Below are 144179 nucleotides of genomic sequence, written 5' to 3'. Positions count from 1 at the left end.
AAAGAAAGTACTCCAAATTGATGCCACACAGCCAACTATTAATTCATTCAGATCTAAAAGAACTAGATAGTGTAGATCTGTTAGCTATGTTTCTCTTTGAGTTGATAACAACATAGAGCTTCACTGAGATTTTTAACTGCCACTGTTACTTAAAGTTCATCATTTAACATATGCTCTGCCACAATGTAAGAGGGTCATTTTTAAAGTAGCTACTGATATGGAGTTAGAGAAACTTTATTTATGAATGTGAATTGTATCACAAACTACAATAGGCACATTTCTTTATTTTTCAACATAGTCACCCTGAAAATTTAAAAATTTGTCAAGTCACAGCACCAGATTTTGCATCCCATCATCAAAGCTCTCTCCCACCTTACTGTTAAACCAGTTAATAATAGTGTCTTTCCACATGTCATTTTCCAAGCACTTTCCACCATAAAATTCCTTCTGTTGTGGAAATGGGTGAAGGTCTGACAGAGCTAAGTCAGAGCTGCATGGCAGATGATCCAATAAATCCCAATGAAATATCTGTGCTGCACCTTGAGGCCGAGTATTGTTGTGAAGCAGGACTACATGGCTAGAGAGCAGTCCCCCACTGGTGATTTTGAATAGCATGCCTCAAGTTTAATAATGTTCACAGTATATCTCAGCATTTATTGTTATTCCTTGTGGCAAAAAGTCTAACAGAAGAACGCCTTCCGGTCACAAAAAACCACGGCCGTTATTTTCTGTGGTTAAGGTTCTTGCTTGAATTTTTGTTGGGAGTTTGAATGATGCCACTTATTGAATTCACATTTATTATCTGCAGTGTAGTGCACAATGCATGTTGCATCAGCAGTCACAATGTGATTGAAGAACTGATAACCATCCTCTGATAGTGCTCTGAAATGGACAATGTGCGATTCACTTTGTTTTTTAACATTTTTGCCACTCGTCTAACATACATTTTTGTAGTGGAGTTTGTCAGTAGCAACGTGCTATACTGATCTTGAAACTTGTGGAAATTTATGGTGCAATTCGTCAATAGTGAAGCACCTGTTCTGGCAAATTACCTCTTCTACTTTTTGTATCATGTCAAATTATTTTCCATCATGTGCCTTTGTCTTTACTTCATTAAACAGGCTATAATATTTATGCCCATTTCCATCATCCATTGCACCTGCACCATAAACTTAAACAAGCCGCCAGTGAATTTCTACAGGATGAACTTGTTTCACATTTAAGAAACAAATATCTGAATGCACTTCAAAATCAGTGGAATTACTGATTGACATGGTGTCAAAGCAGTATAACCATACAACCAACACTGGGAGAGACATGAAGCATAATGTTTGTATAGTGAGAGACTGGCCAAGAGTGGCCAACTGTAAATGGACGTCATGTGAGGAGATGTGTGGACACAATGTGCTATCAGTTCTAACTTTATAAATGACCCTGATAGGTATCTTGTTAGATAATTCTCCATTATCTTGCTGTTATGTTCATGTAGCTTTTTCCATGTGCAACTGCCCCACCAGCATTTCCACCCTTAGAGAACACTGTGGAAACTGATATGTAACAATAATTAACAACTCTTTGTATTAGTTAAAACTGACAATGGGCATGATTCCACTAATCTCAAATATTTGCAAGTATAATTTGTTGACAACTACAACTAATAATTTTAGATAACTTCAGGACCAATTTTTAGCACATATTATGGTTTAAAAGTGTGAACATGAGCATTCATGTTTTCAACATTGCTTAAATGAATAATACTGCATAGTACGTGAGATATGCCAGTCTTCCTTCATGCAGTAACTTTCTAGTCAGTGAAATATATAATAAAGAAAAATTGCTGTGGATGTGGAAGATGCTTTCCTTGTATTTCTGTGTTTATTAAATGAAGTCATGAAGACAACCCATACAGCAATTTTGGGATGTGGACTGTGTAATCTACTCCCTCCTTCCTAGTTGCAGCTATCATTCATATATGAGCAAAGTGTTTTCTGAAGATTTGAGTGAAGTAAGATTACTATAAACGTTTTAGTTTACTTAACTTTTCTTGTAGAGTTGACTCCAGTTGTTCTTGTCTAGGGGTCTGATTCTCACATTTTAGGTCCTCGTGGCTGACTTGATCTAAATAACTTTGAAGATTGTTGTTTCAGAATTTTTGTTTTATGTTCATTTATTCTGTCATGTTTTAGTATCACACGGTGTTTTGGATTTTCACATTAAAAAGCCAAAATTACATTGTTCACCCAAAATACAAAAATACTTCTGATCGCATCAGTGGCATGCTTACAAGTACTCCACTCTGCGGTAATAACAATATTACAAAGGGTTTACAATTTTTCTTGACAAATGAATTACGATTAGTTTTGATTATTATTTTATAAATGAATCCAGAAATAAACATAATCAACAGTGCTAGATTGTGTAATTAGTAATACAAATTAAGTGTGCTAAATAATTTGTAATTTTCAAATGTTTCTAGAAACAATTTTAACTGAACATTCCAAGCTAGTACATATTGATTGTAACATGGAAAATAAAGTAATTCCTTTTCAGAAATTTTAGCTTGAAATATAACATTGTGTATAAAATTATATGAAATTTTTTTGAAAAACAATGGATATAATATTGAGCTGTCCAAAATTCAAAAAATATTGCTGGTATCAACTACTACTGTTGAGGATAAGTAATACTAGAGGATGCAGTCCCATTACTATGGATTTTAACTTGAAGGCTGTTTCCAAATGAATTTTCATTAACTTCCTTTCTGAACTGGGTTTTGACACTTTAGCCAGACATTTTTTGTTTTCAGGTTGCCCAAGTGTGTGCTCATGCATTAGGAATACCTCTAGAATTTGTGAGTGTAAAACCATCAAATGTCCTGACAGCTCCTAACAACATTGTGACAGGTGGAAGTATTGCAAGTGAATCATGTGCATATGTAAGTCTGAGTTCTCAACTTTATGAAATTAGTTTTCATTAACAGCTTAACACACAACTTTGTAGATGTAGGTGTTAAGGTACCAATTAACTGTGTAGATGAGATGTTAAGACATTGTAAGAGTGCGACCTCTCCCATCAAGCCATCAACCACATTTCCTCAATAGTCTCTGCTTGCTGCAACCTTCCTTAATTGTCTGCTCCAAATACCACCTCACCACAGTTGAGCAACAGTACCATCATAATTAAGTTAACAAATTACTGTCAGAAGGATGTGATAAGTAATAAAGTTTGCTCCTTACATTACATATCCATATTCTGCCATAACGATTAGTTTTCTTGACGATTAAAATTTTACAGATTTCAAAACTAATTGCTACTTTCCTTCTTATGCTAATATGTACTTCAAATGTTAGATTAGTTTATAAATTTTGAACCCTCTCTCCAGGCAACAATGCGTGCTTGTGAAGAACTAATGCAACGACTGGCACCTGTAAAAGCCAAACTAGAAAACCCAACTTGGAAGGACCTTATTGCTGCAGCATATTCAGCAAATGTAGATCTCTGTTGCAGTTTCATGATGTAAGCTGGCTGTCTTGCCATACAAAATACCCCCAAATGCATTAAAATAAAAAATTATAGTTATAGAACAATGTGCACAATGTCTCTGAAGTTGCATTAAATATTAAAATGGTAATCTCTGCATGTTCTTCAGGTATGCTGGTATTGCAGACACAGTAACTCCATATAAAGTTTATGGTGTTACAGTAGCAGAAGCAGAAATTGATGTACTGACAGGACATCATCAGGTATGTTGGGATAACATGCAACCAGATAGAAAGTAAACAGTGTGCTCATTAGTAATCATTAGTTCCTTGTAGAAAGACTCATTTTTAAGAAAAATATCCATTAGTTTATTCAAATGTCTCTCTAGAAGTCATGCAATTGATTCTTAAAATAATTAACAGTACAACAATACTAAAATTCATACTTTGATGCACCTTGGAATGTTCCAGTTACTACGTGTAGATGTACTGGAAGATGCTGGTGAGAGTTTGAGCCCTGAGGTTGACATAGGTCAAGTGGAAGGAGCCTTTGTTATGGGCCTAGGCTATTGGCTGGAAGAATTCATGGTTTATGATGACAGTACTGGGAAGGCACTAACAAACAGAACATGGGTAACTTTACAGTGAAAATTTAAAAATTAAAACAAAATAATCTGTTGTATTGAAACTTTTAAAGTAACAAATAATTTTAGAATATTAAAGATTTGAACATTGTTGCATTCTGAACCAAACCTTGCATGGATCAAAATATTAAAAATGAAATGAATATTTACTTTATGACCATTGTTAAATTCCTTAGAAAAAGTGAAATGCATTTTTATTTAGTAAAGGTATTGGTAATGTTTTTCTGTTTCAAAATATGCTTGACATTCGGAAGCTTCAGTAACTATCTTGGTGCAAGAAAATGGCTGACAGTTATTTTTCTTTGTTTTAAGAATTACAAGCCACCTGGAGTTAAGGACATTCCGATAGACTTCAGAATACAACTAAGAAAAAATGCACCCAATCCTGTGGGTGTGCTTCGTTCAAAGGGTTAGTTACCTTCTGCTGTACAGGTATACAAACCATAGTTTTACTCAGTTTTAATGCAACTGAAATTCTGTCCTTTACTGTTTAGCTACTGGTGAGCCACCACTCTGCATGAGTATTGCTGGCTTATTTGCAGTACGAGAAGCTGCATTAGCTGCCAGACAGGATGCTGGTGGTGATGAAAAGTGGTTTGAGATGAGTATGTACCATTCCTCTTTATCTGGCAGTTTAATAAGCATTGATAATAATTAAAACTTGTCTAACTATTAAACGCATCATATTTCACATAGTTAACACGATTTTGTTTGCAGATCCTCCTGCAACACCAGAGAGAGTTTTCCTCACAAGCAAGACTGACTATAAAAATTTGGTTCTGTAATGGTAGGAGGTACAGAATTCTCTTAATGCTGGGAAAGAGATACTGCTGACTGTTTCTAACTCAAGATGTTAATTCCTGTTTATATTTTGTGAAATATTTTGTGCTGTATACTCCACATATTGTTAGTAAAACCTTAAATTTTTCTTAGCATTTAATGTACAGAAAATGTATATCCACTGTTAAAAATTTTGAAAAGATTTTTTATATTGATCGGGAGAATGTTGTAAATAAATGTCATATTATTCTTGAATATTTTTAATATTTTGTATTCTTTAGAGAAATTTGAGATGGACCTTACTATTAATGGTATGATAAACAGTCTTCGGATTAGTCACACCTTGCGTCATAAAACTGACATTTACAAGATTTTAGATAATCTGATTAAAATTACTTTATGGTAACTATAATTCAATAGTGATGTGCTACAAATCTGAGTCTTATAATGAGTAGAGGAGGGAGGAGTGCTAGTAAAGGTTAATATAGGACTAGTATCTGCCCATGTGACATTTATGGTACACTTAGCCTAATGGTAAATGTTAACAAAATTTAATGGAACCTCCACGCATTTCAGCAGTAGCTCATGCCAGGGACAATTTTATCCACAGATATTGAAACCTCTCAAATCAAAGCTGTTAAGTGTGGGTGAGGAATATAATGTTACTACTTGTCATTAATTTTAACCTCAAGCTTATGGCATTAAAACAGTCTTTTTACAAAAGACTGACAACTTAATGAAAATTATTCACTCACAGTTTGGCTTCGTAAACAAGAAGTTATTTCATACATTTCTGTGTGTACTGCTGTTTGGTCAAACACTTCAGGATAGTAAGAAAATGAAAAGGAATATTCTTAGACACATTTCATCTATCTCACTACACCATTCTTATTATGAAACATCAAAACTACAATGTACCGGTTTTACTTAATCTGTGCTCACAAAGCAACCAAAACTATGTAATGGTATAAAATTTATAGACTACAAAACCAAAATAAATGGCTTATCATGAGGCCCCAGACATCTTAGTGATTTAAGAGCACATACGTAATTTGTGTTTTACATAGTGATCTATATTAACACATGTTGGATTTTGTTTTCTGTATTGTACTGGTGCTCAATGTTAAGGCCTATAAAACAGTTTAATTTTCTAATGGCTGTTAAGAAGCTAAGAAAAGCACAAAAGCAAACCAGCTTGACAAACCTCCCCACTTAAACCAACAAATTACAAATAACAAAATAGTGGCACTAAATTTCTAGATAGCAAACAATGTAATGTCAAATGACGGCAAAGGGTCACCATTAATATGTTTCCTGCAGCTGACACTGGTGTCAGCTTGACACATTCGTTCAGTGCTGATAAATTTTGTGTGTTTCTGTGAGTGACTGAAACAGATGAGTATATTATTATGTTCAGTTGTGAAAGTGTTTGCACAAGCAGTGTCTCCAATAAGTGCCTACAAATTTTCTTGTGCTTAGTCTGTGATACATCTTTTTATTGGAAGATTCAGTCCAAAGACAATGAATTGGAAGTGGATAGCTGGAATCTTAAGAATGCACAAGCTTGCAATAACGGTTAATGTGGAAGCTGAGATCTGTTTTGACATTGCAGAGAAGGCAAGGATTATGATGAAACTGATGTTTAAGAACCCATAGTAGCCAAAATGAATTGAATGAGACTTGGCACAATAAGCCACAAGACATGCAGCATCATGCATTTACAGGTTGAGAATATATGCTAATCCTATTAACAATATACCAATCTACTTACAGATAATGTACTTTACTGCAAAGTTGATAAATTGAACAGAAACATTGTAGATACCTTTCACTGAAAATACAAAGGGACAAGACTACTGTTTGTAACTGGAAACATATTATCTAGCTGAAATGCTAGTATCCATGGGCATTTCATTACGATTACTTGGGATAGCTTACAAGGCTCCAGGAAGAAAGATTGTGCCTCATTTCTGTTCCTCCATTTTGAAACAGAAATACTATCATGTTGCAATTAGTGCATTGTTAAAAGTCCACACTAGAAGACCCAAAAGCAATTATAGACTGTACCAAGTATGACCTTTAATAAAGTAATATAACAGAATGTATAAAGTGCATTACCAAGAAGTAAAATGGACAGTTGCCATTATTTGGGAGACAAGATTGGACATTTATAACAGTGTATACTTAAAAAGGTTGTGTGTGTGTGTGTGTGTGTGTGTGGTGTGTGTAGTGTGTGTGTGTGAAGTAAAGAATGTGTGTGTGCTGAAAAATCTGGATTTTTTTTTAACAAGTGCATTTTATGCACAATAATGCTTGACAAAAGTGGTGGAGAATCTCATACTGAAATGGTAAATTTGTTTTTTACATTTGCAGGAGAGGAAATTGCATGTTTGTTGCCATATTTACATAAATATGCAATAATTTTGCAACAGCTTAAAACCTTAGTCAATTTGGGGACAGTCTTCAAACAGGAGGCACACTCCTAAAGTAACTATTTACTCAAATGGGTAACACTTGCATGTCACAGAAATTTTGAATCATAATTATCAAATCTAATTTGCTGGTATTTTCCCCAAAAAAATGTCGGAATTACACTCCTAAAGTAATTGTAGACACACAACTCAATAAAAGAAATAATATTGTGCACTATTAATAAGGCATGATATTTTGAAAATGCACAGACGAGTATTCCAGTCAACACCGTCAAAAGCTTTCTCCAAGTCTACAAATGCTAGAAACATAAGTTTGCCTTTCCTTAACACTTTCGCTGCAGCTGACACTTATAAGCGTCACCACAAGCCATGAGCCAGTGTGGCTGATGCTGATAAGCGTCCGTGCTCACTGTCGGATTACTCAGTCTACTTGCAGCATCTAAGCGTGTAAACTTCTGTTTTGTGTGGTCAGTTATCGAACGTATGTTGTTCATAACGGTGGCTAATGAACAGACACCTGGACCTTTCAATGTGAAAAAGAGCAGGAAAAGTTTTAAATTGACAGAGGGACAGTTACTTAGTGTACTAGACGACAATGATTTTCTGTGTAGTGAGGAAGAGGCATACCACAGATATTGTCATTCAGAGGCTGCAAAAAGAATTGCAGAGTGATGATAACTGGAAGCACAGGTTTCGAATCTGTTTCGTGAATCTGACGACACAGATCACGATGATTGTGTGAAAATAGACGACGAAAAAGAGCCCAACCTGTCAGAGATAATTAAGGTGAGTCCTGCCATAAAGAACCACATAATATGCAGTATCACCCATTTATGAAGGAAGTAGTTTTGCAAATTCATCCTGCTGGCAATTCTCCTAAGGATTTCTTCAGATTATTGGTAACAGAAAATTGTTGCAACTTGTAGTTGACAAAATTGAACGATAACGCAGTCAACATATTACTGAGCGAAAATACAAAAGAGGGATCTAGGATCTGTAAATGGAAACTTCTAAGTATAGGTGAATTACTAGTTTTTCTGGGTGTTTCATTACATATGGGTAACGTTAAATATCCCATGATTATTAGACTACTAGAAGAAAGAACCGCCATTCGAGATTAAGCAGAGACGTTGTTTTGCATTTGAGCAAGAAACATCCAAAAACACATTGTGCAAAAGTGGGAAAGCTACTGCAGGGAAGAAGCAAGTTACAAGGAAGCGGTGTAAGAAGTGCGCGTAACAAGGCAAGAGCACTGATACACCGTAGGAGTGTACAACCTGCCCAGACAAACCTGAATACTGCTTGAACTGCTGTATAATTTCCCATAAGTAACAAAACGTGATAAGTATCGGGGAAATCCCAATTATCAAAGACGAATTCCTTTATTTCTTTTGACATTGCATGGTTTCTTCCTATGATGTGAAAAAGTTAGAACTTTTTTCATGAGCACTCAGAAAATGAGGTTTTCTTTTGTATTACGTCGACTTATTTCATATTGCGTTGTAAAGCATTCACTTCAGTTTCTTGTAAAGAATTTGTGCTAAATTTTTTTAATAGCACCAAAATTGAAGTGGTGGGGGACACGAGATAAGCCTCCATGTAGGGTGTGTTTGGCTTACTAATTTCTACACATCCAAGCATCCCCTGGGCGTCTGTGATAAATGTAGATGGATAATTCTCTCATACCAGGAGCAAACATGCTACTAAATTGACAACCTCTGTCAGTCAGTCTTAAAAATGCACGTTTGAAGTAAATATAATTTCAAATGAATCAGTTTCCCTTTCCTTTTTTTCCTTCTTAAGAATTTGCGTTTTCGAATCCAAATTTTTACTGAAAGCAGTGAATTTGTTGCTTGTTTGAATCGTATTTTTTGTTACATTATCAACAAATCATGAACATTTGAATCATGCCTGTAACCACTATAGGTGTCAGACAGCAAACACTTTACAACATGAGCACAATACAGTTGAAGCTTATTTGAAGTAATGCATCTACAGTGTCATCAAGTCAGTATAGAACATGATCCTACAGATCTTAAAAGGTCTTGACGTCAGCCTGTAGCTCAGGTGGTGCTTAGGTGTGTTGGCTGCGAGTGGTACCTGCTGTTTGTGTGTCACCAGCCCGCACTCGAGCGTTGCCGGGCTGCACTGGAGAGTTGCGTGCCTGCACCGATGCTGCAGCGAAAGTGTTAATGTATCTTCTAAGATAAGTCATAGGGTCAATATTGCCTCATGTGTTCCTACATTTCCATGGAATCCAAACCTATCTTCCTCGATGTCGGCTTCTACCAGGTTTTCCACTCGTCTGTAAAGAATTCGTGTTAGTATTTTGTAGCCATGACTTATTAAACTGATAGTTTGGTAATTTTCACATTTGTCAACACCTGCTTTCTTTGGGATTGGAATTATTATATTCTTCTTGACGTCTGAGGGTATTTTGCCTGTCTCATACATCTTGCTCACCAGATGGTAGAGTGTTGTCAGGGCTGGCTCTCCCAAGGCTGTCTGTCAGTAGTTCTAATGGAATGTCATCTGCTTCCAGGGGCTTGTTTCGAATTAGGTTTTTCAGTGCTCTGTCAAACTCTTCAAGCAGTATCACATCTCCCATTTCATCTTCATCTACATCTCTTCCATTTCCATAATATTGTCCTCAAGTACATCACCCTTATATGGACAGTCTATATACTCCTTCCACCTTTCTTCTTTCCCTTCTTTGCTTAGAACTGGGTTTCCATCTGAGCTCTTGATATTCATGCAAGTGGTTCTCCTTTCTCCAAAGGTCTCTTTAATTTTCCTGTAGGCAGTATTTGTCTTACTCCTATATGCCTCTACATCCTTACATCTGTCCTCTAGCCATCCCTGCTTAGCCATTTTGCACTTCCTGTCGATCTCATTTTTGAGATGTTTGTATTCCTTTTTGCCTGCTTCATGTACTGCATTTTTATATTTTCTCCTTTCATCAATTAAATTCATCATTTCTTCTGTTACCCAAGGATTTCTACTAGCCCTCATCTTTTTACCTACTTGATCTGCTGCTTTCACTATTTCATCCATCAAAGCTACCCTTTCTTCTTCTACTGTGTTTCTTTCCCCATTCCTTTCAATCATTCCCTAACTCTCTCCCTGAAACTCTCTACAACCTCGGGTTCTGGCAGTTTATACAGGTCCCATCTCCTTAAATCCCCACCTTTTTGCAGTCTCTTCAGTTATTTACAGTTCATAGCCAATAGATTGTGGTCAGTAGTCCACATCTGCCCCCTGGAAATGTCTCACAATTTAAAAACTTCATTCCTAAAATCTCTGTCTTATCAGTATATAATCTATCTGAAACCTTCCAGTATCTCCAGGCCTCTTCCATGTATACAACCTTATTTTATGATTCTTGAACCAAGTGTTAGCTATGATTAAGTTATGCTCTATGGAAAATTCTACCAGGCAGCTTCCTCTTTCATTCATTACTCCCATTCTATATACACCTACTATGTTTCCTTCTCTTCCTTTTCCTACTATCTAGTTCCAGTCACCCATTACAATTAAATTTTCGTCTCCCATCATTATCTGAATAATTTCTTTTATCTCATCGGACATTTCATCATTCTCCTAGTCATCTGCGGAGCTAGCTGGCATATAAATTTCTTCAACTGTGGTAGGTGTGGGATTCATGTCAATCTTGGCCAAAATAATGCGTTCACTACGCTGTTTGTAGTAGTTCACCTGCATTCCTATTTTCCTATTCATTATTAAACCTACTCCTGTATTACCCCTATTTTGATTTTTTATTTATAGCTCTGTATTCACATGAACAGAAGTCTCGTTCCTCCTCCCACCAAACTTCACTAATTCCCACTACATCTAATTTTAATGTATCCATATCCATTTCCATTTCTAAATTTAAATTTTCTAACCTACCTGTCTGATTAAGGAATCTGACATTCCATGCTCCAATCTGTAGAATACCAGTTTTGTTTCTCCTGATAACATCGTCCTGAGTAGTCTTCGCCTGGAGATCTGAATGGGGGACTATTTTATCTCCGGAATATTTTACCCAAGAGGACGCAATCATCATTTAACAACACAGTAAAGCTGCATGCCCCCGGGAAAAATTACAGCTGTAGTTTTCCCCTTGCTTTCAGCCATTTGCAGTACCAGCAAGGCTGTTTTGGTTAGTGTTACAAGGCCAGATCAGTCAGTCATCCAGACTGCCCCCTGCAACAACTGAAAAGGCTGCCCCTTGTCAGGAACCATATGTTTGATGTTTGTCTGGCCTCTAAACATATACCCCTCCATGGTGGTTGCACCTATGTACAGCTAACTGTATCGCTGAGGCACGCAAGCCTCTCCACCAAATGATAAGGTCATGGAGGGGGGGGGGGGACAAAGCTATGCCAATATAAATATAAAATGCAAATAATTAAGGGACTATGCTGTCAATGGAATTTCAAAGAGATGTGAGGAAGAAATTGCATAATTACATATTATGCAAGGGCAAGAAATAGATGAATAGAAAATAAGTCATAAGGAAAAGGGGTAGAAAATATGCCATATGAAGCAGGTATACTGTCACCATACTCAAATCTATAGCATTGCCATGCAATTCATTTTTATGTGCCTGGCAGAGGGTTTTAGGAACCAATTTCAAACTATTTCTCTACTAATACAAACACCCAACTATCACCAAGACAAGGACAAAATCACAAACAAACAAATACACAAAATACAAGAATAGAAACAACACAGCGTGAAAGAAACAAAGTAAAAGATGGTACACAATGACATACAACCCCAAATACACACAGAATATCCAATATTTTCAAAAAACAAGGCATAAAAATAACACACCAAACAAACAACTCAATTCAGAAATACTTCCCAAAAACAATATGAAAAACTGATCTGTATCAGAAATCAGGAATATGCCAACTGAAATGCAACACATGTGATGGAAGATACATAGTTCAGACCAGGAGGATATTTGACACCAGATACAAAGAACATGTAGGAGCATGGAAGAATACGACAAATCATTCAACTTCTACAAAACAGTTACGTCAACACAGTCATGGAAATCATGAGGATAAACAACAAAAAACACCACATCCAAAAAACCATAACAGAAAAGGAACAACTCATAAATGATCAGATCAGTCTGGCAAACCACACACTCTTTAAACTGTTTGACCACTTAATATACATTAAAAGTACACATATAACCACAGGCTACATTTACCAATACCATTTCCTCCCAGATCTGTTCTATAATCACTGTCCAGGCCATCCCTGTCTTTCCTCCCTCCCCCTCACACCCCCACTCCTCTCACGTCTCTACCTACATACAAGACAATCCCCCCTCCCTCCCTCCCTCCCTCCCTCCACATTGTGGCAGTGATGAATGAAAAACAGTTAAGAAAGTCAGTTGTAAATAGTGCAGTGCAGGAAATAACGCAAAATGCCAAAAACTGCCAAATGCAGATGTGAAATGAAGCCCCCAACCACTGCTAGCAAGAAGGGAAGGAGCAGTCTATGTACAGAAACACCATAAGTGGCTTTCAGGCCAACTTTATAAACAAAATGCTGTTTTTAACCTAAAACAATCAAATGTACAAACGTGTGTACCCAATTTACAGAATACCGCAGAAGATGCTTAGCGTGTAAAGAAACACCAATAACACAGAAGATGCTTTGTAAATAAAAGCGAAGAAAGTCTTTTTGTAATTCCTTTTAATTAGATTGCAGTCAGCTCAAGACAGATAACCTATACTGACAGATATTTTTCTACTATTCAACTCTAACAGGGCATGGGAAAAATGAATGCTTAAATCTTCCTGTGCAAGTTAAGATTTCCCTAATGGTGGTCATTTCTCCCTCTGTAGGCTGCCAAGAAAATATCTTCGCATTCAAAGGAAAAAGTTGGTGATTGGAATATCACAGAAAGATCTTACAGCAATGCTAAATGACTTTGTTTTAATGATTGCCACTGCTCACACACATATATCTGTGACTCTACCTCCCCAGTTCTCAACTCCATAAAAGAGCTGCCCTTCTTTAGACTTTCTTGATATTCTCCATCAATCCTATCTGGTAAGGATGCCATATTACACAGAAATACTCCAGTAGGTGACAAATAAGCATAATGTAAGCAGCCTTTTAGTAGACTTGTTGCATCTTGTAAGCATTCTGCCAATAAAGCAGACCTTGGTTTGCCTTTCCCACAACAGTATCTATGTGATCATTCCAACTGAGATGTCTTTAATTCTAATTTCTGGATATTAATAGAAGTGACAACCTTTACATATCTGTGATTTATTGTGTAACAGAAATTTAATGTCAATAAAGAGCCAGTTGTGTTTCATAAAAATAGTATTTCTGAATCCATGCTGATTTTGTGACAATAAAGCGATTTCTTCAAGGTAATTAATAATGTCTTAACACAGTGTATGTTCCAACATGCTACTATGAATAGACACAAGTGGGTGTGCATCTCAGCAGGTTACTCTAAATTCCTTCCTTGAGTATTGGTTGACCTGTGAAATTTTACATTCTTTAGTTATGGAAATTTTGACAAGTGAGTGGTTTTGTGATTCAGAGTATAGAATTATTACATCAGTATACTCTGAGAGGGATCTAACTAGTAAACAGTCAGGATCAGAGGCCTTGCCTTTATTTAGTGCTTCAAGCTGCTTCATCTACACTGAGGATATCTTCATTTAATTTCTCAAATTGGCTGGTGTTCTTTCAAATACTGAAATATTTATTTTGTCTTCTTTCATGAAGGAATAACTCTGGTTTGGTGGCACTGTCATCAATAACATTTCCTTTGCTGTGGTGTACTGAAGGTACTGGTTGCATCTTGCCACTTGTGTACTTATTATAGTACTATAATCTCTTTTGATTTTCTGTCGACTGTCTGATTAGTGATTCACTGCTGTTGTCACACCTACAATGCATGGTATATGAAGTGGATCCATCACATGAGCTTCTAGATACAGTGAATGGCAGGTACAGATACATCCATATGATGAAACTCGCAAACAAGTTTGCATTTAATATTTCTTCAAAACACTATGCATACTGGGTATCGCTATAACTGTGTGCTGCATATCTGCTTCCAGGGGTAATAAAAATATGGTTTCAGTGTTTTATAAAATTATTGACAGAATTTTAAAATTTGATCATAATTCACTCATTAGGAGGTTTAATGCCATAAGTCAAGCATTTAATTAGGAAACTGTTTTGAGACAACATAACTGACAATGTGCAGATTACCCACACTATATCCACCCAGTAAAAAATGAGAGCACTTTGTGAATTCCAACAACACTTCTAATTCAAGCCATTTCGAAATTTTCTGTCGCTGACATCCCCCCCCCCCCCCCCCCCCAACAAAAAAAACAACAAAAAATCAAAAAATTATTTAACTACATTTTCGTTGCTTAGGCGTTGAAGCTTCGGTGTCAGCCTTGTTGTTCTAGCACGTTATTTACGTACTCCTAAATCTATATGTAACACATTTTGGAGACAGTGTCCACATATGCTACTGAATGTCCTGCCAAATTAACCCATTATATAACCCATAATGGGCAGTTGTAATTAAAGTGCAGCTACTCATAGTGGTCTAGCGTCTACTGCAAACATAATATGGCAGTGAAACTTGGTAGATATTGAAATACATTAATGTGGAACTGGATAATGATGGAAAAAATTAGTTCAAATTTTGGTTACCAGGTGTAAATCTGGGGCTGTAATTGCAAGAAAGATGTGTAGAAATGTTTCTGTAAATAATAGATTAGGAACAGTACATCAGCAGAAAAGGCACACATTCCATATATCCACAAATGATTTAGCAGATAGGTTGGACAGCAGTCTGTGGTTGTTTGCTGGTGATGCTGTGATGTGTGGCAAGGTGTCAAAGTTGAGTGACTGTAGGAGGATACAAGATGACTTAGACAAAATTTATAATTGGTGTGATGAATGGTAGCAGCCTCTAAATGTGTAAAAATGTAACTTAATGTTGATGAATAGGAAAAACAAACCTTTAGTATTGAGATACAGCATTAGTGGTGTCCTCTCAACACAGTCACTTTGTTTTAACATACAGATGTGATGTTGCAAAGCAAGATGAAATGGAGTGAATGTGGGATGATTGTGGTACAGATGGCAAATGGAAGACATTAGTTTATTGGGAGAAATTTAGGAAAGTGAAGGAGACCACATACAGGACATTAATACGGCCTGTTCTAGAGTGCTGCTTGAGTGTTTGGGATCTGTATATCAGATTCAATTCAAAGTTGGGCTGCTAGATAAAACGTAAAAGAAATGCTGAAAAATCTCAATGTCTTGGACTCTACAAGAACTGTTTTTGGCACTGAATTTGTGTGTGCACTTCTGGATCCTGCTTGTTGTTCCCATAGCGACTGAAGTTAAAAATAGATTAATAACACGTCTTGCACACATATAAGCATGTCATTCTTCCAAAGTTTTTTCTCCAAACTCCTATCATATAGAGACTTTCTTGAACAGAAATAATCAGTTACAAACCTGTAAAACAGAGTAGTACATTGTCAGAAGAGTATATGTTCAATGTTTCACACAGAGACAATTCTGCTATGGTACATATAAAAGGTGCATCACAGTGTGGAAGTGAAATGATGTGGCAGCTGGATACATACTCCAAAGTACCAAACAATGAGGTCATCAGTCCCATCGGATTAGGGCAGGTTGGGGAAGGAAGTTGGCCATGCTCTCTCAAAGGAACCATCCCAGAATTTGCCTGAAGCAATTTAGGGATTAGATTAGATTAGATTAACTTTCAGGTCCTCCAGGATGTGGAACATGTCAGAAAACAACAATACATGACAAATATTTACAACTAACACAAATAAGCTAATGTACCATTCCACAGGTCCCAAGTGGAATGATCATCATTTTTTTTATGAACACTATATGAAAGAGTCATTTTACAAATACTAATGCACTGAATTTAAAATAAACAAGTTTTTTATTTATTTATAAAGTAATAAACATGTAATACACATTTACAATGAACAACACATTACTGCACTGAAATTGTGCAGAAGTTATGAAGTTATAATATCACACACACAAATCAGTTAGTTCCACTTAGAAATTCATCACTGGAGTAGAAGGCTACCAATAAATCCTTTAGGCTTCTCTTAAACTGAATTTCATTGGTTGTTAACCTTTTTATGGCTGATGGAAAGTTATTGAAAATGTGTGTTCCTGAATAATGCACACCTTTTTGTACAAGACTAAGTGACTTTTAATCCTCGTGAAGATTATTCATATTTCTAGTACTGATTCATGAATCGAGCTGTTGGTTTGAAAAAGTGATATATTTTTAATGACAAATTTCATTAAGCAATTAATATGTTGGGAAGCAGTAGTTAGTATCCCTAGTTCTCTAAACAGGCTTCTGCAGGGTGTTCTTGAGTTCACACCATATATAACTCTTACTGTACATTTTTGTGCCTGGAAAACTTTAGCTTGGCTTGATGAATTACCCCAAGAAATAATCCCATATGACATTATGGAATGAAAGTAAGCATAGTATGCCAGCTTTTTCATTTTTATATCCCATATGTCTGACACAATTCGCATTGCAAATAGAGATTTGTTAAGATGCTTCAGCAGTTCTGTGGTGTGCTCCTCCCAGTTGAATTTATTGTCAAGCTGTAATCTCAAGAATTTAACACTGTCCACTTCTATCTGCTTGTCATCGTATGTTAGGCATATACTCATGGGACACCCCTTACAAGTTCTGAACTGCATGTAGTGTGTTTTTTCAAAGTTTAGTGACAAAGAGTTGGCTAGGAACCAGTGATTAATGTCCACAAATATTTTATTAGCTGATCTTTCTAAGACTACACATGATTTGCTATTTATTGCAATGTTTGTATCATCGGCAAACAAAATGAACTTGACATCTGGTAATGTTACTGATGAAAGGTCATTGATATACACAAGAAAAAGTAAGGGTCCCAAAATGAAACCTTGTGGGTCTCCACATGTAATTAGTTCCCAGTTGGATGATGCCTGATAGCTTGATACATGTCTCTTTCCTAATAACACCCTTTGTTTCCTGCCAGAGATATAAGATTTGAACCATTTTGCAGAATTTCCTGTTATGCTATAATATTCGATCTTACTTAAAAGGATATTGTGATTTACATAGTCAAATGCCTTTGACAGATCACAAAATATACTAGTTGCCTGCAATTTTTTGTCTGATGAATTAAGCACATTTTCACTGTAAGTGTAGATAGCCTTCTCAATATCAGAACCCTTTAGAAATCCAAACTGTGACTTTGACGGTATGTTATTTGAGATAAGATTGTTATAAAGCTGATGGTACATTACTTTTTCTAAAATTTTTGAGAATGCTGGCAACAGTGAAATTGGACAGAAATTTGATGCTATTTCTTTATCTCCCTTCTTAAACAGTGGCTTAACTTCAGCATATTTCAACCATTCAGGAAATATTCCACTGAAAAACACAGAAAACCTAAATCAGGATGGCCAGATGTGGGTTTGAACCACTGTCCACCTGAATGTGAGTCCAGTGTGCTAACCATTGTGCCACCTTGCTCAGTGGAGGAACAGGGTTCATCTCCATGTTCGACTCTTCTGCTTTTGAGATCTATGTGAGGTTGCTAAATCATTTCATTAGGCCATCTGTGCTTCTCTTTCTAAGTGTGGTAGCACAGAGATTAACACACTGGACTTGCATCTCGAAGGTGCAGAGTTCAAAGCTGCATCAGATTGTCCTGTTGTAGGTTTCCTGTCATTTCCCTAAATCAGGATGCCACTGAGTTATCTTCCATAAATCCATAATTGACTCCCTTCCCCATTCTCCAACTGAGATAGTAAATATTCTAAAATTCGAATTGAGAACAACTGCTAACACTGAGTAACTTAAAAGTAGATAACCTTGACACAAGGAAGCAACTTAGAGCAATTTCTGAAGGCAAGCCTTGCAGTCCAGATGGCATACCAATAATGGTTTCAGAGCATATTCATACAATAGCCCCATACTTAGTAATCATATACAACCACTCACTTGACAAAAGATCTGTATCAAAAGACTTTATACAGGGTGTTTCAAAAATGACCAGTATATTTGAAACGGCAATAAAAACTAAACGAGCAGCGATAGAAATACACCGTTTGTTGCAATATGCTTGGGACAACAGTACATTTTCAGGCGGACAAACTTTCAAAATTACAGTAGTTACAATTTTCAACAACAGGTGGCACTGCAAATGATGTGAAAGATATAGAAGACAACGCAGTCTGTGGGTGCGCCATTCTGTACGTCGTCTTTCTGCTGTAAATGTGTGCTGTTCACAACGTGGAAGTGTGCTGTGGACAACATGGTTTATTCCTTAGAACAGAGGATTTTTCTGGTGTTGGAATTCCACCGCCTAGAACACAGTGTTGTTGCAACAAGACGAAGTTTTCAATGGAGGTTTAATGTAACCAAAGGACGGAAAAGCGATACAATAAAGGATCTGTTTGAAAAATTTCAACGGACTGGGAACGTGATGGATGAATGTGCTGGAAAGTTAGGGCAAACGTGTACGGCAACCACAGAGGGCAACGCGCAGCTAGTGCAGCAGGTGATCCAACAGCGGCCACGGGTTTCCGTTCACCATGTTGCAGCTGTGGTCCAAATGACGCCAACGTCCACGTATCGTCTCATGCGCCAGAGTTTACACCTCTATCCATACAAAATTCAAACGCGGCAACCCCTCAGCGCCGCTACCATTGCTGCATGAGAGACATTCGCTAACGATATAGTGCACAGGATTGATGACGGCGATATGCATGTGGGCAGCATTTGGTTTACTGACAAAGCTTATTTTTACCTGGACAGCTTCGTCAATAAACAGAACTGGTGCATATGGGGAACCGAAAAGCCCCATGTTGCAGTCCCATCATCCCTGCATCCTCAAAAAGTACTGGTCTGGGCCGCCATTTCTTCCAAAGGAATCATTGGCCCATTTTTCAGATCCGAAACGATTACTGCATCACGCTATCTGGACATTCTTCGTGAATTTGTGGTGGTACAAACTGCCTTAGACGACACTGCAAACACCTCGTGGTTTATGCAAGATGGTGCCCGGCCACATCGCACGGCCGACGTCTTTAATTTCCTTAATGAATATTTCGATGATCGTGAGATTGCTTTGGGCTATCCAAAACATACAGGAGGCGGCGTGGATTGGTCTCCCTATTTGCCGTACATGAACCCCTGTGACTTCTTTCTGTGGGGACACTTGAAAGACCAGGTGTACCGCCAGAATCCAGAAACAATTGAACAGCTGAAGCAGTACATCTCATCTGCATGTGAAGCCATTCCGCCAGACACGTTGTCAAAGGTTTCGGGTAATTTCATTAAGAGACTACGCCATATTATTGCTACGCATGGTGGATATGTGGAAAATATCGTACTATAGAGTTTCCCAGACCGCAGCGCCATCTGTTGTTGACAATTGTAACTACTGTAATTTAGAAAGTTTGTCTGCCTGAAAATGTACTGTTGTCCCAAGCATATTGCAACAAACAGTGTATTTCTATCGCTGCTCGTTTAGTTTTTATTACCGTTTCAAATATACCGGTCATTTTTGAAACACCCTGTAGTTGCAAAGGTTGCATAGTACTCAAGAAATGAAATAGAAGTAATCCACTGAATTACAGGCCCATGTCACTAATGACATACAGTCAGCAAGGATCCAGAAAATATTGTTTCTGAGAAAAACAACTTGCTCCTTTTTCACACAAAGTAATAAATGCTATTGATGGGCATCTCAGACTGATTCCTTCTTTCTAGATCTCCAGAGAGCTTTTGACACTGCTCATCACAAGACACTTCTACTCAAATTGAGGGCCTTTGGAGTATTTCATAAAAAATCACAGTACCTAATAACAAATGGAAAACAGAAGTGATACCTGACATTCTACAAGAAAGTGCTAAAGGCCCCCTGCTATTCCTAATAAAAATACATGATTTAAAAGACAATCTGAGCAGCTCTCTTAGATTTTTTGCAGATTATGCTGTCATTTAACTTCTAGGTAGATCATCAGATGATCAAACCTGTTAAGACATGATATCTGTGAGACACAACAAGTGACAATTATCTCAGTAATGAAAAGTGAGAGGTCAACCACATGGATACAAAACAAAATCCATTACATTTCAGTTACAAGATAAATCACAAAAATTTAGAGGCTGTCATTTTGACTTAATACCTAGTAATTACCATTGCAAACAACTTAAATTGGAGTGATCACATAGAAAATGTTGTGGGGGAAGGCAAACCAAGGACTATTTTATTGGCAGTACATTTAGATGATGAAACAGGCCTTCTAGAGAGACTACCTACATTACACTTATTCATCCTCTGCTAGATTATTACTGTGCTGTATGAGATCCTTACCAGGTAGGACTGACAGAAGACATCAAAATAGTTCAAATAAGGGCAAGCTATTTTGTTCTATTGTGAAATAGGAATGAAAGTGTCACACATATGATAGGGGAATTGGGGTGACAACCATTAAAACAAAGATATTCTTCAATGAAATGAGATCTTTTCACAATATACCAGTCACTAACTCTCTAAACCAAATGCAAAAATGTTTAGTCAGTTCCCACTTGTACAGGGATAAATGACCAAGGTGATAAAATAAGAGGAATCAGAGTCTGCCCAAAAAGACTTGAGTGTTCATTTTTCCATGTGCTATACAATAGTGGAATGGTTGAGAAATACTCTGAAGATGGTTCTACGAACCATTTATAAAGCAGTTAAACGTGAACTGCAGAGTGAAGGTGTAGTTATAAACCATGTGGTTATCACACTGAACCCACATTCTATGGGTGGTGATTTCAAATGCGTGTTGGGTCATACCACTTTAGGTTTCTCGTGCTTTCCTTAAATCCATTATTGCAGAGGGCAGAACTCACATAGGGACTTCTGGTAACATGACCTCAGCTCGTTACCAGGCCACTTGGAGTACTCTTATCTTCAAAGTTTGTTTTTGTTTCATAATTATCAGAAACTTGTTTCTCCAATTTTGTGCTACTAATTGCAACTTTTTGTGTGTATTGCACTCTCTGACTTGCATTGTAAATATGTTGTTCATATTCTGATTAAGTTCTGCTTGCATCCACTATATTGGGTGATGCAAATGATTCCATATTTGGTTTTGTTTCACTTAAACTGGTTTCATCAGTGTTCTGAGGACTTTGTGCATTGATAACTGCTTAAGAATCGGTGTGTGAACTGCATGATTTAAATGCATGTTAAGTATGTAGGATGTGGTGTACTGATAGGCACTTATATGGAATAATACACGTCATGATTGAGTAGACAATATACCAAGACACTCAAGTCAGAGGTAATACCAAACTAAAACCACAGTCAAAGACATTACTGCTGGCTGCTGCTCGGGGCAGCAATATCGATAGTTACAGTGAGAAATGATAAATAGTCACTATGTCACCACAGAGAATCCTCCCTTCACCCCCCCCCCCCCTCCTACCCCTTCCATAGTGAGGAGCACAGGAGGAGGCAAAGTGGCACAAGGTGGTGAATCAATGGCATTAGGCGATGGTAGTGTTGTGACTGCAGTGATGCCGAGACCTCATAGTCTTGGAGGTGGACAGGAACTGGAGACCACACCCATAACATGAAGTAGCTGGGACCAATGTGACAGCATCAGCGCAAGCCAAGGTGGGTGGGGTGTTGGGTGATATGGTGCCATTATCTGCTGTTGCCAGAACAGCAACACCAGTGATGATCAGGGAGCAGTCTGTAGTTAGACAGGACATCATCTCCTCTGTGTTTAGTTCAGAGAATATAGGAGAGGTGTGGAGATAGTGATGTGAAACTCTGCTGGCTCCAGATTTCCTGTATTCATACTGGATGGAAATTACAAGATTTTCATCAGCATGCCTCATTGATATGTCCTTGGGGAGGAAGTCTGAAATATTTATCTGAAACATGAAGGGGGTAGATGAGGACAGAGTAGGTATAGAGCCAGAGGGTGGATGATGAGACTGGTCTGAAATTGTCCAGGCAGGCTCCAGTCTTTTGCCCCCAATCATTGTATTAAATGATTTTGTGCCACATGCTATTACTTTATGTAGGCAGTATATGATAGACATAGCACAGGTTTCATTGCATTGACACATAACATTACAAGCGAGCAAGAGGAAAGGTCTTAATATATTAGGAAGTGTAGTGTCAAATGGTGGGATGGAAGGGATACATGCAAGTTTAGTAAGTGTAGTCTAATATGTGTAGTCTAATAAATCTACAGGACTTCTCACATGTACTAGCTGGTGCCACTATTTTCTGCGTAGTAGATTGTAAGAAAGTATATCTCCAGATTCCTATGGCAGAAAAGGACATACTGAAGACAGCAATCATTATGCATTTTGGACTCTGAGTTTTTGTACATAACTTATGGATTAAAAAATGCTGCACAAACATGGCAATGTTTTATCAACAGTGCCTTGTTTAATTTATAACTTTTATGCCTATTTAGATAATATCATTATACTCTTACCTTCAGCAGAAGAGTGTGATTCACATCTACAACAAGCTTTTGACAACTAGCTACCCATGGGGTTGTCATTAATGACGACAAATGTCAATTACCACAAATTCATATGATCTTCACTTAAAACTTCCGGGCTGATACGCCGTGGTCGAGGTATAAAACTCTCTCCTGACGTTTCATCTCCGACTGTGGGAGACATCCTCAGAGGTAAAGCGGCGAACTGCGAAGAGAACTCGAGGAAGTGCTGATTATATAGGCAATACAGAGGGTGTCACCGTCCATCACATGGCGTCGGCTATGAGACTGTCTCTGGTAATGCCAACATTCTCAATTGAAAGTAATCCATCGTCACACTTTGCGGTGCAATGCTGACATCCAAATTTTTTCCCGTTTAACACCTTCGTCTTTCCAGTTAAAATTATTATGATATTTATCAATCTCGATAGCCCCTCTATACAAGTGTGCATAATAATTCAAGGTTTTTGATATGATGCTTGTATCGCTGAATTTTATTTCATGATCACCTTCCTGGCAAACATGTTCCACTACGGCCGATTTATCCGTGTGACCCAGGCGGCAATTCCTCTTATGTTCAACAAGACGGGTGTTCACACTTTTCTTTGTGCTAATGATGTAAACCTGTCCACAAGTACAAGGAACTTTATATACCCCCGGTGCAGCTAAAGTGTGTCGTGTATCTTTTGCTGACCTTAAAAATTCTTTTATTTTCCTGGTGGGTCTGAAAATAGTTTCCACCTCATACTTGCCTACAACTTTCCCAATGCGATCTGTGACCTTACTAATGAATGGAAGAAAAACTTTGCCCTTGGGCGACTGTTGTTCGTCATTACTCCTGATTCTGTGCCTAGAGTGAAGTGCTCGATCTATATCCTTGCTAGAATAGCCATTCTTCACGAAAGTTGACTGTAGATGTTCAATCTTATCTTTTAAATAAACAGGTTCACAAAGTTTGTACGCCCTGTCTACTAAAGTTTTCACTACACCTCTTTTTTGTCTAGGGTGGTGGTTTGAATCTTTGTGTAGAAAACGATCAGTATATGTGGGCTTTCTAAACACCTTACGGCCCAATGTTCCATCCTGTCGTTTAATCACAGACACATCCAGCAAATTCGATTGCCCATTCCTTTCTGTCTCCATAGTGAATTGGATTTTCGGATTAATGCTGTTTAAATGTGTCAGAAAGGCATCCAACTCATCTGCTCTGTGTGTCCATACTACAAACGTGTAATCGACATAGCGATACCATCTGGCTGGTCTCTTACTGGCAGTCTGCAACACCCGTTGTTCAAAGGTCTCCATAAATAAGTTAGCCACAGCAGGACTGAGAGGACTGCCCATAGCCACCCTGTCAATCTGTTCATAAAAGTTATTATTGTATTGAAAGTAGGTTGTGGTGAGGCAGTATCGGAATACTGCCACAATATCGGTAGGAAAAATATCCGTTATGCATAAGATAGCTTCGTTTACCAGAATCATGGTAAATAATGACACAACGTCAAAACTGACAAGGATATCATCCGGGCCCACGCTTGTTTCCTTTAACTTGTCAATGAAATGAGCTGAATTTTTAATATGACTGTCCATCCTACCAACATAGGGCTGCAGCATTGAAGCAAGATGTCTAGCTAACTCATGTGTTGGTCCACCTATAGAGCTGACAATTGGCCTCAATGGAATCCCAGGTTTATGAACTTTGGATAAGCCATAAAGTCTAGGTGGATACGCTGCTGTTTTACAAAGCAGCTTCTTATTGTCGGAGCCAAATGAAGACGCTTTCACCAGTCGATTTGTCATTCTTAAAATCTTCGTAGTTGGATCTTTCTGGAGTTTTTTGTAATTGGAGGGAACCAAAATATCATTGATTTTTCCATGATAGTCCTTACTGTTCAGTATGACAGTGGCATTACCCTTATCTGCATTAAGAACAATAATGTTTTTATCAGCATTTATATCCCTCAGCGCTTTCCTTTGAGCCTGCGACAAATTACTTTTAGGTGGCTTACATGTACATAAAATCCTAGCCGTTTCCTCAAGTTCTCTTTGCATTTTACCACTTTACCTCTGAGGATGCCTCCCGCATTCAGAGACGAAACGTCAGGAGAGAGCTTTATACTTCGACCACGGCCTATCGGCCCGGAAGTTTTAAGTGAAGACAATACTGGCCGTGAAAGCTTACATTGTATGATCAAATTCATATGATGTTCGTCAGCTACCATGTATATACTTCAGGCATCTGCCCAGCACCTGAAAAGACCTACCAGATATTACTCTTGCCAAGAATTATGCAGATTTTTAGGTGCTGCTAACTTCTACAGGAGACACACCCCACACTTAATGGAGACTCCTCTTCCATTGACCCAAGTTCAGTGCAGGAATAATACATCAGGTAAAAGTCATCTCTAGTCAACAAAATCGGTGCAAACTGCATTTGACAATATCAAGGGTGATTAACTGAGTGTGACTACACTCGCTCATCCATCTCCCGGTGCACACCTTACCACAGCATTGGACACAAGAGACCATGCTATCAGTGCCATATTAATATAGCTGGTTCCCTCAGCTCACAAACACACAACATATGTGGTCAACCTTCAACCAGGATCTCTTTGCTGTTTATGAATCTCTAAGTTACTTTCAGGGTGATATAGAGGGCAGATCTCTGACAATCATAACATGTAAACTTTCACGGCTGGCGTCTTCATTAATTAAAACTTCTGACCTGAATTGCCGTGGTCCATATATAAAACTTCTTCTCCTTCCTGATGTTGCATTGCCTACAGCGAGCAACATATTCTGAGGTGATTCAGTGACTGGCTGCTAGGCAATGGAGGTCCCGCTTATATAGAGTGCTTAGATGGCGCCACCACTCATCATGTGCTTTCGACTTTAAAACTATCTCTGGCTAGTGCCATCTCTCTCGATTACAAGTAATCGATTGTAACTTCGTTGGTACAAAGACGACTGCCATATCTTGTCTAGTTTTAAACCTTCTTCTTTTTTATTGAAATTATTTTCATGTCTGTAGATCTCTATAGTTTCTCTATACATGTGGGTATAATAATGTGAGGTTCTAGCTATCACGTTTGTCTCACTAAATTTTATTTCATGATCACCGGCCTTGAAAACATGTTCTGCAACAGCTGATTTGTCAATTTGTCCCAGTCTACAGTTCCTTTTGTGTTCCGTTAGGTGGGTATTAACACTCCTTTTAGTTGTTCCAATACAAACCATGCCACAGCTACAAGGAATTTTATACACACCTGGGGTAGCTAAGGGGTGTTGTGCATCTTTCACCGATCTTAAACTTTCACTAATTTTCTTGGTAGGTCGAAAGATTGTCTCCACTTGAAACTTAGCCAAAACTTTCTCAATTCGGTCCATGATGTTATGAATAAATGGAAGAAAACCTTTCCAGCCAACAGTTGTTGTTGTCATGTATTTTTGGACATTTTTCTTCTATGGTGGAGTGCTCGATCTATTTCATTGTCAGTGTACCCATTTCTCTTGAAAGCCATTCACAAATAGCTTAATTCATCTTGCAAATAAATTGGCTCACAGATGTTATTAGCTCTGTCCACTAAAGTTTTTATGATTCCTCTTTTCTGCCTAGGATGATGATTCGAATCCTTATGTAGGTAATGATTGGTGTGTGTGTCCTTTCTATATACCTTGTGCCCTAAAGTCCCATCTGCCCGTTTAATAACCAATACATCCAAAACATTTAGTTGTCCATTACTTTCTTTCTCCATGGTGAAATGTATCTTTGGATTGAAACTGTTTATGTGCAACAAAAAAGTACTCAGTAGTAAAGCTGCTTTATAAAAAGGGAGAAAGAGATAATGTAGACAATTTTAGACCTATTTCTATACCATCAGTGTTTGCTAAAGTTATTGAAAAGGTTGTGTATGTAAGGATAACTGATCATTTTAGATCACACAATTTGCTTTCAAATGTACAGTTCATCTTTAGAAGTCATTTAACTGAAAATGCTACATTCTCTTTTCTCTGTGAGTTATTGGTTAGGTTAAACAAAAAAATTTGAATGCTAGGTATATTTTTTGATTTACTAAGGCATTTGATTGTGTTGATCACAAAATATTGCTCCAGAAGTTGGACCATTATGGAATATGGGGAGTAGCTCACAGATGGTTCACCTCTTACTTTAACAACAGACAGCAAAAGGTCATTATTCACAGTGTTGAGAATGGCTGTGATGTTGGGTCTGAGTGGGGTATGGTCAAGTGGGGGGTACCCCAGCAATCAGTGTTGGGGCCACTCCAGTTTATTATTTATATAAATGATATGCCCTCAAGTATTATGGGTAACTCTAAAATATTTCTGTTTGCTGATGATACTAGCTTGGTAGTACAGGATGTTGTGTGCAACATTTGCTCGGTTTAAAGTAGTGTAGTTCATGACATGAGTTCATGGCTTGTAGAAAATAAACTCATGCTAAATCACAGTAAGACTCAGTTTTTACAGTTTCTAACACATAGTTCAACAAAACCTGACACTTTAATTTCATAGAATGGTCATATGATTAGTGAAACTGAACAGTTAAAATTTCTAGGTGTTCAGATAGATAATAAACTGTCATGGAAAGCTCACGTTTAGGATCTTGTTCAAATACTTAATGCTTCCATTTTTACTATTCGAATGGTATCTGAAGTGAGTGATCATACGACACAAAAATTAGTCTACTTTGCTTATTTTCATTAACTTATGTTGTATGGTATAGTTTAGGGTAACTCTTCCCATTCTAAAAGGGTATTTCTGGCTCACAAATGGGTTGTTCAAGCATTAAGTGGTGTAAGTTCATGAACCTCTTTTCGATCCCTGTTTATGAGTCTGGATATTTTGACATTGGCCTCTGAGTATATATATTCCTTACTGTCATTTCTTGTTAACAGTATTAGCTTATTCCCAAGAATAAGCAGCTTTCACTAAGTTAATAATTGGCACAAATCAAACCTGCATTTTGATCAGAATTCCTTAATTCTTGTGCAGAAAGGTGTGCAGTATAATGCTGCATCCATTTTCAATAAGCTACCATTAGAATTCAAAAATCTTAGCAGTAATCCATGCACTTTCAAATCCAAACTGAAGAGTTTCCTCATGAGTCACTACTCCTATTCTGTCGAGGAGTTCCTTGAAAAATTGAGCCGATTCTTGTTGTATTGTTGATTGTGTTTACTTAAACTTAGGGCTTGACTTTTTTCAGGTTCATGAATATTTTATTTTTATCTGTTATTACTTTTATGTTGTAATTTCATAACACATTCCATGACGTTGGAGATTTGCTCCTCAATTTGGTCCTATAGAGCTTGGTGTGTAAATAAATAAATAAATAACAATGCCACCTTTACTAGGAGGGATCTAGATTATGTTCTCACTTCATCCTGGTCTCCCACTCCATGTTCACATTCAGGTGATGCAGCACCTTTCTCTTGCAGACACACAGTTTCTCCTCCATATATACAATTGCCTATGGGCAGATGGCACATTTCCCAGACGCTGGCTTGAAGTCATTGTCATACCCATACCTAAGCCCAGTAAGGACAAACACCTTCCTTCTCGCTACTGCCACATTTCTCTCACCAACTGTGTCTGCAAGGTGACGGAATATATGATTCGTGTCTGGTTGGTACGGTGGCTTGAATCTTACAATCTAGTAACCACCGCACAAAATGGATTTTGAGTGTGCCATATGGCAGTTGACCATCTTGTCACTTTATCAACCCATGTCATGAACGTATTTCTACAGAAATTCCAAACTGTGGCCACAATTTTTTTATTTTTATTTTGAGAAAGTTTATGACACCTATATACTCTCTACACATGGGCTTGTAAGACCACCTTCAGAAATTTTTAAAACACAGTGTTTCCAAGGTGCATATGGGTTTGGCCTTATCTGACACCTTTATACAGGAGAACAGGGTGCCTCAGAGCCCTCTCCTGAGCTTCATCCTCCTTGCTATAGCAATTAACCCTATTATGGTCTGTCTCCTGCTAGGCATCCCCAGCTCCCTTTTTGTTGATAACTTTGCCATCTATTGCAGTTCTCCATGGACCTGTCTCTGTGAGTGGCTTCTTCAGCAAAGTCTCAATCATCTTAACACATGCAGTATCAACAATGGCTTTTAGTTTTTCACTGACAAAACCGCTTATATGAATTTCTGGTGGGTTTCTTCCACTGTCTTTACATCTTGGACATGTTGCTCTTCCATTTGATTAAACCATGAAATTTCTGGGGCTCGCACTTGATAGAAATTCTTCTTGGATCTCCCATGAGCCTTTCATGGCTGCACACTGTACCCGGTTCCCGGGTCCTAAGCAGTACTTCCATGGGAGTGGATTGGACCACCCTCCTTCAGTTGTACCAATCACTTGTCCATTCAAAAACTAGACTATGGGTATTTTGTTTACACAACTGCACATCTGTCCATCTTATGTCATCTTAATAAAATCCACCATTGTGGAGTCTGTTTGGCCAATGATATCCATTACACTAACCTGGTTGAGAGTCTCTACACAGAAGCTGCATAACTACCACTGTCATACCAGTGTAATGTTCTCCTCAGCAGATATGCATGCCATTTGTCTGCCATGCCGGGCCACCCATCAGAAAGCTTCCAGTTGCAAACTGTTGAGAGAGCCACTGTTGTCATGTTCATGTGGGTACCTGGTCAGGTCAGTCTGATGGGAAATTATGGTGCTGCACTGCTGCCAAGGCTGCAGTCCTTCTACCTTGGCCTGATAGCTCTTACAATCCTCCAGATGAGCTCCATGTTGCCATCTGTCAGTGGATGGTGTCACTTTGGCATCATCACTTGTCTTCTCTTCGTGGGAACAAGCTCCATGAAATTAAACCCCTCCCAGCAGCTTGGTCAACCTTCTCTCAGCCCACTCACTGCAAGGAAATCATGTTAGCTAGGTTGTGTATTGGGCACAATCTTTTTTAGCCATCACCATTTGTTAATTGGTGATCCCCCACCACTTTATGGTCATTGTCATTAACCTTTGACAGTTTACCATTTCCTGACTGAATGCTCTTTTTTTAAGTACTTACATTCTGGTGCATGTTTGCTGTCAGGGTCATAAGTCATTTTAGCGAATGACACATAGGCTGTTAACTGTGTTTTAGATTTCATCCATGGTAGCAGTATGGCAAAACACGTTTAATCTTTGGTTCTGGACCTCCTCTGCCTCTACAGCATATTTCGTGGACCTTTCTCCAAGAAAAAGTCCTTGTTCTTAGCTCTCTTTCCTTCCAGCAGTTGGGCTTAAGGTGTAGTTGCCTTTAACTTCCTTTTCACATTATTTAGTTTTATAAGGTTATGATATGGGTGCTTATGACCTCGTTGTTTTTAAGCCCTAAAACAAAACTAATAAAAGAAGCTCCAGTTTGCAGAAGGTGAGCTATCTCGGAGATTCTTCAGGTATAACCAAGTGTAGCTGCTGCTCCAGAGAGTGTGAGGGGCACTGGAGAACCAGTTCCTGGCTGTCCCATACTTTTTGTGAGAAGATGCTGTCAGGAAGAGGTCACTGATTATGTCTGTGTTTTTACCAATGTGGCTGAGTAAAGTGATAAATCTCAGATCATTATTGATGATTCTGTGAGTAGACATCAGGCACTTGCATAAGGCAAACCATACTGCTGGGAAATCTGTGCACATGGTACAGGCCAGGTCATAACATTAACTATCACAGCTAGCACAGGACCAGCAGAGCAGGTAGTATACAGTTGCTGCATCTTATGGAGGTTCATGTGAGGTGGGAATGTGATGGCACACAATGCAGATGGCACAGGCATTACATCATATGTAGTGCAGGCCTTGGTTAATGTCTTGTACTGTTGAGGCAGTTTCAGAAGTGCAATGGTGTTTGGCTCAAAAACTGACATTTCAGGTGCAGAAGAGATAGAGCACAGTCTATCCAACAGATATATCTCAGTTCTGTGTGTGGTGCATGAGATGTCAAAAACACTCAGCATGAATGGTGTGAATGTGCTGTCAGACATAGTTTGTCCCTTCAGAGGCAAAGTATGAAGCGGTAAATGCTGCAAGAGTTCACACTCGTGGAGTTCATTTGCATTGTACACAGTAAGCACCAAAGAGGTGTAAGATGTGAGGTATAAGGTTGTGGTGAGGTTCAAACCACTGTGCGACATTGGAGATGGAGCTGGAACAGAGGTGCCATCATTGTTATTGCACTGGAATCACTTTTGAGTGGAACAGACAATATGTAAATAGGTGCAGGATTTCTCAGTCACTGTAGAGGGATGATCCATCAGAATTTGCTGTCAATAAACTGAAGATGTAGACAAGATAATGACAGGATTGCTTGCCAGACTCCATTGTTGATGAATGGTAAGGGCACTGATCAAATCGTCTGTACAGTGCTGTTCTCAGAGATTTTCACTGGAAAGGTTTGAAAGTTTGTGGACAGAAACAGGAGTCAGTTCAGTGAAAACCCTCGTGGCATGTCAGGTAGCTGTTGCAGGATATATGTGCCATTGTTTGTGATTCCTCTCAGTATTGTTCCTGCACAATGCATTGAACCGAAATTCAGTTGGTGCATGTTGGAGGTTGTTTCACAAATTGTCATACAGAACATTCACAACACATTGTGGCACTGTATGTGAAATATCTTCAGTGCTGCCATGGAGGGGGTGAGGAAAAGTGGTGGACAATGGCAGTGTTGTTGTCTACCCAACTGGTGTAGTAGATTTGCACAAAATTATGACGCAGTGTGGTAGGTGAGCTCACTAATGTAGGAAGTGCCACACTGGTAGGCATGTACATGGAATAATATACACTGGCACTGAGTAGACAATTCCATACCTTATTATCAGGATAGCTACTACACCATGACACTTAAGTCAGAGACACAGAACAGACTGAACCAGAGTCAGGGACATTACTGTAGCCTTCTGCTCGGGGCAGTGACATCGATATTTACAGTGAAAGATGATAAATACTTGCTAAGTCACCACAAGTATATTGTTTTTAGTCGTTTTGTTTGCTGTAAAGCAGTGCTACTTTACTCCTAGGTGCATAACTTTACAGTAATGATAGTCTGTATTTAATACAGATAAAAAATGTCCAACATAAAAAATGAATACAAAATACAATACAAAAAATTGACAAACTCTCCAAATAAGTTATGACAAGCTGTAAGTTGGCAAAGGTGAGATAGGAATGGAATAACTAACCTTATATCGTTTAAATAGAAATTCAGATAATGCTACCCAACTGTAAATGAAATCCTAAAGTTGAGTGAGACTGTGAACTGATCACAATACCCTAGATATAATTATCAAGTCAAAACCTGGTGGAAATTGCTTCCTACAAACAGAAAACTAGCACATGCCTTTCCCTAACACAGAAGCTCAAATATTCTTAACATAAATGGCAAGCAGTCTGCAGCAAACACCAGCTCCACAATTGTTTTCATAATGTGTTGGCTCCAGTTGTTCGTGACAACTGAAAGCAAAGTCTAAATAATCATACCATGTCCTGCATAGTGAACTAACAGGACCAGCTCCCTACTATGCTGCCCAGCACCTGTCTACCCAAAAGCAACCTATGGCAGCCCACACGAGATCTCAATCTACAACTTTGGTGGCTGGCATCAGAATCTGTCTACATACTTCAGCCACTGGTGCCAGAACAGTCTTCTCCTCACTTGCAGACTGCTGCACTGATACATGGCTCTGTCTTACTTGGACCAAAGCTGTTCTCCACCAAATAAGAAAATTCTGTGCCTTTACCACACCTATAGAGTAACCTAACACCTACACCTAGACTCCCTCCATCACAGCAACAGAAAGTCATCCAATTGGTGGAATATCCACAAAAAAAGCAGGGCCACTCTGATTATTTTTGACATTGGTAAGCACAACAGCCAAGTAAAGCTCATTCCTCCTGTTTCCATGGGAAATAGTTACCTTGCTCACAATAGGAAGTAAAAGAACTTCTGTCATCACTCTAGTGTGAGACCTAGCGTTCTGTGGTGGCCACTTTCTCTAGGGTCACTGCCATAAGGAACCACCAAGAATGTAAGTGCCACTACTGCAGGCATGACCAATGTTTACATTCAGAGCTTCATTGACACAAAGAGGACTCAGCACCACCCTGGTGGCCGGCTGACCAGTGCTATTGTACACAGATCCTTCTAGTTCATCCACCTGTACCGTGTTGTTGGGTGTGCCTTCATCATTGGCACCAGCATTTTTTGATATCAGCTTCCGTAACATGGCTCAGTATTTATAACAGTGCTCTATGCCCTGTATTAGACCAGACCGTACACCTGGCTTTTCAATTGTGTCATCTCTTATACTCTCTCAGTACCCTTCAAAGACTCTGTGTGCTGCACACCACTCATCCATTAGTGTAACGGGTCCAGAAAAACTATCACTTGCTCACTCCTGATGGGGCCACTGTGATGTTTATGTGGGTTCCTGGTCAGTCGGTCTGACAGGAAACGAGGTCACTGACACTGCTGCCAAAGCTGCAGTCCTTGTACCTCAGCCCACTTGTTCTTATATTTCCTCCGATGATCTCTGTGTTGCTGTTTGTCAGCAGGTGGTGTCACTTTGGGATCACCACTAGTCCTCCTTTCATGGGAACAAACACAGGGTTATGAAGCCACTCCCAGTAGCTTGGACGACCTTCTCTCAACCCCCTCACTGTGAGGAGATCACTTTAACTAGGTTGCATATTGGGCACTGCCTCTTTAACCATAACCATTTGCTAATTGGTGCCACCCACTACTCTGTGCACATTGTGCCCAACTTTTGACTGTCCACCATTCCCTGATGGGATGGCCTTTTCTTTAATTGCTTACATTGCCATATCTGTTTGCCGTCTGAGTTATTGGCAGTTTTGGTGAAAGTCATGTGGACTGGCAACCACGTTTTACTTTTTGTCCTCTGTAACAATATGGTGAAGGCCATTTAATTTTTAGTTCTGGACCACCAATTCCCTATTGTGTATTTTATAGACCATTCTCAATGTCCCTATTTTTAGATGTCTTCCCTTCCATTGACTGGGATTGACATGTAGTTATTTTTAACTCCTCTCTTTGTCTTCGTCTTTGTCTTCTGCAGTTTTGACATGGGTGCTTATGACCATAGTTGTTTTTGTACCAAAAACAAATGAATGTGTAACCTCTGTTTTCATTATGAGGGGTAGGCAGCCATCTTTGAGCTGTTACTCAGAAAAACTGTGTATTAAGTATGGAATAGCAGAAGGCCCCATTGTGAGGACTGTTTTGTTTTTGCAGTACATAAATTACCTGGAACCAACCAACCTACATCATAAGTATATTGATAAGTCCTATAACACAAATCTGTTAGTCAAAGGAATGACTAAAAAAAGAGTAACAGAATGAAATCATAACATGCATTTCAGACATTACAAACTGGTATTCTGCAAACAATCTAATAAGAAAGATAAAAAAGTTACTACGAATATACACACACTACAGAATAGACATGTTAGCCCCACCTGTAAAGTTATTCACCATAAAGTTGGAAAATATAAATGTTATGAAGTTTGTTAGAATATGAATAGTAGAGGATCTAAGATGGATCCAATACACAAAATGTGTAACCAAGAAACTGAAGACCATCTGTTACTGCAATAAAAAATCTTTCAAGCTGCACATTAAAAGAAACAATAAAAAAATGTGTACTTTGTCAAAGATGAATCTCTACTGTAATATGGTGTAACTTTTTAGGAAAACTAAAGTGCTGGCAAAAATTGTTTCACGTCCTAAAGATAGTTTTACAAGCCATAGAAAGGACAGCTCCAAGAAACTCATCCAAGCCTTCATTCACACAACTTCAAGTCCTTCCATTGCCTTGTTTATATTTCTTGCAAGTAATGCTTTTTATTAGGAAAATCTTATATGATGATAACCAACTTCTAATCAGAAATCAGGGTAGTCACTCACATAACATGAGAAGAGACCAGGATATACATGTTCAACATTGAAATACAACACTGAAACAAAATGGAGTCCATCGAGCAGGAAAGAAGCCTGTGATGAAGCAAGCTGGTATATTTTTACTTCCCCACTTGTTTTGCCATATACCTCCTTAAAATTCATTTTTACATTTTAACTGAGTACCATTAACATGTGTGAGTATAATCTGCATTTTGGTAAAAGAGGAAGATTGGCCTCAGTTTTAAATAATATAACACCAGATCTAATTTTGTGCTTAGTTTTATGTATTCTCATGTCCACTGGCTGTCGTAATTTAATTTATTATTTACTACAGAAATTGATTGGTAATGATGATTGTTGACAACTTATGTGGTGGGCCTTAATCAAAATGATATTTCATTCAATTTTGATTTACAGTTAAATGCTTCTGTGAAGTTCACTTTTTTAACAATATTAAACTTCAGTGTAAATTATTTTTTATGTCAATGAATGTTAGACTCACTAAATCTTAAAGGATGAGCATATAAGTTGAACAACGGAATGAACTTTTCATATTAATTTCCTCGGCTAGACAGTTCACTTTAAAGCAAAAAATCTTTAGTTATTAATTACATTTGTAGCCCAAAACCCGCAAGAGTATTTTTTCTTGCCTCTGTTAACCATTGCATTGCAGTTGGAGTCCTGGCTCTGGCTCTTGGCTGTTGTACTGAAAATAAGAATCTTAAAGCTACGTATTTTCTGCAACATTGGGTGGCTGTGGAAAAAAATGTATATTATGTTAATAGCGGATGAGTTTTTCACTTCCGCTAATTTTTATAAGTTAATATCGCCATGTAATGGTGTCGTTGGCTGCTTCGGCCTCTGTGATTGTTGCACTGTAAATTACTTGAATGCAAGTTAATTCAAAGAAGGCAGACATGAAATCGGGATCACCTCTTACAAATTAAAAGTGAACAATAATATTAAATTAATATATTATCTGCTTAATTAGTATAAATATGCTACATTTGCCAGCACTCGCAAGATGTCCATCTACATGCAACCAAGACAAGAGGAGAAGTGAAGAGGACTAAAAAATTAACAAAAGAGCATATCTTGTCATCTCTCTAGATCATTTTGTTATATTTCTTTGCCCTCAAAACTTACACAGAGAAATTATTATAATACAGATACATGAGAAAAATGTATATTCCCCCGAGCAGCTGGTGTCCACTTATTACTCAATTTTTAAATGTCTCTTCTTTATAAATACTGTTTTTTTAAGTCTTTTCTTATTATTTCACTGAGGACACTATAGTAGGTAATTGATTTTCTAATTTATTTTGACTATTCCTAGTTAATATCTTTTGTTATATGGTGAAATCAGTGATTGTTTTGTAACTTAAATTCTATTGTTGACTTATAAACAAATATAAATTCTGCACTAATTTAAACATATGGAGGAACAACTAATAGTATTCTTAAAGGATCTATTTGGCTCTATTCGAAAACGTGTTAGCAAAGCCAGCCCTTAATTAATTCCAAAGTAATTTTCAGTTTCATCAAAAATATTGTTTGCATAACTATATTTGTTAATTTCATGATTTAAACAAATAATACAGTTTACCTGTTCTAGTAGAAGAAACTTGAAAAGATGCAATTTTTCTATGTATTCACTTAATTTAATGAGTTACATTTTAACTGTAATTTCTGTAAATTAAACATTGAGCAATGTACAGTTTCAGTACCTATTCTTATGAGGATATATAAGGGCCCAATTTCTTTGTCTCGAGTCAGTCAGTCCACAGCTGAGTTTCAGACAAGAAACCTGTGTTGATTAGAACAACAACAATGTATCAACTTAACTTTGAAGTAGGTGTAACACAATTAGGCTGTGTGTTAAAACAGTGACAGTGTTTGTTCCATACATACCTTTTTATTCTTCAAGAACTGTGGACTGAGTGGTTAGGCTTTTACTGCTTGTAGATGTTCAACAGTAAACTGTTGTTGCAGTATGTGGATGTTTGCCTGCAACCTATTAATGAGACTTACCGAAAGTTAAACAATAGTTAACTGGCCATATAACTGTGTAATACTAGGGGCGGGGGGGGGGGGGGGGGGGGGGGGGGGGGGGGTTGTTAACAGTGAAAGTAAAGGACTGTGAAATGCATTTGTGCACCTGTTGGCTACATCATTATTTAAAGTAGTTAGTGTTGGACTTTCAACCCCCATTTTTCAGCCACTATCACAACACAGTACATTAACACTCAGGACAATCAACAAGATAATAAAGCAGCTGAACATCACGTATGGAGCCCCAGGTAAGGAGTATTTTATGTGGTCACAATAAAGTGGGACTCGCAAACATTGACAGTGTACTTGAGTGGGTTACAATACAGTCTTAATGAAGGAGGAGCAGCAGCTAATCAGTGCATGGGTTCCATGCCCACAGTATAAAAGCAGTCAATCAGCGAGTGAGTTCTGTGGGAGCAGCCACTGAGTACAAGAGCAGCCAATCAGCACACAGGTGGACACATCTAACTGGGATAACCAAGACGCTGTGCTGAGAGAATTACAACTTGCAGCAGAAGACAAATCGAGATGACAACCATAGCAACAGTAGCAGTAGAAGAAGAGTGATTCAGAATAAGGTAATCTCAAAGCAAAAACCATTTTATATTAAGTGATACATAATGAGTGGCCTTAACAAACAAGACAGTGTGACTGAGAACAAAGCTGTTAAGGTTAAGTTGTTAAATAAACAGAAAGACCTAAGTGGGACTGGTTCTGTAGATGATAGTCATTATAAATCAGACATGAATGTAACTTTGAATGATGCTGACGAAAGTCATATTGTGTAGTAATGTGAGCAAAATGGACGAAAACAATACTGAATTGGATGAAATCATTAAGATTAAGGGGGAGGAATGAAGAGCAAAAGTCAGCAAGGGCAAAAGTTTGTGGCAGATGAAAAAGTGAAAGTGATGTTAATGCTAATTCTGAGTCATTTGAGTGATATGTGTATGAAGGAAGACATTAGTAGTATGAAAGTAGACATTATTTGTATTAAAACTGACATGACTAGCTTAAAAGATGAACTGAAGAAAGAAATTAAAAAGGAAATTAAGGTAATGCTTATAAAGAATCTGCCTCAATTGCAAATAGAAACCAGATGTTGACCTAGGTTCCAGCATGGATAACCATGTCTTCTTTGGAACACACTAAAACAACACACTGCCTAAAGAGGCCTGGTCCAACATTAATACAGAATGCCCAAAAGGGCAAAAGACTCACATAAAATGTAAAATAAACAATATGTGTTTACTATGTCAATAGCTGTACTTAGCTCAAACGTTCAAAGCATGCTTCCTCACCCCAGCCAACGTTCGGTGGGCTGCAGGCTCTCAGGTAAACTGAGGTGGTGCCGGCTGCTAGGCTGCGAGAATGTCAGAAAGGAACACGCATGTGCAAATTGAGAAATCATCTTCTTCCATGTGACTGACATAAAATGTGTTACAAAAGTGATCTGATGACTGGGTCAAAGGCGCATGAAGTTAATGTGTGTATTTGTGTGTCCTAGCTCAAGGACAATTTTATAGAACATGGATAGGCTGAAACTATGTATGTGGGATAGTAAATTCCAAGGATGATCAAAATGCATGCATGCAGGACAGAAAAAAAAAATACCATCAGCTAGAAGCAGGCTAAAAATATGAGGGATGAATAACCCATTTTTCAATTACTTGGGGTCAGTGATAGTATTTTATGACTATGCTTGGATAAGTGTGTAAAGTTACTATATTAAATTCTAAGTGCTATTGACCAGAAAAGGGTCAAATTAGTATTTGTAGTTTTAGTGTGTTCCGAGGAAGGCATGGTTATCTGCGCTGAAACATCCAGTTTCTATTTGCAATCAAGGCGGATTCTTTATAATCATTAAATTATTCATGATTGCTGATGCACTGCAGTGTTAAAAGTTCTGAAATTAAGGTAGTTAGCTCTAGTCTTTCAGAATTAAATAAGAAGTTTGGGGTGGTAGTTAAAGATTGTGATAATACTACTGAGAAATTAACATTAATGAGTAGTAAATTTGTGGAAGAGAGAAAGAAGCTACTTGATGACAATAATAGGAAGGTGGAGGCTTCTGAGAAACAGCGTGCTGAAAATTCAGTTAAACTTGAGAACCAAATGGATCACATTAAAAATGATTCAGAAACTGAGGTAGAAACCAAGTGTGCAGTAGTGGTAGAGGAAAAACCAGTAAAAGTAAATGAAAATGTAGATTCAAAATTGACTGAAATGAAGAAAAAGGTGGAAGAGGCACAAAATCTAAAGCATAGAGAAAGTGACAGTGGCTCTGATAATCATTTTGGTAAGCAGGATGATAGTTTTTCCAGGGAAAAGATTAATGAGGAATTGTTGTATGAAGAAGATCACGTGGTAAGTAAAAATGAAGTGTGGCACCCTGTAATAACAGCAAGTGTAGAAGGTATACATGGTGTTTACTGGACAGTGTCAGCGATCTGAATAGTATTTCATGGGCATTGTTTGAATCTATTAAGACACAGAGGGTATAGTAGTGATGTATGTTTTCTGGGATAAAAGTTATTGGTGCTACTGTTAAGCTACAAAGAGTGTGAAACAAGAGGTACTATTAACTATGGAATTGGCAGTACAGCTGCTAGATTGCAATTTCTTGGTGATTCAAAATCTCAGCACTGAGGTAATATTTGGAACTAATTTCTTGTGTATATAGCAAGTAGGGGGTTCAGTATTCTGTGTTGAGTTCATTATGTGGTGATAATGCTTACCCCAGCTGTCTGTCTCATTTTTCATGTTTCATGAAGCAGTCAAACTCTTCTCCTATCCTATCTGTAGTTTATAAGTGAATCAGAATTATGCTATCTTCTACTTTCATGTGATTTTGTTCAGTAGGATACTTTAATATAGAAACATTTTAGAAAAGGTTTCTCCAGTGTTATATATGTATATATGATATTATGTTGTGTTAGTGATAAGTAATGGAATCATAAGAAGATTGGAGAAAGTAAACTGGTACCATGGTTAAAAACTTTCTGTCAAACAAAGAGGTAAGGTAAACAGAAAATGAAAGGTGTCTGCATTATGTGGAGGAGATGGTGCAGATTATCTGAAAACTATAATTAACATCTGAAGTAGCCAGCTCATTGGTTCAGCATCAGAGGCAATATGCAGTACAAACGATCTTGAATACTAGGAATTAATATTAATTGTGGTATAATAGAAGTGTTTGTATTCAGTGCAATCAGTATATTGAGATAACTATCTACCCATAAAGTGTCATGGTACATTTTTCTAACATTAAGGAATTACAACTTTAAACATAGTTGCTTGGAGTAATGTATGTGGAAATAATAAGCAACATTTGTATTTATATCACCCTTTAGGCCAGAATATCAAGCAGTTTGATGGAATACAGGAAATAATAGTTTTTCTGAGTGATAATTTTGTATGATCGGTACTGAGGGTTAAGTCTGCCTTACCACAAGGATCTGTTACTGTGGAGTGTTTTTCAGTAGAATCAATTTTGCATTAGATAAGCAGGGCAGGTGTTTATTTATTAGTTAATGAAGTAACAATGAAATAATAAAATAATGAATAATGTTAGGGTCTTAATGGTTAGGACGCCTGTCTCTGTGGTAGTGATATTTGTTGAGAATGCACTCCACTAGCTAACGAGATAAGAAAGGTAAGTGAAATAATGGTGCTGACAGACAGGTCTGAGTACTGAAAAAGATAACTGTGTACCAACAAATGTGGAGCAACTGTATCAAGGATCTAAAATTTGAACTAGGCAACATTGGGTTAAGTGTATATTGTGCAATTCATGACACTGCAGCTGGAAATGAGAGCTTGACATAAAGAGCAATATTTTAGTGAGGTACAAGTCACATTATGCTGCATTATTGGATCTATAGGTTATCTGAAAACTTCTGGTTGTGTTCTGAGGTACTATGAGCTTGAGGAGGTAATACTGGAATGAAGAAAAGCAATTTTTCTGATTAACTGATAATGCAGTGCTAGACTGATGTGAATATTCTGACAGGTCAAATATTTGGTAACATTTTGTGAGAATTTAGTGCTCTGGTTTAATGAGAGTCGTCCTCTGAGTTGAGTGGAGAAGTAGGGCAATGATTTGGTACAACTTCCATTGCCTTAATTTTGATCTGAATAGGAATTAAGTTATGTGATGGTGATTCTATTATTTTTTTAACATAATGATTAGTAAATCTATGCTACTGCACATCTTGAGTTTTTGCTATTTTGCAAGTGGAAAAGAAATCCAAACCTTTCAAGTTTAACCAATTTCAGACAGAGTTATGTCACAGAGTAATGATTGTAGTGTAACATGCACATACTTTTACTTGTCCACATATTTCATACTATAATCAATTTTAGAGCTAATTACTGCAATGTCATGAGGACTATGTAATGTATTTATTTATGAAGTAATGGCCATTATTGGCAATTAGTGTTAAATATTTTTCCTTATGTTTAGAAGTAAAAGTAAGTGTAATAAGTAGGGTATTTTGTCTAATATTTTCATGTACTATGGTGGAGGAGAACCACCTCCAAGGGAACTGATAGCAGTGCATTTCCTTACTAACTGCCTCTTGGAACTGTTGAAGGCATGGACAACTTGGTTAGAAAATGTGTAAAAGCCCATTAAAAGTGTGAAATTGCTTATGAAAAATACTAAACATTGAGCAAGTGAAATTTTCTGTCCACAAAGTGAACTGCAATGCACAGTGTAATTTAACTTATTGCAACCCAAGAGAATTTATTACTTGAAGCAAGACGGGACTTGTGTCAAGTGATATGACTTTTAGAATGCAATCTTCATTTACCCAAAAAGGACATCACTTACAATAAAGATGCCTAAATTTTATTAAAAGTAAAGCTTTTGGATATTTTGTGCCACTGTACAATATGCTGTATGTAAATATTTTGTATGGGGATTTTCATATGGCCAGTTCATATAAGTTGGAATTTAAAAAACATATGTACTGTATTATTTGATAAGATTTCTTATGTAATATTTCTTTGTATGTGGATTTTAACCCACTGTCTGGGGTCACTTGTGGTCATTGAATTTCCCAGTTACTATTTGCAATTTCTATCTGATCAACCCAATGAGGTGGTGATGTGATGAAGCAAGCTGAGATAATTTTACTTCCCCTCTTGTTTTGCCATCTGCCTCCTTAAAATTCATTTTTGTATTTTAACTAATTAGGCCCTACTATTAACATACAAGAATATAAGCTGCATTTTCATAAAAGAGAAAGGTTGGCCTCAGTTTTAAAGAATATAACACCAGATCTAATTTTGTGCTTAGTTTTATGTATGTAATTGTTTTTCTGATTTATTTTGACTATGCCTAGTTAATATCTTTTGTTATAGGGTGAAATCATTGATTGTTTTGTGCCTTAAATTCTTTTGATGACTTATAAACAAATATAGATTCTGTACTAATTGTAAACATTTGGAGGAACAACTAACAGCATTCTTAAAGGATCTATTTGGCTCTATTCAAAAACACGTTAATTCCAAAGTAATTTTCACTTTCATAAAAAGTATTGTTTACATAACTGTATTTGTTAATTTCATGATTTAAACATATAATACAGCTTAACCATTGTAGTAGAAGAAACTGTTAAAAAGAAGCAATTTTTCTATGTATTCAGGTAATTTAATGAGTGAAGTTTTAATTGTAATTTCTGTAAATTAAACATCAAACAATGTATAGTTTCAGTACCTATTATTGTGAGGATATGTAAGGGCCTGATTTTTGGTCCTGAGATAGTCAGTCCATGGCTGAGTTTCAGACAAGAAATCTGTGTTGGTTAGAATAACAACAACACATCAACTTAACTGTGACATAAGTGTAACACAGGCCATGTGTTAAAACAATGACAGTGTTTGTTCCATACATACCTTTTTATTCTTCAAGAACTGTGGACTGAGTGGTTAGGCTTTTACTGCTTGTAGATGTTCAACAGTAAACTGTTGTTGCAGTATGTGGATGTTTGCCTGCAACCTATTAATGAGACTTACCGAAAAAGTTAAACAATAGTTGACTGACCATATAACTGCATAATATTGAGGGGTGAGGCAGGGGGGGGGGGGGGTGGGGGGGTTGTTAACAGTGAAAGTAAACAACTGTGAAATGCTACTGTGCACCTGTCAGCTACATCATTTAAAGTAGTCAGTGTTGGACTTTCCATCCCCATTTTTCAGCCAGTATCACAACACAGTACATTGACACTGAGGACAATCAATGAGATAGTAAAGCAGGCAAATGTCACAAGTCCTACCACAAACTACCCTGTGACATCAAAATGATCAAACTTAATTCAACATTTTAAACAGCTGTTCTACCTTCAGCAGAAATCTTATGGTGTAGCTGAGTATCTATCAGGTTAAAATCTATTGTAGTAAATAGTGTTAGCAGAAATTTTGAATAGATTTTGTGAAGTGTGAAACAGTCAAACAGGCTATAAAACTCAAGGATCTGCACACAACTATATCCTCAGTAAATGTTTTCTAAGAGGGAAAAAATATTTACTATCATTAAGAAGTAGAAATCATACAAAATATTTTCATCATGGTGTATAAATTGTCAATATGTTTTAATTTTCAAATTTGTCTTTTACACAAAAACCTGCAGTTCTAAATTATGATCACAAAGATGTTGCAAATACAGTTCATAAGCAGAGTATGATGATGTCATGCACATTTGTGTCTTTTGTGTAAAAAATGAAAATGTAAACTATGATCACACAATGCTATAAGAATGATAAATGTCTTGCTTTCTTGTCTTCTGAAGAGTATCCAAGCATGTACCCTTTTTGATATCTAATCAGAGTTTGAATTGAAAAAAAAAAAAAAAAAAAAAAACAAGTATAATTGTGTATGTATATTTGCTAACAGCTTTTTTGTATGTAAACTAATGTATATACAGTTTCTAATCATCTCATTAATTTATATCTCATCTCATCTTCTCATAAAACTGACTTTTTCCCTAACAGTTTGTATCCATCCACGCAAACGGCCAAGAATATCAGTACATCTGCATCTATATAGCTACTCCGTAAGCCACCTTATGGCATGTGGCAGAGGGAACCCTGTACAACTACTAGACATTTCCTATCCTGTTCGCAAATTGAGGGAGGGAAAACTGAGTATCTATATGGATGGCTCTGTAAGAGCCCTAATTTCTTTATATTATCTTTGTAGCCCTTATGTGCAATGTATGTTCATGGCAGTAGTATTGTTTGGCAGTCCGCTTCAAATGCCAGTTCTTTAAATTTTCTCAATAGTGTTCCTCAAAAAACTACATTGCCTTCCCTCCAGGAATTTCCATTTGAATTTCTGAAGTATCTCCATAACACTTGCATCTTGTTCAAACCTGCTGGTAACAAATCTAGCAGCCTGCCTCTGGAATTGTTTCAATGTCTTCCTTTAATCAGACCTCAACAACATCATCAGATGTACTTGGACGACCTGACAATTTCCCACATCTTACTGATCACCCCATTCCTCCAAAACATTTATGCCAATCACAAAGTGTAGGCCTACTAGGAGAATCTTTTGTGAACTTGGTATGGAAATTATGCTGAAATGTTGTTGCTGACTTCAATTCTTCAAACCAAAACAAACAACTATTGTCCTGTGAAGGCAGCCATCTTTAATGCAACTGCCACTAGTGCTCCTTACGGTGCTACTGGCACTAGCAAACTACACAAGACAAAACTCGATGAATTTCCTTACAAATTCTCACTACAATCACCTCTGTAGATACTATGAATTAATTTAAATGAATTTTGAAAGTTGTAAAGTCCTTTTTGAAACAACTTGTATAATGGGCATGTCACACCTACTCAGGTTGTTTTGACCTGCAAATTATTCAATGGTGCCACCTAGTGGCATAATCAGCTTACAAAAACTTATTTTGTAGTGTGATATTCTTTGTACTTGCAAATCAAACACTGTATTTTTTGGTTTACCATTGGAATAGCATAAAAATGTTGTGCCTTTTTATTTCAGTTGGTGTAAAGTGAGCTTGCACTGGATGGAAGGTTTTATGTAAACCTAATACTATACTTATTTTTATGTGGTTTATATGTGTCAAAGTATGTAAATGTTCAAAGTATATAAAAATCTGTCAAAACTGCTGTAACAGGGAAAATAAGGGCACCAGCTGAAAAATGCTCCTGTCAGAGCACAAAAAGGTGAATATTCTCACCTTTAAAGGACTGACAGAAAAGTGAGAAACCAGCTGCCTCAGTCCTCACTCTGCCTTCCTCACCATAAATTTTGGGATGTGAACATACAATTATTTCTACTTTTTTCTGCTGAAAGACAGTAGCAGACAGACAAAAAGCGGAAGAGAGAGGAGACAGTGGCAGTGGGAAAGAAAGAGTGGACACAGTGACAATGGGAAAGAGAAAATGGCAGTATAAGAGACGTGGTTGAAGATAATAGGAGTGGAAGCCAAAGAGGAGATTGTTATGGCAAGTGACAGACAGTGGCAGTAAGAGATGAATGGAAACAGTAGCAATGAGAGCAAGAGAGACAGTGGAAATTAAGATGGGAGATGAGTGGAGAAGTTATGTAGGCTTGGGGAGATTTGGACTCCCCCACCCCAAGTATTCGCTGGTCCTTGGTGTCCAGTTCAAAGTGAGACTCATCACTGAAGACAATTCTACTTCAATCAATGAGATTCCAGGCCGAAGATGTGTCTGGAGACACCCCAGATAGCAGTGGGGTAACAACCTGACTGTTGCCTGCCACACGACCTGGCCATCAAGGGTGATGCTCCGGGTTGCCATTTCTTTTCATAGCATGACCCCTTACTGCATAGGCACCCTTACAGAACAGCAGTACATCAGCAATATTCTATGCCCCATTTTGTTGCCTTTTATGGCAAGCCATCCTGAGCTTACAGTTCGTCAATATAGTGCCCACTTGCACAAGGTGAGAATTTCTACTGGTTGTGTTCTTGCTTACCAAACCCTGCCTTGGCCAGAAAAATGAGAATGTTTGCAGTATTATAAGCAGCACTGCCCAGACAGCTCAGGATGTTTACAATTTATTGTGCCAATTGGACAGAATTTGGCATGATATCCCTCAGGAGAACATCCCACAACTCTATGAATCAATGTCAAGCTGAATAATTGTTTGCATAACAGCCTGTGGCAGACCAATGCACTACTGTCTTGCTCAATTCGTGAAGCTTTTTCTGTTTAATAAATCATTCAGCTGTTTTAAAACTTTAATCATTTGTTTTTCTGTACATGTGCATCACATCTACCAATTTCCATTGCATTCAGTTAATTTCTTCATGGTGTGTCTTTTCTTTCTTCTTAGAGTGTATCAAAAATTGAGCTTTCAGGATCTTGCTCCCTGTTGAATAAATTTCTGCAGATTCTGATGCTGACAAGTACACCATACTATGACTGAAAGAATTTACAGACATGTTGAAATTAAACGCACTTGAAAAAGAAAGGTATTTTATTTTATATACTGATATTATGTTTTTATTCTCTGCTGGTGACAGAAGTTGATTCTGAATCAAAATTATACAACATAAAGTCACTTCTTCTTGCGTATCACTCACATTCAAGTCACTTAAGATCATTTACTGTTTTAATTGTGACAGTAGCAGAAAATGGAACTTTCAGAAAAAACACAATCATAGTATTGTGCTACAGAGAGCAAAGCATAAATTCTAGTTCTCCAAAAGAAATAACTTGTCCCTCTTGCATCAGAGTTTTCACTATATTATTTTATTTGTTCTCTATCTGGTACCATGTGAGTATGCAAGGAAAAACACAGTATTCCCACTGATTCTTCCATATGTGAAAGCCAAACATTGTAAAATTAAACAGCTGAATCTGATCTACAAATCTGAGACCCTATTTTACCTGCTTCAATCTTCATCAGATCAAAAAACAATGATGGCACCTCTGTTCAAAATAAGAAAAGCAAAAGGAAAACTTCATTCCATGTCATTACAATTCAAGGACAGAAAATTACTCAAAACCATTACTGTCAGTTCCATTGATACAAATACAGCCACTGTGAATCAATATTTATCTTGAGCACTATTCATAACAATGAAGACAGTCTCCTTTTCTCAGGAGTGAATATTTTAGGTTGCTTATACACAGGGATTATTGCCAATGTTGATCTTATTAACTCCCACATTTACATTGGTTTTCTACACCTTTATGCCTTGTGACATTTGAACATAAATTATTGTATTGCCTGAAGTTGTAAAAATGTTTTTGTTAGCAGATGAATTTGCTCAAATTTGGAAACAGACAGAGGTTCTCTTATCTTGTCATGCACTGCACAGATTGGAATTCTGTTGGCAGTGGAAATAGCTAGTTTTTTCCTGTTTTCATCAAGCCTAAAGTAGTAGTAGTAGTAGTAGTAGTGGTGGTTTATTCATCCAGAGACAATGTACATTGCATGGATTTCGTCAAAAAAATACATAGTATATATATATACACACATATAGGGTGAACAATACTATACAAAATACAGATGTGCATAGTAGACTACATAACATCAGACCACATTGAAATAGCATGTACAACTTTGATTATTTACATTGATGTATGAGAAAGACTTTTTACATGGCATACATAATTGATATTTAGATATAACACATACAATTCTAGCACTTTTGTACATATTATTTATTTAGACCATAGCAACAGTCAGATAAAAATTACTATTGGCACAGAGTACATAAATATAATTGTTTAGTATGAAGCTATTCCAGGTATTCTTTTACACTATAATAGCAGTTGGTCATTAAAAATTTGAATACTGCTTCTTTAAATGAAGACAATTTTTTTATTTCTTTTATCTTTACCGGTAGTTTGTTATACAATCTGCTTCCTCGTATGTTTGTTTGTCTCTGCGCCAAAGCCTTGTTAACACTTTTTATATGAATGTCATTGTGCTTTCTTGTTGGATTGGAAATTGTTAATATTTCTTTTTACCATATTAACAGAATCTTCCGTCGGTTCTTGGTGGAACAACATTATAATAATAAATGAAAAGCACCAGTTTGCTTTTGTTCTACAATATTATTTTAAATGTCTGAAGATGGCCTTGTAAGCTGAAAACCGGTTAGCAATAAAAATAATATTGTAGAACAAAAGCAAACTGGTGCTTTTCATTTATTATTTCTTTTTACATTAATTACGCTTTTCTGTATATAAAGGCACAGTAGGGGTAGAATATTCAGCTGTTTAAATAATTGCTTTGAAGGAGTTAGCCTTGAACTGTTGGTAATTATTCTAACAGCTTGTTTTTGTAGAGTGAAGATGGTTTAAAGATTTTTCTTACTATGACCCCAGAAGGTGAGGCCATAGGTAATAGCAGAATATATATAAGCAAAGTAAACAGCTCTGCTACATTCCCTACTACATACAAAGCTAATAACACATAAAGCAAAGCAAGCAGAGCTTAACTTATGCGAGAGATACAGGATATGGGATTTCCAGTCTAAATTTTCGTCTATATGTACACCTAAGAATTTTGTGGTAGCAACGCTCACAATTTCTTTATTTTGTATTCTGAGATCTAGATCAGAGTGTGACTTTGCTTTCCTGTAATGGATATAATTAGTTTTAGAGATATTTATGGTTAATTTGTTCACTTCAAACCAATTTTGCTAATATTCTATAACTCTGGTTGCAGATATTGGCAATACCCGGTTTATGTCAGTTACTACAATGTTTGTGTCATCCACAAACAGGGTTATATGAGTACCATTTACTGGAATCTTGATATCATTTATGTAAAGAAAAAATAGGAGAGGTCCTAGAACACTCCCCTGCAGTACCCCAATTGGCACAGTCTGAATATCCGATCTGTAAACAATACTTTGGTTTTTACTGTTTGTTGTTGCAATTTCTACTACCAGTTTCCTATTATGGAGATATGACTGAAACCACTTTTTAGCTACTCCTCGTATACCGACATATTCTAATTTGTCTAGCAGGATATCATGTTGGACAGTATCAAATGCCTTTGAGAGGTCCAAATTTATTCCTATTGTACTGTTGTTCTTATCTAGCCCCGTTACAATATTTTCAATGAATTGGGTGATGGCTGACTCTGTACTCATTCCTTTGCGAAAGCCGTGTTGGTTTACAGACAATAGATTGAATTTCTCGAGGTAATTTGTAATTCTGTTTTTCATGACTGTCTCTATCACTTTTGAAAATACCGCTAATAAAGCTATTGGTCTATAGTTTCCCACTTCGTGTATATTGCCCTTTTTATACAATGGTTTTACTTTTGCAATTTTTAATCGTTGTGGAAAGACACCTTCTGAAAATGATATGTTTATGATGTGTGAGAATGGGTCTGATATGACACTAGCACATCTCATCATGACTGAGCAAGGTATCTCATCAATCCCTGAGGACATTTTATTCTTCATTGCTTTTATTATTCGATTAACTTCCAATTTGTTCGTGGGAGGTAGCAATAATGAATTAACACTTTGTTCTTCTGGGATTGATGTTCTACTAATCTTAGAACAATTTTTACTCAGATTGATTGGACTATTTATGAAGTAGTCATTAATGTAATTTGCTAAAGTAAGATTTCTGACTAGCACACCTTGATCATCTTTTAAAACAAAGTCATCTGGATTTCTAACATTTTTGCTTGGGCCTATTTCTTTTTTTACTACATTCCATATAGCTTTTGATTTGTTTGCTGACCCAGCAATTACACTGTCATTGTGCATTGTCTTGGCTTTTTTGATCACCTTCTGGTAAATTTTCTTGTATGTCTTAACATAATCTGTGAAGTGTTCATCTTTGTTATCTTTTTTGAGTTGACTGATATGTTTTAGTGTTTGACTAGATACTCTAATAGCAGGTGTTATCCACTGGCTTGTGTTCCTAGGCATGACATTGATCTTTGTGAGCTTTTTTGGGAAACACATCTCAAATAGGGACATGAATGTACTAGAAAAAGCATTGAAAGATTCCTCGGTTGTTGTTTGTGCAAAGACATCTTCCCAGGTTTCATTAGCTAACAACTGGATGAAAGTATTCACTTTTTCTGTATAGAAGTGCCTTTTGTATACCCACTTATATTTTACTGCCTTGGGGATAGAGTAATTTATGTATGTTAATAGTGTATTGTGATCCGAAAGACCTAAGTTTACGTTTAGTGGTTCAGTGATACCATTCTCCATATTTGTGAAAATATTGTCTAAAAGAGAAGATGACAGTTCTGTTATTCTGGTGGCATCTGTAAAGAGTGGTTTCATGCAGAAGCTGCTGAGTATACTCAAAAGCTGTCTTTTTTCATCACTTTCAATTAACAGGTTAATATTAAAATCTCCACATAAAATTAATTTCACTTCATTACTACAAAAAATGTTTAATGCTGCTTCTATTTTTTTGAAGAATATGTTTTTGTCACCCAGTGGAGATCTATATATTGTAATGACAACTAGTTTTTCACTCTTCTCCTCAGTTTTTAACTCTATGGCACATTATTCAAAATGTTTTTCTATATTTAGATGGTCCAATTCTGTTTTCACTTTGAACTGCAGTCCTACTCTAGAGTAAATGCATACCCCACCATTTTTAAAAACACTTCGGCAATAATGTGATGCTAAATTAAACTTGCTTACATTTATGAGACTTAATTCACTAGCCTTGCACCAGTGTTCAGATAAACAAATACAAGAGACATCAGCAAGATTATTTAAAGCTACTTCTAGATCTAGTACTTTGTTTCTGAGGCATTGAATATTCTGACACATTATCCTGACTGTTTTGCAAGTATTTTTTCTTTTGTCATTACCTGGTAATGTGCTGCTTTTTCCATAGTATTTGTTACTTATCTGCAAATTTTCTTGCTGATTTGTCACAATCTTTTCCTTTTCTTTGTCTGAAGCCATAAAAAATCCTTATTTAATGATGTAGATGTACCTTGTCTTTGACTCCTCCTTAGGCAGTGTTGTGTTGCTGCAACTGTTGTTGATGGTTTTGTTGCTGCTGCTACTGTTGTTGTTGGTTCAGTTGCTGCTGCTGTTGTTGCTGCTGCTGTTTCTGTGGCCGGAGGTGGTGGTGGTGGTAGTGGTAGTGGTTGTGGTGGTGGTGCTGACAGGGTTCTTCGTGCTGTTGCTGCCTTTTGATTCTTTTATTGGCACTATTTCTGTTGATGGTGGATCTGTTGTTGTAGTATCTGTTGGTTTTGCTGTTGTTTCCATGACTTATAACATTCTGATGATTCATACATGGAGTCACATATGGAATTTTGCAGCTGCCATCTCCCCTCTTGATTACTTCAAAGCTGACGGGACAGATGCCTTGTACTCTGTACATGAGTAGTATTTGCAAATACTACTTTTATGGTGGATTCAGACGAGGAGAGCAAGTGTCCTAGTTCTTCAGAAGCATGTATTGCCATTGTTCCTGCTGATACCACACCTGAAGTGCGTGGGTGACCAAGGGTGAGTATGAGACCGAGAACTTTGCGCCGTACCGATTCTGAGGAAGGCTGGACAACTACTGATCGTGTGCCAAATATCTATCTATTCTCAGGACACTCTGGAAAGTGCAACCTTACCAGATTAGATTAGACAGCACACCTCTAGACTACTTTTTGTGTTTACTTACAGACAGTATGGTGAATCATATAAAGCAGCAAACTAATCTGTATGCGCAATAAAGCATAAGGAAATTATGAAGCACAAATCCCTTCCCCTACCTGCTCACTATCAAAGTGGAAAGAAGCTACTCTCATGAAATAAGAAAGTTTCTGGCAATTATAGTCCATGTGTGTGTAAGTGTGAGACCCTCTATACGAGAGCACTGGTCCAAGAATCCTGTTGTGTCATGTAATTTCTGTCCAAACATCCTGCGGCATGACAGGTTTCTTTCTATTTTGAGAAACTTTCACATCAATGACAATTCAGTTACTAAGAAAAAAGGAGAAGCTGACTATGACACACTGCACAAGGTGAGACCACTCCTGGATATGGTGTCTGCTAATTTCCAGCGAACATATGCACCCATTCAAAACATTACAAATGGTGAAGGCATACGCTAATTTCATGGCTGTGTGTATTTCAGTACATACCATTAAATATGGTATAAAACTGTACATGTTGTCAACATCAGAGACAGATTATGTCTGGAATTTTTTTGTTTATGCAGGTGAGAGGTCTGACACAGTGACATTGCTTGGGAATCTGTCAGGAAAAGGTTACACTTTGTTTACAGGCAGATACTACACCAGTTGAGTCCTTTTTTAAGAACTGGAAGCTGCAAAAACTGTTCTTGTGGGAACTAAAAAAAAATCTAGGCAGGGACTACCTTCTGCTATAAAAGATCTGAAACTTCAGTGAGGTGAACTAATTCTTAGGCATAAAGGAAATATGTTGGCATTCTGTTGGAAGGACAAAAGAAATGTGCACATGATAAGTACAAGGCACACTGCTGAGATTGACGTTTATTGATAAGAGAGGCAGAGAGAAGTCAAAACCAGCCTGTGTGGTGGACTATAATAAAAAAAAGTTGAGTGTTGACTTATCAGACCAACGACAATCATACGGGGCTTTTAAGCATCGAACTGTGAATTGATGGAGAAAGTTGTCATTCAACATAATACTAATGGTGATAATAAATTCAAGTATATTGTACAACAAGGTAACTGAAAATGCCTCACAACATCACAGTTTATGACTATCTGAGCAGGTCTTGCAGACAGCAGAGATCTCGAACCACAACCTGGTACATCGGGACTCTCCAGACTATCAACTGGAAACCATTTTCCGGAAAAGATTGAGACAGAAATAGACAAGAAACAGAAGCAAAAACAATGTGTAGTGTGTTCTCTGAGAGGCAAAAAGCTTACTTGGAAAGTGTGGCACAAAGACACAAGCTACCAGTGTAGTGAATGCAAAGTGTCATTGTGCAAACTACCATGTATCTAAATTTATCATACAAAGACCAAAATTGCACCTTAAAATAAAGCCAAAGGAGGTTACTGTATATAAAACAAGCAGTATAAATAATATTTAAAATTCTTGTTTAAAATAATGTAGTTCTCCTTCTGAGCATTAACTGCATATATCCTTGACCAATTTTTCCTCTTTTCAAAAATTTTCAATTATAAAATTTTCAAAAATTTTCAATTATAAAGTTTCATGGAAACAAATATTAATTAAAAGAGCAAAGTATTACACATAGCTTCAAACTAGAAAGTTTAGGCTTTTCAGTAAGGGTAATGTCATTACTACAATAAAAACCATTTAATAGTTGTAGTAAATTAAAATACGCTAAAAACAGCTAGGCTTCATGCACTATGACTCAGGGCCCAAAGTGTTAAATACCAACCAACTGAAGGAACTTTCATCATCACAAAGAATGTGCTTGATAATAAACAAGTGTCATTGCACAAACGATAATTTTCTATGACAGTTCCATTATTAATGGGGCTGTACAGATAGTGGACTGAATCAGTTGCTTCTAATTGGCCTGCAAAATAGATAATGAAATGTGGCTTCCCTTGCTACCTGAGGAAATACCACAAAACTTCAAACAAGCAACATAGTGTGTAAGAGTAGACTTGATGCATAAGATAGTATATTTGGTGAGTTACCTGGTCGTGGAATCTTCCAAGTTGCTGGCGACACTTGTGGTTGCGACAGTTACATACATTATACTCTCCCACGGTTAATTCAGTTTGACATTACTTCACAAACACATGATAATGGTGTGTAGTCTCATTAAAATTAACTGTCTAACAGTACTAATGAATAATTTCTGACTCATCTGAACTCATGTCAATAGGTTCACTGCAAACAGCTCCCACCTAGGAGGAACCACGAAAGTGTGAAGCAATGTCTTCCAAAATATCTTGGTGAACTGTCCATTCTTCTTGCTGGTGAGCCTTATAAATAACCTCATATTCAAAAGAAAAAAATTAGACAGGCCAACTGGACCCCATTTTCTAGTGCTGCCTGACTTATGCTGTAGGGGAGAAAATGCAACTGTACCAGTTACATCTTTTCCACTGCTTCTTAACTGCCAAAAGTCCTCCCTGACCTGACATCCATACATCCAAAGGTCACTCAAAGAGCTTCCAATGGAAACTTCTGACATATATTGATTAATTTAATCTTTCAGTTGTTCAATAACTAAGCAATATAATTGTCTTTCTCTTCTTGGGGCCGTACGTAAATTGCTTTTGTAAATTATAGGTACTATTACTGACAGACTTAAAAATTAATTTGCAAAAATCATTTACAGTACTAAGTCATTTGATGTCTTTTTGTCCATTGTACATTTCTGGATGGTGTATTTGACACTTACCCAATACCTCAGTAACTGTCATTCATGTGATGATTGAAGAGAGCACTACTATCTTTCTCAGTGAAACAAATTTAGTATTTCCTAGCATCCTTTGTGTCTTTTTCATTTTTAAGCTGGAATGATCACTGAGAGAATGGATATATGACTTTCATACAAGTTACGTAAGACCAAATTTCTTAGGTACTCTTCGTACAACTGGTAGCCAGAATTGTACTTTTAGACTGAATCAGCGTTTCTCACATAGCTCTCCTTGCAGTCATTTTGGTTTTGTTTGTAATTTGCCATCATGACTTTATCTCCACTTTAACAAATGTGAGATGGATCTCTCTTTGATTTCATTGCACCTTTTGACACATTTACTGGACCACTGTGGGACTTTCCCACTCCTGAAAATCTTAGTTAGCACGTACATATCTAAAGCATAATGCAACATACTTGTGAAAATTCTTTTCATTGATACTCCACATGTTCAGCCCCAGCAATGGATGTTTGATCATCAATTACCCAAGTAATCTGTTTCTTATGATTTTTGTTATACAAAAAATATTTTCTTAACTACATTAATATTCCTTCTAACTCCTGCATTCATTAATGTGTTGTTCAGTAGCCAAACAGTTGATTTGATGCAGCTCTCTGTTCCAGTCACTTGCTAACTATCATCTATATTTTAGCTTGACAATTTGCCTTATGCACTAATCTCTAGGCCCATCTCTGCAATTCTGTCCCTCTATCACCCCTTCAACTATTGCTTTCAGGAACAACTAATATCTTAGTACGTGCCAAACCATACTGTCTCTTCATTTCATAACATTCTTCATTAGATGTGCTTCCCATTGACTCACTGCAGGGAATCCTTGTTCCTTACTTGACCAATCAATCAATCAAACAGCAGCAGTATCCTATAACACTGCTTTTCAAAGGTTTCTAACCATTTCATTTCAGTGTTCTCCACTATCCATTTCACATCCAGTACTTCAAACATAGCTCGTTTTTAATCTTTTTCTGGTGTCAGTCATTATGCTTCCAGGTGTTAGCTATTTCTTTTTGTAGAAAGCCCTTGGCCAATTCTTACTACTATATCCCTCCTGCAACTTCCTTCTTTGCCAGTCCTACTTCTGAGGAAGCAAAATTCGTTCATCACTGCAACAGAATTTTTTCAAAGTTTAAGATGTAGCCCTTCAGTATCTCCATTATCATTAGTTTTATTTTTGTTTATATGTATATTGTGGCCATTGGTTAGAACACACTCCACTTCAACAAGAATCGGACTAATTTCCTGATAACGGCTGCTATGTCATTGGTAAATTGTATCATGCTGACTTTCTATTCATGACAAAATCTCCCAAATGGTGTGGGGAGCGATCTCCTACACTGGCCGTACACCACTGGTGATCGTCGAGGGGACACTGAATAGTGCACGGTACATCCAAACCGTCATCGAACCCATCGTTCTACCATTCCTAGACCGGCAAGGGAACTTGCTGTTCCAACAGGACAATGCACGTCCGCATGTATCCCGTGCCACCCAACGTGCTCTAGAAGGTATAAGTCAACTACCCTGGCCAGCAAGATCTCCGGATCTGTCCCCCATTGAGCATGTTTGGGACTGGATGAAGCGTCGTCTCACGCGGTCTGCACGTCCAGCACGAACGCTGGTCCAACTGAGGCGCCAGGTGGAAATGGCATGGCAAGCCATTCCACAGGACTACATCCAGCATCTCTATGATCGTCTCCATGGGAGAATAGCAGCCTGCATTGCTGCGAAAGGTGGATATACACTGTACTAGTGCCGACATTGTGCATGCTCTGTTGCCTGTGTCTATGTGCCTGTGGTTCTGTCAGTGTGATCATGTGATGTATCTGACCCCAGGAATGTGTCAATAAAGTTTCCCCTTCCTGGGACAATGAATTCACAGTGTTCTTATTTCAATTTCCAGGAGTGTAGATTGAAAATCTGATGTAACTTCTCAATTACATAAATTTTATTCACTGAAAATGTCCCCAGGAACAGCCTGATTCCCTCCTTCAAGGAGCAGGATTGCTTATGACCCAGCTGATCACAGAACAACTAGAGAGGTGTTTATCCAAAAAGAAAGAGAATGCAAAGAGGGGCTCAGACATATTATTTAGTGCTAACTCTGGTGCCCTCTGGACCATTAGCCACCATATTTTGTGCATTCATTCTATAGTTTTTTATTTTTTTAGAAAGAGTGTTCAATTTGGTTTTGTGAGCTCCAGAATTGCTGATTTTATTTTTGGGATTATGACTGCTGTGTGCTCAGCATATAAATACTCATTTATATCTGGAGAAAACACTGAAGACTGGTGTATATATTTTTGTACCCATTCTTTCACTCAGCTGTATTATGTGTATACTGATGTATGAGGGCTATTTGGAAAATAAGTTCCGATCGGTCGCAAAAAGGAAGCCGCTGCACAAATGAAAAATGTTTTATTTGCAATAGTTAGCTACACTTGTCAGTTACTTCTCTACAAAGTCGCTGCTCTGACTTAAGACATTTGTCAAAGTGTTGTACCAACTAGAACTGATGGTATGGAACATTCTTAATATTTTGGAAAATGAATGGTGACTTATCAACTGAAAATATAAAGTACTTACTGTGTACTTACATGTTTAGTTTGATGTGGATACTACATCAGAACATTTATGATCTGAAGATGGCAGTAGCCGAAATGGCTAATAGGGAAGTGTAAATGTCTGTGCGATCAGGACGGTCCTGTACAATAAAGAATGATGACTTGTAAGTAATCATAAAAAAAGTTCAATTTCTAACCCTGTCAAAACCGTGTGTAACACTGACCTATAAATAATTTTCTTGGAAAAAAAGGAAAACCTGACATTATATTTTTTTCCTTTCTGTAAGAGCTAGGGCAGATATGGGGGGCCCCTTGGCCCCGGGTATGGGTGCCCTTGGCTGTGTGGGGTTAGGTTGTAACGTACACAACCTTCAAGTAAGTTTCCACACTTGATCCTTGTAACACAAAGTTTATTTCAGTTCACTTAAATTAAAATGAAAGTTAACCACATGGTACATTCTATTTATACAAGAGTTAACTTTATTCTAGAACAGTTCTGTCTGAACTCCATTATTCTCTGTAAGTCAAAATCTACTGTGCATCACACCCCTTTGATGACATAAAACCTGGTGTGCAATCTTTTGATTTGCTTCACTACCTCTCCAGGGCAGCCTATCTTTTCCTCGTGATAATCAAGCAGCAAGCGGCTACCACCTTTTGCGAAGCCTGCTGTTTTGGCAGACACAGTGAAAGAAAAAAATTTTTTGTTCAAATATTTTATTGTTTCTGACAATATTTGCTTTTAAAATTCATACACTTCTGTATGCTTTCAAACTAATTATGGAAACATTTTTTGAACTTTGTACTTCCAAATTTGGGTTTTGAAAAGCTTCAACAGCATCCTGAGGTGTTGACAATCAGTGTCTACAAAATTTTTATTTCACATAAGATAATAAGAAAACTCTTTATGATAAACCAGGTGAATACTGGCAACAAGACATTAATTTCATGATGTTCTCCATCAAATAATATACTGTCTGATATGCTATGAGAGCTTATGAGAGCTAGCACTGTGATGATGAAGAATGATGCAATTTTTTTGGGTGGTTTTCTTCATTTCATCGATGACTGTGATGAACACGTTGCCACATACAAGTGAGCATTAGCTGTTCTTCAAACTTCAAAAGCAATTGACATTACACATCCAGTGTACCCAATGAATCAAATGATCATTTTCGTGAATGAACCCCTATTGTTGATTTCAGATCACATTGTAACACACAAACAGATGTCTGTGATTAGTTTCCAGCTTGTATGAATATGTGCAAATCTCATCTCCTTTATGGGGTTTTCATTTCCTCAGTTGAATTTTTGAGCATTTCCTTGTACCAATCAACAGGGGCCTCAGTCAGGAGAAAAAAGCTTTTACACATGTAAATGGTAATACAAAACTGAATGTAACACTGTATGCAAAAGGATGCCTCTGCCTCACACTACGTCACATAACAGCCCTCTTCTACACTGAAGAGCCAAATAAATTGGTACACCCACCTAATATCATGTAGGGCCCCTGCGAGTATGCAAGTGCTGCAACACGATGTGGCATGGACCCCACTTATGTCTGAAGTAGTGCTGGAGGGAATTGACATCATGAATCCTGCAGAGCTGTTCATAAATCTGTAAGAGTACGAGGGGTTGGATATCTCTTCCTGAACAGCACATTGAAAGGCATGCCAGATATGCTTGATAATGTTCATGTCTGGAGAACTTTGGTGGCCAGCGGAAGCATTTAAACTCAGAAGAGTGTTCCTGAAGCCATTCTGGTCATGTGGGTGTTGCATTGTTCTGCTGAAACTGTCCAAGTCCATCGGAATGCACAATGGACATGAATGGATGTAGGTGATCAAACAGGATCCTCATGTACATGTTACCTGTCAGAGACATGCCTAGACCTATCAGGGGACCCATATCACTCTAACTGCACATGCCCCACACTATTTACAGAGCCTCCACCAACTTGAACAGTCCCCTGCTGACGAGCAGGGCCCATGGATTCATGAGGTTGTTCGATATCTGTCCATGTAGATCCACTCGATGCAATTTGAAACGAGACTCGTCTGACCAAGCAACAAATCCAATGTTCGTGTTGACAGGCCTAGTCAAGGTGTAAAGCTTTGTGTCGTGCAGTCATGAAGGGTACGCAAGTGAGCCTTCGGCTTTGAAAGCCCATGTCGATGATGTTTTGTTGAATGGTTCGCACGCTGACACTTGCTGATGGCCAAGCACCGAAATCTGCAGCAATTTGCAGAAGGGTTGCATTTCTGTCATGTTGAATGATTCTCTTCAGTCGCTGTTGGCCCCCTTCTTGCAGGATCTTTTCCCAGCCACATCAATGTCAGATTTTGATGTTTTACCGGGTTTCTGATAGCCATGGTACACTTGTGAAATGATCATATGGGAATATCTCCACTTCATCATTACATTGGAGCTGCTGTGTCCCATTGCTCATGCGGCGACTATAACTCTACGTTCAAACTCACTCACATCTTGATAATCTGCAATTGTAGCAGCAGTAACCAATCTAACAACTGCGCCAGATACTTGTTGTCTTATATGTGTTGCTGACTGCCGTGCCATATTCTGTCTGTTTACATATCTCTGTATTTGAATATGCATGCCTATACCAGTTTCTTTGGCGCTTCAGTGTATCGTCTCGTGCACAACATTGATGTTTTTTGGATCAACTGATTAGACTTACCTTCACAAAATTTGTCACTGACAGAGATGAAATTCTGTACAGCAATCATAAAGAGTCTTGGCTGTTGGTCATTTATTATCAAAAGTGGAAGTAAGTGATCTGACACATTAGTTTTTGAGGTACAGCTGTAAAAATCATTCAATGAAAACCAATGAATCACTGCCAGGTGGGCAGAGTGCAAGACAGGTGTTGTCATCTGTGCAGGAAAGCTCATTTATGCCAATCGGTTTATGAGGGATGTCTGAACAAATGAGACAATAAAAACGTTGCCTGTGAATAGCACTGGTCTGGATTTAAGTCCTGGTCTGGCACACAGTCTCAATCTGTCAGGAAGTTTCATCATTGTGTGCACGTCTGTAAATTCTTGATCATTAAAGTGAGCTCAGAGCGTGTAACCTAAATGCAGGAGCAAAAGAAACAAAAGAAGATAGGTCTGATGTCAGGCTAGTAAACAGTTTTTCCTGACAATTCCAAACAATTGGCACTACTGACTCACACATACAGGCTTTATCCCAAAATACAAAAAAAAATCTTAGAAATTTTCATCAAATGCAGTAATGACAAGTATTATTAAGGGGACTGGTCTGTGAATACCAGGGAAACCTTGAAAAAATTGGCCAGTTTTCTGAACTCAAAGTAAGATTTGTAAGCCCATATAATGCTTACCATCTTTTAAGACATTTTTTGGGAACATTTTTATGTATGAACCACAGCTTTAGCTCTCACACTTTTTTTATCATATTTTTTTGTTGGGTGTGAAATAAACTGTGCTAATTAGCTAATTATTTATGTATATTACAGGTACACATTACTCAAAATACAAACAAAGTAGAAGGTTTATTTTTTTCCTGCAAGTTCTTTACACTATTCTCTCTAAAGCAGATAACTGAAAAGATGGCGCTGTCATAAATTGTGGTACAAAAAGATTTTAAGTATGATTACCAAAAATTTTGAAATGAATTCACAGTTTTTCTTCAATAAACATTTTATTTTCAAAGTTAAGTCACAAGAGTAGTCCACTTTTTAGTTGAGCATGTTTTTAAGACAGTATACAAAATTTCAGCTCTCTATATTCAGTAGCTTTTAGCAAAAGTGTTCCAGAACATGGAATAATTTCACTTTTGGGAAATTCAAGTTCAAGTTAGAACTCACTTTTTCTATTAAACCTGCATGGCACTAATGCATCCCAGGTCCATATTCATCTTGTTTCCTGTGTTGTTCTTCCTCCCTTCTCTTTTCCACACTTCTTATTCTTGCGTCTTTGGTGACTTCCAACAGTGATTTTTCTGCTTCAAAGAGTCTCCTTTGGTCATTGGTTATTAGAGCTCTACGTATACTCAGTCCACGAGGCACTCCCATCAATTCCATAACATTAAGCCTTCACACTACACCATCACTAAGAACATAGACCAGCACCTAGCACACCTATTTTCAAAGTATTTAGTCCTACTAGAACAGTTTTTGGTATCTGTTCCCATATACAATTGTTGAAACTTTTATTTGGATTTTGAGTCCTACCATGTAAACATTTCTCTAATAATGTTGTGTCACTAAGATCCCTACATACAGGTTTTATAACTTCTATTATAGCAAATGACAAAGAATGTTAATGGTTGTAGGTCTCACCTTGAGTTACAGCCCTCTGGCACCCACACCATGAATCGCTGCCAGGTGGGCAGAGTGCATGACAGGTGTTGTCATTTGTGAAGGATTTATGAAACAAGGTCTATTTCTTCATCTGTAAGCCGAACATTTCCATTAACGAACGTACCATCAGCTAATTTCTTTCCCTTCAAACTCCTCAATCTTGTACCTAATCTTGCACCTCTAACTGAATAAATAGGTGGTGTCTCAACATTAATACTGTCAAGCCCATTGTCCACATACTTCAGTTTTAGCTTTGAAGCATGTGGAGTATTTGAAGGGGATTCAAAGTGTTGTGTCACATTGTATTTCAGTATTAGCAGAGTTAATCCATTTGGTGAACCGATTTCCATAAAATTTATGTTGTTTTACACTGAACTTCTTAATTCTTCCCATTACTTTCAAGTGAATTAAGAAACTCATGCACACAATAAGAAACTCACACATACAATTGCTTTGCTGTAAACAAAATATTTGCACCAAAACAACAGCAAACAATGACTAAACTCTCTACATAAACAAAAGATAAGCAACTGTAAAACCTTTGCAGGTTATCCTACTTACAGACTAAAAAGTCATAAAAATTTATTTTTAACAGAGCTGACTATGTGCCATGGGGACATTGTGGTGCGTGCAGGCACTTTTACATTCCTCTAATTTTGGTACTTTCTGTGGTCCATTTTCATGGAAGTAAACTTTTTCTCATTCAGTAAACTACAGAGAATTTTTTAAGACAAAAATTAAAAAATCCATTTTTTGACAGTTATTCACCTACAAGTCCCCTTAATGGACCTTTATCAGGTTTAGGGAAACATATTTTAAATGGTTAAGAGGTTATGAAAAACAACACAGTAAATATAGTTAAGGAAGGTTCATATTGAAGTAAAAAGTATCTTATTTCAGAAACACTTCACTCACAAATACTCAGTATCCAAATTATGCAATAGCATTTCATGATGGGGCACATGAAAACTTAAAGATGAGAAAAACCAACAACAACAAAATAATTTTGCGCTCATGGTATATATCAACATTACCTTTAACAAAATTAATGTTTTTCGATGAAATCTTCCAGGTTTATCTGCCGAGTTGTGATGTCATGTTGCCACAACATTTTGACAAGTTTCAAATTTGTCATCTTGAGGTGAAATGATGCTACAACTCGAATGATAGGCCAAGAAGATTTCATCAATCAAATTTGCCAAGAAAGACTACATTCTCAAAGAATGTTCACTGTCTCAAACTAAACTAATTTGAAATTCACTATTAGAGACATTTCATTTAAAAATTGACTTTGAACTAAATAACTGAAAAACAGTACAAAGAGTGTTCACAATTTCAACAATTTGTAAAAGAAACAAATTATATTCACAATTATAATACACAAATACAGCATGTTTGACTGTCAACCTGAGATAAATTATCACGTCTCAGGCACCTTTGCAGTCTTACTGACACAAAATCAGTCACTTTCACCAGCAGAATCATCTGCAAGAACAATATCATGCCCTGGAATATTTTGTGGGTCAAATGTAGCTTCAAAGCACTTTTTGAAAACATAACGTGCTTTTTTACTAGGTGGGGAACTGGGCACCATATCATCTTCACAATCAGACAATCTTGTCGGTAGTCTACTAGTCTGATAAGTACAGCTATTTCTACTGTAGAAGGTATCACAACTTTCACGATTCTCAAGAACATCCATGTTTTCGTCGACATCCATTTCACAATCTCTGTTAGCTATGTCCCTTTTCATAGCTGTTTTGCTGGAAGATGGAACATCTTTCGATCTTTGGTTATTTGCAGTGTACACCTGTGAGCAGCCCTCTGCTGGTTCTGTGTCATCACAGAACATTTCAAAAATTTCTTCAGCTCCCAGTGCTTCATCACGTGCTGGTTGTCCTGTAATACAGAGTCTTTTTAAGTAATGAATCTGCAGAAGAGAGAATAGGGAGTACACATATTAAAATATATTTGAGAAAGTATTAATGAATCATAGACAAAGGGAGAAGCTGCAAAACTAAAACAAGATTGTTCCTATTCGGAAGGCCTTGACTTCCAATCCTTAAACAGATTTTCAGTGTTTTCCTAAAGCTGCTTAAAATTACTTTGATGCAAATGGATGTTAAAAATCACAACTATGGTCCAGTATTCTCCTTCAAATATACAATATATTGCTCTCCAGCTTTACACATATAACAGTACAACACATTTGAACCATGGAAAGTCCAGGACAGAGTAACAACAATCTGAAGACGATATATTGCTACTCAATAACCTGGTTTTCAATCTATCCAGGTTGAGTGTTTCAGAGAGAGCATTAGGAAGTGGTTGACTAGAACAGGGGAAAGGAATACAGTAGAAGACGAATGGGTGGTTTTGAGAATTGAAATACCGAAGGCAGCAGGGGACCAAATAGGGTAAAATACAAGGTGTGATAGAAATCCTTGGACAATACAAGAGATATTGAATTTTACTGAAGAAAGGATAAAGCAAAAGAAGCAGGCAAAAGGGAACACAAACGTTTAATACATGAGATTGACAGGAACTGAAAAATGGCTAAGCAGGTATGGATAGAGGACAAATGTAAGGATTTAGAAGCATATTTCACTAGGGGAAAAACAGATACCCCCTACAGGAAAATTAAAGAGGCCTATGGAGAAACTAGAAGCAGATGTATGAATATCAAGAACTCAGATGGAAAACCAGTCCTAAGCAAAGATGGGAAAGCTGAAAGGTGCAAGAAGTATACAGAGGGTCTATATTATGGAGATAAGCTTGAAGGTAATATTATAGAAAAGAAAGAGGACACAGATAAAGCTGAGAAGGGAGATATGATACTGCAAGAAGAATTCAACAGAGAGCTGAAAGACTAAAGTTGAAACAAGGCTCCAGGAGTAGACGACATTCCATCCGAACTACAGAAAGTCTTAGGAGAGCCAGCCAAGACATAACCTCAGACTTCATGAAGAATGTAATAACTACAATTCCAAAGTGTGAATATTACTACAGAGTGTCCATACAAAGGAGATGAACTTGAAGGAAATATAGAATATTACAGAAATGGGTGATGACCTATAAATTACTTGTTAAATAAGTCATAGTAGCAAAATACTACCACAAATTCTTTGCAGTAGAATGACCTCAGTGAAAATCAGTTTGGATTCTGGGGAAATGTGGGAACAGGTGAGGCAATACTGACCCTATGTCTTAGAATATAGGTTAAGGATTGGCAAACCTATGTTTCTAGCATTTGTAGACAGAGAGAAAGGTTTTGACAATGTTGACTGGAATACTCTCTTTTAAATACTGAAGGTAGATGAGGTAAAATACAGGGAGTGAAAGGCTATTTACAACAAGACAGCAGTTAGAAGAGTTGAAGGGCATGAAAAGGAAGCAGTGGTTAAGAAGGGAGTATGACAAGGTTGTAGCTTATTGCCAATGTTATTCAATCTGTACAATGACCAAACAGCAACGGAAACAAAAGAAAAATTTGGAGCAGGAATTAAAGTTCAGGGAGAAGGAATAAAAACTTTGAAGTTTGCCGATGACACTGTGATTCTGTCAGACACAACAAAGGTTTTGGAAGAGCAGTTGAATGGAATGGACAGTGTCTTGAAAGAAGGATATAACATGAACATCAACAAAAGCAAAACAAGGGTAATGGAATGTAGTCAAATTAAATCAGGTGATGCTGAAGGAATCATATTAGAAAATGAGACACTTAAAACAGGACATGAATTTTGTTATTTGGGCAGCAGAATAACTGATGACAGCCAAAGTAGAGAGGATATAAAATGTAGACTAGCAATGGGAAGAAAATCGTTTCTGAAGAAAAGAAATTTGTCAATGTCAAACATACACTCCTGGAAACTGAAATAAGAACACCGTGAATTCATTGTCCCAGGAAGGGGAAACTTTATTGACACATTCCTGGGGTCAGATACATCACATGATCACACTGACAGAACCACAGGCACATAGACACAGGCAACAGAGCATGCACAATGTCGGCACTAGTACAGTGTATATCCACCTTTCGCAGCAATGCAGGCTGCTATTCTCCCATGGAGACGATAGTAGAGATGCTGGATGTAGTCCTGTGGAACGGCTTGCCATGCCATTTCCACCTGGCGCCTCAGTTGGACCAGCGTTCGTGCTGGACGTGCAGACCGCGTGAGACGACGCTTCATCCAGTCCCAAACATGCTCAATGGGGGACAGATCCGGAGATCTTGCTGGCCAGGGTAGTTGACTTACACCTTCTAGAGCACGTTGGGTGGCACGGGATACATGCGGACGTGCATTGTCCTGTTGGAACAGCAAGTTCCCTTGCCGGTCTAGGAATGGTAGAACGATGGGTTCGATGACGGTTTGGATGTACCGTGCACTATTCAGTGTCCCCTCGACGATCACCAGTGGTGTACGGCCAGTGTAGGAGATCGCTCCCCACACCATGATGCCGGGTGTTGGCCCTGTGTGCCTCGGTCGTATGCAGTCCTGATTGTCGCGCTCACCTGCGCAGCACCAAACACGCATACGACCATCATTGGCACCAAGGCAGAAGCGACTCTCATTGCTGAAGACGACATGTCTCCATTCGTCCCCCCATTCACGCCTGTCGCGACACCACTGGAGGCGGGCTGCACGATGTTGGGGCGTGAGCGGACGACGGCCTAACGGTGTGCGGGACCGTAGCCCAGCTTCATGGAGACGGTTGCGAATGGTCCTCGCCGATACCCCAGGAGCAACAGTGTCCCTAATTTGCTGGGAAGTGGCGGTGCGGTCCCCTACGGCACTGCGTAGGATCCTACGGTCTTGGCGTGCATCCGTGCGTCGCTGCGGTCCGGTCCCAGGTCGACGGGCACGTGCACCTTCCGCCGACCACTGGCAACAACATCGATATACTGTGGAGACCTCACGCCCCACGTGTTGAGCAATTCGGCGGTACGTCCACCCGGCCTCCCGCATGCCCACTATACGCCCTCGCTCAAAGTCCGTCAACTGCACATACGGTTCATGTCCACGCTGTCGCGGCATGCTACCAGTGTTAAAGACTGCGATGGAGCTCCGTATGCCACGGCAAACTGGCTGACACTGACGGCGGCGGTGCACAAATGCTGAGCAGCTAGCGCCATTCGACGGCCAACATCGCGGTTCCTGGTGTGTCCGCTGTGCCGTGCGTGTGATCATTGCTTGTACAGCCCTCTCGCAGTGTCCGGAGCAAGTATGGTGGGTCTGACACACCGGTGTCAATGTGTTCTTTTTTCCATTTCCAGGAGTATAGATTTAAGTGTTTGGGAGACTTTTCCAGAAGTATTTGTACCGAGTGTGGCCGTGCATGAAATGTGGATGATAAACAGTTGAGACAAGGAGAGAATAGATGCTACAGAAGAATGCTGAAGATTAGGTGGGTAGATCATGTAACTAATGAGGTGGTACTGAACAGAATTGGGGAGAAAAGGAATTTGTACCATAACCTGACCAGAAAAAGACATCAGCTGACTGGACACATTCTTAGATGTCAAGGGATCACCAACATAGTATTGGAGTGCAGTGTGGGGTGTAAAAATCTTAAGGGGAGACCAAGAGATGAATACAGTACGCAGATTAAGAAGGATGTATGTGTCATTGGGTATTCAGAGATGTAGAGGCTTGCACAGGACAGAGTAGGAAGGAGAGCGCTATCAAATCAGTCTTTGGGCTGAAGACGATGAAAACAACAACAACAACAACATATTGCTACTCAACAAATAGAGGAAGCATTGGAGTCACAGACAATCACAATCAAAAAAGGTTGCTAAAATATTTAAGCTTTCAGATAACATTTTTCCAAAACAGAAAACACACACAAACACACACACACACACACACACACACACACACACACACACACACTTCACATAAACATAAGTGTGTGTGTGTGTGTGTGTGTGTGTGTGTGTGTGTGTGTGTGTGTGTGTGTATGTGTGTAGGATTTCTAATTCAGAAGAAGGACTTTTGTCTGAAAGTTTACATATTTTAGCAGTTGCTCATTGTGCTTCTCTGTGACTCAATGTCTCCTCAATGAGGTAAGTACAAGACTTTCTTATACTGTTCAGTCTACATTTCTATTGACATAACTGCCAGGCAATTGTAGTTCCTCTTTTAGCAGAACATGCAAGCTCAGTTTCTTGTTTTGTATGCACATGTAGAGCTTTGATGCAGCAATGCCCATGTTGTTAAGAATAATGATAGAATATCACATTTAACCACTGATACCAGGCACTAACTTTCAATCAAAATGTTCTCCCCTGTACAGGAATTACATAATGTGTGTACACGTACATGTTATGGTACAGGAACAATGACATATGGAAGTTTGGTTCTGGCCATGAATCGAGCATGGATAGCCAAAGTGGTGAAGGCGACCACTCACATAAAGCGAGAAATCTGTGCTCCAGTCCCGGGCCGGCACAAATTTTCCTTGTCATCATTGCCTTATGCAGCTGATGGTTGTTTGTATTCACAACTGCAAATGCATTTCATGTATGTACAGCCTGGTTTAGTATGACTAACTGCACAATGATAGCATTGCGCCCTGGCACTGTAACCGATTAATCACAAAGTTGTTTAATCCATTTTTTTATTTTTTGTCTTTACAAATGACTATTTGTCCATAGAATATGAACTATCTCACCGTAAAATAAAGTATGCATTAAGATGCAGGTGAGTACAGACTGCATTCGTTTGTAGGCTTGCACCCTGTGCATGGTGTATTGTAAGTCTGCAGTTACATGTAGTCCATGCATAACATATTTTACAACTAGATATTTCACATGAAATGATATATGTGGGGGAATGTTGGCTCTTCTTGCTCCATCCCCACATATATTATTTCATGTGATATATATATATATATATATATATATATATATATATATATATATATATATATATAAACCATCAAAATATGATGACCTACTTGACTTTACTTATCTTTATCAAAAATACTACACATATCAACAATTATTTTTGATCTAAAATCACAAAGATGCAAAAGAAAGCGTGGCTATATGAAAGCTTACATGGCAAGAAGACTACATGTGTACATTTCCTCCCTTAAACAATGACAAAATCAGCACCCACTGGTAAATGAATGAGGCCTATTTCTACATTGTGTGTGTTTCTCTTTCTGATTCAGAAATACTGCTGACGATGATTCAGACTTTTAGCGATACAACCAAGAAGATAGAAAGAGAAAGGATTTGGTCCTGGAAAATGGAAGAAAAATTTGACAAAAGAAATGTCATCCTTCCACATTTTACCACACATTAATGAGTCTACAATAAAATTTTCTTTACATACTGTAGACTTCTGAAGAATATCCTAAAGCTCCTGGTTCAGCCGTGACAGCTAATTTATAATAAAGTAACAAAGGAGAAGTTTGCCTTCTTAGATCTCGGAGACTAAATGCATGATGAACGTGAAACTTGGTATGTTCTAATCTAACAACACAAGATTCTCAACTACAAAGTTTTGTTTACGTGCCACTTTCCAATTAATGAAATGCAAAGAGAAAGATTTTGTAAAAAGATCAAAAATGCTGTATCTTTGACCTGATTGTGCAAAAAAACTATGTTCTATAAAACTTTTGGCTCATTAGAAAGATAATGGTTTTAACCACCAAAAAATGCATACTTGATTGCCAAACACGGGCTAACAATGCTAGACAATTTGAATCAAAATTGGGTGCAAAAACCATGGCATGAAAAACTGTAAACCTCATATTCTTATATCTCGTAGAGTAAACACATGCTAAACATGAAACTTTATATACGGTAGGATGGTAGACTGAGCTTCATTCACCTATTATTTTCCAGTAAACTACAAATAGGGTATATTCAACACTTGTTTTACAAATACTGTTTCCTTTAAAACTTACATTTTTAAAACTTTTTGAGCCACTTTCTGCAGTTCAATTTCTGGAAACATACTCTCGGCCAGATGTTGATATTAAAGAAATGGGAAGCTTCGAAATGAGGTGTCGTATTGGTATGCAAAATGCATCCTAGCTTTTAGGTCAATAAAATGAATGAGCTTGGCCTCGAAGAGGCATGTATTTTATTAGTGTGCCATTTTGTTCTGTTAATATGTCAATAATGTTGCAATGTTGAGAAGTTTAAAATCAAAATTGATATTATTTTTTGATCACTGCCTATATGACATATGCCAATATATTTGAGAATCGGAGACAAGTACTTAGCAAATGGCTTTGTAAGCAGACAGGTACCACAACAAGGCTTTGAAACCTAAATTAGGAAACTGGATTACCAGCTTGGGAACCTGGATAAAGAAACCTACCTGTAGCTAGCACTGTACAGCTACTGGGCATGGCCCCTATGGTGATGGGATTCATGTTCTTGAATTGGCAGTGACACTGTCACTGTGGTCCAATGCAACACAGTGAGATATTAGTTGTCAATTTGAAAACAAAACCACACACAATTAAACATGGGCAACAGATTGCTGTAACGCAACCTGTCTCCATGGTACATGTCACTGAATTTGTCCGTCATTGTCAAGTACTGTTAGTGCCGACTGAATATGATTTTCTGAATGCTTGAAAACATACTCTTTCCAGCATTAAATTGTTTCATATTAATTATGGAAATCCTAATTCAGTGTTATATATTTCAGCAATTTTTATGAAAATCAGGTTTCAACTGATTTTGTAGAAATTTAGAAAGTGGTATGAGAATGATATTTTACATTGGAAAACCTAAGCTCTTGTGTCCACAGTTTCATGTTTACCACACCTTTAATCTACGAGATATGACAGGCCAAAATAAAAATTTTATTCACAGTGTGATTTTTCGTCAGTTTGTTTCAATGTATGCAGCATTGTTAACCCCTGTTGGAAATTAAACCCATTGCTCTGGTTTTTTAACATGTTGTTTCGAATGAGACCAGTTTTGAAGCTTTAATAGAAAACAGTATTTGTAAAAGAAGTGTCGCATATACCCTATTTCCTCTTTCTCACAAAATTTCTCATATTTTTGTCAAATTTGTAGATTATTGGAAAATAGGAGGTGAATTAAATTTTGTATCCTACAACCTGGTGATACCAAACTTTTATATATAAAGCTTTATGATCAGTATGCATTTACTCTGTGAGATATAAGAATCCGAACTTCAGATTTTTTTTCATGCTACAATTTTTGTGCCAAACTTTGATTCAAAATGTCTAGCACTGTTAGCTTACATTGGATAATCAAATAGACTTTTTTTGGCAGTCAAAAGTATGCTCTTCCTAATGAGTCCAGTTTTGAAAGTTTTATAGAACAAAATTTTTTGCAAAATGAGCTCAAAGGGACTGCATTTTTATATTTTTACACAATCTTCAACTTTGCACTTAATTCATTCAATACTGGAAAGTGGTACATAAACAAAACTTTATATTTGAGAACCCCTGTGTTCTAAGATTACTAAATGTCAGGTTTCATGTTCCCCATACCTTTAGCCCATGAGACAGAAAAAACCAAATTCTGAACTTTCTCTGGCACCTATTTTTTCACATGATTTTGTCTCAAATTTTTTGGCTGAATATGGCTCATAAAATTCCTTTCATTATTATTCTTAAGAGAATGCATAAAATTGCACAAGATGGTTAAATCTCATTTCTTTCAACAAAACATTGCCCAAGACATAACAACTCAAAGTCACCAGAAATTCACACTCACTCTGCACCACGTCAGGCATGGAGGCAAACAAGTGACTATATCTCAGCCAGTATTGCTCCCACAAGTGTCTGGGTTTCCAAATATTCATGTAAAAGTTCATTAGCCATTATAAATATAAGAATATTTTTAAATTTCTTTTCATTTAATTGCTTAACATCTATTGCACATCTCCACAGCATAACGTTCATAGGATTTCTCACCACCTGCAGCAATAAACTAAATGTTTCTCGAAGCCTGAAATTATGCCATAATCATATCAAACAATGGAAACTCCAGGTAGGAATATCAAAAATGTAGAAAAAGACAGATTGCTACATACCTTAAAAAGGACACACAAGTTGCAAACAGGCACAATTAAAAGAGACTTACATAAAGCTTTCAGCCTTAGTCTTCATCAGTAAAAGAGAGACAGACACACCATTCACACACACAAGCAAGCATGCCTGATGCACACAAGACCACCACCTCCAGCATCTTAGACCGGAATGCCATAAAGATACTTTTTAAAGCAATTATCAGATACCAAAAGAAATAACTGCAAAAAACTAATGTTCATTTTTATTTTTTATACAACCCTGAATTGATTAAAATGTTCAAATGTATGTGAACTTAACTGCTATGGTCATCAGTCGCTATGCTTACACATTACTTAACCCAACTTATCCTAAGGAGAAACACACACACCCATTCCTGAGGGAGGACTCAAACCTCCGCCGGGACCAGCCGCACACCCGAATTGACTATTTTCCTTCAAAATGCACTGCATTGATGTAAGACTAGCCCGCACTACCCTAAACATTTGTACTACACATATTAATTTGGCAAGTAGCAGGTGACATCTATAGATATCCATGTTTTTGTTATATTTGATAAACATGCAAAAAAAACCATCTATAATCAACTGAATAGCAAAACAAACAAAACACGCATAAATTGCAAAGATTAGCCCAATGGATTCCCAACCTCATTTTTGCATTCATAAGTAACCTATTCATCTCCTAACAATTTTTCTATATTAGATCTTTCATGACAACCACAGTGACACCATTTTTAATGACTTAGTATCCTCTTTGTTTCCTATTGTCGCTACAATAAATTACATTTACCACTCAAAGAACTTTAAGGTTGTGATTGCCTTCTAATAAACAATGTTGTGCCAGCCGTTGTGGCCGAACGGTTTTAGGTGCTTCAGTCTGGAACCGCGCGACCACTACGGTCGCAGGTTCAAATCCTGCCTTGGGCATGGATATGTGTGATGTCCTTAGGTTTGTTAGGTTTAAGTAGTTCTAAGTTCTAGGGGACTGATGACCTCAGATGTTAAGTCCCATAGTGCTCAGAGCCATTTGAAACAATGTTGTAAGAAAAAATAAATGCAATACCATTTTCAATTGGTGCCACAACAGAACCCACCACGGCACTCTGCTTGAGCAGCACTTCTTGAGTGCTGTTTTGATTGCTACTGGGTTGTGTTGTTTTAGCTTTTGCAGCAGCATTGTCTTGTTTCTTGTCTTCTTTCACAGAACTTTTCGATTTTTGTGATGTCTGGCTCTGTGAGTCACTGTCAGTTGATAAAGTTGCAAGAACAAAATGAGCCTCAAATGTTGGTTTATTGCTTATCATAAACACAACTGGCCTGAGGGGAAAAAATGAAGAAATGTTAGACATTACCTTCTGACAGACACAATTTTAAACAGAAAGCATCCAATTACTTATATCAAAACTCAGTTCTGAATTAATTAACATCATTTTACTATAAATTTAACATGGCAACACTTCTCTGATGAAATCCAACTATGAATGTTTGAAGGGAGAAAAAATTGCAGTTAGTCAATCCTGTATGTATAGCTGACTGGCAGGAGTGTTGTAGCAAAAAAGTCATCCAAATTATTATTTCCAAAATGAATCTTTTACTCTTTAATGGAGTGTGTGCTGTTTTGAAACTTCCTAACAAGTTAAAACTCTATTCTGGACTGGGACTAAAACCCAAAATTTTGCCTATCATGTACAATGCTCTTACTGACTGAGCTATTCAGGCAGGTGCAACTCACCAAACTTTTTACAAGATGTATACTATCTCATAACCTCACTCTTACAGTTATTAATAAACAGGGCAATGTGATGTTATGGTGATGTTCCCTTCTGTTCTGTGACAAGTCTGTAGATGTTCAGTTTGAATGACCTTAATACAACGAGACAGAAATTCAATCTGTGCTATAGTCCAAAGTCTGCATTACAATGTTCACCCTCTCATTCGCACTGCCCTCTCCTCTCCTTTTAGGATTTAGGGAGCTACCTCAATGGCATGCTTGTTAGCAAGCTTGCCTCAAATATTCTGAGAAGAATGTGATTGTGGTTCTTCTTCTTCTTCTTCTCCTTCAGTTCCTTTAAACTTTCAATTGTTGGGGTGAGGGGTAAGAATGTGGTTAAAGCACATAACATTTTAAAGTGCATAAAATAGTAATTCAGTTAAAACTGCATTCAATCTTTTTCATTGCCTCACTTAAAATATTAAAATTGTAAACATGGTCATCTTTCCAAAATATTATTAGAACTTGAACACATAACAGAGCAAATGCACAAATGAAGACCCTAGCTGTAAACAAGGTAAGGGACAAGTTGGTTGTTTTGAGAAATTGCACTGCAAGGTTTCAATAAAATGTCATACAAAAGATATATCAACGACAGACATTGTGATTTTTTAATTCAGATAAGTCACTGCTGTCAAGTAATTACTGAGTAATGACATAGCTTTAAAATCATAAATATATTCAAAATTTTATTCTTAAAAATATCTCAATGGGTGCTTAACATTGTTCACTTGCAAACTGACTGCACTTAACAAGAATTACCATTGACTTATCACTGTTTACTTGCTGGGCCACTTATCAAAACATTACTGTGAAACCTCTCCAAAATACAAATTTAAAAGGTCTAAATTGTTTCACTTTATGATTCTAAGATTTGCATTACCAAGTTTTGAAATAATGACGTATAACAACCTCAAAATGTAATCTATGACATTAAGGATGATCCTTGTAACTGCAGCCATAACACTGTCAAATAAATTCATTTAAACAATGTTAAGGGACACAGCTTAACATGGTTTACTTGCTTAAAGGATTATTCACCCTTACCTGAATACCAATGGCTTTCGAAGTGCATTTGTGTTCAGGAACATGTTCAGGATCTTTATCTGAGTCATAGTTATCCTCCTCAGATTTGTACAAATCGACCCTGAAATACATTTTCCTAGCACGAAACCACACACATTACTACAAGGGCTATCCAGAAAGTGACAGACATTTTGGTCTATAGCTGCAGTGGGCAGGGCTACAGCTGCCATGTTGGTGCCATAATGTTCCTATACTCAGTATGCATCCAGTGGTGGTAGCATATGGTCTGTTCCTCGGCTACTTTGCTTTCTGTGGCATGTTAAAATGTGCACTACAACAGAATATCCCACCACTTGTGAGGTGCATCCTGTGATTAGGTTTTTGTTGGCAAAAAAACTGCAAACCAATCGAAATTTATCACAACCCTTGTGATGCGTACAGAAAAGAAATAACGAGTGAAAGCTGGGTGAGGAAATGGTGCATCGATTTTAAAAATGGCTGTAACAATGTTCATGATGAGGATCGCAGCGGTAGGCCTAGTCTTCTGAATAACGAACTGGTGATGAGAATCATCAAAAAAGTTCATGAAAAACATCGTGTCATGACTTTTGCAACATTTTCCTCAGATTTCACAGAGATTGGTGCATGAAACTGTGGAGGAGAAGTTTGGTCACAACAAATTTTGTGCCAGGTGGGTTCCCAAAATCCTAGTGGAAGACCACACACTGGCTGAAGTGCTGATCTTCTTCAAAGATTATGAGAAAAAATGGTAACAAAGTTATTGACCATATGGTAATTGGAAATAAGACTCGACCAAACCATGTCAGTTGTGGAACAAAAATTTAAGTTGATGGAATGGGGACACACAAATTCTCCCAAGAAAACAAGGAACTGCTTGCAAATGATGACACCAAGAAACATCATGGCTACTGTATTTTGGAACTCAAGGGAGTGATTCTCATTTATTTCCTTGAATAAGGCATGACATTTACCTCAGAGAGGTATTGTCCAACAATGACAAAGTTAAAGATGGGCAATACAAAACAAATGTCAGAGAAAACTAGTACATTTTTCATTCCCCTCCCCCCCCCCCCCCCCCCCCCCCCACAATGCACATCTACACACAGTCAGTCATACCTGTGATCTCCTACGGGATTTTGGATGAGAGGTGTTTGATTGTCCACCACACAGCCCAGATTTGGCGCCAAGCAAGTACCATCTCTTCCCACAATAAAGACATGTCTTGCAACACAGTGTTTTGATACTGATGACCAACTGCATGCTGGTATAAACCAGTGGTTGTCATTGCAGGCAGCAGATTTCTACAGAGATGGTACTGAAAAACTTGTGCCACGGTATGATAAGTGCCTCAGTTTGAATGGCAATTAAGCAGAAAAATAGTTTAAGAGTGCACCTTCAAAACGTATATAATAAAATTTGATTTTCCCATATTGTTAATTGTTTAATTTCAAAATCTGTCATTTTCTGGATAGCCCTTGTACAGCCAGCACCCACATTTCTGGCAGTTACCACTATTTACGCGCAAAAGTTGCCATTAGTGCATTCACGTATCATGTTTTAAATGCAATAGCTCTGTTTTTCATTGACTGTCTCTTACCACTGTTTACACCTGAGGTATTCAAAAAGATATGTTCCACATTCTCTTAATACACTAAGATATACTCCCGAGTAAATTATGGAGCACGAGAGACATTTCAAAAAATCTTAAAATTTGCTCCACAATCATCTCTATGTCTGTGGAAATGGGTGGTAAACTAATTGCTGATGTCTTGTCTATCATTGAAAATGTTACACATGAAAACTACCCCCAAGAGCATCACATGTTAGACAGTCCTCTTGCTGGAACAGAAGCTGTGTGTATTGCATCCAGAGACAAGGAAGGACGACTTCTCTCATCTAAGTGAATGGAAGGCCAAGGCCGAAGAGCTGACACCATCTGCTGTGGCTTCTGGCATTCTCGCTGATACATGGCTCTACACAAATAAGATTATAGACTGTAGGGAAGCATGATTCCCAGCACCTGCTTCCTTGGCCATAAATCACTGCCAAATCACTTCCCTAAATACTATGTACCCCGTACTCAGTACAACACTCTTCCCCATAGTTTGTAGATGAAGAAGGCTCGCCTAGGTAGTCTGCACTGCTCAGCACATGCCCTGTATAGTCTGGAGGTGACTTGATCCAGGTGCGCACATGGTGCATATAACTCTCTACAAAATATAGTAAACTTATTTGGTATATAGATCTTGAATAAATGACCAATAAAAAGCACATAGCAGCTAAGAGTGAATACTGAGATGCAGCTCCAGCATTAATTAAAAAAATTTATAAATCACAGCTGAAAACATATACAAGAAAGCAATCTCTCCTGTAATTAATAAAATCTGAATATTTTCAGCCTCTTCACAAGTTAGTGACTTTGTTTCATCCAGAGCCTTCCATGAGATTTTCAAGTTTTTCCAGATTGACATTTCAAATTTTTCTGGGCTAATTTTTGGTGTTTGTGAATGCATATTCAATATTTACCAGTTTTTATGGCTGCAAATGAAGTTTTTTGAGATATCTCATATTAGTCATCACTCCAAGTTCAGACAGAACTGAAGGCTGCAGGAATTTTTCAGCATAATTGATAGAACTAATGAGAGTCCACAAACAGAACAGAAAAAAAATTTACTTTTGATGTTGTGACTGTACTGATCGGGAGATTTAGAGCTAAACCATTAGCTACATACTAAAACAGTGACAATGAGCAATAGTTTTGTTGTGACAGTGCCACGAAATTTAACAGTGCCGCCACAGCAGTACGCGCAAACGGCGATAGAGGCGCTCCGCAACTCGGCTGAGCACGGGAGCGCCACCTAGCTACGAACGGCGCCGGCTGCATGTCACGGCACGGCAGTCGAATAAGAGATACTGAGTTGTTATCATGTAACCAGCTATTGTTTCTAAGTGAGTGTGTTTGAATATCCACGCAATTATTGGTGATTAAAGGTTATAACACTTTTTTGGCGACGAGGATGGGATATTTTCACTGCGTTGTGGATTTGTGTGTTCGTGACAGGGCAGACATGGAACAGCTTATGCAAGCGCTCATTGAACAACAAACACAGCTGACAGCTGCTATTCAGGCATTGTCGACGTCGCTTACTCATCGTCTGTCTTCCTCTTCTCCACCTCCATTCCCTCCTTACGATGAAGCCGCTGAAGACTGGGAAGATTATGAGAAGGTTTGCGGCAACACTTCTTGGCTTTCGGCATTGTCGACGCTCCTATGTGTAAGTCATTATTTCTATCTTGGATTTCCCCATGGATCTATCAGCTGCTATCTCAGTTACGGATGCTATTCTACGGCTTGCTCCTGATAAAGAAGTTTGGCAACGTGCCCTACAACTGCCTGTCGGACGTTCTAAGCATCACTCAATCCTTTGAAGTGTCTCATGCTGCTGGCGCGCAAATAGACACGTGGTGTGATGTAGGCGCTGTACAGTCAACTTTCGACATGGACAATTTGCCTGTTTCACAGGAGAACGAAGATGTGGTGGCAGTTCACTCGCGTAAACAACATCGCGTTGGGCCGCAACGCTCGCAGCGAAAACAGCAACCACAGAAGCAGGTTCATTCCGCACTTCCTTCTTGTCCACGTTGTTTCGTACAGCATGACAGGTCCGCGTGTCCAAAACGTTGGGCCACGTGTAATTCATGTAGGAAAAAAGGCCACATTGCTTCTGTGTGTCAGTCCCCTAAAGTTCCTGTCGACAAGGACAAGGCATCGGACATGGATGTTAACTGTGTGCTTTCTCAAACAAATAAGTTGTTTGTTACTGTTCGTGTTCTGGATAAAGACATTCGCATGCAAGTGGACACTGGCTCTGCAGTAACTCTCATTAATTCTCGCACGTATTTGGAGTTGGGCTCCCCTCCCTTGTCTCCAGTTGCGCGAAATCTGAGAACTTATAATAAACAGAAAATTCCTATCATTGGCCAGTTTGATGCTTCCACTGCCTACAAGTCAGTTGTTAGGCCCCTCACGTTTTATGTGGTGGATCATGCAGGCACTGAAAACCTGTTCGGTTATGATGCTTTCCAGTTGTTCGGGTTCTCCATTGATGATGATGTGCACCTCATATCTGAGGATATTCCGTATCAACAGCTGGATGGATTGTGTTCTGAATTTTCGTCCGTGTTCTCTGCTGGTCTGGGTCGTGCCAAGGATTTTGAAGCCCACATTACTCTTAAACCTACAGCTCGCCCTAAGTTTTTCCGGGCACGCCCTATTCCGGTGGCGTTGTGTGCACCTGTCAAGGCTGAGATCGACAGGTTAACAGCTTCAGGGATTCTCCTTCCTGTTACCTCCAGTGAATGGGCATCGCCAATTGTGGTGGTTTCTAAACCAAACGGGAGTCTGCGATTGTGTGGTGATTTTAAAGCCACTGTCAATGCTCAGAGCCTCATTGACACTTATCCTCTTCCCCGTCCTGAGGAGTTATTTACCAAGCTCGCTGGGGGCCAGTTCTTTTCCAAGCTTGACTTATCGGAGGTGTACCATCAGTTGCCGTTGGATGCTTCTTCCAAGGAATTTCTCGTCATCAACACTCCTTGTGGGTTGTATCAGTACCAGCGGTTACCATTTGGCGTCGCTAGCGCACCGGCCATTTTTCAGCGGTTTTTGGAACAGCTCACGGCTTCCATTCCCGGCTGCATAAACTATCTGGATGACATTGTTGTCACGGGGGCCTCCACTGAGGAGCACCTTCGCAATTTGCGTTCACTGTTTCGGGTTTTGCATTCAGCTGGGTTGAGGTGCAATTTGGACAAGTCACAGTTCTTCCAACCCTCCATTGTGTATCTTGGTTTCCACTTGCCCTGTGAGGGTATACGTCATCTACGTCAGCACGTTGCGGCCATTAACGCTCTACCCCGGCCGTCTACGGTCAAAGAACTTCAGGCGTTTCTAGGCAAGATTGCTTATTATCACAAATTCATTCCATCCGTGGTGGCGGTAGCTCATCCTCTGCATCAGCTGTTACGCAAAAACGTCCCTTTCTGTTGGTCCGACGAGTGTGAGCAGGCTTTTGTCCGCCTGAAGGCTCATTTGCAATCGGTGCCTTGTCTTGTCACATTCTGTCCGGGTCAGCACTTGGTTCTGGTGACTGACGCGTTACAGTATGGCCTAGGGGCTGTTCTCGCCCATCGGTATGAGGATGGCTCGGAACGACCCATCGCCTATGCTTCCAAGACCCTCAACGATGCGCAACGGCGTTACTCTCAAATCAAAAAGGAGGCGCTCGCTATCATTTATGCTCTAAAAAAGTTCAGCATTTTTTTGTATGGTTCTAAGTTTCACCTCATCACCGACCAGAAGCCGCTGGTCTCTCTGTTCAGCCCATCGGCGTCGCTTCCGGATAAGGCAGCTCACCGCCTGCAACATTGGGCCTTATACTTGTCTCGTTTTCACTATGAGATTCACTATCGCCCCACGGCCAAGCACGCCAACGCTGACGCATTGTCACGATCGCCGATGGGACCCGCCTCAGTTTTCGATCGTGATGAACTACTCTGTTTCCACATTGATGAGGAAGAACGTCGTGCGGTCGAGGGTTTTCCACTTACAGGTTCGCAGGTCGCGTCGGCTACTGCGCGGGACCCAGTCCTGCATCAGGCGATCAGTTTTGTTCAACGGGGTTGGCCGGACAGGAGCCAGGGCCGGGCATCGGATCCCCTTTGCAACTACCATGCCTTGCGCCTGCGTCTGTCTGTTCGTGATGGTGTTGTACTTGTGGCCACGGATGGCGCACTTCCACGGGTCATGGTGCCAGCCTCTCTTCGCAAAGATGTTCTCAAACTGTTGCATGAAGGCCATTGGGGTATTTCTCGGACTAAGTCCCTGGCCCGCAGGTATGTTTATTGGCCCGGTATTGATTCGGACATCACCCACATGGTTGCTGCGTGTGGTCAGTGTGCTCAACAACTGGCTGCAATGCCCTCTCCGTGGCCTGATCCGGCGCAGCCATGGGAACGGGTGCACGCTGACTTTGTCGGCCCTTTCCTCGGTACTTATTGGCTACTGTTGATTGACGCCTTCTCGAAGTTTCTGTTTGTTGTTCGATGTCCGTTGCCCACCACTCCGGTGATGACGCTGGCTTTGTCCAAAATCTTTGCACTAGAAGGTCTTCCATCCACAATCGTCACGGACAATGGCCCTCAGTTCTCTTCGCAGGCCTTCCGTGATTTTTGTACTGGACAAGGGATTCATCATGTTACAGCACCGCCCTTCCATCCGCAATCGAATGGGGAGGTTGAGCGCCTTGTCCGCACTTTCAAAAGCCACATCAAAAAATTCCTTAGTGATTTTTCCACAGATGATGCTCTGCTGCAATTTCTGAGTTCTTATCGTTTCACGCCTCTGGGTGATCGCAGCCCTGCTGAACTCTTGCATGGCCGCCAACCGCGCACTCTACTGCACCTGCTTCACCCTGTCCGGCCTTGTGCGGGAAAATACTCGGTGGGCGCCAACGTGTGGGCACGAGGGTATGGATCTCGCCCTAAATGGATTCCAGGGGTGGTCAAGGCTCTTCGCGGCCACCGGCTTTGTGAAATACATACAGACGATGGCATGGTTGTTCGGCATTACGACCAGATGCGCCCACGAGTTGTGGCCACGCCGGTGCCACCGCCCCTTCCTTCGCCTCCACCAGCCCGAAAAGCCAGTCCTGTCACTGCTGCCGATCTACCGTACGTGTTGATGCAGCCGACGTTGCTACCGCTTCCGAGTATGCTGGAACCGGCCCCAGTCGCAACGCCGCCTTCTCCGGGACCCATCTCGCTGGAGCACACCCCCAGGTCCATGACACCTATGGATGCTGCTCCGGAGTTTTCACCCATCATCTCGTCCAGGAGACACATTCCACGCACGAGCTTCAATCCTGGAAATTTTCGACCATACTCTCGTGTCTCTCTGCGGAATCTTCTTGGGGCCTCATAAGAGGCCATGGATGTCTCCGCACTGTCCATGTCTCCAAGGAAGTGAGTGTTTTTTTTTTTTTTTTTTTTTTTTTCAAGGGGGGAAAAGTGTTGTGACAGTGCCACGACATTTAACAGTGCCGCCACGACAGTACGCGCAAACAGCGATAGAGGCGCTCCGCAACTCGGCTGAGCGCGGGAGCGCCACCTAGCTACGAACGACGCCACCCGCATGTCACGGCACGGCAGTCGAATAAGAGATACTGAGTTGTTATCATGTAACCAGCTATTGTTTCTAAGTGAATGTCTTTGAATATCCACATAATTATTGGTGATTAAAGGTTATAACAAGTTTACTTTTCAGTTTCATCAACAACTCTCAAAACTGCAACCTCTTCCTGCCCCTGGAAATTTCACTGTTACCATTATCTGTCAACAATGTACACTATGCCATGTCACTGTATGGTAATCTCAAGTGTATGAGAAATGCTCACATTGAAGTGCTGTCACAGGAAGGTGTAATATTAATAAACTTTGATGGTAACAATTCATCATGTTTCAAACTGGACACACTTCCCACTATGGTCATTGTTAACTTGAAGTTTGACACTACAAGAAACTTGGCAAAGTATTATTTTGCTCTGAAAGTAGTAATAAAGAACAGCAGCCTGACTATTCAATCTTCACAAGATGTATGTTCCAAAATGGACATACAGGGTGATTATAATTAAACATCCAGTTTCAAAATGCCATAAGAATAATGTCAAATTTGAACAGGATATTATCAAAGATGGGGAAAGTTTATGGAAATGAAAAAATCCAATGAAAAATTTTACCACTAGATGGCTTTCTACATATCACAACATAAATGGGTTCATCTACAAGTGACAGATGAATTGCAATATGACAGTTATGGTATGAGCTGCGCACTGTACTGGTAATGTGCTTGATTGCACAAGTTTGGCATTCAATACCTATGGCACCGTTAATAAGGTAAGCCGTTCCACCAAGGAAGATTGTACCACACTGGATGGAAAAAATCAGTTTTTAATTGTCCTAAGGTCAAAACCAATAAGTAGCAGAAATAACATTGATTTTTAATTGCCTTGGGGCCAAAAGCCATAAATAAATCAATCTGGTACTGGTTTCTTATTGTTACAAGACTGGCGTACAACTTGTTCAAGATGGTGTCCACTGTTTTCCATCACAAAAGTATGTTTCACAAGAGATCGGAGTGTCTCAGGGATCACGTTCAGAATGCATTGCACAATGTTTGTAATTGGAGCACTGAACAAACTGCATCTTTCAGATAATCTCACATCCAGAAGTCATATAGATTAATACTGTGTGATCTGGACACCCAGGCAGTATAATGACGGCTGATAATTCTATCCTTTCCAAAATGCCTCTACAGCAGCTGCTTCACAGGCTGTGCAATAGGCAGATGAGCTGCATCTTGCATAATGATCCTAACCACACATCCACACTGTTGAAGGGTTGGAATTATGCTGGTGCACAAAAGCCTCTCATAGTACATACCAGAAATGGTATAGTAATACGACTTGCAGGACCCATTCCTTAAAAATATATGGCCCTACGACAAACAATGCCATCGGCCTGCAAAAAACAGTTACCTGTGCAGAATGAAATGGTGCCGGTTTATCTCCAAGTGGATTTTCTGTTGCCTGTATTCTGAAATTCTGCATATTGACATGTCCCTGGATATGGAAATGGGGTTCATCTGTTCACAGGATCACTGTCTACTTCCATGCGAGCAAGAAATTCTTGAGACAACATTTGTGTCTTACTGGTAGGTCAGCATTAACCAACTCCTAAACATGGATAATTTATTATGGATAGTAATGCAGGACGTTTCGTAGAAATGTATGCACCATGCTCACATGCATGTCAACAGTTTGGGCAATTCCCCAGGACTGCATGTTTGTACACCACCACATGATTCCTCCTTGCAATGCTGTGGCTGCACCTTTTACTGATGTTGGATTAATTGTTTCCCTTCCTCTGCCACTCAACACTTCAGAGGAAAAAGTCTTTTCACATTTCATGGTCATTTTCTCCAGTCCCTTGGCAGTTATCAGACTACCTTTTTTCATATCCTTCAATGCCTGGAACTTCTGCAGAGCTGGCACACAGTCACCACTCTTGTAAAAGAGCTTTAACAATAGTATGTGCATTGAGAGAATCCCAGCATCTCAGATGCAAATTGTGGAACAACTGTGTATCCCACATCTTTTATTTTAGATATTCTGTTGCTTACAGTTCCACCTAGTGATAAAATTTCCGTTTTTTTTCCCCATTAAGTTTCCCCCTTTTTCAGTAATATTAATATTCCATTCAAATTTGATAACATTGTGAGCAGTGGTTCTTTTTGAAAGAATTTTGAAACTGGAACTTTAATTATAATCACCCTGTATATTTACATATTTACTTTAATCAAACAATCCTTCTTTGCTTATGGTAAATGACGAATTCACTGCTAAATGATAAATTCTCATGCACATGTTACACTCTGTCACACTCACAATCATGCAATGGGAAACAAATCTGGTCCCCCAAGAAGCTACAAATGATAATGAACATTCCTATGGTCAGCAATTGCTCGAGAGGTAGTTACAGTTGAGCAACAAATGCTACAACAATTCAATACGTTTCTTCATCTTGTTTTTTGTGACTCCACATAACAACTGGTTCCAAAGCAAAATCTCAGAGAAATTTGTAGCAAAATAGCTAAGTACATTTCTTTCTGTAAATGAGCAGTTCAACTCCCCACCAAAGTATTTCTGAATTTCCTGAGAGTTTAACTTATTTCTCCAGTCAGTTCTATTTTCCTGATAATTTTAGACTTTCCAGACAAGCTGTCATGTTGAATGAGTAAGCAGGGCAGCAGTTGAGAGCAATTAATGAAAACTGACTTTATACCAGCACTTGCAAAGGTTTGGTACGGTAGTGATTTTTGAACAGCAAACAATATATTCACTTAAGGCATTACAACCAAAAGGTAAGTGACAGCCCTTCAGTCTCGCTGGAGAGGCTAGATATGAGACTGGCACTGTAGGCAACTGTGGCTGGCATAATTCTCTCAGGGCAGACTACTTCAAAGGTCTTGAGGTCTATAGGCCACTCCGGTCCATACACTGTGCTTCTGTATCTCCTGAAGATCACACAAAAGCTTTATAAAACTGAATCAGATGCACTCTGTCTATCCCAGGGTAGCCGTGTGACTAAGGCACTTAAAGATGTTCAGCATGTACATGTCCATTACATGCAGTAACAATGACAACTTTGAAACAAATATGTGGTCTTAAGACATATGAGTTACAGAAAAGATGAGAACAGTTCAACTAGTCTCTTCAAGCCACTTCCCTGGGAGTTGCAAGGGTGAGTTTCTGTTGCATAATTAGAGACGGAAAAAAAATTACAAAACTGTCAACAAGTAAGGAGCACCGCACTGGCCTCCTTGTTGTGAATGTTATACTCTTAACAGCATTGGCAAAGAGGGTTAAATTTAAAAACTTCCTTGAAAGGACACCACCAGTGAAACCTGTGCCCTAACTGCTCAAATTTGAAGTCTAGAAAGTATTGTCATAGTAACAACAAATGAATAAAGACAGACAAGCATGGAAGCCAGATCAATGGTGAAGTGCTACAATATTATGCTTCCAACAAATGTCAACCGTGTTTCTTATATGACGAATGTTTGTAATTAAATGCTGTCTTCATGAATTGTCTCCAGGGTGGTCTAGTTGTCAAGATTTCACTGTTACTTCTAACCTACACTGACTGAAGGTAAGGATCCATGCGCTCTGATTCAGACCAGGGAACAGCTGAGCATTCCATCCAACATTCACTGTTACTTCTAACCTACACTGACTGGAGGTAAGGACCCATGTGCTCTGATTCAGACCAGGGGACAGCTGAGCATTCCATCCAAAATCTTTTCTACACAGCTCATTATTGGGATGCTCTGTAAACACAGAACATGCTTCGACCTTTCCCAGTTTGAGGAGGGAGAGCAAATTTCCTCCTTCATAAGGTTTGAAATTCTCCTATGTGCAAAATTCTCCTATGTCACACATCATGCAGCCCAAGCCAGCAATTTCTGGCTCATGCAGCACTGCTCTACCAAACATAACATGTGCAACCCCTGCAAGTAGTTGCTTCTGCAGTATCATAACAACACTAGCTGGCATTCCCTCAGAAACAGTTACACATCAACACTGCTCCAACCATGTTGTGCCACACCAAAGCAGAATCATGGTTAGCAGGCATATTCATGTCCCACCAGGGCTCTATAAGAGCACAAGGTACCACACTAAGGCAGTCTTGGCCTAGACTACACTACTGCTGCTGCTGCTGCTTTAAAGCCTCACCACTAGGACCAATCTCATCTGGGCTTCTACTCCGCTTGGTACGGAATTTCTAGTATGTGGCACTCCGACCTAAAGATTTTTCCATAAACTTTGCCATTCACCATCCCAGATGTAGCACTCAGTCCAGGCACTAAAGTGACGTATAATACTTTTTCTGTCTTCACTTGATGAGACATAAACTGTGCTGCTTACTGATGCCTTCCAGTGATTTTTTGTACCTCCATTCACAGACACATTTCTCATGCCACAAGCGAAACAGTAATCAAACCAGTGGGTGAAAGACAGTTCTGTGCAAAAGGAGCAAAACTGACTTCATCTGCTGTAAAGATTGCCACAGGGTTTCCTGGGCTGTAAAAGGATTCTACTCATAGATTGTCTTGCAACAGATGAAAAATCAACTGCTGAATACTACACAGACGAATGGTTAAGGACTAACTAGAGAGAAGAGCCTTGGATTGTGTAAGGAAGGGTGGGGGTGGGTGAGGGATGGGAGGGTGGGACCTTTCATAGGGATGTTGCACCTGACTAAGGTCTTTTGGTATGGAGAAGCCTGATGAATCTGACGTTTGCACATTCACGTTGCCACATCCACCTTCCCCAAAAACTTGACATCAAATGACTTCTACATACAAAGAAATTTATGAACGGAAAACATTAATAATGAGGTTATGGCAGAAAGTTATTAGTAATTTACAGACCTTCTTGAATCACCTAGTCAGTAAAACATGCTGGACAAAGTGCATTAATGTAGAAAAGTATTATACTGAAAGTAAGTGATTTTTGAATTATTTTCTTCTTGTGTTTCTGCTAAGACTGTGTTACAAATTACAAACATAATCAGGTTTTATGTGCCCCATTGTCATTTCTGTATACATCCTAAATGACAGCTCTAAACTCAAAATCCACAGGATCAGAAACTAAACAATACACACATCATTCACTGAAATTCAATCTATATAAAAATTAAGCTAAGAACAAATCAAGCAAATACCACAGCTTTTACTATCCATTGTGGTGTTACTTACTGTCCAGATTCCTTAAAGTTGATGGCCACAGGGACAGAAACACTTTCAGCAAATACAACTAGTGATTTGAACTCTTTCAGGCAAAAGGTAATTGTTGTTTCAGTACCTACTTTAAAATACTCAAAGTCTCTGGGCTCCAGACATAACTCCGTGTTGATAACCTTGCTACGATCTGAAATAAAAAGAAAAGAAATCTGAAAATGTGGATAAACTACAGCTCATATCAGAATTTTTCCACAATTGCAGCTAAGTAACTGTTCTCTTAGTAATAATTTTTATTAATTTCCAGCAATAGAGATTAAATCACTTTCAGCTGTGTCACACTACAGAAATGTCTTAGTTCGTAAGTAAAATTTCCATGTTTGCTTAAAAAAGGGGGGAGGGGATAAAGGGATATGCTGAATAATATAATGCAGTAGTATGAAATTTGACTGTCTTCTTTCAACATGGTTGAAAAGGGAAAATTAACACTTTAAAACAGAGGTTTACTCCCTGCCACTCTGATAAAACACAAACAGCAGAGGTTGAAAATTATGGCATCAGTTTCATGCAAAAGTTCTAAAGGTTCTAGTGCTTTGCTAGAGCTTTACTCACAGGATAGTTACATAAAACATCAAGTCAAAGTGGCTGTTATGAAGCAACGTAATCTTTTTTCATCATCTCAGTAAAATTGTTGTTGTTGTGGTCTTCACTCTGAAGACAGGTTTCATGAAGCTCTCAATGATAGTCTATCCTTTGGAAGCCTCATCATATCTTAATAACTACTGACATAATCCATATCAGTTCATGCAGGGGGTTTATCTTCACAGTCTCAAATGTCATTGAATTCAACATATGTTATAATTTAGGACACAGTAAAAAACTCATTTTTTTGTCCAAAAAAAAAAAAAGAAACCTGGCCTAAGATACAAGCTGCTGATGATGCCTCGAGCACCACTTCACATGTTATTTTCAGGAAAAATGTTAAAATGCTCCATCTTTGGAACAGTTCCAGGTATTTTTTCGTTTATTTATTTTTTACTTGAAAGATAATATACTGCGATATCCACTGTTGGAAAATGTATGAGAATGTTCTCTTGCTGTATTCTTCCACCTTTCCTAAGATTTTTTTTTTCACGACAATCCCAAAAATTTTTGTATTTTTTTTTCTTTTGATTAGTACCCTGAAAAATGGAACTTCTATTTTCAGCTGAACAGGTTTTATAAACAATTGAAAATTTTGCCATACATTAAAGTAGTTTCTTTTAACATGTTGTCACATATTAGTCTCAAGAAATCAAAACCTATTCTTATTTGACACAGAATTTTATTTCTTCTGGAAGATAAGTAAAGAGGCACATTTTTCAAACATTACTGGATGATTGCAAAATCTATGTGAAAGTTTCAAGAAGTTACAGGTCACAAAACAATCAACTTTTGTGCACTCTGCTTAAAACTGAAACTAGCTATTCACTGAACTAAAAATGTGTTCAACTGCAACACTGTTTTCCTTTGACATCGAGAGACAGCTTCCTGCTGAACAAATAGGAACTGAGGCACTCATAATCTTTAAAATATTGCGAAATGGAGGTGAGCACTGGCAGTGGTGAACTCATAACTGATGTCTATAATTGCTGCAATCCACCAGTTACAGTCATACATACAGGCCACAAACATCCCTCTTTGTAGGTTGTGAACCTGAATATTCTCTTGCTGTTTCTGAGGTCTTGGCTGGACAAATGAAATTTCTTCTTTCTTGCTCTTTAAAGTTCATGCAAGTTCACTCATCACTTTGAGTCCAGGAATGGGTTTTCTGAGTTACTTTCACAGAGGGTGTTTGGCTAGACCATTTTTCTTTTTCTGCTGGTAGAATTCTTCAACTTGCCTGTTTGGACAAAAGTATCAGGGTTGCAAATATGTATGATTTCACCACTCTTGTAAAATCCTTGGCATTCTGAATTGCAGTTGTAGTTGTGCTGGATAGATTATGTTTTGTAGCATGGTGCTTCAGTTAACCTCCTCCTCCATCACAAGGCCCTTACCCATGACCAGAAGCACTGTATATCCTCTCCATTGGCACAAGTGTCTATAGTCAATTCAAACAGTTGGTAACAATTTTTGAAGTGACTAGGAGCACCGTTGGAAACTGATGATCTTTACTGCCTGTGATCGAACTTGTTGATGAATTTTGCACATTGCCAACAATGCGTCTGTTGGGTCATCATCACTGAATTAAAAGTTTCAATATTTCAGTACCCCCACTCCCACCCTGAAACTGCATCCTCAAAAAAAAAAAAAATTTATATATATATATATATATATATATATATAAGAAAGATGATGAAACTTACCAAACAAAAGCGCTGGCAGGTCGATAGACACACAAACAAACACAAACATACACACAAAATTCTAGCTTTCGCAACCAATGGTTGCCTCGTCAGGAAAGAGGGAAGGAGAAGGAAAGACAAAAGGATATCCTTTTGTCTTTCCTTCTCCTTCCCTCTTTCCTGACGAGGCAACCATTGGTTGCGAAAGCTAGAATTTTGTGTGTATGTTTGTGTTTGTTTGTGTGTCTATCGACCTGCCAGCGCTTTTGTTTGGTAAGTTTCATCATCTTTCTTTTTAGATATATTTTTCCCACGTGGAATGTTTCCCTCTATTTTTTATATATATATATATATATATATATATGTGGATGGATATGTGCGTGTGTGCGAGTGTATACCTGTCCTTTTTTCCCCCTAAGGTAAGTCTTTCCGCTCCCGGGATTGGAATGACTCCTTACCCTCTCCCTTAAAACCCACTTCCTTTCGTCTTCCCCTCTCCTTCCCTCTTTCCTGATGAGGCAACAGTTTGTTGTGAAAGCTTGAATTTTGTGTGTATGTTTGTGTGTCTATCGACCTGCCAGCACTTTCGTTCGGTAAGTCACCTCATCTTTGTTTTTATATATAATTTTTCCCACGTGGAATGTTTCCTTCTATTTTATATATATATATATATATATATATATATATATATATATATAAAAAGAAAGATGATGAAACTTACCAAACAAAAGCGCTGGCACGTCGACAGACACACAAACAAACACAAACATACACACAAAATTCTAGCTTTCGCAACCAATGGTTGCCTCGTCAGGAAAGAGGGAAGGAGAAGGAAAGACAAAAGGATATGGGTTTTAAGGGAGAGGGTAAGGAGTCATTCCAATCCCGGGAGAGGAAAGACTTACCTTAGGGGGAAAAAAGGACAGGTATACACTCGCACACACACACATATCCATCCACACATACACAGACACAAGCAGACATTTGTAAAGGCAAAGAGTTTGGGCAGAGATGTCAGTCGGGGCGGATGTACAGAGGCAAAGATGAAGTTGAAAGACAGGTGAGGTATGAGCGGTGGCAAATTGAAATTAGAAATTAGCGGAGATTGAGGCCTGGCGGATAGCGAGAAGAAAGGATATGCTGAAGGGCAAGTTCCCATCTCCGGAGTTCTGACAGGTTGGTGTTAGTGGGAAGTATCCAGATAACCCGGACAGTGTAACACTGTGCCAAGATGTGCTGGCCGTGCACCAAGGCATGTTTAGCCACAGGGTGATCCTCATTACCAACAAACACTGTCTGCCTGTGTCCATTCATGCGAATGGACAGTTTGTTGCTGGTCATTCCCACATAGAACGCTTCACAGTGTAGGCAGGTCAGTTGGTAAATCACGTGGGTGCTTTCACACGTGGCTCTGCCTTTGATCGTGTACACCTTCCGGGTTACAGGACTGGAATAGGTGGTGGTGGGAGGGTGCATGGGACAGGTTTTACACCGGGGGCGGTTACAGGGGTAGGAGCCAGAGGGTAGGGAAGGTGGTTTGGGGATTTCATAGAGATGAACTAAGAGGTTGCGAAGGTTAGGTGGACGGCGGAAAGACACTCTTGGTGGAGTGGGGAGGATTTCATGAAGGATGGATCTCATTTCAGGGCAGGATTTGAGGAAGTCGTATCCCTGCTGGAGAGCCACATTCAGAATCTGATCCAGTCCCGGAAAGTATCCTGTCACAAGTGGGGCACTTTTGGGGTTCTTCTGTGGAAGGTTCCGGGTTTGAGGAGATGAGGATGTGGCTCTGGTTATTTGCTTCTGTACCAGGTTTTTCCTCTATTATATTCATATCATTAATTTGAAGCCAACAATCACGTTTGTTATTGTTATCGTTATTGTTATTGTCACTGTTACATTTCGAAGTCTTTTCTGTCGTCTTATTTCCTCCTTCTGTTTTTGCCAGCAGTTTCACTTTCTATTCACCTTCTCCTTTTTTACCGTAATCCAGTATACAATTTTATCCCGTCGATATACACTCAATAATACGTAATAATACGTAAATCACTTCGAAACCATAACCAAAAAAATTTTTTTTTTTTCCGCTTTGCTGCTATAAAATCCACCGTTTCCAGTCCACAAACAGTTCCTTTTAGCTATTAAACAACCCTTTCGGCAGTTTTAATAACTTTTGCTTTATTTCTATTTCCGTTTTTCTCACATCACCGATCATTTTTAGCCGCTTCCCACAGGTTTTAACGTCATTATTTCTTCATCAAACAATTGTTAGATTCATTTCCATAATCTGCCACCACCAAACCACTCCTTTTAATACATCCTCACGTAGTTTTTTCGAAATTTTCCCGAATTTCTCCACCCTTTAACGTGTTTTGGCGGCAACACAAACACCTAACCTTTATGCACATCATTATCTACCTACACAAGTTCACCACAGGATCAACATAGCCCAGCCCTAACCAACCCTTTTTCGCCTTTTTTCACACCAGATCTCCATTTGCTTTCTAATTTTACCTTTATCTCTCCCCATATATTTTTTCATATTTATTTTCATTTTCATTTCAGCCTCGTGTTCCACTTTCCACCCTCGAGTACCATGTCACCCTCACAACACCTTCACAACGACCCCATTAAGTTTTATTTACATTCCCTCCGCAAACATGCCTTCGCCCTAGCCAGATTACACTCCCATATTTTATTTTCTCAGGCTTGTCTGACATTTGGCATCACCCCCAAAGGCCTCACACTTAAAGTTCCCATCTCTGGCTGCAACCCTTCTTTCCATCAGTCCCTATACCAGTTCCAAACCAAACAATCCATTGCCCTCACCCACCTAATCCTTCACCTACACACCCACTCAGCCAATCAACACGCCCATCAACTCCTATCCTTTATAAAAATCCTCAATCTTTCCTCTCCCACATCCACACCTGTTGTTCAGAGCATCCTCCTACAGGCCAACCGCAAATTAGAACAGCATGCCACCCTCCACCTTAAAAAACTATCCAATCTCCTGGTTTCCCACCTCCGGAAAGGCAACTCACTCACCCTTCACAACCTTTCCAGCAAACCTCAACCTCCTCTCATTGCACACAAACCCAGTCTCTCCCATCTACTCAATCTCCCACTTCCAGCTCCACTCCCTCCAAAACCTCAAAATTCCAATCAACGCAATCTGGAACCACAACACCCCAATTCAGTAGTTAACCTTTCCTCCAAACCACTCTCCCAATCCGAAACCTCTGTCCTATCCAAAGGCCTCACCTTCAGCCCCACTCCCAGATTTAACCAAACAGCCCTCGTCAAAGATTTACTGTCCTACACCCGTACTCTCTGCTGGAAATATCACTTTGCCACGAAGAAAAATGATCCTAATCCTACTCCTAATGATCCAACTCCCCAAGACACTATCCAAATTGAACCATGCCTGGAACAGTTCCGTCCTCCGTCACAGCGGGACCCACCTCCTCTTCCTCAAAATCACCCTCTCCTAACCTTCCAGGAATTTCTGACTTCCAGCCTTGCCTCTCAATCCTTCTTAAAAAACCTTAATCCTACTCCCAACATCACCACTGCTGAAGCCCAGGCTATCCGTGATCTGAAGGCTGACCGATCCATCGTCATTCTTCCGGCGGACAAGGGTTCCACAACTGTGGTACTTGATCGTCGGGAGTATGTGGCTGAGGGACTGCGTCAGCTTTCAGACAACACTACTTACAAAGTTTGCCAAGGCAATCCCATTCCTGATGTCCAGGCGGAGCTTCAAGGAATCCTCAGAACCTTAGGCCCCCTACAAAACCTTTCACCCGACTCCATCAACCTCCTGACCCCACCAACACCCCGCACCCCTACCTTCTACCTTCTTCCCAAAATTCACAAACCCAATCATCCCGGCCGTCCCATTGTAGCTGGTTACCAAGCCCCCACCGAACGCATCTCTGCCTACGTAGATCAACACCTTCAACCCATTACATGCAGTCTCCCATCCTTCATCAAAGACACCAACCACTTTCTCAAACGCCTGGAATCCCTACCCAGTCTGTTACCCCCGGAAACCATCCTTGTAACCATTGATGCCACTTCCTTATACACAAATATTCCGCATGTCCAGGGCCTCGCTGCGATGGAGCACTTCCTTTCACGCCGATCACCTGCCGCCCGACCTAAAACCTCTTTCCTCATTACCTTAGCCAGCTTCATCCTGACCCACAACTTCTTCACTTTTGAAGGCCAGACATACCAACAATTAAAGGGAACAGCCATGGGTACCAGGATGGCCCCCTCGTATGCCAACCTATTCATGGGTCGCTTAGAGGAAGCCTTCCTGGTTACCCAGGCCTGCCAACCCGAAGTTTGGTACAGATTTATTGATGACATTTTCGTGATCTGGACTCACAGTGAAGAAGAACTCCAGAATTTCCTCTCCAACCTTAACTCCTTTGGTTCCATCAGATTCACCTGGTCCTACTCCAAATCCCATGCCACTTTCCTTGACGTTGACCTCCACCTGTCCAATGGCCAGCTTCACACGTCCGTCCACATTAAACCCACCAACAAGCAACAGTACCTCCATTATGACAGCTGCCACCCATTCCACATCAAACGGTCCCTTCCCTACAGCCTGGGTCTTCGTGGCAAAAGAATCTGCTCCAGTCCGGAATCCTTGAACCATTACACCAACAACCTGAAAACAGCTTTTGCATCCCGTAACTACCCTCCCGACCTGGTACAGAAGCAAATAACCAGAGCCACATCCTCATCTCCTCAAACCCGGAACCTTCCACAGAAGAACCCCAAAAGTGCCCCACTTGTGACAGGATACTTTCCGGGACTGGATCAGATTCTGAATGTGGCTCTCCAGCAGGGATACGACTTCCTCAAATCCTGCCCTGAAATGAGATCCATCCTTCATGAAATCCTCCCCACTCCACCAAGAGTGTCTTTCCGCCGTCCACCTAACCTTCGCAACCTCTTAGTTCATCTCTATGAAATCCCCAAACCACCTTCCCTACCCTCTGGCTCCTACCCCTGTAACCGCCCCCGGTGTAAAACCTGTCCCATGCACCCTCCCACCACCACCTATTCCAGTCCTGTAACCCGGAAGGTGTACACGATCAAAGGCAGAGCCACGTGTGAAAGCACCCACGTGATTTACCAACTGACCTGCCTACACTGTGAAGCGTTCTATGTGGGAATGACCAGCAACAAACTGTCCATTCGCATGAATGGACACAGGCAGACAGTGTTTGTTGGTAATGAGGATCACCCTGTGGCTAAACATGCCTTGGTGCACGGCCAGCACATCTTGGCACAGTGTTACACTGTCCGGGTTATCTGGATACTTCCCACTAACACCAACCTGTCAGAACTCCGGAGATGGGAACTTGCCCTTCAGCATATCCTTTCTTCTCGCTATCCGCCAGGCCTCAATCTCCGCTAATTTCTAATTTCAATTTGCCACCGCTCATACCTCACCTGTCTTTCAACTTCATCTTTGCCTCTGTACATCCGCCCCGACTGACATCTCTGCCCAAACTCTTTGCCTTTACAAATGTCTGCTTGTGTCTGTGTATGTGTGGATGGATATGTGTGTGTGTGCGAGTGTATACCTGTCCTTTTTTCCCCCTAAGGTAAGTCTTTCCTCTCCCGGGATTGGAATGACTCCTTACCCTCTCCCTTAAAACCCATATCCTTTTGTCTTTCCTTCTCCTTCCCTCTTTCCTGACGAGGCAACCATTGGTTGCGAAAGCTAGAATTCTGTGTGTATGTTTGTGTTTGTTTGTGTGTCTGTCGACCTGCCAGCGCTTTTGTTTGGTAAGTTTCATCATCTTTCTTTTTAGATATATTTTTCCCACGTGGAATGTTTCCCTCTATTATATTCATATATATATATATATATATATATATATATACACACACACACACACACACAGGGGAATCTCACTTTTACAAGTCACCTACAAAATTCTCTCAACATGCCTGCTGAAAAGAACACAAGAGCAGCTGGAACGACAAATTGGTGATTATCAAGCAGGCTTCCGCCCCGGTCGCTCATGCATAGAACAAATATTTAATTTAAAGACAATATTAAAACACAAAGCAATTAGAAATGCCCCCATAATTTGTACATTTGTAGATTTTAAGAAAGCCTATGACTCAATTGACCGGCAATCTTTGTTTAACATTTTAGAGGAACTTGGACTTGACTCCAAAACACTAAGGCTTATCAAAGAATCACTGACAGACACTGTATCTAAAGTTAAATTCAGGAGAGAAATCTCTGAACCTTTTCTCATAAAAACTGGAGTACGTCAAGGTGACGGGCTATCTCCACTTCTGTTTAATATAGTCCTGGATAAAGTCATTAAGGAATGGGAAAAAGAATTAAAAAATCAATCCTACTGGAAACCAATCCATCTTGGTAGAACCAAAGACAACGTGGAGATATCTTGTTTAGCATTCGCGGACGACTTGGCCATACTTGCAGATGATGAAGAAATCGCCACCAAACAAATAGAGATCCTTAAGGAATGCGCGGATAAAGTAGGTTTACAAATTTCAAAAGACAGAATTTTTCTGTACGAAATTCCATATACACAGTTTGAACACAAAATATGGAAAAATAAATAGAGTAAAACATTTTAAATACCTAGGTGAAATTTTGGAGCCAACCGGAGGAGAGAAAGTTGCACAGAAGATCAGACAACAGAAAATGAAGAGAGCATATGGTATGACACATGAAATATACAATAAAAAATGCATCTCCTCGAACACAAATATCAGACACTACTGCGCAGTAATTAAGCCAGCAGCACTATATGCTAGTGAAACGCTCACACTCCACACAAAATGTGATTTAGAAAAAATACTAAAAGAAGAACGCAAAATTATGAGAAAGATTTTAGGTCCAAAATTAACAGAAGAAGGATACCGGATACAATCAAGAAGAACCACAGAAACTATATCAAACCTGGCAGCTGACATAAGAAGGCGAAGATCAAAATTTTATGGACATGTCACTAGACTTCCCCCCACACGACTCACCAACAGAATTCTCACTTACATAGAAAAAGTCAAATCAACAACACCATGGATTAGCCAAGTAAAATTAGATTTACAAAAAGCAAATATTGAACTTAAAGATGTCAAAGATAGAAAAACTTTTAGAAATAAGGTGGAAAAGTGGATTGTATTGTCGGAGAAGGAAGCACTAAAGAGACCAGGAACAAAATGGACAGAAGAAAGAAAAAGAAAACATGGAGAACGAATGAAAGAAGTATGGAAGAAACGACGTCAGAAAGCTTTGCGTGATCCTTCTGGGTCCATTCGCGATAAGTAAGTGTGTGTGTGTGTGTGTGTGTGTGTGTGTGTGTGTGTGTGTGTGTGTGTGTGTCTATCGACGTGCCAGTGCTTTCGTTTGGTGGGTCGCATCATCTTTGTTTTTATATGGGAAACATTCCACGTGGGAAAAATATATCTAAAAATAAAGATGATGTGACTTACCAAATGAAAGTGCTGGCAGGTCGACAGACACACAAACAAACACAAACATACACACAAAATTCAAGCTTTCGCAACAAACTGTTGCCTCATCAGGAAAGAGGGAAGGAGAGGGAAAGACGAAAGGATGTGGGTTTTAAGGGAGAGGGTAAGAAGTCATTCCAATCCCGGGAGCGGAAAGACTTACCTTAGGGGGAAAAAAGGACGGGTATACCTTCGCACACACACACATATCCATCCACACATATACAGACACAAGCAGACATATTTAAAGACAAAGAGTTTGAGCAGAGATGTCAGTCGAGGCAGAAGTGCAGAGGCAAAGATGATGTTGAATGACAGGTGAGGTATGAGTGGCGGCAACTTGAAATTAGCGGATATTGAGGCCTGGTGGATAACGGGAAGAGAGGATATATTGAAGAGCAAGTTCCCATCTCCGGAGTTCGGATTGGTTGGTGTTAGTGGGAAGTATCCAGATAACCCGGACGGTGTAACACTGTGCCAAGATGTGCTGGCCGTGCACCAAAGCATGTTTAGCCACAGGGTGATCCTCATTACCAACAAACACTGTCTGCCTGTGTCCATTCATGCGAATGGACAGTTTGTTGCTGGTCATTCCCACATAGAACGCGTCACAGTGTAGGCAGGTCAGTTGGTAGATCACGTGGGTGCTTTCACACGTGGCTCTGCCTTTGATCGTGTACACCTTCCGGGTTACAGGACTGGAGTAGGTGGTGGTGGGAGGGTGCATGGGACAGGTTTTACACCGGGGGCGGTTACAAGGGTAGGAGCCAGAAGGTAGGGAAGGTGCTTTGGGGATTTCATAGGGATGAACTAAGAGGTTGCGAAGGTTAGGTGGACGGCGGAAAGACACTCTTGGTGGAGTGGGGAGGATTTCATGAAGGATGGATCTCATTTCAGGGCAGGATTTGAGGAAGTCGTATTCCTGCTGGGGAGCCACATTCAGAATCTGATCCAGTCCCGGAAAGTATCCTGTCACAAGTGGGGCACTTTTGTGGTTCTTCTGTGGGAGGTTCTGGGTTTGAGAGGATGAGGAAGTGGCTCTGGTTATTTGCGTCTGTACCAGGTCGGGAGGGTAGTTGCGGGATGCGAAAGCTGTTGTCAGGTTGTTGGTGTAATGCTTCAGGGATTCCGGACTGGAGCAGATTCGTTTGCCACGAAGACCTAGGCTGTAGGGAAGGGACCGTTTGATGTGGAATGAGTGGCAGCTGTCGTAATGGAGGTATATATATATGGTTATAATAGAGGAAAACATATATATATGCTTGTGTCTGTGTATGTGCGGACGGATGTGTGTGTGTGTGCGTGCGAGTGTATAACCCTTTTTTCCCCTTAAGGTAAGTCTTTCCGCTCCCAGGATTGGAATGACTCCTTACCCTCTCCCTTAAAACCCACATCCTTTCGTCTTTCCCTCTCCTTCCCTCTTTCCTGATGAGGCAACAGTTTGTTGCGAAAGCTTGAATTTCATGTGTATGTTTGTGTGTCTATCGACCTGCCAGCACTTTCATTCGGTAAGTCACATCATCTGTGTTTTTAGATGTATTTTTCCCACTTGGAATGTTTCCATCTATATATATGTGCTTGTGTCTGGGTATGTGCGGATGGATGTGTACCTGTCCTTTTTCCCCCCTAAGGTGAGTCTTTCTGCTCTCGGGATTGGAATGACTCCTTACCCTCTCCCTTAAAACCCACATCCTTTCATTTTTCCCTCTCCTTCCCTCTTTCCTGACGAAGCAACCAGGGGTTGCGAAAGCTCGAATTTTGTGTGTAAGTGTTTGTTTGTGTGTCTATCGACCTGCCAGCGCTTTTGTTTGGTAAGTCTCATCATCTTTGTTTATATATATATATATATATATATGCTATGTCATGTTTAATTTTTAAAGGTAATTTGCCATTTCACACAGCACAACCACATGCCAAAGGGAAACTGCCTTTGAGGGCTGTATGGGATAATGGTGAATACTGAACACAAATGAGAAGAAAATAAGTTGGGTAGGGGGCAAGAAACTGGAAATGGAAAGAGTCGATGAAGGAAGTGGTTGTTGTCTTTGACATGGGAGGCTTGATTCTAGGCAATTGGTTGGTGGTGTTGGTTAGTGAGGACCGAAATTCTTTCAGTAGAGCCACAATGTAACATCCAGGATTGTTGGGATTGGGAATTTTGGGGAGCATGAAGAAGGTGGGTGTCCAGGGTATCACAGGGGTGAGCAGGGAAATGGATTCAGGGGAGAGATTCTGGGAAGGCTTTATGCAGGGATTGGAGGTTGTGTTGGACTTCTACGATGGGCTCACTATCGCAGAGTTTATGGGTGGAGTCAGACAGTTGGTGGAAGCTTTCTGCCAGGTAGTCTCTGTGATTCATAACAACAGTGGTGGAAACTTTGTCTGCAGGCAGGATGATTAGGTCACAATTTGCTTTGAGTTTCTGCATGGCTATTCTTTCTTCAACTGAAAGGTTGGTGTTCTGAGAAAGGGACCTGGGGAAGAATGGTGAAGCTTAGTTGGAACTAAAAGACTTCCCAAAAAGTGACCTGTGAGTAGTTAGGTGAGGGGGCGACAGGGGGGGAGGGGGGGGAGGAGAGTATTATGGTTGGACAGTGGTATGAACTGGAAGATGTGGGATTCAGTGTTGTAATTAGGGTGGTTTTGGTTGGAGGCATTGGTGTGCAAAGAAGTGCTTTCATTGCAGGGATCAGGAGAAGAAGAATAGGTCTTTGGCAAGTCTAGCATGGTTAAATTTGGATGTGGGACTCAAGGTGAGGCCTTTGGGTAGGACTGAAACTTCTGTGGAGGTGAGGGTTTTGGTGAAAAGGTTAGCGACAGCGTTATGAGAGTTTTGGGGATGTGGCAAGTTGAAAAGGTCACCAAGTTAGGGTTTAGCTGCTATGAAGAGTGGATGAGGAGGAACACTGTGAGTATGGTAGTTCTCATATTTGTTTGTAAGGAATGGAAAATAATGTTGAACATATAGACCCATTTCTTTATTCCTCTGACAAAATAGCTGCAGCCCTAAAAAGAATACCATATTTTCCTCATTTAATTTATGTTTGGAAGGCATTACAGTCCCATTCAAATACCAATTTGTCCATTTTGGCTTCGGTTTTCCATCTTAGCCTTATGCAGCTCAGTGTAATTCTGGATTATTTCATCTTCATGGATAGAAGCAGTTTATTCCCCTGATCAAATTGGACTTAACTGTGTGTCCACGATGACATCACTGGCAGTGGTGCTTCACAAAATTTTTATCATACGGCAGGATGTTTGTTTATCATGGCTCTTGTGCTCTTAGGACAACTTCTATGTTCAATGTACATTGGAATACAGCTCCAATACAAGTGGGTGGTAACACAAAATTGTTGGCAAAATGTTTTGTATTGATTACTGGGGCAGCAATTGTTTAATGCCATTTGCTCCACATTATGTTGTCTTTTATTTCTTTGTTCTAATCATCGGACAGAAATGAAGCAAACAATTCAGAAGCTCTGCAAAAAGTTCAGTGACAGATACCTATCTTAGCTGAAGGTGGCAGTTAGATTCAAATGTGACAGTTCTCCATGATCATGGTACCATTGCTAACACCTATACTATCTGATTTGATAGTGTAACTGACTCTGAGCAGTCTGTCCCATATTTGAAGACGATTGCTGTGCTGAAATTTGATAACTGCACTTTTTGGAAGTTTCTGCCGTGATGCTGGCATTATGCATATCAGAATCACAAAGTCCAAATGAGGACAACTACTTCGTAGAAGTCAATATCGAATTGTAAAGCATCAGTCGCCAGAGACTAATGTGGACACTGTGGTAGACGACTTTTATTAGGCTATCCATAGCTCTACATCTTCGCTTTGTAAACAAAATATGTATTTATGGAGTAGTCAAGCAGGACGATTCAACAGCCTTGCCACAGTGGTAACACCAATTCCTCTCAGATTGCCAAATTTAAACACTGGCTAGGACTTGAAAGAGTGACCATATGGACTGTTGAATGCTGTTTGTTAGTGATGTGCACTCAGCACTTGTGAGGTCAATTGAGGAGCTACTTGACTAAGAAGTAGCGGCTCCAGTCATGAAAACTGACATGCCCCTCCATAGCTGCATCCAGTGATGCCTATTGGCTGGGGATGACATGGCGGTCGCTTGGTATCATTGGACCTACAAAGGCCTGTTTGGATGGAGTACGGATCACTAGGAAAACACCCACTCATAATATATACTAAATGAACTCCTCTTGTGTACTTAGACGGGTGCATAATAGATCATACATACATCTAGCTCTCTTGTGACCATTTATTAAAATTCACACTTTTTCCAACATTACCTGAACTATATTCTTAATTTAGTTTCCTTTCTAAGATACTTAAAAATGAAAATCTCAATTTCCCCATTGCTGTTTACATTACATCCCCAGTGCAAGTATATTAGCCTCAATTCATTACCACAATAAAATTCATTATTTAGAAAGTTGCACATAAGGAAGATGTAATATTACATTTATACAGAATCTACTACACACAGTGTTAACCAAGAATTTTTTTCCTTCTGAAAATTATATATTGAAATTCAGTTTATCCTGCTACAAGTTCCTTGAGCTCATTACAAAGTAACTTTCAGTCTCTTGCTCAGTTGATGCAGCACTGCTGGGAAAATCTGTAGATTCCACCAGACAATGTTCATCTCTCTACCTACCTATGCACTACTATCCCTTCCCCTTCTCCTCCAGATTGCTACTTGCATCCCACGTGATAGTTGCATTCTGGCGCGAGATGATGTATTTGGCGTTCATGCGTGCATGAGGTGTGCTTGCTTGTGTGCATGAATGATGTGTTTCCTTCTTTTACTGATGAAGGCTGTGGCCGAAATCTTTATGTAAGTGTCTTTTAATTGTGCCTGTCTGCAACTTAACATGTCTCCTTTATGGCCAGTGGCAGTATGACTTCTCCTACATTGTTGAAAGTAAAATATATTTGGCCAGCATTGGTTGTAAACAGCTTAAAAATATACTTACAAATTATGTTCCAACCAACACACACATTTGGCGGATTGTTATATACAAAAATTTCCTTCACTAGCAAACCTTATCAGCATTTAGTGACTAATCTGAAAACTATTATGGCCATGATAATGTAAAGCCCTCATTTTAATAAATAATGAAAGGAGTGAGGTAGGCACATATTGTATAGTTATTATGTTCAGATACCTGATGCAAATAATGAATTAATTAGTCTTGACACATCCTACATATGATAAATACTGCAACATAAACAAATATCTATGTTTTAAGTTTTCAGAAAACTGACAATTCAAGTTGTAAACAACAAGCAACACAGTGGATACTTATAGATTTTTAAGAATGTTGGTGCAGTAACACCCTATGATAAAAGAATTATACTCTAAAGCAATAAGACTTCATTAATAATCAGCTAATATATTTTCTAGTTACAATGAATATGTTCACATTATTGTCAGTTTTATCATAATCAGTACCCTCAGCCCTTTGTTATCACTGCTGGATAGAGGCACCCTCTACACCTTTCTACACATTACAGTCTTATGTAATACTCATCACTTTTGCTTCTGCATTTTTTCTAACATTGTCTATCCAACTTTTATTTACATGTCTGCCTCAATATTTGCTTATCTCTTGATGGCCAAGATTTGCACACTGAAAGCTCATGCTACACCGCCATTAATTAAAATTGGCAATATAAACTTATTGTAAACTGCACACTCCAGGTGTATCAGAAGTTTAAGTCTGAATACTCCTCTTAATATACAACATATACTCCAAGTTGTTTTTACTCTTCTATTTACTTCTTTTGCTATCATCTTGCTGTTGTTTTAAACTACACTAAATAGAAAAGCCATCAACTGGTTCTACAAATTCATTTAACTGTTGATCAACATTATTTTAGTCTTATTATAATTGATTTTCAGGACAAATTTTAGGCCTGCACTTATTAGATTCTCTCCAGCTGACTCCATTTTCAATCCTGAATTTTTTACATGAAGTCTAATGGACGTGGTAACATTAACATACACAGTATGTACTATCAAAGAGATAGAGGGGCTGGCCAGTACTTACCTCAGCTCAGTACAGCCGATACATACACAAAAAACAGAACCGAAAATTTACGTTCCTTGCTTTCGGAACAAATGTTCCTTCATCAAGGAGGAGAGAGGGGAAAGAAAGGGAAGAAGGGAAAGTGGATTCTGTTACTCAAAACCCAGGTTATGAAGCAACAGGGACAGGAAAACAGGGAGGGTAGCAAGGATGGAGGCATGGTTGTCAGAGGGAAGCCAAAGATATTCTACTATAAGTACTGTGCCAGCTTCAAACCAAAGAGGATGCATACAGAAGTAAAGAGGTATATAGTATAAAGATAAACACAACCATGTAGGATGAAAAGATGTGTTAATGGCTAAAGAGGAAAGGGAAAGAGGAGAAGACTGAAGAGTAAATGGGAGTGAGGTTGTTTAACGTAGGTTCAGTCCAGGGGGATGGCGGATTGAAAGGTGTGTTGGAGTGCAAGTTCCCATCTCCGCAGTTCAGAGGGACTGGTGTTGGGTGGGAGAAGCCAAATGGCACATATGGTGTAGCAGGTTCCTAGGTCCCTAGAATTATGCTGGAGGGCATGCTCCGCTACTGGGTATCGGACATCTCCTAGGCGGACAGTTGGTCTGTGTCCATTCATGCGCTCAGCCAGTTTAGTTGTTGTCATACCGATGTAAAAGGCTGTGCAGTGCAGGCACGTCAGCTGATAAATGACATGTGTAGTTTCACACGTGGCCCTGCCTTGAATTGTGTATGTTTTACCAGTAGCAGTGCTGGAGTAGGTGGTTGTGGGGGGATGCATGGGGCAGGTTTTGCAGCGGGGTCAGTTACAGGGGTAGGAACCGCTGGGTAGAGAAGGTAGTCTTGGAATATTGTAGGGTTTAACAAGGACGTTACAGAGGTTAGAGGGGCGACGAAAGGCAACTCTGGGTGGTGTGGGGAGAATTTTGTCAAGGGATGATCTCATTTCAGGGGTTGACTTGAAAAAGTCATATCCCTGGCGGAGTAATTTATTGATGTATTCGAAGCCAGGATAATATTGGGTGACAAGGGGGATGCTTCTGTGTGGTCTGGGGGTAGGAACATTGTTGTTGGACGGGGAGGAATGTATTGCTCGAGAGATCTGTTTGTGGACAAGGTCTGCAGGATAGTTGCGGGAGAGGAAAGCACTGGTCAGGTTATTGGTGTAATTGTTGAGGGATTTGTCACTGGAGCAGATACGTTTGCCACGAATACCTAGGCTGTAGAGAAGGGAGAGTTTGATGTGGAATGGATGGCAGCTATCAAAGTGAAGGTACTGTTGTTTGTTTGTGGGTTTGATATGGACAGAGGTGTGTCACTCTGAACTACGGAGATGGGAACTTGCACTCCAACACATCCCTTCATCCTGCCATCCCCCTGGACTGAACCTACGTTAAACAACCTCACTCCCATTTACTCTTCAGTCTTCTCCTCTTTCCCTTTCCTCTTTAGCCATTAACACATCTTTTCATCCTACATGGTTGTGTTTATCTTTATACTATATACCTCTTTACTTCTGTATGCATCCTCTTTGGTTTGAAGCTGGCACAGTACTTACAGTAGAATATCTTTGGCTTCCCTCTGACAACCATGCCTCCATCCTTGCTACCCTCCCTGTTTTCCTGTCCCTGTTGCTTCATAACCTAGGTTTTGAGTAACTGAATCCACTTTCCCTTCTTCCCTTTCTTTCCCCTCTCTCCTCCCTGATGAAGGAACATTTGTTCCGAAAGCTAGGAACGTAAATTTTCGGTTCTGTTTTTTGTGTATCTATCGGCTGTACTGAGCTGAGGTAAGTACTGGCCAGCCCCTCTATGTCTTTGTTAGTATCTGTTTCACATCTTTATATGAGATTTTCCATTAATCATTAGATCACAGTATGTACTATGATATAATAACAAACACCCCATCAACAGGGGACCTAGGTGTAATAGGGTGGCATGCTCGCCTCAACAACGGGACATCCATATCATAGGTGCTGCCATGTCGGAGGTGTAGCTGTGGAGGGACCAGGCTAACTTATGGTTTCTGGACTGGAACAGCAGCATTTTCAGTAGCTGGAGGGATAACAGGCTTGAGGATCAACTCATCTGGCCAAGCAACATCAGCCAACATGCTTCTATGTCAGTGCGGCAAGTTGGCTCGTACCAGGGGAAATTGCAGCCCTATAGTTTCTCAAAGACATGCAGCAGTAATGTATGGTTTAATAATGATGGTATCCTCTTGGGTACAACATTCCATAGATGAAACAGTTCATCATTCAGATTCTGGGGGAGATTCCACAGAATGCTATTGTCATCAGAAAATACAAGTGTGGTGTTCTAGGAGAAGTGCACAGAATGTTAGCTCTCTTAACGAGGCAGGTAGGGGAGAATTTAAAAAGAAAGTGGATGGTCTGAAGTTGGATATAGTATGAAATAGTTACGTGTGGTCGTACGAAAAATAGGATTTCTGGCCATATGAGCACAGGATTGTCAACAAAAAAATCAGACAGAGGAAACACTGGAGCACAGGGCTGATAACAAATAAGAAAAATGAGTGTGGGTGGACTACTATGAACAGCATAGTGAACAAGCCAAGATTAATACAAAGCTAAATTCCAACACAACAGAACAAGTATGTCTGTCTGCTAGCTCCAAAGATGATAAAGATATTGAAAAAAATGTCTGAAGAGACAAAAATTTGTTCAGTTCCTCTGGGTAGATGAGAAATTAATTGTGATGGACAACTGGAATTTAACAGTACAAAAAGCATGAGAAGGAAAAATAGTACGAGAATATAGACTTAAGGAAAGGAATGAACATGGAACTCTCCTGGTAGAATATTGCACAGAGTTAACAAACAATCGAAACCACAGGTAGGAATATCAACACTGTAGAAAAAGACAGATTGCTAATTACTGTAAAGAAGACACATTAAGTTACAGATAGACACAATTAAAAGACTCTTACACAAAGCTTTCAGTCACAGCATTCATCAGTAAAAAGAGATACACACCATTCACACATACAAGAAAGTACAGCTCCTGCACACGTGACTGCCAACTTCAGCATCTCGGGCTGGAATGTCACATTTACAATTGCAAAAGCTTGCTTTAAGAACCTTGACACATGACTATACATGCAACATTGGGAGGTTATAAATAGATAACATAATGGTAAGACAGAGAATTTAAGCACAATTTTAAACTGCAAAACAGTTCCAGGGGCAGATGTGGATCTGACCCTAATATAGTGACAATAATCAGACAAAACTGGGAACGACTCAAAAACCACAACTGCTTGCAAAGTTACTGGCTTTAAAGGAAAGCCGTAGCTGCTGATAGGCCAGCATGTCTTCGGTGGCACCCACAGCTGTGACAGCGGCATCTGCAAATGCAGCCACACCACCTAGTGCCTATCATCGATCCTCATGCCATCTGTTGGGTCTACGGACTCACTGCACTAGGATACCAGATCCCTCGCCCAGAATGATTGCATAGGGCTGGAAGTACCAGAGACAATGGAGGGGGAGGGCAAATGGTGGCACGGGTTGAGGCCTGGCATAAAAGCCTCTGCTTCCATGCACTGAGTCAGCAGCAATGGTGTAGATGGTAGCCATGGATGGAGCACATGGGCATGCCAGCACTCCAAATGCCTCAGTGTCCACCTCGAAAGGCACAGTCCATGGGTAGCAAACACTGTGATTGGCATTATGAATGTTTTGCCCCATACAAGCATGTCCACACAGCTAAGTTCCATGGGCTGTGGGGTCAGGAGGTGGAGGAGAGTACATGGCAGCTGCCCATGGAGGAGTCTGGCAGGCTATGTCCCTTTTCTGTACTGAGAAACAGCATGAGTGGAGCTGTAGTGGTGCCTGCTGCTTTTGACATATGTTGCCTAAGTGTATGCACCACATGCTTCACTTTGACATTTAAAGGAGGGCTGAAATGGCAGACTGGTGCTTGAACTGGAGGTGCAGAATTGTTTGAAATCTGCCACTAGGGATCACAGTCCATTGTCTAGCATGATGGTGTGGGGGAACTCCTATGAAGGCTAGAATCTGGGTGAGAGCAGTGAGAGTGGACTTGGCAAAAAGAAATGGGCCACCCATGGAGCACATAGCGGATGCCGCAAGATGGGGTTGCAACGTGTCTGCAGCTATGTGGTTTTTTGTTTTCTTGGTACCTGTCTGACACTCCTATTATATATAATTTTAAAAATCAGCAGTCACTTAAATCTACTGTAATGAGGTAGAAACAAAGAAGACATGTAATGGCATGGAATCCAAAAACTAACTACATATGAACGTACAAAATGGCCTGCTACTGGTTTTAAATTAAATATGCATTGATGCTAATACGTACCTATCACTTCATCATTATAGCTTTTCAACAGCGCCTTCCCTGAAGTAACTGACAGTGATATTTCCTCCTGTGTCAACTGGAAGTTGTGCACAGCATCAGCAAGTATTTTGGCTTCCAGCAATAACTTATTAGGTACATCATCCACTGGATAAACAGCTTGCAATGTTTCACATTCAAGTATTGGCATATAGTGTGTTTTCACTACATTGTGACGGCAGCGTAGTTCAAAAATTAATTTTGTGCCGTCACGCTCAAGATGAATCAAACATGTTTCCACTTGTTTATCTAAATTTGCTGGTGAACGAATAATTGGAGCACAAGACTGCAAAATAAAACACAGTAGGCCTAAAGTGAGTGAAATAAAAGGTAAAGCTGTAGAAAACATATATGTAACTACTGTAATGCAGTAACTCATACCTTCATTGATATTTTACATTTTACTATTTCCTCATTATCAGTGCTGGTTTCCCTTTTGTAATAGGAACAGAAAGCCTTTGAAAATGTAAATGTAGCATATGCTGATCGGGCAGAATTCACACTCCTAAAAGCAATGCCATCTTTTTGTGGTTCTACATAAAGTTCATCCCCAATCTTTGCTAATGATTGTATTGCTCTTGCCAGTACTGCAGAAACAAACAAAAATGTATATCAGTTTATTTTTCAATAAAGCTCTTGATATGTTTTTCCATTTTAACCTCCTGTATCTGACTAAAGGACCAATTACAATTTTATAACCAATTTTCACTAATTTCAATATTTAAAAACAGTTCAAGATGTAACATGGAATTGGTCCATAGTTCCTGTCTGTCTGTTAGTGTACAGCTCGACTTCTTCCATACCCCAGAAAGTTATCTCTCACGATTGAATTCATGGAACATTATGTGTGGCTGAATTAGCAATATATGTAAGTACTTAGATCTCAAGGCATAAAATGGTACCGCTTTTAAATATGAAAGTGGAGTAAAAAAAGATTTTTTATTATAATTTTAATCTATCCTAAAATGATACTTCTGCCAACTCTGTACTATACTTATTTTTCCAGGTGCCCAGTGTTAATAAACACTGGAGTCAGTAAATGCAGATGAGAAATGCATGGGCATTTCAGGAATGAGGAGTCATTTGTTTCCCCTACCTTCTATATCATTTTTTTTCTGAATCACAAGTACTTGTAAAGGTAGCTATGTGATAGTAGCTATTACATAAGTTTGTGCTGCAAAAACAAATAAATTATTTATGGTGTGCATTTCTGCTACCAATGGTAAAAATGTAATTATTTGCAAATTTTGATATATGTGCAATGTATCTTAAATATCAGTAGCTGCTAGTGGGAGTCACTGATTGTGTAACACATCATTAATCACATTTCATGAGTCCCATGGAGAGTGCTCTCTCAGATGAAGAAAGAAGTTAAATATGTTCCTTTAATGTAATAGTAAAGGAGTATTACAGTACTAATTAGGCCTGTAGATTAACTTAAAACATTAAATTCAGAGATTTTATGAAGATATTCTTCACTAGAGCAGGAGGAGTCACCCCATATAAAGATCTTTAATTCTGTCTCATACTCCAAAATGTGATCTATATGACATTTAATGTGCTCTGGTAGGTTGCTGAATACATGTATATTAATGTATGATACTCATTACTGTACTAACATTATCTCCTGGAATTCGTTGTGGAAGTTGTTTTTGGTCGTAGTGTTGCCCACCTTAAGCTTGCTGTTAATAAGTGCAAAATCGTCACTCTATTACCTCTTGTTTCGTTACATGCGCGTATACAGTTACCACCTAATATCACTACAAATAATGACCAAATTATAAAAACAGTGTCATACAATATACATATTTACGAAGACTCGTGCGTGCAACAAACCAATTTATGTAAACGCTAGGGACAGCATTGATAGGTTACTCGCAATACACCAGGGTGTTTTATATACTCAATGACTGAGGTATCATATCATACAAGTTCTTGCACTTGATTGCACGAAGCAATTCTGTTCGTAAGGCAGTACAACTCTAACATTCCCTCTCGATTAGTGCTGTTTAATATATGGATTATGGAGGAGGAGCAGAGGATATTTATTCATGCAGTTTGAGGCTCTGCATGGAATGGAACTAAATATTAAATTCTAGCATAAAATAAATAAATCGCAAACCTTTCACATTCAAGCCCGGGATGATACACTTCATAATGTGACAATGTAGACATACATGATTTACATATTTTTTCGGTTCACTTATCACACATTGTTTATACTATACCTCCATACCCATAACATAAACAAATGTTAACCTCCTATCACAACCAAAGATTATTTGCAAATTGAGTGTCTACCAGCGATGTTTGTACAACCATGCTACCAATGCTCTCTGGTACTTACAAACTCAGAGTTGCTTCTGTCCTCCCCTAGACAATCCTGTGTATAGGCTCTTTATCTCCCACTAAGGCTTGTTACGACTGATTTTTTACATGGTATTTTTTGTCGCCCTAAACGTTACAAAGTTCTGTCCACGATTTGCGATTGTTCGTGATATTACACGTATGTTGGTAATGCGTTACCGTGTCGAGTTCGACGCAGCCAATGGGAGGGTATTATGTGCTAGCCAATGGGCAGCAGTTAATCAGATTTGGTTTTATGCCGCTATATTCGAAACTTTTCAGGTTATGTAGAAGCGCTTCCTTCACGTTTTTGCCACAGACAGGCGTTTCTGTTATTGTTACATACAGTACACTTTTGTTGAAATGTATTAATGATTTTTAAACATGGAATCTTGGTCACGATAACGAAATGATGTACAAACTTTACGTCTTCGAAGCGTCTATCATTCTGACTCAGTGTATTTAAAAAGACTACGCACTATTTCCCATCATTTTCTGTTTCCTGGTATTGTTGTTTTCTGTAAAGACCACACTGGCTCTCCACTCTATGACGCAGATGTATGTAAAATGAATGATAGATTGGCGACGTGAAGCACTGTTAAGTAGGCTCTTGTACCGCATGTGATTTATCTTTGGGTGAATGTGGCTTAGAGACAGTTCATTTCGAAGTGCAATGTGTCTGTCCTTCCTCCATAGAGTCTTCAATGAATGTGGCCTCAAATCTAGTCCATTGACTGTGTAAAATAGTTTTGTTCTTTCTCCGCAGAGTTTTATTATCGTGTACTGATAACTAGAAGTGGAATACACTGCAATTCACAAAGCCAAAACATGGTTATTTATACATAACACTGTTATAGCATAGCTTTGGTACAAGAAGCAGTATTAACAAGTGGCTGTAGCAAAAGAGCAAGAAAATAAACAACAAAATGTATTGTATGTAGTAAGTTGTTCGCATAGTAATTAACCTAGAAACCTATTACTGCAAAATTCATCATTAACTGATCCACTTAATTTATGAGTTTCCTTACAATTACATTTGATTATCTTATCTCTTAAAATGGCTTCGAGACAGAGCCATATTTATTAAAAGAGTGTTAAGTAGTCTATATTTCATATCTTAATGCGTATTTACGTAATTCACAGAATATAATGTCCCACGATTTTTACTCAAACAAATCAGTATTAGTTTTATTTCAAAACGTACCCAAGACTAATTAAACTCAACTCATAGGGAGCTCAGTATATCTCCACCAGTATTCACCTGAAGATGGGCAGAAGATTAAGGGCCGATATATTGTGGCAGCCGATTACAAACACCTGGAAGTTCATTCCATGTAGGCTTTCACGGCCGGCGTCTTTATCAGTAAACTCTTCCGGGCTAAGTTGCCGTGGTCGATCTGCAGAACTTCTTCTCCCTGACGTTTCGTTCTCAACTACGGAGAACATCTTCCGAGGTGAGTCGACGACTGGCTGCTAGGAGATGGGGCCCCTCCACGCCCGCACCAACGTGGTGACCAAACCAAAAGTTCTACTGTCACCTCCGTAAACATGTTAGTTGTCTAGTATGTGGATCACAGGATGCTGGGCTGTGACGTTGTCCGTGCGTCTGGGTAAGGCTACGCATTAACACGGTCCATCAGGTGATAAATAGTGGACGAAACGCGAGTGAGGGTAGCGATTTGAAGAGCAGAGGAAAAAAAAAGTGCCATGGCTCGTGCCGTGGCTAGGAGCTGGGGCCGCCGCTTATATAGAGATCGTAGGGGGCGCCACCACACGTCACATGGCGTCGATGTGCAGCTATCTCTGGCTATCGTCTGTTCTCTCGATTGCAGGCAATCGATTGTCACGTGATTGATGCAACGTCGACCGCCATATCTTATCCAATTTTAATCCTTCTTCTTTACGATTAAAATTGTATTGATGTTTGTGGATTTCAATTGCCTCTCTATACATACGTGTATAATAGTACGACGTCCTCGCTAGCACGCTTGTTTCACCAAATTTTATGTCGGATCTCCATCCTTAAAAACATGTTCCGCTACTGCCGATTTGTCGATATGTCCCAAGCGACAGTTTCTTTTGTGCTCCGTCAACCGTGTATTGATGCTTCTTTTGGTAGTTCCTATGTAAACCCTGCCGCAACTACACAGAATTTTATATACCCCTGGGGTGGCTAGGGGGTGACGAGCATCTTTTGTTGATCTTAGGCATTCACTAATTTTCTTAGTAGGTCTAAAAATGGTCTCTACCTGAAACTTGGCTAGTACTTTTCCAATGCGATCCGTGATATTATGGATGAACGGAAGAAATACTTTTCCAGCTGATGGTTGTTGCTGTCTCCTATTTTTAGGCATTTTTCTATTTGGGTGAAGTGCTCGATTAATCTCGTTTTTTGTATAACCATTTTTCGCAAAGGCCATTCGTAAATGATTTAGTTCTTCTTGTAAGTAGCCTGGTTCACAAATATTATTGGCCCTATCCACTAGTGTTTTTATGACCCCCCTCTTTTGCCTAGGGTGGTGGTTTGAGTTCTCATGGAGGTAGCGATCGGTATGTGTACCTTTCCTGTAGACCTTATGGCCTAAGGTCCCATCCGCCCGTTTGATAACTGATACATCCAAGAAGTTAAGTTGTCCATTCTTCTCCTTCTCCATAGTAAATTTAATCTTTGGGTTGATGCTATTTAAGTGTACCAGAAAATCATTCAAGTCTTCTTCCTCATGATTCCATATTACAAAGGTATCATCCACATACCGATACCACTTCAAGGGGCTTTTTTTTTTTTTGGCCGACTGCAATGCTTGATGTTCAAAATATTCCATGAATAAATTCGCAATTGCGGGACTTAGGGGACTTCCCATGGCTACCCCATCGATCTGTTCATAAAATTCACCATTATACTGAAAATAGGTTGAGGATAGACAGTGTTGGAACAAGGCTACTATATCAGTAGGGAACATATTGGCTATATGGGAGAGAGCTTCATCAACTGGAACCATCGTGAACAAAGACACTATATCAAAACTGACAAGTATGTCATTAGGACCGACAGTAATTTCCCTCAATTTCTCAATGAATACTGAGGATTATCACAAGAAGATCAGTGATCTCCTGGAACCCAGCACATACAAGAAGTTGAAAAAGGATCCCACAACGAATGTGCTGAATGCCACCAAGCGTCTGATAAAACAGTCTTCAATTCCTACAGAAGTTAAAAAGTATCTTTGTGAAACGGAGGCTTATCCTCCGAGATTATATGGATTACCAAAGATACATAAACCTGATGTTCCTTTGAGACCAATAGTCAGCGCAATTGGAGCTCCTACCCAAGAACTAGCCAGACACCTTGCCTCTTTGTTACAACCTCACATAGGCAAAACTGAGAGTCATATTAAAAACTCTCTACACTTCATTGAGAAATTGAGGGAAATTACTGTTGGTCCTAATGACATACTTGTCAGTTTTGATATAGTGTCTTTGTTCACGATGGTTCCAGTTGATGAAGCTCTCTCCCATATAGCCAATATGTTCCCTACTGATATAGTAGCCTTGTTCCAACACTGTCTATCCTCAACCTATTTTCAGTATAATGGTGAATTTTATGAACAGATCGATGGGGTAGCCATGGGAAGTCCCCTAAGTCCCGCAATTGCGAATTTATTCATGGAATATTTTGAACATCAAGCATTGCAGTCGGCCAAAAATAAAAAAGCCCCTTGAAGTGGTATCGGTATGTGGATGATACCTTTGTAATATGGAATCATGAGGAAGAAGACTTGAATGATTTTCTGGTACACTTAAATAGCATCAACCCAAAGATTAAATTTACTATGGAGAAGGAGAAGAATGGACAACTTAACTTCTTGGATGTATCAGTCATCAAACGGGCGGATGGGACCTTAGGCCATAAGGTCTACAGGAAAGGTACACATACCGATCGCTACCTCCATAAGAACTCAAACCACCACCCTAGGCAAAAGAGGGGGGTCATAAAAACACTAGTGGATAGGGCCAATAATATTTGTGAACCAGGCTACTTACAAGAAGAACTAAATCATTTACGAATGGCCTTTGCGAAAAATGGTTATACAAAAAACGAGATTAATCGAGCACTTCACCCAAATAGAAAAATGCCTAAAAATAGGAGACAGCAACAACCATCAGCTGGAAAAGTATTTCTTCCGTTCATCCATAATATCACGGATCGCATTGGAAAAGTACTAGCCAAGTTTCAGGTAGAGACCACTTTTAGACCTACTAAGAAAATTAGTGAATGCCTAAGATCAACAAAAGATGCTCGTCACCCCCTAGCCACCCCAGGGGTATATAAAATTCCGTGTAGTTGCGGCAGGGTTTACATAGGAGCTACCAAAAGAAGCATCAATACACGGTTGACGGAGCACAAAAGAAACTGTCGCTTGGGACATATCGACAAATCGGCAGTAGCGGAACATGTTTTTAAGGATGGAGATCACGACATAAAATTTGGTGAAACAAGCCTGCTAGCGAGGACGTCGCACTATTATACACGTATGTATAGAGAGGCAATTGAAATCCACAAACATCAATACAATTTTAATCGTAAAGAAGAAGGATTAAAATTGGATAAGATATGGCGGTCGACGTTGCATCAATCACGTGACAATCGATTGCCTGCAATCGAGAGAACAGACGATAGCCAGAGATAGCTGCGCATCGACGCCATGTGACGTGTGGTGGCGCCCCCTACGATCTCTATATAAGCGGCAGCCCCAGCTCCTAGCAGCCAGTCGTCGATCCACCTCGGAAGATGTTCTCCGTAGTTGAGAACGAAACGTCAGGGAGAAGAAGTTCTACAGATCGACCACGGCAACTTAGCCTGGAAGAGTTTACTGATAAATCTGGAAGTTCCTCCGAAATTTCATAGAACTAACTCAAAACGGATGGAAATATCGTTACTAAAGTCCACTGAGTCTCTGAATGACCTCTACCGCATATCATTTTATAAATTTCCAATAATTAATACATTTCCTCGTTATGTTAGAAAATCAGCCACAGATAGATTCATTAAATAGGAATAATTTTGTAGACTCAATTACACAATATTACTTGGTATTTCTATTTAAAACCCATAATATTACAATATTTTAGAATTTCATATACTTTGGAAATCAGGTTGCCATGGTTGGGATACAGCGAAATATGGAGTTCCACAAGGCTCAATACTTTGTCACTTCCTCGTACTAATCTTTATCAATGACCTTTCTGTGATGTATGAGCCAAAAACACCTTTCCTCCTATTTTCAGACGACACGACCACTACGACTGACAAAGTGCCTAACTTCACTATAGAAAATACTGCTACCACTATATTCAAGAAGGTTTTAGATTGATCTGTCACTTAGTGTCAGTAAAATTCCGTTGATTTACTTAATATTAACTTCAGCATTAAATGGTCAGTTCACATACTTGAATTATGTGATAGACAGCTTAGTAGCATTTGCCATTTACTTGATTGCATATGTTTTAAATGTATAAGAGATACTTTATAGTGCATTTAAAATTAGTTGTGACTTTTGACAGTTCAGTGCGGAGGGAGTGGAGGGCAGCGAAGTTACCAGCGTGAACTGGACGTGTCAGCAGATGACTTACATGGACAGTAAGCCGCGCAAGCTGGCCGATATGCAATCTTTCTCAAACTGTTACCAAAAAAACTATCAGCTAAAAACATCTGATTCTCGCAATCTTACAGGTGAATTCTTCAGCTTCATGATGAACTGTGAAGCATTGTGTTAATGCTCGTAGTTATTGTGATATTTCGATATCAGCTAAACTACTGCAAGAAATTCTTAAAGTTTGCGGTGAATAATAAGGGCAGCTATGAATCTGCGTTTCGTGCATGTTAGACAATATGTTGTTCCGTATGAAATGCAGAAAACATACTGAATTATTCTTTAAACTTGAAGTCTCGAAAAAAGGGAATGTATGTAAACCACTCCGTCATGAAAGCACGTGGCAGCGAAAAGGCAAGAAAGAAATTCATAAATTCCCTGTGTCTCATAAATCGTTCGAGGTATCAAGACATGATTTTGGCAAATGATAGCACACAAAGAGCAGAGTATTTTGCCATATGATTAATATGCGAAGCCTTCCGGAGTGGCCGAGCGGTTCTAGGCGCTACAGTCTGGAACCGTGTGACTGCTACAGTCGCAGGTTCGAATCCTGCCTCGGGCATGGATGTGTATGATGTCCTTAGGTTAGTTTGGTTTAATTAGTTCTAAGTTCTAGGGGACTGATGACCTCAGCGGTTAAGTCCCATAGTGCTCAGAGTCATATTAATATGCGAAACTTTCATATCCGCCGTGATAATCAAGCAACTACAGATTTATTTCAATGCAATGATGTAATTTCTAAGGACCATCGATAGATAGTGAAATGAAAATTGCTGTGGGTTTTGTGAGAATGAAAGTGAAGAGTTTATGCTTTTATTTTATTCTGAGAAATGGCTGTTTCATAAACTGTTGACCTGACTTGCCCACAGTTACTAGTTTGATTACACACTATTCTATCATTCTGCCGTAATTTCAACTACATTAGAATGTTAGTGAGATGAATATTTGTAAACTATGCTGTGTTTTGACAAAAGAATCAGATTTTAACATGGCAACAAATCCACTGTGAATCCATCTCTCCTCAACTACCTTCTTGGTATGGCTGACAACTCCAGACCTGTCCTGTGGTGTACCATCTTCTTTCATCATTTTAGCTTTACTGAGCATATTCTCATTCAGATTTAAATTAACGTGATGCGGACGAAAGCTGATTAAACTATGTGCTTTAGCATCAGTCCGTTTGTCGACCTGTTACCGTGGGGTTTTTGGCTTGTAGAGCATTTCAAGTTACATTACCTTCGCCTTCTATATGCTGCAATCAACGTTAGCCAGTGGAACATTTCTTTCTACCCAGAACCAAGTATCCACTTTCATCCACAGGGATGGTGTAGCTTTATCCATCACAACAGAGTGGTATGACGCAATGTCCATTATTGACGAATTCGGAGGAATATTTTGCAGTAGAACATTATTTTCACAGCCAGTGAATGTGTTCCTGAACATCCACTTTTATTGTTATTATTAATACAGCACCAACACGAAACACTCATTCACATTACCTGACGATTGTAGAACACTTCAACGCCAGAAAATATCCTTTATGAGAGCTAATGAACACAGGTAACTCTGATGCGTGACACCAAGTCGTACTGTTTACCCACGACGTGGCAACAGGGGCGCTTTACCAACCGAACTGCTGGCAGCGTGGTAGGGAAAGCCAGCTCGCTATTGGTGTTACCCGAGCAACGGCGTCACGTCCCCGCCGCTAAGGCATACGTCAAAAGTCGCAACTAATTTTAAACGCACTATAGTCATCAATAATATATGCTCCATCATTATTTATAACAGTCTGCCAACGCTGGGGTAACTTAGGATTCAGCGACTGTTGAGGGGAAGAATTTGTTGAGCCATATTCAGAGCCCATTCTCACCTGGAAAGGAAGTTCCTTGAAAGTAATTCGACAGAGAGTGGAAAAGGTGAAAATCTGAGGGTGCAAGATCAGGTGAATATGGTGGGTGCAGAATGACTTCCCAAACCAACCCCTGTATAGCGTTTATGGTCAGTCTAGCAGAATGAGGACGGGTATTATCATTGTGTAGCATCACTTCACGCAGTCTTTCTGGTAGCTGTCCGTGGATTGCGTCTCAGTTGTTGACAGTAAATGTAAGCAGTGATGGTTACACCTCGGAAAATCAGTTCACAGTACACCACATAGTCGCTGTTCCACCAGATGCATAACATTATCCTTTGTAGATGTGCGCTGAGCTTTGTATGGGCAGTTGCTGTTTTCTTTTGGGCTCAACCAATGCTTTCTCTTCGTTATGTTGTCATAAGGACAGAATTTCTCGTCACCACTACAGATACAGGATAGGGCCAGTGTCGTTCATGAGCCATTTGATGACGAGCATGCAGAGATGCTGCTGGAGAGGAGCATACTCGACAGAACATACCGAAAAAGGAAACAGTAATTGATTCCAGGGAGGAACGATTCGTGAAAGTACAGGTAGCGCAGATTCAAGGAAGGGAAATGATCATTCCGAAACAAGAAATTAGGCCTGGTGTGTACATTCCAAAACCACTAGTGACTGTCTGAGAAGGAACCTGTCTCACTAGTATACTGAACACTCAGAAAGAAGAGGTTCAGCTAGAAACTCAGAAGTATTTGCAGAACTAATCCTGGCGAATCAATCCTGCTTCCCAACATTTACAAGGTTAGGACAGTGGCAACCGAACCAAAGGCCGTGACAAAGACACATACCAACTTGGTCAAATACAGAGTACCCATAATACAGGAGTCCCAGGGAACAGTCGTAAATCAGAGACCATATAGAATACTACATACCCAGCAAGAGGCACTGTAGTCAGAAATAGAAGGAATGCTAGAAGATGGAATCATTTCACCCAGTAAAAGTGCCTGGTCATTCCCACTGATAATGATTCCTAAAAAGATGGACGACCGTGTACGTAAAAAGTTTAGAGTTGTAGCCGATTGTCGAAAGTTCGATGATATTTCATTCAGTATGGTCTATCCCTTTCCGAGGATCGACAGGATCCTAGACAGTACAGGTAAAGCGAAGTATTTCTCAACGCTAGATTTGGCAAAGGGATATTATCAAGTGCCAACAGACGAGAAAGATAGAGAGAAAAACGCTCTTAGCACATCCACCGGACACTACGAGTATAATATGATGGCCATGAAGCTAAAAACCGCGCCTTCAACCTTTAAGAAGTTAATGAATGCAGTACTCATTGGCATACAAGGGAACCGTGTTTTCATTTACTAGGATGACTTGGTCATCGTAGGCGCGTCATTAGAGGTATTTGACCGCCTGATGCAAGGCAGCCTAAAGCTGCAACTGGATACGTGCGAACTCCTAAGAAGAGAAGTTACCTTTCTGGGCCACGTCTTAACGGCAACCTGGCCCTGCCAAAGTAGAAGCTATTAAGAGGTACCCTTTTCGGGCTCGTAGTATATTATCGCCGTTTTTCAAGCAATTTTAGAAAAGTGGCAACATCATTGCATGAGTTATTGAAGAAAAGAGTTCTGTATGAACAGAGAGTGTACCAAGAGGAGGCATTCCAATAACTCACAGAAAAATTCATCAGTCTCCTGATATTACAATATCCAGATATCGAAAAAGAGTTCATAGGTACTACAAATGCCAGTAACTTCACGGTTGGAGCGTATCTCAATCAGTCAAGGAACGATGGTAAAGGATTTACCCATAGCGTTCAGTTCACGAACCCTTAATAAGGCAGAGCAATACTTTAGTACCGTAGAGCCGGAGTTACTCGCGATTGTGTGGGCCGTAAAGTATTTTACGTCATATCTGTTGGGCAGAAAGTTTAAGATAGTGACTGATCGCCAGCCACAGGTGGGGGCTAGGAAGTATATCAGATCTCTCGTCTCGATTAACCCTGCTGTTCTGTTCACTTTTACTTGACATATATACTGTTCGGGTCAATATGACCCGACATATCAAAATGCTTTAGAAACATAAATTTTGGTACAGTTTTAGCTATCGACATTGTTGTTCTATTCCAGTACCTTGTTAGTAATAATAATAATAATAATAATAATAATAATAATGGTAATAATAATAATAATAACAATGCATACAACTTTATTGAGGGATATTTTTCATTTAAATATGCACATAAATTTGAAACAACAGACAGTTTCCATTACAGGCATTCAACTTAGAAAGCACTACAGTTTTTCCATACTTCTATTCTTATTGTTGACAGTTTAGACGTAAGTATTGACATTTTCTAACAACAGACAGTTGTCATTACAGATATTCATCTTAGAGCACACTACAGTACAGAACACACTACAGTTTTTTTATTACATTCCAACATAGAAAGCACTACAACTTTAGAATCCTCTCTTCTTACTGATTGTAGTTTAGGCACAAGTATTCACATAAATTTGAAACAACAGAATTTTCAATACAATCATCTTATAAAATACTACAGTTCTTTTCTTACTGCTTGCACTGTGGACACAAGTAGGTTACATGTTTCTTGCAAATATGTTTACTACATTTTCCACACACCATGTTTGTTTTATTGTCATTACTTGATGGACAGAACTTACAGCGTGCACGTTTTGTAGATTTTCTTGTTGTTACCGATTCTGACACACCACCCACATCATTCGGGTTTTGGATGCTTGTGACCATTCTCAAAGAATCTTCTGTTCTTGGGAAATGCGTTCTTGATGCAATATGTTCTTTTATCAGTGACTTTCCAAGTTCCTCCAAGAATATTCTCCTTCTAGTCAATTTGCTTGCATTCCAATTAGGGTCAACCGAAATCCACAAAACGTATGCATTATAAGCAGAAACATCAAGAATATTGTAGAAAACTATCATTGGCCACCTATTACTTTTTCGTTTGCATGTATATGTACCTAATAACTGATCAAGCGTGTCTACAGCACCTTTGGTTGAATTATAGTCCAAAATCATTTTTGGCTTCTTATCAGCCCTGTCACTGATTTCCGCATCATGGTGGAGAGTGCTCATAAGTACAACATTCTTGTGTCTCTTAGGAATATAATTAACCACAGTAGTGTCATTTGTGAAGTAAAATGAAGAGCTGTGTACCTCCTTGTTGGTCATTTTGTGTGGAAGCTCCGGCTTATTTTTCCGTATAGTTCCCAACATAGTCAATTTCCTTTTCAGAAGCAGCTGCCCCAAATTGTACGACGTAAAAAAGTTGTCACACGTGATATTCTGACCACGTAACTCAGAAGTGAGATCAGATACCACCCTCATTCCCTGATTTCTTTCTGGTGCCGCTCCACTCACCTTTCCTGTATAAATTTGGGCTTTCAGTACGTATGAAGTTTTGCTGTCACACATGGTCCATATTTTGATCCCATATTTTGCCGGTTTACTTGGGATATACTGCTTGAATGGACAGCGACCTCTAAATGCTACTAACTGCTCGTCAACAGTAACATTTTCTCCTGGATTATACAGTTTAGGAAGGACCTCTACCCACTTCTCCCAAATACTACGAATTGCGGCAAGTTTGTCAGTACGTCGTCTTTCCTCTCTAGTAGATTTCTTGTCAAATCGCAGGACACGTGATATCTTACAGAATGTTTCATGAGACATGGTTGCTCGAAATATGTTTCGCCCAGTATCTTTATCCCACAAACTTTTTGTAGACTCCCCATGAGATCGATATACACCCGCTAGGAGTAAGAGTCCTAAGTATGCATGGAAAACAGAACCATCAATATCTGTCCACTGTTCACCATAAACTCGCTGCCCTTCAATATTTGTCATCTCTATTATTTCATTTTGAAGCGCTGTGTGAAATACTGCTTCAAATGAACATTTTACATCAGATATTCTGCTGACTGCATACCTGGTAACTCCTGGGGTACTCTTGATGATGTTCGAAGCTGGTAGGCGACCATGTTGTGCTGGTGGATGCAACTGCCATTCTATATTCCCATTTTTAGAAAGAAAAGTCTCTACACTATTTTGTATGGGCTGTGGACTGTCGTAACTGTCATCGGAACACTCGCTTTCAGATGCATTGCTGATGTGATCTTCAAACTCAGAAAGTGATCCTTCATCTGGTGAGGCATTTACTATTTCTTCCAACTCACGATCATTCAATGGTCTCATCGCCATGGTGTCACAAGTCAAACTGGGCAGAAACAAAGCATTCCAATTATTGAGAACTGCCAATTATTATTTCCTGGGGAAAGCAACAAACAAGCCCATTGTTGTGAACGCATGGAGCTTTAGGTGATTGTTGAGAGTAAGTTGGAATGATGCAGTCACTATTCCCACACAACACAACAAAAATAATTTTCGCCATTTCCAGATTTTAGAAATAAATACGAGTTACACTAAACATATTTGTGTCGGGTCATTATGACCCGAACATTACATATGCAACTATTACAGTTGAAGCCCAAACTTCTTAAACTTTTTTAAAACCTTTTAAAACACATGCTGCTCATCCATTTTCAGACAAAGTCACAAAGTTTCATAAATATATATTGGTATTTACATAATGTAAAATAACGTTCATATTCGTTTCGGGTCATATAGACCCGAACAGAACAGCAGGGTTAATGAAGTTTAGATTAAAATTGGAAGAGTACGACTATCAGATCATATACAAGGAAGAGAAGCATAACAGAGTGGCAGATGCGCTGTCCCGTGTCAGAAACGTGCGCGAGGTAGCACAGGAGGCAGCGGAAGGCACAGTCAAGGTCGCGACCAGAGAGGTGCGGACCGGGACAGCAGAACCGAGCTTATTGTGCAATGCCAATGCTGAAGATCAGCAGAAAATAACAGAGAAAGTACAGATACCTTCAGACGGTTCCGACATCTAGTTGTGGAAAGAAGAGAAGTTTGCCATTTTAATGCAAAGGCATGTATCACCGATAGGAGGGCACTAAGGAATGGGAAGAAGGTACGAATAAGTAAAGCAGTACCGTAGCTGGCCCGGAATGAAGGGTGCTATTGAACAGTTTATACGTACGTGTGAGAACTGTCAAAAGAACAAAATTACGCAGGCCAAACCGACGCAGCCACTAGAACTGAAGCCGACACGTGGATTTATCTTCAAGATGTGAAATTGATATAGTAGGTCACCTGCCCCAATTGAATGCGGGAAACCGCTATATCCTGACTTTTCAGGACTCTCTAAGTTTGTTCCGACCGAGCCAATAGAACGGCGGGACACAGACACGTTGGCAAGGATGATAGAAAATCTAATACTAAAATTTGGAATTCTGACTGCACTGTTGAGTGACATGGGCAGCGATTTCCTCAGTGGCACCATCAAGCGTGTACGTAAACTACTCAATATCAACAAGATACAAACAACTAGTTACCACCCACAAAGAAATGGAGCCCTTGAGCGTACGCATTGAACACCAACAGGGATGTTGCGGCACTGCATTAATAGGAATCAAACTGACTGGGATAGTTGGGTACCATAAGGAACATTTGTAGGTAATACTATGCCGCATAGTACAACCTGGTACACCCCTAATTTATAAGTACGACGAGTACGTGATTGAAGTGCGCCAAAGGATGTAGATACTGCATCAGGATGACAGGCTACCTACACAGGTTCATAAGGAACGGAGTAAGGCACACTACGAGAAAAAGCAGATCCGAAGATCTTCAAACAACACAACAAAGTGCTCTTATTTGATGAGAGTGTACGAAGGGGATGTTCGAGAAAGCTTGACAGCCAGTGGAGAGGTCCGTTCACAGTCGTAGATGTGAAAGGGCTCCAATGTAGTGATTAGAATAAGAGGGCAAAAGTGTGTAAAAGTGCACGCAAACTTACTAAAAGAATTCTTTTATTTGCAGATGGCTGGAGTGAAAGTGCTGTGGAGCATATTAGCAATCGAAAGTGTTGTGGCAAACGGTCTAGATGAAGTGAGGCTATCGCCGCAAGATGTACAACTACAACATTTCCAATGCCCCTGGGAGCTATTACCATTACCAAGGCACTGTCAGTTTGCACAATACCACATGGCAGATAGTAAGTTATTTTAATCTAAGAGACCTGCATGACAAGTCGGAAAGCACGCAACAAGCCGCAACAAGGGCAATAACGAATTGCATGAACAGGTTACAGCAGATAAAGCCGAGTACCGTTGAGTGCGAGAATGCGCGACAAGCAATAAACTGGCAAGTAGGAAAAATTAATGATGCGAAAAAGCCAATAGGGCAGTTAGCCACACACGAGCGAGGCCGTTCGAAGAGAGGTATCTTAAATTTGATTGGGGAAGGCATCAACTTTCTATTCGGTACATTAGACGAAGATGATGCGTCATTTTTAAAGGTAAAATAAATGTTCTATAGGAACAGCAAAGAGAACTAAGAAGGTTGTCGAAGAACAAGTGACGATTGTAAGGCCATCTTTGATGGAGTTCAGTCAAACGATAAAAGCAGTAACAAAGAACGAGCAAAACACAGCATGTGTAATACGGAAGCTAAGCAAACATATAGAAGAGTTTTAAAACGGCACGAATAAAAAGATACAGCACGCAATCGTATTAGTGACGATCAAGGAACAAGTAGTAAAATTGACCCGTATCGAGCTCGAGCTTGAATATGACCTCTTAATAGCAGTAATCGTGAACACACATAAGGGTCTGTTGGAACCACACCTAATAAATCCCGTATAAGTGATAAATCATCTAGAATTAATTAGGGGTGAACTAAAAGATAAAAAGTTTCCGACTGAACTCACCGAGGACCAGGGTTATCATTTGTTACGGATAATAGATTTAGATGTACTTCTAGCTGGCAGTAATGAGTTTACACTGTACAAGATATGGCCACTCCCCACAGAATTTGATGATACAAAGAGACTGTGTACGTAAATAGATCCAAAAAAAAGTTCTTAATGATTGATGAAGCAAAACCATAGTACACCCAAATGTCAGAGGAAATTTTCTCCTGTAACTACAAGGCTCCAGACATGTAATCAGAACTTCGTATTAATGTATACTTAAGACCATGGGAGGTGCGAAGCCCACATCTTCAACCTGTGCAAGTGATACCGGCAGATTGCAATCTGAAGAACATAATACTGAACGAAAGTATATAATACTCTACCAACCGCAGACCTCTTTGTACGAGGGATCGGAGAAAGTTTTTAAGTAAATGCAAGGCCTATGGAGCACAAATCAAGTTACTGTCGGATCACGTTATCTGTACCAATAGTAGTAAGAAGGATACAGTACCCACCTTAAATACAAATATTGAATGTTGTACGATAGGAAACCAAAAACTAGAAGTGTCCGAAGTACCAGTAGTTTTGCCCCTAGAGCATATAGTGAAACATTTAGGTGATCTGAGTACAGCTGGCAATGAAACGGAAGATTTTCAAACCGAGATAGAATACCAGCAACAGACCACTTTCCGAGGGTGGTCGATGAGACCTATTCCCTGTGGGGCTACTCACGATCCGTAACTTTAATAGCAATTATTTGAATTTGCTGTTTATGTGTATATTGCAAGTGCTGCAGAAAGTGTGGTAAAGGGTTGTGTGAGATCAGTGGAGGATGCTGTGCTCGAATTCGTGTAACAAACACTGTTGTATACAGGAGCCCACCTAGAGAAATTGTTAGATATGCGCGCACCCGTACCTCTGACCGATATGACGAAGAAGACGAATTAAAGTCGATCCGACTCTCACCTTTTCCTAAACAAGTACATTGGGGAGAGTGCGATCAAACGCCACAAACAGAAGGGACAGCTACGACTCCCATAAAGGGTTCACCAAAACTACATACCAATAAAAGATAAAAATGTAAAGTTTCATAAGCTCATTGCGATTAATAAAGAGTATAATAACGGTAAAGCAATTTTTTGTAAAATATGTTTTATGTAAATACGGTATAAAGATGTGTTATATGAAACTGTATATCCAATTAGGTACAACAATGTGTTTTATGGTCAATGGACAATGAATGGAAAACATATTTCATGTAAACAGAATACTGGAAGTGTTGAATAATGTATTCTTGTAAAAATGATCCGTATGACCTTTGTGTAAAGTGTGTCGAAATTAAATGAATGGAAGACTATCCAAATGGCACTGGGTATAGGAACAGAAATTTTATAATCTCTGAGGACAGAGCTTATAAAATTTCCCCGGGAGATGTGTGTTGAAAGCGATCACAGCCTCTGCCGACCTTATGGGCTGGCTAAACAGACAGCATCAGGGACAGGCTGCACAAGCGGCAGGAAGAACTGACGTGGTCGCAGCAGGGAGAAAAGAACTGAGTATGTCCTTGATCCACCTCATGTGTCACAGAGGGTTAAAGAAACCTCATCCTAATGAGCTTTTGGTGATATAAAAAGGAGTCCAGTAGTACTCTGGTCAGTGTGGGACCCAGCATTGTAAGTCGACACCGACTCTGTGTCGCTCATCGCCTGACATCTGAATCATAATAGTTCTATACGTCTTAAGTAGACATTAGCCTCGCCACCGCCGTCGCTATGGAGACAGAGCCAGAGAAAGTAGATGGGCAACTGTTGTGACCCAGGGTTAGTAGCAGTGCCAGACGAACCTGCAATGTTCAGTAGTAAAGAGACTTAGAATTATTTCCCTGCTTCCTACAGAAATCCTCAATGAGTTCCGTACTCTGCACCACCTCTTTAGCTTGTCTTTTGCAGTTGAGGTCGGCAAGCAGCCCACACATACTTACAGTTACTGACAATATCGATTGAGGTAAGCCCCCTCTGTTTTGGCAACGTGTTCATCTCGCTCCCTGTCGGGACACGACGATGTGATAGAGGAAGAAAAAGGATATGATTTAGAAGAGATAGGGGATCCAGTACTATGTAGAATCAGAATTTAATAGAGGTTTTGAAGACTTAAGATCAAATAAGGCAGAAGGGATGGGTAATATTCCATCGGAATTTTTAAAATCATTGGGGAAAATGGCAACAAAACGACTATTCATGTTGATGTGTAAAATGTATGAATCTGGCGGCATACATTCTGACTTTCGTAAAAAATCATCCACACAATTCCGAAGACTGGAAGACCTGACAAGTGCGGGAATTATCGCTTAACAGCTCATGAATCCAAGCTGCTGTCAAGAACAATATACAGAAGCATGGAGTAGAAAATTTAGGATCTGTTAGATGACGATCAGTTTGGCTTTACGAAAGGTAACGCCGCGAGAGAGGCAATTCTGACGTTGTGGTTGATAATGGAAGGAAGACTAAAGAAAAATTAAGACACATTCATAGAATTTTCGACATTATCAAATTGTGCAAGATGTTCGAAATTCTGAGGAAAATAGGGGTAAGCTGTAGGGAGAGACGTGTAACATAACAACATGTACAAGAACCAAGAGGGAATAATAAGAGTGGAAGACCAAGAACGAAGTCCTAGCATTAAAAAGGGTGTAAGACAGGGATGTAATCTTTCGCCTCTACTGTTTAATCTATACATCGAAGAAGCAAAGATGGAAATAAAAGAAAGGCTCAGGAGTAGAATTAAAATTGAAGGCGAAAGGATATCAATGATATGATTCGCTGATGACGTTTCTATCCTCAGTGAAAATGAACAAGAATTACATGATCCACTGAATGGAATGAACAGTCTAATGAGTACAGGATGTGGACTGAGAGCAAGTCGAAGAAAGACGAATGTAATGAGAAGTAGTGGAAATGACAACAGTGAGAAATTTAACATCATGGTTGATGGTCACGAAGTACACGAAGTTAAGGAATTTTACTACATAGGCTGCAAAATAACCAGTGACGGACGGAGCAAGGTGGACATCAAAAGCAGACTAGCACTGGCAAAAAGGGCATTCCTGACCAAGAGAAATCTGCTGGTATCAAACATAGGACTTAATTGGAGGCAGAAATTTCTGAGAATGTCCGTTTGGAGAGCAGCATTATTGGATAGTGCAACACTGACTGTGGGAAAACCGAAAGTGAAGAGAATCGAAGCATTTGAGATGTTGTGCCATAGACAATCGAAAATTTGGTGTACTGATAAGGTAAGGAATGAGAAAGTTCTGCGCAGAATCGGAAAGGAATATATGAGGAATAACTTCCATTGTACTATTGGTAGCAGTAGAGGTAAAAACTGTAGAGGAAGGCAGAGACTGGAATACACCCAGCAAATAATTGAGGATGTAGGCTGCAAGTGTACTCTGAGATGAAGAGATTGGCACAGGAGAGCAATTCGTTGAGGACCACATCAAATCAGTCAGAAGACTGATGACACAAAAAAATTACAAAATAAAAAACAAAAAAAACCTCTAGTGAAACATGGACTGTGGGAAAACCGGAACAGAAGAGAATCGAAGCATTTGAGATGTGATGCTGTAGACGAATGTTGAAAATTAGGTGGACTGATAAGGTAAGGAATGAGGAGGTTCTACGCAGAATCGGAGAGGAAAGGAATATGTGAAAAACACTGATAAGGAGAAGGGACAGAATGATAGGACATCTGCTAAGACATGAGGGAATGACTTCCATGGTACTAGAGGGAGCTGTAGAGGGCAAAAACTGTAAAACTGTAGAGGAAGACAGAGATTGGAATACGTCAAGCAAATATTTGAGGACGTAGGTTGCAAGTGCTAATAAAAATGGTCCTACCCACACTTTCACGCTAATGAATGGTTGGAAACACGTCGGTGCGCAAAAGACTCTCATAGTTTTTCTCTGTAACGGTACAGGTAACAAAACTCGTTGGCCTCATCTCCTCGAAAAAATACGGCCCTACGATAAACGATGCTGTCAACCCGCACCACACAAAGGTACCGACTGATATGCGTGCGGATTTTTCCATGGCCATTCACTGTTCACTTCCATGCCAGCAACAAACTCCAGAGAGAATATCTGCCTTGCTGACATATCAGCAGGAAGCAACTCCTCAACACGTATAATTTTGTATGAATAGCAAAGCAGGATTTTTCACAAAATTTTATGCACCAGGCTCGCAGCCGTGTCCAACGTTCGGGCAATTCCCCGTACACTGCATATTCGCACACCAACGCACACTCCCTCCTGCAATGCTGTGGCCACATCTTCGACACACTTCTGATCAATTACTGGCCTTCCTCTGCCACATTGCACTTCAAAGGAATCTGTGTTTTCTAATTTCGTGATAATTTTCTCCAGACCTTTAGCAAACATCGAACCAATGCCTTTTGTCATACCCTTGAGTGTCCGGAACTTCTCCAAGATTGCTAGCGCACGGTCACAGTTCTTGAAAAAGAGCTTTACTTTCAGCGCGCGATCCTTCCCGGAAACAATCGCTTTGGTCGTTTCGTCTGTTGGTGTGCATATTCTGACGCTTACAGCGCCATCAGCTGTTCAATTTTTTTTATGTTCCATGACGTTTCCCGCCGCGTCAATAGCATGCTGTTCAAATCTTATCTCGTTCTGAGCAGTGGTTCTCATTCTACAGAGTTTTGAAACTGGAACTTGAAGTATGAATGAGCTACCCTGATATGTTGGTCTGTGTTCCTTGCATATCCAGAACTTGAGGAGAACAGACCTGCAAACTGAGCGCTGAAGTTGCCAAAGCCCTGATACGGAATGTTCAAATGTGTGTGAAATCTTATGGGACTTAGCTGCTAAGGTCATCAGTCCCTAAGCTTACACACTACTTAACCTAAATTATCCGAAGGACAAGCACACACACCCATGCCCGAGGGAGGACTCGAACCTCCGCCGGGATCAGCCGCACAGTCCATGACTGCAGCGCCTAAGACCGCTCGGCTAATCCCGCGCGGCTGATGCGGAATGTTTGACGCCAGTACATGCGCCGATTCCTGCATATAAAATCTGATTACATTGAATGCATCGAGACAGAAACTGTTTTCAACTTCAGCATTTTTATAACCAATGCCTGACAACCCCTTTATAAGACAATCCTGCAACTGGGAGATATAGCCACCATAAGACATGATAGTTAATGATTGCTTCTAACGGAATGGATCCGAGCAACTAATAAGTGTGCAAACTGAGCAATGACACTGAGACAACCGTTGTTCACTTGGATGGTGCCGCTCCATTGCAACCTTGTATGCCTGTTGGTCCGACCGCGACTTCGTCTTCTTTGCTCCGCAAGCACTTGTGATATGACGTTCTAAGTCACATCGGAAACACAAAGCATTTCGACTTGTGCATTGTGCCCACGGAAGTTTTATGAAATACTGATGAGAAGACGGTAAACGTGCTAGCTTCAGACGTGCAGGAGACGACGCTGAGGATGAGGAAGAATTCGGGTACCATCGAGCCAACACTGCCTTGTTTACCTGCTACTCGTCATGCAAAACCTGTGTCAGAGTTGCTTCGGTGAATGAGGCGCTGCAGACCCAAGGTACATAGAAAGTAGGGACATTTATTTTCGAGGGGTTACTACTTTGCAGCTGCACAGCATAGGGATAGAATGTGTCTAATGGTTAATAACAAATTACGTTAAGTCAAGTCACGTATGTTCTACTCGTTAATACCAATATTACGTGACACCAGCAGGGACCGCATCCAGACGGATATCTAAAAACTCTCATTTTTAGGTATTTTTCCATATTTTTGGTAATTTTCTCAATTTTACGTAGTTTTAAACCATTTTCTTGTTTTATAAGTGGAGGCACTTTGGAGCATAGGGAGAGGCTATGTCAATATGTTTATAATAAATTATGTCACTCTATGTCTATTTGTTAATAACAATATTATGTGGCACCAGCAGTGACTACGACCAGGCAATACTCTCAGTTTTACATATGTTTCCTTATTCTCCCCAGTTTTACGTATTTTCCACAATTTTTCTCTTTTATAACCGGATGCATCGAGCATAGGGAGAGGTTGTGTCTATTTGTTTATAACAAGTAACGTTAGTTGAGTTCTATTTGTTAATAACAAATTACGTGACACCAGCAGATACTATATGTAGACACGTATGTAAGCGCTCTCAGTTTTACGTATTTTTTCCTATTTTCCTCAATTCTATATTTTTTTACGGGGTTTCTGCCCAATTACGAAAGACTGTTCCCGACGTCACGTCGACTTCATGACGAGCTCAGGCAATCACAATGCAGAATTAGATGCCACTGATATTGAGACAAACAACTCCATCTTTAAAACTGGGACACTCTGGAGCTGGGCACCGTAGTGATAGGCCAAGTCTGTTAGTTAATAACATATTACGTCATTGAAGTCTGTTTATTTAATGTTTCGAGGCATCAGTAGAGGCCTCACCCAGCAGTATTTCCCTCAGTTTTGCGCATGGCACCCAATTACGCGAGTTATATGTCAACATCGTCTCACATCATGTCACGACGTCACGTCACGGTGTGGCGTGGCGTCGCTTAGCGTCGCGGCGCGTGGCGTCGACGTCATGATGCTCTCACCATGGTCCCGATTTATGTATCATTCCTAAGCCATAGCTCCATTACTATTATGTGACGTCGTGGTGTTAGAAACGAACACGCAGGTGGAACAGTGACGTCATAGGTAACTCTGTATGTTAAAGGGATTGTATAAGAAATACCACACTATAGTGCTAGATTATGTGACGTCATAATAAAATTCAGATGCCTCCACCAAAGATACATTATCTGTAGCATAGCGCTACAAAAACATCTATGGAGAGAGGCGAGCAGAATATGCAGCAACCCCTGCGAAAATCATCTAGCCTACTGGAGGGTAGAACACCCGCTCATATCCGACGTCTGAGTGTATAGCCGCGAACACCGGTGATACAGTTGGTGTCTAACATCGAAGACCGAAAGATCTCTTGCTCGCGGTAATAGCGGCAAACAGATCCCAAGTCGTAAGTGAAAATATCAAAGATTGTTACAAATACACCCTGGAAATTGAAATAAGAACACCGTGAATTCATTGTCCCAGGAAGGGGAAACTTTATTGACACATTCCTGGGGTCAGATACATCACATGATCACACTGACAGAACCACAGGCACATAGACACAGGCAACAGAGCATGCACAATGTCGGCACTAGTACAGTGTATATCCACCTTTCGCAGCAATGCAGGCTGCTATTCTCCCATGGAGACGATCGTAGAGATGCTGGATGTAGTCCTGTGGAACGGCTTGCCATGCCATTTCCACCTGGCGCCTCAGTTGGACCAGCGTTCGTGCTGGACGTGCAGACCGCGTGAGACGACGCTTCATCGAGTCCCAAACATGCTCAATGGGGGATCCGGAGATCTTGCTGGCCAGGGTAGTTGACTTACACCTTCTAGAGCACGTTGGGTGGCACGGGATACATGCGGACGTGCATTGTCCTGTTGGAACAGCAAGTTCCCTTGCCGGTCTAGGAATGGTAGAACGATGGGTTCGATGACGGTTTGGATGTACCGTGCACTATTCAGTGTCCCCTCGACGATCACCAGTGGTGTACGGCCAGTGTAGGAGATCGCTCCCCACACCATGATGCCGGGTGTTGGCCCTGTGTGCCTCGGTCGTATGCAGTCCTGATTGTGGCGCTCACCTGCACGGCGCCAAACACGCATACGACCATCATTGGCACCAAGGCAGAAGCGACTCCCATCGCTGAAGACGACACGTCTCCATTCGTCCCTCCATTCACGCCTGTCGCGACACCACTGGAGGCGGGCTGCACGATGTTGGGGCGTGAGCGGACGACGGCCTAACGGTGTGCGGGACCGTAGCCCAGCTTCATGGAGACGGTTGCGAATGGTCCTCGCCGATACCCCAGGAGCAACAGTGTCCCTAATTTGCTGGGAAGTGGCGGTGCGGTCCCCTACGGCACTGCGTAGGATCCTACGGTCTTGGCGTGCATCCGTGCGTCGCTGCGGTCCGGTCCCAGGTCGACGGGCACGTGCACCTTCCGCCGACCACTGGTGACAACATCGATGTACTGTGGAGACCTCACGCCCCACGTGTTGAGCAATTCGGCGGTACGTCCACCCGGCCTCCCGCATGCCCACTATACGCCCTCGCTCAAAGTCCGTCAACTGCACATACGGTTCACGTCCACGCTGTCGCGGCATGCTACCAGTGTTAAAGACTGCGATGGAGCTCCGTATGCCACGGCAAACTGGCTGACACTGACGGCGGCGGTGCACAAATGCTGCGCAGCTAGCGCCATTCGACGGCCAACACCGCGGTTCCTGGTGTGTCCGCTGTGCCGTGCGTGTGATCATTGCTTGTACAGCCCTCTCGCAGTGTCCGGAGCAAGTATGGTGGGTCTGACACACCGGTGTCAATGTGTTCTTTTCCATTTCCAGGAGTGTACAACCTGTATTCGCCAGGTAACGCCGATACGGTGTGGAACTCCGTGTGCGATCTTGGCCACCAGATAGCGAACGGGAGCGCTCCACACATCCGTCTTACACTGTACCAGACCATTTCCCAGACGCGTTACAGAAATTTCCACAGTGTGTGTGTAATCACCTCCGATCTAGTAACTGACCCAAATGACGCACAATCGTCCAGGGAGATGGCGTCCCGCCACAGCTAAACCTTTTGTAGCTTGTTGTCGCCCTTGCAGATAAACACTGCTAACAGCGTAATCGCCGTGCACTCCCTTCCACCCCTACACGGCTTCTCTATGGAACATCTAGATAAACTAGTCGTAACTTGCAGACTCCTTTGCGGATGGATAAACGTTGGTAATAGTTTAAGCGTAAGCACATCCCTCCCACCGTCCCCTTTGTCTCTGGACCAATGAGAAACGTAGCCCCCTCCTCCTCCCAACCAACTGCCATGCTTTTTAAAATAGCGTGGGTGAGTCCATTTTCAGATAGAAGGGCCCCCATGTGAAATGAAGGCTCGTAACAAAATAAAACCTACAAGTATAAGCAACGTTACTACAGGCCAGGTACACTGAGGAACCGAAGAAACTGATACGGCAGCCTAATATCGTGTAGGGCCCTCGCGAGCACGCAGAATTGCCGCAACAGGACGTGGCATGGACTCGAATAACGTCTGAAGTAGTACTGAAGGGAACTGACACAATGAATCCTGCAGGGCTGTTCATAAATCCGCAATGGTTCGAGGGGGTGGAGATCTCTATTGAACAGCACGTTGCAAGGCATCCCAAATATGTTCATGTCTGGGGAGTTTGGTGGCCAGCGGAAGTGTTTAAACTCAGGAGAATGTTCCTGGAGCCACTCTGTAGCAATTCTGGACGTGAGAGGTGTCGCATTATCCTGCTGGAATTGCCCAAGTCCGTCGGAATGCACAGTGTACATGGATGCAGGTGATCAGACAGGATGTTTACGTACGTGTCACCTGTCAGAGTCGTATTTAGACGTATCAGGGATCCCATATCACTCCAACTGTACGCGCCCCACACTATTCCAGAGCCTCCACCAACTTAAACAGTCCTCTGCTGACATACAGTGTCCATGAATTCATGAGGTTGTCTCCACGCCCGTACAAGTACATCCGCACGATTCAGTTTGAATCAAGACTCATCCGACGAGGGGACGTTTCCAGTCATCAACAATTTAATGTCAGTGTTGACGGGCCCAGGTGAGGCGTAAAGCTTCATGTAGTGCAATCATCAAGGATACACTAGTGGGCCTTCGGCTCCGAAAGCCCGTATCGTTGATGTTTCGTTGAATGGTTCGCACGCTGGCGCTTGTTGAGGGCCCAGCATTGAAATCTGCCGAAATTTACGGAAGGGTTGCACTTCTGTCACGCTGATTGATTCTCTTCAGTCGTCGTTGGTCCCGTCCTTGCATGATCTATTTCCGGCCGTAGCGATTCGGAGATTTGATGTTTTACCGGATTCCTGATTTTCGTGGTACACTCGTGAAATTGTCGCACGGGAAAACATCCACTTCATCGTTACCTCGGAGATGCTGAATTTCTTCACTCGTGCCCCGCTGTAACACCACGTTAAAACTCACTTATATCTTGATAATCTGCCGTTGTAGCAGCAGTAACCGATCTAACAACTGCACCAGACACCTCTCTTCGTTGCCGAATGCAGCACCGTATTCTGCCTGTTTACATATTTCTGTATTTCAATACGGGTTCCTATACCAGTTTCTTTGGCGCTTTAGTGTGTATTGATCACAGGAAAACCAGTGTATGGTACGCAATCCCTACTGATCCATAGAATTCCAAAGACGAACGCTGGACAGCCAGCTCACTCCTGTATTTGTTAAGAAAACATATGTGCAGTAATAATGAGTATCCCTAAAATGTGAGCGGGACTGGTGCAACAAACACACACATCGCCGTCCCACTAGTCTTGAACCATGCCTGGTATATCGAGGGGAGAGGGAAATTAAGAAGCAGAATACAATACTAGGACCATGTCGATGGTGGGCTCGATCTGCCAGACACGTAACACTAGCAATATTACATCACAATAAACCTCTTCCTACGTACAAGTCACAGACTCGTAGGGGTCATGATACTAAAAAACCCGACCACAATACGACAAAAGTAGTTTTTTCTCAAGGGAATGTTCATTGTTCTCATAACTTGTAACTAGATCCCATGTACTTTCAACAGATTTTGGCTCCAGCTGAGCGAGCACATAGTTAAATTTAGTCGACTTCGTAAACAGCTATCGTAAATTGCAGATGTCGGGCTCCTCAGTCTGAAACTGCGGTAGCTTAACGCTTACCTTATCAATCCAGAACACATTTAGTATTGTTCTCTTCATGACCGTTTGCTGTTGACTTTTGCGTTTGTTTTCAACACAGTATACGACGAAGTTAAAAAAATCAATTTGAAAATTTCATCGCATATAACACTGCAAATGTAGTCGTCTTGCCAATCACGGCGGGGTTACTAACTTGTTTCACAATAAGTTTATTAGGGACTCAATTTAACTTGGACTTTTCCGTTATTTGGTTCCGTGCCTCAACCAGTAAAAATGGAACTCTTATAGCTTTCCCGTCCGCCTGTCTGTCTGTCAGAGTGTTAAGAAACATTTTTCTCAGGAACGGGTATATGTATTAAGTTGAAATTTATGTCAAATATTAAGGTCTATACTTACTCGGTGATATAAAAATTTTAAGCTTCTAAGTCAAAGCAATCAATAGACACGGCCGTTTACGTCACATATTTCAATACTGGAAAACTCACTCATCAAAACCTGTGCGAGCTTCTCACTCAGAATACTGAAATTTAACAGGAAGCAAGGTTCAAGTAAAGAAAAAAGATCCGAAAAGCATTAATCTGTAATTATATAATACCAAAAAATATTTAAGGTCATTTTCTTATCCGTCGGTCTGTTTGTCGATGCATAAGACCCTTTTACCCTGGAACAGTTCAGCGTATCAAGTTTAATTTTATGTCACATACTAAGGTCTATGGTCCCTTATGGACGTAAAAATTATAAGCTTGTAAATCAATGCAATGAAAAGATACGGCAATTTATGTCACATATTTTGATAATTGAAAACTCACTCATCTAAGACTACAGGGTGCTTTCCGTTGACCTAGGATCTCGAAATTTCTAAAGAAGCAAAGTTTCACAGTAGAAGTGAAGAAAAAAATCCAAAAGTTGTTAATTTGTAATTATATCATAAGAAACTTTTTTGTCATTTTTTTTATACGTCCGTCTTTTAATAGCCCTTTTCCTATGAAACAGGTTGGCATTTCAAGTTCAGATTTATGCCACATGCTAAAGTCTATGGTGTAAAAATTGTAAGCTTCTAAGTCAATGTAATCAAAAGATTTGGTCATTTATGTTACATATTCTGATAATCGCAAACTCACCCAACAAAACCAATAACGCAATTCCCTTTGACCTAGGATCATGAAATTCGGCAAGAATCAGGGTTTCACAGTACAAGAAAAAAATCTGAAACTTCTTAAACTGTAATTATATCACATTAAAAATGTTTAGCCATCTGAACATACATTGCGTTCATCGTCATTCATAAGTGTGACAGACGGACATTACTGATTGCAAACATAAAATGAAAGTTGTAGTCATGTTTTAGTAATTAAATAAAAAACCGTTTTATTAAATCTTCTCTTTCAACAAATAGAAACTGATGTCCCTTGCTAGCTTGTTTTTGTATGTCAAATCAAGTGGTTCAAATGGCTCTGAGCACTATGGGACTTAACTTCTAACGTCATCAGTCCCCTAGAACTTAGAACTACTTAAACCTTACTAACCTAAGGACATTACACACATCCATGCCCGAGGCAGGATTCGAACCTGCGACCGTAGCGGTCACGCGGTTCCAGACTGTTTTTGTATGTCATTGCTATAATGAGGAACTACTGTAGAAGTTTTTGATACAGTTTTGGAATTCCGGGGACCAACATGAAGCCTGTATCGATATCGATAACAGACAAAAATAGTTGAGATTCTAATTTCCCAGGACGGATGAACTATGTATATATACACACATCAAAAAAAGTTTTGCATCACCTCGGTTCCGGAAATTGGAATAGAGATCAACATAAACATCATTTCCGCCATTTTTATTGCTCATAAAAACCACACGTTACATGTTGTACCACCATACAGCGAGACCTTCAGAGGTGGTGGTTCAGATTGCTGTACACACCGGTACCTCTAATATCAGTAGCATGTCTTCTTGCATTGATGCATGCCTGTATTCGTCGTGGCATACTATCCACAAGTTCATCAAGGCATTGTTGGTCCAGATTGTTCCACTCCTCAACGGCGACTTGGCGTAGATCCCGCAGAGTGGTAGGTGGGTCGCGTCGTCCATAAACAGCCCTTTTCAATCTGTCCCAGGCATGTTCAATAGAGCTCATGTCTGGAGAACATGCTGGCCACTCCAGTCAAGCAAAGTCGTTATCCTGAAGAAAGTCATTCATAAGACGTGCACAATGGGGGTGCGAATTGTCGTCCATGAAGATGAATGCCTCACGAAAATGAGGCCGATATGGTTGCACTATCAGTCAGAGGATGGCATTCACGTGTTGTACAGCTATTATGGTACATTCCATTACCACCAGCGGCGTACGTCGGTCCCACATAACGCCACACCAAAACAGCAGGGAACCTCCGCCTTGATTCACTCACTGGACAGTGTGTCTAAGGCATTCAGCCTGACCAGATTGCCTCCAAACACGTCCCCATCGATTGTCTGGTTGAAGGCATATGCGACACTCATAGCTGAAGAGAACATGATGCTAATCCTGAGCGGTTCATTCGGCATATTGTTGGGCCCATCTGTACCACGCTGCATGGTGTCGTGGTTGCAAAGATGGCTCGATATGTACGCTGAAAGTTAAGTAGCCCATCATGCAGCCTACTGCGCACGGTTTGAGTCGTAACGCGACGTCCTGTGACTCCACGAAAAGCAGTGTTCAACATGGTGGCGTTGCTATCACGGTTTCCTCCGAGCCATAATCCGTAGGTATCGCTCATCCACTGCAGCAGTAGCCCTTGGGCGGCCTGAGCGAGGCATGTCATCCACAGTTCCTCTCTCTCTGTATCTCCTCATCCGAAAAACATCGCTTTGGTTCACTCCGAGAGGCCTGGACACTTCCCTTGTTAAGAGCCCTTCCTGGCACAAAGTAACAATGCGGACGTAATCGAACCGCGGTATTGACTGTCTAGGTATTGTTGAACTACACACAACACAAGCCGTGTACCTTCTTCCTGGTGGAATGACTGGAACTGATCGGCTGTCGGATCCCCTCCTTCTACTGGGAGCTTCTGATGCATGGCTGTTTACATCTTTGGGCGGGTTTAGCGACCTTCTGAACAGTCAGAGGGAATGTGTCTGTGATACAATATCCACAGTCAACGTCTATCTTCAGGCGTCCTGGGAACTGAGGTGATGCAAAACTTTTTTTGATGTATGTACATAATTACCTTTTTACAGGACCCTTGATGTGCGAGTTCTATTCGCACATGGCCAATTTTTCTTTTTTTATTTTCTTATCGCGCACATAATGAATATTAATTGCAACACATTATCACTGCAGTCAGAGGGAATGTGTCTGTGATACAATATCCACAGTCAACGTCTATCTTCAGGCGTTCTGGGAACTGAGGTGATGCAAAACTTTTTTTGATGTATGTACATAATTACCTTTTTACAGGACCCTCGATGTGCGAGTTCTATTCGCACATGGCCAATTTTTCTTTTTTTATTTTCTTATCGCGCACATAATGAATATTAATTGCAACACATTATCACTGAAAAAATTTTACAAACACATACAGACACTTTGTTATGTTTTCACAACTTCATTCACGTGTTTGTTTTGCATCCAGTGTCATGCTAGATGGTTCTAAAAAATAACTCATAGTAGTGCTAGTTAAGTGATGATATTATGCTATAATCCATTGACCAAATTAGACTGGTAACATTTCAGGGAAGGAAACGCACAACAATATCACAGTAGTGGAACAAATCAGGTTTCAGCCCTTTGATTTATGAGCCTTATGTAAACAAACTCCTTCTGTCATCCTTATCTCCCCCTCCACCCACCCCTTCTCTCTCTCCATGTAGATCACTTAGTCTGTTATCTGTTATTTACTTAGGACCTAATTTCCAATATAGCCTTTTCTTCGTTAGTATAATTTGTGACACACTACGATTTCACAATGAAACGTTGTTGAACAAAATAAGTAGGGCACTATGATATTACAGTAGACATAGCTCACTGTAAAAAAGAAACGGTGGAAGATTAAAAAAGGAGAGAGAGAGATAGCATGGTCTATTTATGCAGGAACGTTCAGCGCTGTGCTACATACAAAATCACAATAAATTTAAAATAATGCAAGACAGTTTGTTTGCTAAAACATTTACTGACATGGTTTAGTGCATTATTTAAACATTACAACATCGCCATTCGAAGATATGTGTAGATTATCGTAAATACTTTACTTAAAATGTTTAAGCAAGTACCGCTGCATGCATGTTATAGGATAGAATGGGACAGAAACGTTTATTTATCGAAACAAATACCAACTGGAGCCCTTAGCACTTCGCTGTCCTGGAACCAACAGGTTCCTCCACTCTTCACTCTGCCGCATAAAGCCTTTAAATGTAAACAACACTTCCATTGTTCTACACCATTTGGCCTCCAGTCAGCGACAGAACATGTCACCACAGCTGCGTCTAACCAAGTCGGAAGTCCAGTCTGGAATGGTACTTACATCGAAAAGGCGAGAGGCGGCTGGCGGTGCACATGAGTAAGTGCTGCAGCCACTACATGTGATGAACTCTGATGTATAGCTGATGCAGCAGGGAATGACTCGTCTGTGCCTGTCAGTCAGTTCGACTGCATGTCCAGGTGGTTTAGAGCTGTCGTTGCACTCAGAGGTGGTGGCTCTGCTTACAAAATTTCGTATCTTGTACATCTCCAAATCAGCTACAAATATGATCATGTATCGACAGATGTAACTGTAATTCCAGGAGTACCCCAAGGAACTGTGATAGGACAGTTACTATTTATAGTACATACTGTATAAATAATACGATAAATACCATACTGTTTGCACACAATACGTATTATTTCGTTATTTGCTATTCATCCTATTGACGCAGGCTAGTAGGGTAAATTTACAGTCGAAAGTAGCTACTGGTGGCTACTTGTGTACATTATACTAACAACAAATTATGATGTAGTACTGATCTATTCATACTGATAATTGTGAGAACTACCTCTAAATTAATTTCTATTTGCTTATGTATATTCAGAGAGAAACAGTTAATTTCACAAAATCCACTTTCTCTCCTCTGTTCTTTCTGTTCAACACTTTAAAACAAATCATTTATGTGAATTTACACAGAGAACTGCCAGCTGTCTGTATTTTGGTATGGTCAAGATCTGTTGTATATAAACAAAGCTATGCATAATTTACATTCCCAAGTCCAAATACACCGATAAAACGTAAAAGGACTGCCTGATAAGGAATTATGTATATACATATGTATTTGTATCGTTTCTGTTATTTCTGACATGTACGAAATAATACACACACACACAGCTATATGCTTAAAAATTAATGAGAGACAGTCAATGATCTCTTCAGCGCAGATGGTGCAGATGCACACCAGACTCAAACACTTATGGGAATCGGCAAAACGCTGCATGTAATGAGGATAAGGGGCAATAGCACTACGTCGGTAGGGTGTGGATAAGTTAAGAATTTGAGTCTTATGGGAGGCGTGCTAAGGTAATCTGTGCTGATGTAATGACTACAGTGTCTGGATGGCTCAGTGGTTAGAGCATATGCCTACTATGCCAGAGACCTGGGTTCGAATCATGGTTCGGCGCAAATTTTCATCTTTTTCCATTTATTTCAATCAGTTCCCGCTTGCAGTCAATTCTGTCTGATGTCAGTCAAGTTGATGCCATATTCTTTGTCTTCAGAAAGACATTTGATAGAGTCCTACACCGTCGTTTTGTGAATAAAATACCACCCTACCGAGTATAGGACCAGCTTGTAATGTTGTTGCTTTAATTTGCTATGAAAGCAGCACTGATAGACAATAAAAGCGGTTTAAAAGCTGTGAGCTGTCTGGGGAAGTTAACCTTACATTACTGAGCAACTGTTTCCAGGTATCCAGTCTAGCTTACCAAAGTCCCAACCAGACTAACATTAATTATAATCTTTTAATAGTCATACGACAGCTGGTGATATATATATAAAAGAGAATTTAAATAAAAATAAATAAATTAGTTTATATTTGGAAATTTATTTTAACATTGATCATTGAAATTTCAGCATATTAAAGTTGAGTCATAACTAAGCTGGTTCCTTATTTAGGATTGTGAAAATGTGAGATTGTAATATTATGGAACACATCAAATATGGAGCCAAGATTGGGAGACTGCATACAACACTGCATTCATAAAATAACACACGGAGAATGTTGAAACATATGCAAGAGGAAATTAACCACAACCAACCGATTCAATTTTCACCCAAAGAAGTTACGTTCGTAGCACAATCCTGTCCGTCATGTAATTACCACACACTGGTATACTAAATTCATACTAACTCTCTGTGAAATCTTCCCGAAAAGAATAACTGAGGGCTACTTTGATGATTACACCACATGCTTCACGTGGTCAACTTGGTTTACACAAAGCATGCAACTCCACAATAATTTTGACAATTAAAATAAATTAGATCGAAAAGCAATTTACAAAAGAAAAACCTCGAACTGGTTACTATCGTCTTACTATTAACCTGATGGGTCAAACAATTGTATAAGCACATGGTACTGGTCTCACAAAGTACACCCCACATGGGTTGAACATAAAGAAAAGTTGCTATATTGAAAAATATTGTCAAGTCGAGACGTTATAATCTCACGCACATTCGCACTGAAGATTGATGATGCTAGTTAGAGCTACTAATCAACACGTGGTTCCACTTTACTCACAAAGTAGTGACAAAGCAACTACCGGAATATATTCTGAACTTCACACTCGAATTACACTGCGTTGCAATTTAAGATACATTAGATATTTTAGAGCTGAATTAAATTTTCAGTTAGGTTGAACTTAAGAAATCCATTGTCCTACGGACTTACCAGACACGCGCTTAGCCGGAGATCTTACTACTTCAGACGCTCGCCACGGACAGACTGACCTGGTCCCTTCCTGAGGGCGGCTCACAAATACAAACGGAAGTGGCCAGAGGGGCAGCTTCCTATACCAACATGACAAGGGACGGACAGGACCATACTAAGGATAGAAACCTTTTTGCTTTCAGAAAGTGTAGCTTCCTGTTCCGACGTTGGTCCTACTGTTCTCTAGCAGACAGGCTTGTCTGCTACCCTCAAGCATGCAACTAGAAATACATTTGCTCATTCATCCTCTCACACAGAAGGGAAGGGGGATGACAGTATCTTATCATATACCGTATATAAAAGAAAGCGGATGTAGGTTCCGTATGAGACTATGTGACCTGAATTACATATAAACTGTGTTTTAAAGTGTAGTAGTGTGACAGACCATTCTTGTTTATGTGTAAAAGTAACACGTTCCACTACTCAGTCTCCTCCCAGATAGTCAGAAACGTCACAGTAAATTTAGAAGAGGAATTTATGCCGTAAATGGCAACATATTTCAGAAATTAACATGAAAGGAATCCAACAGAGACCTTTCAAGCTTTATGAGTGGATTCAAGATTCAACACTTCGCTCTTAATGGATCAAAATCGACAGATGTAATTGTAATTCCAGGAATACCCCAAGAAACTGTGATAGGACAGTTACAATTTATAGTATATACTGTATAAAGGATTTAGTGACTAACATCGGAAGCTCCATTATGCTCTTTGCAGATGATGCAGGATTGATGATTGATGCAGGGATTGGCACTTGATCCTGAACGTAAATAATAACATATTGGGCATAAATAAGAGAACAAATCCCCTGGTGTACAATTGCACTACTTGTGACAAACTGCTGGAAACCGTACCTATCGGAAATACCTTGGGGTAATCGTCCAGAGTGACATCAAGTGCGATGACCACGTGAAACAAACAGTAAGTGAGCCAGACTGAGATTCATAGGAAGATTCTTTAGGAAACGTAATACAGGCCACAAAAGAAGTGGCTTACAAAACACTTGTTCAACACATTCTTGAGTTCTGGTCATCAGTCTGGGACCCTTATCAGGTTGGTTAAATAGAAGAGATAGACGAAGGACTGCACGTTTCTTCACTGGGATGTTCAGTCAGTGTGAGACCATTTTGTACCCTTCACCACACATCGTCAGGTGACTTGTGGAGTACGACATACATATAGATATAGATGCTTACATGCTGGGATCGACCATTGGTTGGGACAGTGGGTGGCAGTGCCATAGAAATACCTAAATATATTTCTGTGTGTGAGGTGCTGTAGAGCATCTGAAAAATTAACCACACCCAACTCCTATTTCTATACTACCTTTAAATAAAAACTCCACTAATCCTCATTGTAATTATAGGCATAGAAAAGCCAGTTAACATCCAAGAAGTTATGACAGTCATGTGTATAAAGCAATTCCGTCATTTTTACAGAAAGTGTTGAACTATCAGGTAACACTCTCCCTCTTTGTAAAAAACATTAATAACAACAAACAAAAAAAATCCAGTACACAAAATTCAATAGACATGTAAAGATCAATTTTCAAACATCGTCGAGACACCTAACTGATGCATATCACAATAAGAGAAATTCATGAGAACAAATTGTTCCTGGCAGAAGTAAAGCTGTGAGTACCGGGCGTGAGTCGTGCTTCGGTAGCTCAGATGATAGAGCACTTGCCCGCGAAAGGCAAAGGTCCCGAGTTCGAGTCTCGGTCGGGCACACAGTTTTAATCTGCCAGGAAGTTTCATATCAGCGCACAGTCCGCTGCAAAGTGAAAATCTCATTCTGGAAACATGCCCCAGGCTGTGGCTAAGCCATGTCTCCGCTATATCCTTTCTTTGAGGAGTGTTAGTTCTGCAAGGTTCGTAGGAGAGCTTCTGTAAAGCTTGGAAGGTAGGAGACGAGATACTGGCAGAAGTAAAGCTGTGTGTACCGGGCGTGAGTCGTGCTTCGGTAGCTCAGATGGTAGAGCACTTGCCCGCGAAAGGCAAAGGTCCCGAGTTCGAGTCTCGGTCGGACACACAGTTTTAATCTGCCAGGAAGTTTCAAATCGTTCCTTAACTTAAACTTTTGCAAAGAGGTCCCTTTGGACATACCAACACAATAAAAATAGGAACAGGGCCATGTGTATTATAAATAACCATATACCATAACATATAGAAATCATCTCTACACACAAGAACTTCAAACCTCATACGAAACAAGAAATATGCGAAATGTTAAGATAATTATGCAGCTCACCAGTTCAAATAAGAAACATTACAATCCAAACATAAAGTCAACGACATACATATATATACATAGACTGACATGTAGGTTCATTTATTAACGTGAGGAGGAAGAAAGAAATAATCTGAAGTTATTCAATTTAATACTCACCAATGGATCGCCATGGTTTGAATACCTTGGGTCAAAAAGGTTATGTTCACCAACATACAGCGCTGAAAGAAATAAAAGTGCCATCATTATTCGTGTCTTTGTTTCAGTATTTCTATTATTTACTTCCAAGTGAATCTCTTATTGTTCCTGTAGCATGTAAAACATTCTCGGTTTTACATATAAGTGCCATAGTGAAAGACTTCGTTCTCGTGTTCCTGTAGTGATTACTCTTGTTCTTTCATCAGTTTGTCTTTAATTGCTCAGAATAAGTCCAAAATGACTGTACTCTTCGTTAGATCACATGGAACAAAACCTTTGTTATTCAGTTATTTACGAAATCTCAACATCTGAAAGTATACAACATATTATACAAACAGTCATAAATACTTCAATATAATTCAGCAGGACTCCATTCAAGTTGAGACACTGTTCTCCACTCTTTACTCCTTAAATACATTCACACTGCAGATATGATGAACTTCCCTGCCTTTTTTCCTCTTGAGAGCCTCCATCTCTACTGTGCTTTGATACACATACAATGGAAAGTCCAGACTGGAATATCAATAATATTACGAAAAGGATGGATTGTTTCTCACTGTAAAGTCGC

At 39.7% G+C, this 144179-nt stretch overlaps 2 protein-coding genes and 1 pseudogene across 3 annotated transcripts; 1 reads left to right on the top strand and 2 right to left on the bottom strand.

The window, feature by feature from the left end:
- The window catches only part of LOC124711114, a 206826-nt pseudogene extending 201659 nt beyond the window's left edge, over nt 1-5167 (top strand).
- Nucleotides 5168-50954: 45787 nt separating this feature from the next.
- Nucleotides 50955-51281, bottom strand: LOC124712395 (uncharacterized transmembrane protein DDB_G0285607). Its single transcript, XM_047242691.1, has one exon. The coding sequence runs from the start codon at nt 51279-51281 to the stop codon at nt 50955-50957; it is 327 nt and encodes a 108-aa protein (XP_047098647.1).
- Nucleotides 51282-61976: 10695 nt separating this feature from the next.
- On the bottom strand, nt 61977-109200 carry LOC124711311 (cell cycle checkpoint control protein RAD9A). 2 transcript variants are annotated; one of them, XM_047241328.1, is made up of 6 exons: nt 109077-109200; nt 107111-107316; nt 106694-107015; nt 86447-86618; nt 72316-72569; nt 61977-63117 (listed from the first exon to the last, which is right to left on the bottom strand). In XM_047241328.1, exons 2-6 carry the CDS (start codon nt 107114-107116, stop codon nt 62678-62680), a joined length of 1194 nt encoding a protein of 397 aa, XP_047097284.1. In that variant the 5' UTR covers nt 107117-107316; nt 109077-109200; the 3' UTR covers nt 61977-62677. The 2 variants fall into 2 exon arrangements, with proteins under 2 accessions (XP_047097284.1, XP_047097283.1); XM_047241327.1 differs by lacking the exon at nt 109077-109200 and adding an exon at nt 108852-109000.
- Between the last annotated feature and the right edge of the window lie 34979 nt (nt 109201-144179).

Source organism: Schistocerca piceifrons, chromosome 8, assembly GCF_021461385.2.
Source record: "Schistocerca piceifrons isolate TAMUIC-IGC-003096 chromosome 8, iqSchPice1.1, whole genome shotgun sequence".
NCBI lineage: Eukaryota > Metazoa > Arthropoda > Insecta > Orthoptera > Acrididae > Schistocerca > Schistocerca piceifrons.
Note: the sequence above shows the minus strand (reverse complement) of the source record. Positions and strands in the feature narration are given on the sequence as shown.

Bases quoted from the DNA above. Each gene is read 5' to 3' on its own strand.
- LOC124711311 (XM_047241327.1), bottom strand. From the start codon at position 108,885: ATGAAGTGTATCATCCCGGGCTTGAATGTGAAAG. The intron at 107,016-107,110 runs GTATGAGTTACT...TTTATTTTGCAG, and splicing joins AATGTAAAATATCAATGAAG to TCTTGTGCTCCAATTATTCG. The intron at 86,619-106,693 runs GTACGTATTAGC...TTTTTATTTCAG, and splicing joins CTATAATGATGAAGTGATAG to ATCGTAGCAAGGTTATCAAC.
- LOC124712395 (XM_047242691.1), bottom strand. From the start codon at position 51,281: ATGTACAGAGTACAAGGCATCTGTCCCGTCAGCTTTGAAGTAATCAAG.